Source organism: Acinonyx jubatus, chromosome A2, assembly GCF_027475565.1.
Source record: "Acinonyx jubatus isolate Ajub_Pintada_27869175 chromosome A2, VMU_Ajub_asm_v1.0, whole genome shotgun sequence".
NCBI classification, from domain to species: domain Eukaryota; kingdom Metazoa; phylum Chordata; class Mammalia; order Carnivora; family Felidae; genus Acinonyx; species Acinonyx jubatus.
In genome coordinates, this window is record NC_069383.1 from 71,206,948 (window position 1) to 71,351,126 (window position 144,179).

Genomic DNA, 144,179 nt, shown 5'->3' on the forward strand with positions numbered 1-144,179 from the left:
GATTAAATCAAAGTCAGCAGATTTGAAACCTTCCTTATATTTGCAAAAACTCTTCACTCCTGTCATATAACACAGTCTGATCATGGGAGTGGATTAGAATATATTCACAGTCCCGCTCACACTTAAGGGGCATGTATTCAAGTGGGACAGTGGGACAGTACACCAGGGGGGCAAGATTCTTGGGGGTCATCTTAGAGTTTTGCCTACAACATGCCACAAGGGGCCAACACTACCAAGAAATCAAATAAGTAACTCTGAGTACTTGTTATATTCCAGCATTATTCTATGCATTTTTTTTCTGTTAATTCATTTTGAAGCAACAATTCTATGGAGGAAATTCTCTTATTATTCTTGTTTTACATATAGGAAAGCTGAGCCTTTTAGAGGCATTCACTAACTTGCCCAAGAACATACAACAAGCGAGTATCAGAGTTGAGATGTAATCTTACGTAAGATGTGTTTGATCCTAGAGATCTGTGCCATGAAGAAATGACTCACTGGATGTGAGAGAGTGAAAGAGTACATTGTCATAGACTTTTAAGGAAAATTACTGATTTCAGAGGAACATTTCTTTCTTTAATCATGAATTTATCAACCAATAAAGATTTATTAAGTTCCTTACTTCCTGGGACACTGGGCTGAGCAATCAGTAGTTATATAGATCTGTACTAGATCCTTGTCCTCAAAAGCTCATGATCAAAATATGAAATATAATATACAACAATATTATTAACTATGTTTACCATATTGCTGAGGGTAAATCTTAAAAGTTCCCTTTACGTTCTGAACTTAAAAGTTCAGAAAAAACAGAAGAGTTTTTTTCAGAAGAAAAAGAAATGGTAACTATGAATGGCTATACATGTTAACTAGACATTGTGGTGATTATTTCACAATGTATACAAATATTAAATCACTATGTTGTTGAAGTTAATATAATGTTATATATCAATTATATCTCAGTTAAAAATGGGAGAAATAAGAGAACCATATGCCTCCCCTAAATAGCAATTAAGATCTTGAATAACTAAAACATAATACACTTGCCAAACAGGTGGTACAATCAATAAATGTAGATCATTATGAAGTAAAAATTTCACAGAACACTTTAGAAAAACAATGGGACTTTGATGCAAGTGATTGGGTTTTCATAAATCCTTATGCTGGGGATTTAAATGAACATTTTATATATAAAAGATAATTATCTAGGGAGTCTTTATAATACAACAACATGTTGTAACATGTTGTAAACTAAATAAAGTATGTAAGGTCTCTAAGTTTCTAGGAACTAAGAAACATAAAACCTGGAGAGGGCACAGAGTGGAGAGTCTTCATCTGAGGATCCCAGACTCTCAAGGAGTCTTTCTCAGAGTGTGGTACACTCTTCATACATCTGTGTCACTTAGAGTTTGTTAAAATGCAGATACTAAATCTCTTGTACTCAGTTAATATCGGAGAGAGTTGGGTAGCACTTGGATGCTCAGTTGGTTATGTGTCCAACTCTTTATTGTAGCTCAGGGCTTGATCTCAGGGTCATGAGTTCAAGCTCCATATTGGACTCCACACTGAGCATGAAGCCTACTTTAAAAAAAAAAGAATATCTTAGAGAGTTGGTCCGAAGAACCCACTATTTGAACAACCTGAGGACATTCTTATCTCAATAACTGCTCTCCTGAAGGGTGTACATACAGGCTATGAGGCAGAGCATATCCTGAAACAGCACACAAAGTCGTGAACACTTGTGCCTATCTGCCTGGCGTGAAGCTCCTTGGCTGCCTTCAGATTCTCAAAAGGGTCTCTGATCAAAAAAAATATTAAGAATCACTAGAATACAGGAAAGAGGGATAAGTCATTTTAAAGAAAGAGAAACAGGATGTTTTCCATGTGAAGGGGATCAGAACTGTCTAGCCCAGGATAGAACACTAACCTCAGGGTGGATCTTAGCATGCAACGATCTTAAATGGATGATAATGCTGACCACATGCTCACCACCTCTATTGAAGAAGGATAAGTATCATGATACAAGAGGAATTGAGACAGGAAATAAACACTTTTCACGCTTAAAATGCTGGGAATACCCCAGAGGGTAGGGGTATAAACTAGATAGTAGCCCATCCAGAAAGTCAGACACACTAAAAGATTGATGATTTGGGTCTGTCTGCTTTTTCAACCGAAAATAGAATTATGCATTTTTGGCTCCTTTTGTTATGACAGTAACCACAATGGTCCTAATAAAGGGAGAGACTTTATGACTTTTAAGGTATTTTGAATGTTTAGGTTTATTAAAAATTAAATTTTAAGTCAGTCTCTTATTATATTTTCTGTGTCCTTCATTAATTATCCATTATCATAGCAAAATGATCACTGCTACAATTTAGTGGATCAGTTAGTGATATTTTAAAAGGCATGTGTGGGGCATATATCACCTGGCTAATTTTCTACTAGAAAAAGATGGGAAAAGTTTATATTTAATAGCACCCATTCTAAATAAAGTAAGTGCACATTTATCAGTGGCATACTATAAAGTGTCTTGGGCTTTGGCTAAAACAGTCCCATAATAACTAGTCAACTCCATTAATTTGGTAAGAATAAAATTTATCAAACATGTTGTTTGCCCTTATGCAAGAGAATAAAATATTGGTTTTTCATTCAGATGATTTAAATATATATATTTTAAAAAGTGATTCATAGAATGATAAAGTTTCATGATTGATATAAGAATTATTTTTGTTAATTTTTAAAATAAAATTACTAAAACAATGATCAAATAATAAGCTAATTACCTTCTTAGTAGACTAACCTTAAGCTCGTAGTAGGAAAAAAAAATGGAGAAGATATTGTCACTGTTAAAATGAAAAGCTATGGAATTCTACAGAGTTTAAGAAAAGGATAAGGGATGTATAGTTATAAGTTTTCATTTATGCTTTAGAATGTTTGAAATGTAATTTCATTTAACTGTATTAATATCTAAGAGAGAAGTTGAAAACTGGAATGAAAAGTGGAAAATGTCTGATATAGAACTAGACTAATAAAACCCTCTACTCGATGATACACAAACACCCAGGACCCTATCCACTGCAGCATAGCAAAGGGGCAATAATAACTCATCGTGCAACTTGAGTTCTACTCTGACTTCCACCACCAGTAGAAGTCTTCATCTGTTTGTCTTCATCTGTTCTGATACACTGTGGTTCTATTGAGTAACCCAATGAGCACTTTCCCCTTCAAAGTGCCCAGTTACAGTTTTCTTCTCCAAAGCACTAAACATATTAGAAGGTGTTGTCAATGAGGGAAATTCATTTTAGCTTGAAACCTGGAACAGAACTTAAGAGGAAAGATCTTTTTTTACCTCACTGAGCTTTGCATTACTTACGGCTTAAAAAATGTTTTATAAATGTTCATTTGAAATGAAGAAAATTATTTCACAGCATTTTCTTAACATCAGTGTATTTCTCTCACTTATTTCAATAGACCTTCAAACTTACAAAAAAGTCACAAAGGCACCTTGGGTGGCTCATTCGGTTAAGCATCCGATTCTTGGTTTCAGCTCAGATCATGATCTCACGGCTTTGTGGGTTTGAGCCCCACATGAGGGTCTGTGCTGGCAGTGCAGAGCCCGCTTGGGATTCTCTCTCTCTCTCTGCCCCTTCTCCACTTGCACTGTCTCTGTCTCTCTCAAAATAAATTTTAAAACTTTAAAAAATGGCATTTATTTAACAATACTATTGTTTAATCCACAGTCCATATTTAAATTCCATTACTAATTTTTAATATCAAGAATGACCCAAAAGAAACTTTATGAAAATATACTAAAACATAAAGAAGTCAATAAACTTATTTTTTAAGGCTTTCCTCTTAGGAAAAAAAAAAAAAGAGAGAAAAGATGATGCTCTTTACCATTCTCTAAAATTTTTAGAGATGTCACTTTTTCCATAATGGAATAAGAGCTCAAACTTTTCTATAAGGTCTCTGGTTTTTCTTTCCAAAACCAGTTAACCAGCAAACATTAACCTTTTTTAAATAGAAATGCATGGCATAATAAGATAGATCTCTTTAAGCTGATCAATAGAGCAGGAACAAAATTAATGCCCAGGACTGGCGACAAAGTATGCCACTCACTTCCATGAAATAGCATGTGTCTGTCTGGGGGCAGAAAGCATTTAGTGCAGAAAACAGCTATCAGGATTTATTTTGCACTTTAAAAATGCTCTTATACTTCTTCCATGCACTCACAGCTTAAAATCGATGACTAGAAGTGAGAAAAAACTTCTGGATAGCCTCACCAATTAACTCATTCCTTCTTAGATAGAATAGAAAAATGCTAACATGAGTGCTAGCTGAACAGAGTTCAGGCTGTTTTGGTAGTTCCAAAAGTCCCATACTGTAGCTCAGTCTGCATTGAACTTCATAATTAGGTCGGAGAAATGATCACACTGCCTCTTAGGCCAAGAGCAAGTGCTTAAATAGTATTTACAGCCCTGAGTAGATAAGCCAAGTTTATTTACTTCTGGTTTTCAATATGAAATTCTTTCCATTTTGAAATTCTTTGGCAATTTTCTGTATATCTCAAGTGAGAACTACTGAGCCAAAGAGGGATACTTTTTGGTCTTTGTGAGAACATTAATTCAGTCATTCACTCATTCAAAAGCTGTAAACTTTAGCTTACTGATGGAAGCAGCAGCAAGATAATAGTTATCTGTATATTAGTTTTCAGTTTATAAGACTTTTAGCATACATAATGTCAAATGATCCTCATACTTACTGCTATAAGACAAAGGTTCTCAATGTCTCCATTTCACAAGAAACTACTTAAGTGCTTACAAAATAAAATGTTAAACAAGACAGCCCTGTGCACTTAAGGAATTCAAGGTCACAGGTAAAATACTCAGCTAGGTGGAATTTTCATTAAATATAAAGAATAAAATTTGCACTTCAAAGTTGTTTGGTATGAATTATCTAGTAGATTTCAGTTATACAACTGTTACCAGGGTCTCATATAAGTCATATATTATGATTAGAAGAAATGCTGATCATACTTAGAAAAATAGAGCATAAGTACAGAGTTAAAAATTATAGGTCAGAAGGTTCAATGATAGTGAAGTTTACACTCATTTTCCTGAATATTCACATGAATAATTATGGGAGAATTATTGTGAATATCCATAAAATAATCTGTAAGTAATGTTGAGCAGCAATATAGTTTACTGAGTTAAGATTAGCGTAACAGCTCTATCATTGACTGAGTTAGTAATATTGGGCAAGTTTTTAATTCTCTGATTCTGTCTTCTCATCTGTAAGATAGGGGTAGTAAACAGTCTCTCCCTTGGTTTTGGGAGTTTAAAAAACTCCCTTGGAGTTTTTTATTAACTCAGTAAATGTTATCTCTTTTGTATGAGTATCCAAACAGTTCTATATGGGGTTATTTATATATTTCTAAACACTGTATGCTCTCTGGACTTGGATAAAGGTAAATATTTCTTGTAATGTCTGTATCTGTCTTCAGTAAAGCCTTCTGATATAATTTTACTGAAAAATGAGGGAGGAAGAGACCATATAATGAAACTTGTTTCACAAAAATATTATCCTCCGTTCTGCAAACACTGTTACATATGAGTTTAATACTTCCTCATTATCACTCTAAGAAATTCAAACTTTTCATAAGAAATGTTTTTTTATACCATAATTTGTAAAACTTTGGAGTTTTGTTGGGAGGGATGCTAACATGGATGGAAACAGAAATAATGTCTACCTATATTTGCATCTTTATTCAAAAGAATGATAGTTATTTTTTAATGTTTATTTATTTTTGAGAGAGAGACAGCACATGCGTGAGTGTGCTGGCAACAAGCAGAGGAGGGGCAGAGAGAAAGGGAGAGAAAATCTCAAGCAGGATCCACAGTCAGTGCAGAGCCCAATGCTGGGCTCAACCTCATGAACCGTGAGACCATGACCTGAGGCAAAACCAAGAGTCAGATGCTTAATCCACTGAGCCACCCAGGTGCTCCTAAAGAATGATAGTTATTTTTGAATGATTTAGGTTTGCAATCTCTGACCAAATCTGTGCACTTGGGACCAAACAGATCATATCATATGAGGCAGCATGGGTTAGTGGGAAGCAAATGGGCTTTGGAGGTAGATTCCCCTAGTTTACAAATCCCAGTTCATCCATTTACTCCCTGTGCAACTTGGAGCATGCTTTTTAACTATGCTCAGCATTGCTTTCTACTCTTTCAACAGAAACTACTAACTCATACCTTTTAGGGCTGTGGAAAATATGAGAGGTATTTTGCAACGTGTGCCAAACATTTGATAGGTGTCTAGTAAATCATGTTTCTTGGTTTTATTTTTAGCTATTTTGATACATAATTCTATGACCTTGACAAAATGTTCATAGTTAGCTTTTTCTTTTATATCATTCTTTTAAAAGTAGCATCTTCAAAATCATCCCTCTGTTAGATAAAGGGATCTTTTGTTCACCCGTGGTACTTTATTTGTTTTCTACTTGAAAGCAGGTCTCTAGGAAGATAAGAGTATACCAGCAGCTAAATAAACATCAGGAAGGTCAAAGCAGACTGCTCCTGAACTCATGAGCCATGACCTCCAGATTTATTTCTCAAAGAAATAACATAGCAAAAAAAAAAAAAAAGAGAGAGAAAGAAAGTATTTTCTGACTTTACTGGGCAAGGAGGAAAAAGACTCTAAAATGCTAATAGCTTATCTTTGTACACAATTCCAGATGTACTTGGCCACTAAACCTGTGAGCAAAGGACTCTCTTTCCACTCTCCTTCAATCAGAGTAAACCCACAGTGAAAGGATGAAATGAACAGTTCTTCATTTCAGTGTGCCTACCCACTCTGACTTCCCAATCCATGTTTAAGCATCCAACAATGCCAAGTCTTTTTGATCTTTTTTTCAGTATCCTCCCCCATTGAAACCTTACCTCTGATGTTTCATTAACACAAAAAACCTAAAAACCAAGAGCAGCTTAATGCTTTTTAGCACGCTGGGCTTTGCATTTCAAGAGAAGTCAAAGGCCAATATTTCAATTGAAAACATGAAGCATAATTTGTTTTAAAAAAATGTCAGGCTTTTGGAGGAAAGGGTGGCAGATTAGGAAGATGATTAGAACTTCCTGCAAAAATGAAGTCATATTGGATGATTGGTGCCAAGCGATCTCTTGGGCATTTTGGTTAATTTGGGAAAAATGAAAATGTCTATCAGACATACTTTTGGCTTATTCAAAATGAAAATCACATAACTGAGTCCCATGGGAAAGAAGTATTCTTCAATTTAGATTACCTATTTTAATAAAATAAGAATAAAAATGAGAAAATCAGCACTACTTTTATCCTCTAAAATGTTAGTTCCTGGGCGGCATTTAGAGAAGTATCATCTATAATCCCTCAGATTTCTTAAGACGTGTTTCTGGGTATTGTCCCACTTCATACTTGTCCTGGGAGCACCATTATCATCCTTGTTTTGTGAAACCTCAGAAAAGAAAAGTAGTTAAGGTTGAATAGGTAGTTATCAGCAGAACTGAGGCTAGAATTAATTTATCTTATTCAGTGGACTGTTTACTGAATGCCTATTGTGAGCCAGGTCGCCTACCATTCAGTGCTGCTTGGCCTCCCTCATTATTATTGCAGGCTTTCATCTCTGTCTGGCCTTGGTATGGCAGAGCAAAAGGGATTATACAACCTTCATTACACTAATGCCATGAGTTGACCAAAGAGGGAATGGGCTTTGGTTTCTCCAATTTGCATTGTACCCACAAAGCTCAGGAGCCCTAGTCTATACTGGGTGATCCCCCTGTGGGTTAGATTGCATGTCCCTAAGAAACAGAAACAACAACAACAACAACAAAAACACCAAAGTTTTTCTCCCTTTGGAGGCTTTTATTCTGTAATCTTTCTTTGAACAGAAAGGTACTATTTGACATTGGCAAAACTAACTAAAGGAGTTGATAGTTAACCAACTGGAACGTATGATCATGTTCTTCCTAAATTTAAGGCCAGTCCTAATTTTAACCATGATCCAAACAAAGTCTTGGTTCTCTGTGGCTCTTGTATATACCAGAGTCATATGAAGGAAAGCCAGAGTGCCATTTTTCCCACTGGTTTGGCAGTATGTTGATCTTTTGTAAAGCATACCAGCCAAATAAATTGATCTCACATCTAGTTTGCCAAGTATTTCTGCATTTACCAGGAAATGGGAAATTATCTTTCACACCAATGACATTGAATACTCCTATCTTTCCTGAGATTTTTCTGCTTTGGACATGAGCAATCAAGGCTCTGTGATATGGATAAAATTCCTGCGAAATCCTTTGGGTCTTTTGGCAAAGAAGCACCTCTGCCGTTTGTTTTTGTACTAAAGAATTGCGTCCATAGGCCACAATCTGTCTACCATTCCAAAACGTAGCCAGATGGACTGTTAGCGGGTCTGTTCTAATTTGGGAAACATTCCAGCTCTGAAATAAAGTGCCTTAATAATTTTGTTCCATGTGTATCAGCCATTGACTGAGGTTTTGGCCCACCACAAAGAGCAATTACACAGCTTTTTCATTACTATCATTATCCATCTGTAAAGCGTCCTGTCAATAAACTACATTCTCTGCTGCTTGAGGTCTTTTTTAACCTAGCCTCCTGAATATTATTCTATTCTGCCTAAGGTAAAAGGAGACCCAGCAAATAGCAACATATGCAACAGAAGGACTTATAAAGATAGATTCGTGACCAGTGGATAATGGAAGCGTCTGTGAAAAACTAACAAGAGTTCCCTTCCTGTCTTCAGCAACAACCCAACCTTGGAGCTAAACCCATCCAACACACACATAATCTCTTCAGGGCTTGTGGGGAAAGCTATTTATTACAGAGCCTGCCCGTGCCTTTAGATAGACTTAATCATGCGGTATCTTTCCTGAAATTGAGGAGGGAAGTTTCGAAGTAATGAGAACATTGGTTATTTTACCGCTACTTCATTTTATTCATATCACACAGTTGTGATAATTATTTCTACATGGCTATCTACAGAGCTGATATTGAGAATATTTAATAGTGACCATACCAACAAAACGCATATTCTTCTTATAGTTCATATAAGTTATTTTTTAACATCTCAGAAATAATGATATTTTTAATTTGGTGTGAATGTTAACAGCATTATGAATTTTGTTGATTTATTTATTCAGTGTATTAAATATCCCTCAGCTATAATTTAAAAACTTCTGTGGTAATTTGTTGATGATGATTTCATCAGATTAAAATTTTAGCTACACATTGAATTTTGATTAACACTTTGGCCACCATATTTTGGAGTTGTTTCAATTATCCTAAAACTAGAGGAGTCCTTTTTTCTGTTTGTTTTTAAGCTTCCAATAGCAGTGGCTTTCACAGTTGGCACTGTTGACCTGGAAACCAGTATAAAGAATGAACAGAATAAAAGAAATAAGGATTAAGAGAATATAAATATAATTGTACGGACACACATATTTCATACTGCCAGTTCTGGAATTGCTTTGAAGAGTATATGAAAATAAACTCAAGGAAAAGAAATATTTTTCATATTGCCTCCCTAGATTGGTAATTTGCTAATGTCTCCATCTTTCAAGATGTTGGGTTTTTTTCTTCACTTCTATTTTGTGATGTGTAAAGGTAATGTGTGATTAGAGGAAATACCCTGAAGTCATAGGACATGCGAGAAGGACACATGGAACACCAAAGGTGATAATTTGGCATCTCAGATCCCTTCCAATTTGCAAAGCACATTGCAAAAGCAACTCCATCTAGGTTCCCACACTAACTTCCATCCCACCATTGCCTACAGCAAATTCCTCATACAGTAAAGTCATATTACCATCCATATAGTGCTACATCTATAAATTAATTGAAATACATTAATTCTAATGAATTCAAAATGAAGAAATTAAAAATAAGAATTAAACATCCTGTCCATGACCAAATAGTGTTTTATAATTTAAATATAATACAAATTGTAGTAATACTTTAATTTTTACATTCCACTGTGTTCTCTCTGGAGAGCCCTTTATCCAGGCACCTCCAACGAGCTTACAGCAGGGGTTCTCAAATTTTCACTTGTATGGGAATCATCTGGAGGGTTTATAAAAGCACTAATTGCTAGGCCTCATCACCAGTTTCTGGCTCAGTAGGTCTGGGGTGGGGCCAAAGAATTTGCATTTCTAACAAGCTCCCAAGTGATGCAGATAATGCTGGTCCAGGGACTACACTTGAAGAACCACTGGCTAAAAGAACCATCCATCCTGCCAGGATTGGATTTTCCATCAATCAGCCATTTTGAAAGCTCTCATATGAGTAAAGACTTTATTTTTTCCTAGCTTTATTGAGATATAATTGACATATAACATCGTATAAGTTTAACATGGATAATATGTTAATTAATGCGCAAAGAATTTATATAAGAATCGAGTAAAGTTAGAGTACTGATAGGAGATGCTCTGAATAGCATCTAATACTATGTTTCTGGAGATTCAGAGGTTCTTTTCATAGATGGTGCTGCTCTCCTCAATCAAAGAAGTTAACCACCAAACACCTGTGTGACTAATTGCCATCTGTGCTCTCTGGAACCTTGCTAATAGAAGAACATGTCAGAGATCTTTAATGAATTTCAAAATGCACTGCTTGTGGATGATCTTAAGCACTTTTTATGTCAAGGAAATTATGGACCTCCTGTCTAATGTATTATATGAATCCAAAGAAATGAAACTGAGCCAACTCTTTTATGTGATGTGGCATTAAAGTTAATTAAAAGGTGGGAATAAAGTCTATAGTTACATAATCTACACAGGTTTCTAGAATGAAAACCTGGTCCACCTGCTGAGTCCCCCATTTGGTATAGCAGTTAGGGACTGGGGAGTATTCCCCACTGGCAGGAAAGCACATATCTAATGTTTCTATGAAAATGGAATTGGTCATAGCTTAAACTAAGCAAAAATCTGAATATTTTGATTTATAAATTTACAACTTCTGTCTGCCACTGACTGCCACTGAGGATCACTGTATTTCCCCAGTTACATAATGAGGGAAAATTATGTTGACCTTCTCCATAGTTTTGTGAGAACACTTTTAATAGAAAAAAGCTCCTTTCTAGAACTTTCTAGAATATAAATAATGGTCAAAGTACTCATTACTGTATCTTTGTTCAATTTGATTAACCAATTTATGTGAAAGTTCATGCTGTAAAACAGCAGTACTGATAGAGAGTAGTGAAAGAAAAAAAAAGGAACTATGTTTTACATGTAGAGGGTTTTGCTATTATAATGGAAGTATATATTGAACTGTTGATCTAAGAGGAAAATTTTGTCTTCATATATATTAATGTTAATTTTATTGTACTATCTTTACAATGACTAAGTATTTTAGTGTGGTAATCACTGACTTTGCCCACACCTTCATCTTTTTTCCACAGATTCATTCATTCATTAAACAAATACCTCGCGTTCTATCTGAACTATGGTTGAATCTGTGCCTTGACCCTATGTTTTAATCAAAGTTATATATGTCCCATATACAAAATATTCAAACAGGAAGTTAAAAGAAATTAAAGAAGACACATGAAGATACCTGGCATTTATGGGATAAGTGATTTAAAAATACATGAAAAATCAGATCAAATGTGAAGTTTTGTTGTTCTTCGAATTGTTGATTTACTTTGAAACTCTGTGAAATCATACTTATATCTTTATCATATATCTACTTATCAAATTTCATTCACTTAATAGAGTCATCCATGCATGCAATAGGCATTAAAATAAACTAATTTTCCTATAATCATATTCCAGGCCAGTGCCTACAACTATGAAACACAACATTACTCCACAAGGAATTGAAGATCATGGTTTTCTACAGAAATAAAGTCAAACATTCCTATTTCACAAAATCTTCAGTAAAGTTGGTTAAATATCGCATATCAGTTTCAGGCTAAGTTAGCGAAATCGGAAGCCTTATTCAGGGCAAGTATTTCAGGGTAAAATAAAACATTAGTATTATAGAACTCTGTATAGAAAGTTTCAGTGTAGCTTTTCCTTAGGTTTTAATTTGTTAAGGGCTAAATATGAGTAAAATACATTTCTAATTCTTTTCCCATTAGATCTTTTCAAAGAAAACAGTTTTGATATATTTATACTGAGAATACTATTTTAGAACGTATTTCTATTACATCATAAATTTTAAAATTTGCCAAGCCAGCTATTTGACAGAATAAGGAAGATATGTTATTGTGTGAATGTGAAGTTCTGCTAACAGCTTTAGAGCTACTTTTGTATATGGCGACTCCTTATAATAAAAATATATGTCATAATACAAACCCAAATTTGGGGAAAAGAGAGCAGTCATGAATAATAGATATTTTTCTCAAAACTCTTTTATTCTGATTCATAGTTTTATGATTTTGTAGCAATTTAGTTCATCTTGTATCAAAAGATGTCTAACAAATACAAAAGATGTATTCTGGGAATGAATGACCCAAGCTAGAATTTTGGTATCTTATGCTTGTTCATAAATTTATACTGTCAGAGACTCTCTGTCTACTCTTTAGAAAAAGTTTTGTTTAAGTCATAAGGAACTATGGTGTTGAATAAACTTCTAAAACTCACATAGTTAAAAGAACTAACATCTTGTATTATCTCTCTATTGACAAATACATGGAATAATTTTATTTCTTTTTGGAATAATTTGCTGTTTAAACTATATGATCTGCCTAATTGAAATAGATTTTAATAAGTTATCATCTTACATTATTTTGTATCCTCTAGATATCCTGAAAGTCTTATTAACATTCTTTATGACCATTCTTAAATAACCCATACACAAATCTGATTCAAAATATTCATTATAAATCACAACCTAATTTTTCTTTATCTTGTCTTTGAGTCAATATCAGTAACACTTTTTCCCCTTCTTTACACTGTTCTGTAAAGTACTGATCATTTATTTCTAAAGGACAATAATAGTGTGATGAATTGATACAAACAAAAGAATAAATGCTATAGGAGGTGGTGTCTCTACCATGCTCTGCTATTGTTTACCAGTGTCATCTTGGGGAAAATTGCTTCATCACTCAGGGTCCATGTTTTCTCATCTAACCAAACAAAAAACAATCCAATTCACATAGACATATGCTAAAGGCTCTTTCTGTATTTAACTGCAAGTGAATCTTTTTGGAATGGTGGTTTCTAATCTTTATATTGACTCCTCATCAAAATAGTTCATTGAGAAATATACATTGATTCTAGTCACATTTCATCTGCCCTAGTTTATTTCCTATGTCTAGAATTGACAATAAAAGCAAAAAAGTGAATTCCAAGTTTGCTTACATGTTCCACTAAGATTAAGCACTGATTTTTTTGTATACACAATAATTCTTTTCCAAAGAGCATTCAGTAACTTTTATTTTATTTTAATTTTTTAAATGTTTATTTATTTTTGAAAGAGAGAGAGAGACAGAATGTGAGTGGGGGAGGGGCAGAGAAAGAGGGAGACAGAATTTGAAGTAGGCTCCAGGCTCTGAGTTGTCAGCACAGAGCCCAACACGGGCTCAGATCATGACCTGAGCTGAAGTTGGACTCTTAACCAACTGAGCCACCCAGGCACCCCAGTACTCAGTCACTTTTAAATTAACTTAATATGAAACAAGTCTCTAAAACATAAAAAAAAAATTATCCAAAAGAAATATTGAAACCACTACGGAAATATTCTATAGTCAAAGAAATAATCTGAAAGGAAGTTGATACTCATTCTGCAGTGCATGTAAAGAAGTGTTTAAAAACACTTGTAATAAAGATGTTTCTGAGGAAGGAAGGAAGGAAGGAAGGAAGGAAGGAAGGAAGGAAGGGGAAGGAAGGAAGGAAGGAAGGAAGGAAGGAAGGAAGGAAGGAAAGGGAAGGAAGCAAGGGAGGAGAGAAGGAAGGAAGAGAAGGAAGGAAGGAAGGAGAGAAGGAAGGAAGGAAGGAAGGAAGGAAGGAAGGAAGGAAGGAAGGAAGGAGAGAAGGAAGGAAGGAAGGAGAGAAGGAAGGAAGGAAGGAAGGAAGGAAGGAAGGAAGGAAGGAAGGAAGGAAGGAAGGAAGGAAGGAAGGGAGGGAGGAAAGAAGGAAGGCAGGAAAGGAGAAAGGAAGGAAGGAAAACAACCTAAGGATTAACACTGATTGACTATTGTCAGTCTAATTCCTTACTGGCCTAAATTCCTAAACTTTCAAATTAACAAGCTTGTTGACTTAAATCAAAGCCTTGGTATCAATGAGTATAATGTGGTACTCATAACAGAAGAGATAACTTGCCATCTGGCAAAGCAGACCCAAACTTGAGTTCCTGGTTCCTGGTTCCTCTTGCTTTGTGTCTGGCAAACACACTATGATCTGTTTCTACATCATCTTTTCGTCTGAAACTTAATTTGAAAAGCTCTCTACCTTTGATAGGATACTAATTTCATGTTATTAGTTTGAATATAGTTCTGAGAAATCCAACCAGGTAGCTTCTGAGATAGCTTACAAATTCCTAGTAGCCTAGCAATTTCTATTATACTAAATCCAGATTCTGTAAGAAAGTCAAATAACCAGAGGGGCACCTGGGTGGCTTAGTTGGTTAAGCATCTGACTTCGGCTCAGGTTGTGATCTCATGGTTTGTGGATTCGGGCCCACATTAGGCTCTGTGCTGACAGCTCAGAGCCTGGAGTCTGCTTCAGATTCTGTGTCTCCCTCTCTCTGTGACACTTCCCCGCTCAAGCTCTGTCCCTCAAAATTGAATAAATGTTACAAACATTTTTTTAATTAAAAAAATTAAAACAGAAAGTCAAATAACTGGAGAAAAGTAGAGAAGAGAGTCAGTGTTAAAAGGTCATGTTTTTCAATATTTTTTCAATTGGTCAAATTTAGAAGATAGGAATGTATAGAATGAAAAAAGATAGAAATATTTAAGTGATTTCTAAAAGATTATTATGACAAAAAAATTAGAATTTTCTACTTAATTGAAGCCAAGAAAAGAAAAAACTTCAGCCTCAAAATCTGAGATTACTATTTGGCCACAAAATTTTCCCAGTAATGATAATTATAATTAACATACACGAAGCACTTTCTATGTGTTTGGACACTTCTGTACAAGCATTAATTCTTTTAATTTTCCAAACAACCCTATACGGTGAATGTTTATATTAGACTTTTATTTTTAAAGATGACGAGACTGATGCAGAGGTTAATATGACTTGCCCTAAAAATTTCAGTTTTATAGTGGAAACCAATAGGGACACAAAATTCACTTTATTTAAAATATACTTTACTGTGAGTGCCTTTGGAATTAATTTTCTAAAAAAAGCATGTAGTCTCATTATCTACTTAGGGATAGTGTGTTAAAAATACAGCTATCTATAAAAATTATACATGCTTTCACACACATACCGTATTTTCATTTATTTAAATTTTGTTTGTCTAATAGTTTGATAATTCTGTGAGACCAATTGCATATATGAGCTCCTTGGGAGAGGAGAACACAATCAGTAAGTTTGGGGAATGACTTGGAATTAAATTTGCTTACTTAGTCCTAGAAAGCATTTTTTTCCTTAAGCAGAAATAAACTTAATAAATAAAATATATAAGATGTAATTTGATAACTTGGAAGAGGAAATTATAAATATGTGTTCAAAAACTAAATTAGAAAAAATAGACCAAAATATGGTAGGTGGTTGTATTGGGGTGGTGGGACTCTAGCCAATTTTCTTCATTCTACATATATTTTCCATTTTGTTTAATGGATGATTGTTTCCTCTACGATGAAAGACATTCAAGTATGAAAATATGAAATGTAATTACAGGTTGCTATAATCAGAGAGTCTTAGAGGTATAAATATATTATCTAAAATAAATTTCTATAAAATAAGGGCATCCATTACAGAAATTTCTAGGTTTTAATATGCATATTTGTTAGATTTGAGATCTTAGAAACAAACTACTTCAAAAGGAAACCTACCTCATTATCAAAATATTAGATACTGGAGCTAGATATTGGATTTTTAATACCTACTTATTGAAAACTTCTTTATATTGATCTAAATTTTATTTCACTGTTGTGGTTTAGGCTTAAAAATACAGGCATAATCTCTAGGTTTAAAAAAGCAATCAAAGGGAATGTTTCACCCATTGATTTTGAAGTGTTGCTTCATGCAAGGCACTCTGCTAATCCCTAATTGGGGCTTGCCACGACCAGTAAAATATGCGTGCTACACTCAAAGAGCTCCCAGTATAGTTGAAGTCATGAGACATATACCCACATAAAAGTTGAAAAAAAAATTGAAGATATAGAGTGATAGACTGGGATTCATTGGTTCATTCGGCAAACATTATTGAGTACCTAGGAGGTAATGGGATACAGTGGTCAACAGGATGCAGTCTCTGCCGTAAATAACATCATAGTCACTTAGAGGAGCTAGATGAGAAATCCAGTGATTATAAGACAAATATACTCATTTATCCATCCTTTTATTTCTAGTTCATTTTTAAAGCTTTCACTAAGCACTCTTTGTGCAGCACCAAAACAACAACAAAAACAAAAGTGAGGGCTATAGAACCATGTCAAAATTAAGTCCATATGGAGGGAAATTTATTGTGTAGAATGAAGTAGGCAACTGTTTGTATTTGAAACTATTGGAGAGAAAATTCAAAGCAGTTTTTCTAGATTTTAAGTGATAAAAAAGGATATAGATTAAGAACCTGATTAAGCCGGGGGCACATTCATGGATGAAGTATTCTCTAGCATTCATTTTAACAAATAACTTTTAAATTGCCATGTTCTATTACATTTCAAAGAGATCACTATTGGGAAGCAACATTTTTAGTAATGCTAATTTAAAACATTAACATTAATAATGTAATGACTGAGTCATCTCCATTTTCTTAACCTATTTTACACAAACAAAACAAGAATAAACTAATTAAAAATAAGTTGATGATGCTCTATCCTTTCTTTTTGCCTCCAAAAGTTTTGCAAGTAGCATAAGAAAGCACACTTTTTAAAAAGTTTGCTGATATTTACTTAAATACTGGTCCCTTTTCTTAATCACTCGCACCTTCACAACCACAGGAGAGCACAAAACAAGATAAGATGTTGGAGTTAAAAGAAGCGTGGGCCTCGGGCAGCTTCAGGGCTCTTTCTGGCTAGGCCTTAGGTCAACGTGTGATCTTGCTCAGACCTCTCAATCTCCTTTGATTGTGACTCAGTTCACTCAGCTTCAAAATGGGAAAATCTGAAGGAAATTGTAAAAAGAATTGCCCTTCTGCTTTATAATACTTCAGTTTCATAAGGTATATCTTCGACTACCAAAAATTTACTTGAAAAGGGCAACAGTCTTTCCCTCCTTAACTCTCTCCTTCCCTCTTTATCTTTCTATCTCTGTTGCTCTTTCTCTTTCTGCCTTTCAGCTCTACATGTACACACACATCTTTCACATATAAATACATACACACATGCATATATATCAGTAAAAACAAAGCCATAAACATATTTGAGGCTTATTTCTGATGCATGTTCTATTTTCTCATTTCTTGTAATGCTTGGAATATCTCCTCAAAGAAAATTTAAGCCTTCTGATGTCAGTTTTTAAATGCTTTCAGTGAATGCCACCGTCTTTAGTTAAATCTCCAAAGTTTTGATAATTCATCAAAGTGCACATACCTAGTTGTACTATTTCCTCAAGGTCCCTTGGTATATACATGTCAACTTAATGATCAATAATCTGTCTTGACTCTTTTTAACGACTTGGACTTGAGATCTGTTTTTTTAACACTTAAAAAAATTTTTTTAATGTTTATTCATTTTTGAGAGACAGAGAGAGACAGATCATGAGTGGGGGAGGAGTACAGAGAGAGGGAGACACAGAATCCGAAGCAGGCTTCAGGCTCTGAGCTGCCCGCACAGAGCCTGACGTGAGACTTGAACCCAGAACCGTGAGATTATGACCTGAGCTGAAGTTGGACGCTTAACCTCTTGAGCCACCCAGGTGCCCCGATGAGATCTGTTTTTGTATTGTTCAAAGCAGAGTTTGAAAAGTTTCTGATGAATTTTGAAAATGACTTAGTATGTCATTCCAGAAAACTGCACTTTTGTTCGCATGGACAGACTGCAGGATTTTCTGTTTGAAAAATCTTTAACATTTTATCAATACTGTAGGTTCTGAAATGAAAAGAAGAGCAGGTATTTACAGATATCTTCACTAACTCGGGGAATACTGTGTGTGTGTGTGTGTGTGTGTGTGTGTGTGTGTGTGTGTGTACTCACACGAACACTCCCAATCTCCAGTTGTGAGTCCTTGAAGGACCCAGAGGGTGGGGAAAAAAAAAACTGAAGGAGATAAATACTTCATATTCACACATTATCTAAAGTAAACAGTCATGTTTTATCCAGTTCAGTGAAAGACAATAAATCTTGCGTAGTTTTAAACGCTTTACAAATCAATAAATGAATAGCAGCATCAAGAGGTTTAAAGTTATTTTCTTTTTATTTGCTAGATTTACCACCTAGAGAATTATATACTTCAGTTTTTAAGTTGATGAGGTATCTAGCTTCCTCCATAATATGAGTATTATGCTTTGTGCCACTTTAAAAAAAATCCCTGCTCAGATATGCACTACAAACATACAATGTCTCATTAATATACTTGGGACATTATCTTGGAACTATTATTTAAAAATTAAAAAAAAAACTATTGAGGGAAGAGAGGCAGAATTCACTGAAATTTATAAACTCCAGGAATGTACTTACGGCTTTCTGATTTCTCCAAGTTGGTACTGTAAGGTCAGAGCCTAGACACATGACACAAATTTAGCAATCAGACTATTGCACCCTTCAGAAGTTTGATAGAGTTGTGATAATGCAGATTTGAGGTGACTGTATAATAGAGCATATAATAGATATGTATGTAATAGGTTTGGAGATACCTATGCATCTTAATATCTGTTGTTCTGCACAGTTCTAGGTGGGAAAGAGTTCCCAACAATGAATTTATGTGGATACAAAAAGAATGGGCTGGAAAACAATCTAGAATCTAGGGTGAAAAGAAATATGCAGCCCCCTAATTTTTACTTTTCAGCAACAGATTCTCTTCCTCACTTTCTGCTTAGGGGATTTACTTTTTTGGTGCCTTAGCTTTTTGTGGTTATGTTTTTAGAAATTGAGAAATGCAGATACACATATGTTGATACATGGCCTATTGCTTTTTACATATGAAATTGACATTTCTCCTACTTACCAGTAGGATCTGAACAGTCTACTCTTTGCTCATGTCCAGACGGTATGGTGGTTGATTGCTACTCTACCAGACATAAATCTTCTCACGAAGTACTCTGTGTTGTATGGAGGCTGGGTAGCTGGATAGACTAATCCAGAAAGTCTAATTCTAGAATCATTGCCCTAGACGGTCATTTTATGGGGCATCTGGATGGCTCAGTCAGTTAAGCATTAGACTCTTGGTTTCAGCTCAAGTCATGATCTCATGGTTCGTGAGTTCAAGTCCAGCATCGGGCTTTGCTCTGACAGCCTGGAGCCCCTCCCCCACTTGTTCTGTATCTCTCTCATAAAATAAATTAAAAAACAATAAGCTTAAAAATAACAAAACTATAAAAAAATAAAAACAATAAAATTATATTAGTGATAGATACCAATTTTTTAAATTAAGCTAATTTATATTAAAGCAATCAGATGATTGTGACAATATAAAGAGTTCTAGATAATATGACAACCACATTTATAGAGCTTAAATTCATAGAACAGAGGAAAAAGTTGGTATGTATGAGTGAACACTAAAAGTCTTTAAAGTCTATAGAAAAGGACTTCATATAAGACTCTAAAACAGCTACAAGATTATAAGTAGCAGTTAATGAGCATAAATCACTATTTATTTAGCATGATTTAAGCTTTTTATTATAAAATCAGCATGATCATTATCTAAAAGTTAAATAATACAAGGGCACCTGGGTGGCTCAGTCAGTTGAGCATCTGACTTTGGTTCACGTCATGATCTCACAGTTAGTGAGTTTGAGCCCCACAGTGGGCTTTCTGCTGTCAGCCTGTCAGCACAGAGCCCACATCAGATCCTCTGTACTCCTCTCTCTGCCTCTCCCCACTTGCACTCTCTCAAAAATAAACAAACATTAAAAATAAAAAAATAAGGGGCACCTGGGTGGCTCAGTCATCTAACCGGCCAACTTCAACTCAGGTCATGGTCTCACAGTTCATGAGTTTGAGCCCTGTGTCTGGCTCTGTGCTAACAGCTTAAGCCTGAAGACTGTTTCAGATTCTGTGTCTCCCTTTCTCATTGCTCTGCCCCTACTTGCGCTCTGCCTCTCTCTCTTTCAAAAATAAACATTTAAAAATTAATTAATTAATTAATTAAAAATTAAAATATAAAAGTTAAATAATACTAAAGATTTACATAAAAATAAAAGTATTATTTCTCTCAATTCTATAACTCAGCTCCCCAGAACAATCCACTGCAAGCGATTCCTGCCTTGTATCCTTCCGGATACTTTTTTTGGTAAATGCAAAAATATGTTTATGCTAAATGAGATCAAATAAAAACACTGTTATATAGATTTTTTTTTAGCTTAGTGCATATTGAGGATCTTTCCATATTATCCCATAGAGAGTGATCTCATTCTTTTTGATAGTTAATGCTCCATTTCATGGATGAAAAACAATTATTCTAGACTGTTTCCAAACTCATCTGTTTCAATAACTGCTGTAACCAAACATCCTTGTATGCTCTACACGTGCTAGTGTATTTCTTGAAGTGGTTAACCCTACAGAAGAATTCCTGAAACTAGATGGGTTGAATTTTTATAGTTATTGCCCTTCAAAAATATTGCACCCCTACACTCCCACCAACTAAGAAAAGTGCCGGATAATACCAATGCTGGATAATAAGGCATTTTAGTCTTTGCTGAACTAACAGGTGAGAAAATTCTTCACATTAATTTGCACTTATTTAATTATGAATGAAGTTAATGAATTACTAATGATTTAAATGTTTCTTTAATTATGAGTGGAGTTTTACCATATTTGAGTTGGTCATTTGTATTCTATTTTGTCCATTTTTATTGAGTTTTTCATCTTATTCGTTTTGTTCTTTGTTTTTGTTAAAGGTTTAGATCATTTTCTATCACATATGTTGTGAATATTTTCCCCAGTTCCTGATTTATGAGTTGCTTATTTATGCTTTGCTGTGTATATGTGGTGTTATAAAGAAATTTTAAATTTCTATCTTGTCCGAATTACCAGTCTTATTTTTTATGCCTCCTGAGTTTGATATGTTTGGAGGGTTTTTCCTATTCCATGATTATAAAAATATTTGTATTTTTAACTACTATTTTCAATGTTTCATATTTTTAGCTTTACTTGTTTTATTTATCTAAAATTTATTTAGATATAGGGAATAAAGAAGAAACCCAGTGTTTTTTTCCCCCCAATGGCTTTGCAGTGGTTCCAGCGCCATTTATGAAGTAATCCATCTTTTCCCTACCAAATAACACACCACCTTTACCCTATAATAAATTCCCATGAGGAGCTGGGCTTATTTCTGGGTATTCTATATAGTTAGACTGAACAAATCCCTTTTAAAGTTCTCCTTGGGTCAGTATTTTACTCAACAAGGTTTTCTTATCTTGGATAGAAAATATATCCTCATTATAGCTATAAGATAGAAGGTAATCCTAAGAGGTCGATGAGTCAGGCTGCCTTCACAATAACTATGTACAGAGAAGTATGGTGTGTGTGTGTTTTATATCTCAAATCCTTAAAATGTTAGTAGCTTGAATAGAAGAATAATTTAAAGTTGGCTTTTTGCCATATAGTTTCAACTGTTCTTAGTTCTTCATCATGTAATCTTTCAGAATTCTAAAAAGATGGCAGCATTGTTATGAATTATTAGACTATATTTAAAAAGTCTTTTTGAAAAATAGAAATAGTAATAATGTATGTACAGTAATCATTCATAGTTTATAATATATCATTATTTAATCTCCCCAGTTATGTGAAGAGGCATGATAATTATTAATATCATCTGAATTTTATAGGATTGAGACCTGTCTTAGAGATACAAGTCATTAACCCATTAACTATATGTGGCTAGCAAATAACAAAAAGAGATCTCAAATCAAACCCAGATCTTTCCAGTACTTCAAATTTTCCAAGGTTAGAAGCATTTTCAGAGTTTGACCTTTGTGCCTGGCACTATGATAAGGCATTGGGTGGTAGAGAAAAACCTTCAGTTCTGTCTTCCCATGTGAAGGTAGAATGACGTGTGCAGGCCCTTATAAGCTAGGCAGAGGCAAAGCTGTGAATAATGGCTTATCTTGATACCCTCTTGGCAAGTTTTTAGTATCCTCTTCTCAAACACCAGCCATTTAATGTTCTCCTGATTCTAATGGGCAGAAGACATCCCCATATCCTGCCCAAGCCTGTCCTCCTTGGACTTACTCTCATGCTCTGATTCCAAATTCCTTTTTATTATCAATGCTATCATTTTACAGCTCTGCATGTTAAAGTGGTCTCCAGAAACCCATGAAAATTTAAGAGTGATGCAACATTTGGGGCCATTTATACTTTATGAAAGACTTCTAGTAATTGATTATTACTTTTTTGCTATAAAATAAATATATAGTTCCTTTTGGAAAATAGGTACATTATGGGAAATTTCACCCATCCTTCTTTAATAAGAGATAAACAATCTTAATCTTTGTGTATCCACACACATATATACGTGTATGAAGAACAAAAAGAAAATAGGCCTCCGAGTGGAAAGATCTAGGTTTTAGTACTGTCTTTGGCATTTATAAGTTGGGCGATAATGGCTATATTTAGCCTTTATATATATGGTAAAACAGGAGCAATTTCCATTTATCTAAGTCTCATTTTCTTATCTATACAATAATTATATTTCCATTTGCTGTCCCCATTAAGTGTTGTTGTGAAGTACAATTAAGATCATGTATGTAGAAATCAGTTGCAAAATATAATGCGTAAGATTCAAAGATTCAGAGCAATGCATTCTTAGGGATGCTAATCTTCATATGAATCCTGTTTGTACCTTTCTGGTCTCTGTTGATGTGAAGGATTTACTCTTGGTACATAAAATTATTGAGATTGGCACAAGCAAATGTGTTAATTATTCCACAGAAACATTGGGCCTTTAAAATAAAAATTCCATCATAACATATAATGACAAAGAAGTTTTCCATCCCTTCCCTTGCACTATAAGTTAACCAATAGTTTATTCTCATCATGTCAAAGGTAGACATAGCTCCCCTAAGATAGGTCCTTTTTGTCTTGGCCACAACTGGAACTTACTAATTTTTTTATTAGGCCAGTATCACAGCAGAAACAACGCAGTCAGCAAACAGAGTGGAAGAGATTAGATCTATAAGATGTCAGTATCATCTTCTCTGTTTTCAAGGCAAATGAAATCTCTCATGCCTTAGTTTCAATGACTAAGACAAGAAGCTGACCTTGTGGGTAGAGGTCAAGTGCAATTTGATAAGGACCTTGGTCTCAAAATATATTAAAGATCAGAACATCATATAAACGACTAGGATGAAGTTTCCTAAGCTGTTATAAGAACTAGAGAATGTCAAGTTTCAAGGAACCTTAGATATCAGCTAATCAAGCCCTTTCATTTTATAGATGAGAAACAAGAACAGTGTATTGATTAGCCTGAGATGGTATAGGTAGAGTAAGTGGTAAAACCAGGACAAAAGTATGGATCAGTAATATCACTTGCATATCAATATTTGTAATTCCAGTAATTATTTATACTTTTTAAGGTGCCTTCTAATTTTACTTATAAATACTACTTCATGAGTACTTAGGGCACTCCCTAAAATGCTTTCTCCATCTGCCCAGGATATAGAACTGGTTCCACATATGGATTATACACTCAAAGGAAGCTTTCCATAGAGAGGAAGAAGAGGGATAGGAATGCTGTGATTCCATGGTTTTCATTAATTCTTTATTTCTCCTTATCTTTAATTTGAAAGGTCTTTGCTCATTTGCTTTGAGGATGTCTAGAGCAACATGCCTTAATATTGATGTTCTCAGGACATACCATGTCAATTACTCCTTCTTCTCTTCTTAATCTCTCTGTGCCTCATTTTTTAAAAATCTGCAAAATGGGAGTGCGGTAGTACCTACCCCATCGATTACTGTGAGAAGTAAATGAGACAACATATGTAAATTTTGAACATTGTTAACACATAACAAATGCTAGTAACATTAGCTATTATTTTCACCATTGTTATTGTTATTTGCTAAATCCTTTCTTCAGTGTAAGATACCACTTTTTTAAAAATCTTGTTGAGGGGGGCTAGGGGCAGAGATAGAGGGAGAGAGAATCCCAAGCAAGCTCCACACTGTTAGCACAGAGCCCAATGCAGGGCTTGATCTCATGAACTTAGAGATTATGACCTGAGCTGAAATCAAGAGTCAGACACTCAACCCACTGAGCTTCCCACGTGCCCCAGGGATACCACTTTTTAAGGTAGGAGAGCGATTCATAAGGCACGTAGAAAAATCTGGCCATATAGCCTCAATAGATTATCTGAGATTAGTTTAAAAGGCTGATCTAACTGTAGAATAATTTTAAGATCCCATTGAAATTTGCTCCTTATCATTACAATGACATAAGATGGTATAAATGATAGTATGTTTATGAACAGAACTTTTCTTTTTAATGTGTAAAATTTTACATTCAGCTATGAAAGGAAAAAATTTACTAGGAATATGTAAAGACAATTCTGTAAATGTGTTAATCTCTCCTAATAATCTTACTGCACAAAGAGATAAAGATTATTATCTCAATTTTATATGCTTTCTAAGGACTTTCTACTTCTCTGACTGTATCTGGGCCTTTTCTCCCTGACTTACTAGGCTTTCTAGAGGCTACATTCTTAAATTATAGTTTATTCTCAAAGAGAAATGAAACAGGCTCAGGTCACAATAAAAATGTGTCTATATACTGAATGCTTATTGCATGTCAAATGTTTTATGGACCCAACCTCCTTGAAGTTCACATTAACACTGCAAGACAGGCATTATGAGCTCCATTTTTCAAATAAGAAAATGGAGCCTCAGAGAGATTGACTGACTTTCCTAAGGTCACACAGCTCATAAATGCCATAGCAAAGATTCAACCCTAGCTTGATCATCTCATGATGCCATGCAGAAATTTTGAAAAGTTTTACTGAAAAAACAACATTCCAGAAAATACTACCTTTTAATACTACCTTCTACATATATAGAAATATTAAGAATAAAATGTAAGTGAGCAATTCAAATGAATAGAAATATAAAAAGAAATAGCTTTTAAACCAGCTGTTCTGTAAGAAACCTGTGATTCTATATTGCAGTATTCAACAGAGTATCCCAGCAAATAAATACATATATACTTTTACACTGAGCAGATGTGGTTACAAAGATTTTTTTTTCCATTTAACATATATTAACATGAATGATCAGTTTGTTCTTTCTTGAAAGTAAATAATTTTTTCACATCTTCTGTGGAATATCTGAGACTTCTAATGGTCTTTTGGGATTACTCATACCCCAATTTCCCTGAAAGCAGTACTACTTTAACACCATCTCAGAAGCACCACTCAGAAGGTGGGGAGTCAGGATACATATGCACGTGAAGGAAAGTCTTGGGTTTTTCTGGAGCACAGAGCATTGTGGGGGAGCAGCCTCTGTGTCTGGATTTGGGAATGGACATGTATTTGGAGAGCAGTAATGGTCACTCCTGGCCTCCATGGATCCTCTGATTTGCCTTAAATATTTTGTTTGTTACATGGCAGTTTTTACTGCCTGATTACAGTTAGATGCCAGTTCCTAAGTGCAGCAATCATATGTTGCAATGAAAGCAGTTATCATAAATTATGTCAGTGTTATCATTTATCAAGGAAAAAAATTTTATGAGCGCTATTTAGAACCAGATAATTTTCTCTGGAATCCTCTGATACTCCTATGATTATCTGGAATCCTATGATACTCTTGTGTATGTAAGGGGCAGGTGCTGCCAAACTGCATGGAGCCCTTTAAGAATTGCTGAAGAGCCTTTTCCACTCTGAGTGCTGCTTTTTAATTAGACTTTTCATGTTGTCTGTATAAGTCATAGTAATTCATACCATCAAAAATATAATTATCTTAAATATTTTCAGATCTCCAGCTGGATTTAATTAAGCAAGAGGGTACCTCCATGTTTATACTCACCAAATGATTGTCAATCCCATGTAAATTTCACAAAAAGTCTCATGTCATGTATACTTTTAAGGCTCTGGATTACTTTTATTACAAATTGTGGTGCCATAAAACAAAAGAAATGCTTTTTTAAAATGAAACCATTGTGAGGTATCGTAAAAATGAGAACATGGGCCTGTAGAGTCAGAAAAACTTAAGTTTGAACTTAGACTCTGCGTCTTACTAAATGGAAGACTTTGAACAAATGTCTTAATCTCTCTGGGATGCAGTTTCTTCCTTGATAAAATGAAGATGCCATGGCCAAACAGGGTTGTTGGGGAGGTAATTAGCATGATGCCTGTCCATATTAGGTCTCAAACGATTTTGAGTTTAAGGTGATCATTTGCAGTACCCTATAACTCCTCCCCAATCTCACTCCATTCCCTTCCCACTCAGAAGCAACTATTATTTTTATTCTAAAATGTCTACTTATTATTTCCATGATTTTCTTAATCACATGTGTTTGTGTCCTTAAGCAATAAAAAATTTTCTTCTGCCTCACATATTTTTACACTTACTCTTCTCAGCTTAAGGTCACCTCCTCCATGAAGTTTCCCCCAACCCCCCAGGCTCCACCCTGACTGTCCCTGCCACTAAAATTGCCTTTCCCCAACTCATTGCCTGAAAATAGAACCCTGTCACTTTCCCAGTTGACACTCTAGTGGCTCCCCAGTTCTCTTGGTCCAGGCTTAGAGACGAAGGGTTCATGCAACATAAGCAACCTGCAGTGTGATCCCTAACTTTTCTGAAAAGACTGATCACAGCTCCCTCGGGAAAGCCTTGCTACTCTTGATGGATGCCTCCTATTGGAAGGTCTTAACTCATGGAAAATGTGGAGCAGAGAAATGCAGACCTACTCTGAAGTCAAAATATATTTTCAGGGGAAGACACATTTTTATATCATCCATGTAAATAACTATGAATACTCATGACTCTACTTTGAGTTCCACTATGATGACTGAAATAATATTTAGAAAATGCCCTTGCTTACAGACAGGGAAATTTATAGGGAGAAAAAAACAACTCAACGACTTTAGAAAAGATTTTTGATTTGGTTTTGTTTGTTTTAAGATCTAGATCATTCTAATGCATCTCTGAAAACCCCTTCTATATTAAAAAATTAGTAAAAGTATTATAAATACAATGCCGCATTAATATGATTATAGGGAGGCTTTAAGTCAAACAAGTGATGTAGGGAAACTATATTTTTATGTATTCAGCCTATATGTATTCACATTTTCTAATTAGAATTTAATATTACTACTTTTATCTTAGAGATTTTTTAGTTTTGTATTTAAACTTTCATTATATACTGATGTCATATACATAATTTACTTGATGCTGGGTCCTTAGGAACATAGTCTACAAATGTAACACTGTTCTTGGAATAAATAAGATTCACTTGATGGGATGATTTCCATTGAGGAAATAGACTGGGAACTTCTGTATTTGGCAGAAAGTTAATCTCAAAATGTGAGTATTCCAAATGTTGCTTTGACCAAAGTCTTTAGAAAGAAAATAAAGCCAGTTTCTGCTTTGAAAGCAGTTGACCTCCAAAGTTTTAGATTGATTCTAAATTGGAATTTTTTGCTGAGTTGTCTTGAAAGTTTTTTCATTTTGTTTTGTTTTTGTCATATGTACAGAAAGGTCCAAAAGGACCTAGGGCATTAGTTTATTTATATGATATGAGGTTAGGAATCCTGTTAGCTCTTAAATACACTATTAGGATCTTCTCTTACCCTGGTAACATTATCATATTTCTAATAACTTGAGTCTCAGAGTTGCCAGCAACTCTTGAGAGAACGGCTCCCCATATTAGATCTTCAGAAATGTGCAAGATAAGACTTCATGATTTCCTACCTGAAAATGAATATTATTGGGACAATTTAAGAGATTTGGGGAAAAGAATTTTGCCTAGGCGTCTTATAGGATTCCTCTCTGCCATGCTTTAATCTGAACCAACAGGGTACCATTGTGCCTTGCTCTGCCCTGACCTCAGTCTCACATCTCCCAAGGGACAGTCCAACTCCTAGAACCAAAACTTTATTCTCTCTCACTAAAACCAGGTTTTCTTTTAAGCGAAAACATTCAGTCTAATTTGATGAAGGTCATATTTCCTGGGCTGGTGGTTCTGAGAATGACAAATTGATGCCCACTTACCTGACATAGATCTTCATTATGGTTTAGCTGAGTCACAGCCTCACAGCGTGGTATTTTCTTTAGTGTCATAGTTCATTTCTGCCACACAGGATTTTTAACATAGAAGTTGGGTTTTCTGTGATCAAGAAAGAGGAATCATATGATTTTCACATAATTTTCTTCCCTTAAATTAACTAGTTCCTTCATTTAAGGATCATTTTGTTTCTAAAAATAAAAAAGATACCAAATGCCTCCTGACAGAGAAGTTCCCTTTTCCTTCTTCTGTTTCTCGTCAGGTAGAGATCTCAGGAAGAGTGAAAAGAGAAGAGTAGAATGAGGAGATACAAGTTAAATTTAGATCTAGCCAGACTTCTCCCCAGGAACTTAAGGGTATGTTTCCTTGCCACACCTGGGCCACCCCCCAGTGAATCAGAGCCTTGAAGGAGAGGCCAGGAAACTAGCATGCTTTTAAAGTTCCCCCGTGTGATTCCAATCTGTATCCAGGCTTGAGAAGCCCTGGAGTTTCTGATCACAAAACAATATTGAATACTTCTTTTGTCCCCCACACCTTGCATTTGCTACTACATATTACTTGTGTGACTTTTAATATTGTCTATACTGGTTTTTTTTTTATCTGAAGGTGGTGAGTAATGACGACTGGTCTATTTTTTGTTTTTCACAATGAATACCACAAGCAAAAACGTTTACCTTCCATATAGCATTTTGTTCTGTTTGAGGATGTTGTAAATGTGCACCATTGTGTTTAGGGTGATCAATATATTGATTCCCGTCCACTCACTCTGTCACAGTTACTAAGTACTAAAGTATTTAGATAATGGCTATTATATAATTTTATTTTTAAAATAAAATTCATTCATTCAACAAATATCCATTGGGTATATCTCTTGATACTCCCTTATTTAGAAGGCCTCCACCACAGAATCTTGGATGCTAAGGCTAAAAGGGGTCTATTCTGATTTTCCCAACTAGAATATGGAAAAACTGAGACCCAGAGGGTACTGTAACTTATTCAAGACTAGTTACACTAGACTAAAACATTTAGTTAGTGGCAGAGCTAAAAATAAACACAAATACTCTTACTTAATCTTATACCTGAAGTCCTTGAGCCATATTTTAATATGGCTGTCTACTGTTGCACAAAAAAATTACTCTAACATTTAATAGCTTAAAACAATAAAAGTAATTTGTTTTATCTCACCATTTCTCTGGGCTAGTAATTTAGACCAGGCATAGTGGGAACAACTTGACTTTGTTCCTTGATGTTTGGGGCTTTAGTGGAAGATTTATAGGTAGGGGGCTAGACTCATCTGAAGGTTATTACCTTACATGTATGGCAGCTGATGCTCATACTGTTGATCAGAACACCCATACTTGGCCCTTCTATGTGTTATGGCCTGGGTTCCTTACAACATGGTGTCTGGGTCCAAGAGAAAGTGGCTCAATAAAAAGAGAGAGCCAAGGGAAAATAGCTGAGTTGGATAGTCATAAAGAGTTATTCTGCCACACTCTGAAGGTCAGGTCAGTTACTGTGGTACCCAGATTCAAGAGGAGGGACTATAGCCCCCCCCACCTCTTGGAAGAATGTCCACATCACATTGTAAGAAGATAATGTGGGATTATATACCTATCAGAGCCACCATCTTTGGGAGAAAACAATCTGCCTCAAGTCAGAGATTATTTATGGGAGCCTGGTACAAGTTGAAAACCATGGCTATCACTTTTTATATAAATAAGGCAAGAGAACACAACTCCCTCAAGAATGTATCTCTGAAAAGCCTAAAGTAAATCATGCTTAAACAACATATCCCCTTAAAAAACCCACATACACACTATATATACCTCCTACAATTAGTGTTCTGATTTTATGCTCTAGCTTCATGCTCTGGCTTATTAATGCTGTGTACGTGATGGTAGTAAGACAATGAACAAATTTTCTCTTTATTATTTTCCACAGCACTTGGAAAATTAGAGGGACTTCAGTCCCATATATGGACTCTCAAGAAGTCAGGAAAAAATTACAATATATCTGGGCAATTGAGTGGAGTAAGGCAACTAAATGTCTCCTGGAGCCTAGAACTTTCCCCTCCCAAGCATATATTTTACAACTTCCTCTTTCCTTCTCTGTATCTTTATATAGAATATAGCTCTGAGAGGGAATTGCTTGTGCCTTTCTCACTCACAGTTGCATTTCTAGTGCCAGCATAGCCCTTAGCACAATATGTATGTATGTTGATATATGTCAACATATATATGTCAATATATATATTGAATCATTTAATCTTTCATCAGAAACATTACAGAGTGTGTACATGCTGAAAAATATCAAGACTTCTTTTTATTATCATTGTAATTTTTCCAGCTGTTTATTCATGGGAGAGAAGTAGAATTTTACTGGGTTTATTTCCAATATGAATAAGTAAGTTCATAGTTCAAACCCACAAGAAACTTATTATATAAATGCATATTAGAAAAATCTCTCATTACTTTAGAATATTAAAAATATATATCTGAATGTTGAAAGATAGGAATCATTGACAAACTCTAAACCCAATAGGATATTATTTTCCACTGTGATTAATGCAAAATAACCGGAAAAGTTAAAACATTTTAAATCATCTAAAATTTGATTTCATGATAGAAAACCTTAGTCTTACTTTTTATTTTTTAAACTTACCACAATGACACCTTGTTTTTGAAAATAGTCTGTTTTTTTCAGCCTGACTGTTGCTGATATAGTTGGGCAAATGCCAACATAATTTAGTAGATTCAAATACTTTTTACATGCTATTACCAATCTTAGTTACTGACTCAGGGAGCCACTGCTAACTATCTCTCATACTACATATAATAACTTAAATACATGCATAAAGACAGTATTAAAAAATAAGATGAAAAACCTCTCTAATCCTTTCAATTTAATGTCAAAGTTATTTTGTTGTATAGGTCTCAAAGGAAGAACATCCTTATTAATTCATCCTTTCTAACCACTAAACAAGTAGGTGGTCTAAGTCCTTTTTGAAAGTTCTATTAATTTACTTTGGAAATCATTTTCTACTATTTTTAGAATTTAAAACATAGTCCTTGAATTAAAAATGAAGCTGGGACAGAGTCCTTGATTCAAGTATAATTAATTGAATAACCCTTAAGTCAAACCCCAACTGAAGAGCCCTTTAAAACTAACTTAATTTTGAAATACATCCCCAAAGAAGTACATGTATAAGTTTTTCTTGATGTTATAATATTATAAAGACAATGTTGAAAGATTTATATGTTACTCAATCATGATAACTTAAATATTATATCCTATAAAAATGAAAATCTTGGATCATATCAAATGTTTCTTCTCACCTATTTATCAGAGTTCCCTATAATTATGGTGTATTTAAATTTTAGTGGCCTGTTTGGGAAGATATCTAGTGTTGTTCGTCTATAAATGAAGATCACAAGGCTTTTTAGATGGTTCATGAACTTCTTTCTTGTAGCATTGATGCTTATGAACTTTTGGTCTATAATCACCGCCTGCACTTTCATTCTTAGCATGAACTAATGACATACTTTTCCTGTCAGTATATAATGAGTACACATACACATACATGCAGTGCAAGGCATAAATGGTGGGACATTATTCTTAAACTTGTTCGCCACTCAAGTTATCCATAAACTGAAAATGTGAGAACCACCTATCCATGTAATATCTAATTCCTAGTTTGTCTGAAATTTTCCCTTCACTAATTGATTTAATCTCTCCTGGCACCTATTTTGGCATAATATAGTTGCAGTCTATTTGAAATTAATTCTCCAAATATGCCTAACTGCTGAGTGCACAGGTTATGTCAGTCATTTTGTGGGTAATGGAAGTAGAAAAGTCATAGCCAGTTTTTTTCTGTATTGAGTACCTAGTTTGTTTAATTTTGAGCAAGGGATCAGGAAAGAGGAACCCAAATTCTCAACCTTTAACCCAGCTCTGTGGAAATTAAAATCAGGGAGACATAGTCACTGGGTACAGGGACTGTAAGATCTGAAAGATCTGATATTGAATCCCAGATCTGCCACTTCCTCACCTGCAAACCTCCCCTTTTAGGGTTGTTGAGTGGATTAATTTAGGTGATGAGAATAACTACTTTGAGCACTGCTCTAGGCACACAGTTATTATCTTACAAATAGCTCATCACAAGGGCAGCACTCTACCTGTAATGCACTGGATGGACTTTTCATTTCATATTGGGATAATTAAAAATATTTCAATGACCCTACACTAGACCATTCAACTACTATTTATAGTCATGACTTTTATTTTGTTTTATTGCTACATGAAAACTCACTGTCCACAGAATCAGAATTAAGATTTAAATTCAGTTAAATTGCGTCAAAAACACTTGCATTTAATGCTTTAATTTTGTCCATTTCAATTGGAGTTAAAAAAGGCCACCCTCCTTTGTCCATCCACCTACCTTCTAACAGCCACACTTCCAGTATATCCAACCAGAAAGTATATTACATTTTGCTTTGATTTTTTCCTCTCTTTTATTAACTAATTACATTGGAGATCTGCTCTTGGTAAAATACCCAATATATATGTCATAATTCTCTTATGTCTATATTTGTGCAGTACATGTCCACCTATCTTTGTGTATATACCACATGATAATCCAGGTTTTAACTATATGTAGTATCAATGCTTCCATAAGATTCTATGAGGGTATCTTATGACATATTGTAGACTGGCTCCTGGCAAGCACGAGTTAACCAGAAATTCAAGATTTGGTAGCTTGGGAACATCAATTTTTCTACATGAAAAGTGAGAAGAGGTAGTCAGCCTCATCTTGTCTATGTGAACAATTGCGCAAGGGAATGCAGACTCTATCAACCTGATTCCAGTCCTGTACAATGGTGTAGGGGATGGTTTCTTTGGTTTCTTCCACTTTTGTTTCTCAGTAGTTGTTCCTTTTCTTGTGACCTGATTCCCAACTTTCAGGCTGTCTAAAAAACCCCAATATTAAGGCCCCAAAAGAGGCCACCTTACCTGACTGTGTCCCCTGACCCTTTTAATCCTGGCTTACTACCTCCCACCCATTGCCCTGCCAGCTGGTTGTCCTTTTGGAATGCTGCTGTTACATTACTAATTTCTCAGTCAGCTTATAACAGCTTAATGTGCCCCCTTTCTACCACTTCCTCACACCATTAGTATATTCACCACGTGTGTTCGACAAAGAAGTGTTCTGCTTTCCCTCTAATTACACTAAGGCTGCTTACTCTTCATTCTCACTAAATTAACCCTAATTTGGCTCATTGGGACTTTATACTTTTCTAATTACTAGCCACATCCTGAAGGAGAAGTTCTTGCCTAGGAGATTAAGCTAGGATGCTGAGACTCTCCAGACTTTACGCCTCAAACTCGAACTAAATGGGAAAAACCAATCACCATAGACAACTCTTTGGCCAAGTGATTTAACAAACAGCTGAGCTCGCTGGATATTTGGTAGCATGTAGTCATAACAACAGAGTCCTGTTTCTTTTCTACCGGGCTATTTAGCAATTTTCTTCTGTAGTGCAGAGATTTATTCAATTTTTTTTTAACATTTGTTTATTATATTATTGAGAGAGAGGGACAGAGCATGAGTGCGGGAGGGGCAGAGAAAGAGAGAGACACAGAATGCGAAGCAGGCTCCAGGCTCTGAGCTTCCAGCACAGAGCCTGATGCAGGTCTCAAACTCACAAACTGCAAGATCATGACCTGAGCCAAAGTCAGATGCTCAACCGACTGAGCCACCCAGGTGCCCCCCTCTGTGACTGCTCTTAAAGCCACTACGAGTTGGTATATAGCCCTAAGTGTGCCCCCAAGAAACACGTCTCTAGGAAAATATGGGTAAGAAACTGTGAAATTGGGGGCGACTGGGTGGCTCAGTCGGTTGAGCGTCCGATTTCGGCTCAGGTCATGATCTCGCGGTTTGTGAGTTCGAGCCCCATGTCGGGCTCTGTGCTGACAGCAAGGAGCCTAATGGCCTCGTGAAATTTTAATTACCTTTTTAAAAGGCCTAGCTCCAAATATAGTCATATTCTGGAGCACTATGGGTTAGAACTTCAATATAAGCATCTTAGGGGGACACAGTTTGGCCCCATGATGTGTGTGTTTTGTGTAATCTAATCCCAACTCACTTTTCCAGCCCCATGTCTCCCTGTAGCTCACAGGAGTCAAATTCATCACATTCCCCCACATGATAGGACTCCACATATTGCTTTAGTCTGAGAGCTCTTCCTTCCTCTGCTTGGTAAACTCCCACTCTTCTGTCACAACTAATTCAACCTACATTATTTCAGGAATCTTCTGTTACCCATGCTAGGTGCATTTATTCTCCCAATCCTCTTATTGTCTGTTACCTCAACTTCACTTCAAGTTTCATGTTGGTAAGGATCTCATATATTTTTGTTTACTGTATTTCCAAGGTCTAGCACATGATTTGGCACAAAATATAAAAGCTCAACAAATACAATTTTTTGTTTGAATGAAATGACTCCCAGAGTTTACTGTGTTCACAAACACAAATGACCAAGCAAACAAAATCAGCATAAGAAAATGATGTACCTTTCAGACTTTCTAAAATCCTAAGTAAGAAATCAAAGACTTAACAAAGAAATCTCTAGTTGTGACCAAAATCTGGTATCTGCCCCATAATGATATACTTTATTTAGTTCCTACACAGGCAATACATCTGTAATAATTGTTGGTAAGGTTATTTATGACCTCTGGCCATTTGACTTGTTTCTGTTGAAAATCTTATTATCTGTTTGTCTTAACTTATGATTCAGTTTTGTTTTATGCTTTTTCTTTTTGCCTTTTTATGATAATTTCAGCACTCACCAGTGATATGCTTATTAAGTGGGCAAAAGCACCCCAGTGAAGCATTTCAATGGCGCAGCACTGTTTGTGATGGTAGTTCAAGGCAGCTGTCACTGCACTTTCACGAGGAACCTCACAACGTAGACAAGGAAAAGAGAAGAGCTATTAAAATAGCGAATAGCCCTGATTCAACATCCTCTATTTCTTGGCCACATTCTGGAGCTATCCAGGAATGGATGTCCTCATGATTCATTCCAAACAATTCTGTAATGAAATAAGGGCATCTGCTTCTCTCTAAGCAGTGTCATTAGACTGAGTTTTCATTGTTTGGCTTGCTGCCCTCCAGAGGGAAGAAGTAATCTTGCCCCAAAGGGAGAGAGATAAGGACAAAATGTGTATCCTCTAGGCCCTATGATCCTGACCACTGTTTGGACCACAGGAATTTTCTAAAGAAATTGTGGTTTATATACACAATGGAATACTACTTGGCAATGAGAAAGAATGAAATATGGCCTTTTGTAGCAACATGGATGGAACTGGAGAGTGTTATGCTAAGTGAAGTAAGTCATACAGAGAAAGACAGATACCATATGTTTTCACTCTTATGTGGATCCTGAGAAACTTAACAGAAGACCATGGGGAAGGGGAAGGAAAAAAAAAAAAAAGAAAGAAAGTTAGAGAGGGAGGGAGCCAAACCATAAGAGACTCTTAAAAACTGAGAATAAATTGAGGGTTGATGGGGGTGGGAGGGAGGGGAGGGTAGGTGATGGGCATTGAGGAGGGCACTTGTTGGGATGAACACTGGGTATTGTATGGAAACCAATTTGACAATAAATTTCATATTAAAAAAATTCAAGCAGAAGTAAATATATAAAAAAGAAAAGAAAACATTTGAAAAAAAATCTCTGTTTAAGCATAAGCAATCTGTTTCCTCCTTCTTTCATCTCTGATTGCTGAGTACTGCCATGCTTAATACTTGATTCTCTATTCATCATTCTCCTCCTTCATAGAGTTGTAGGGTTATTGGACTTAGAGAGCTTATAGTGCACTTTCTCATTTTACACAGCCCTGGTCCTTATCTCACCATATTCCCATAAGTAGCCAACAGCAGGGCTGGGACTTGAATCCATATCTCCAAACTGGCACTTGTTATTTCCCGGCAGCCCCACCCCAGCCAGTTACTTTATCCTTCTCCACCATGTCAGTGATGAAGTCTAAATGATACCAGTCATTCAGAGCTTCTTTTTTTTTTTTCTGGTGTCTTTTTACTATTTTTTATTTTTCATTGCGGTAAAATACACAAAACATAAAATTCACCATCTTGACCATTTTTAAGTACACAGTTCAGTGGCAATTAGTACATTCATCTTGTATAACCATCACCACTATCCATCCCCAGAAGTTTTATTATCCTGCACAACTGAAGCTGTGTGCCCATTGAACAGTAACCTCCCCACCTGCCCCTATTCCCAATGAGATGGTTTTGATTTGCATTTCCCTCTTGATTAATGATGTTGAGCATCTTTTCATATGCTTAGTGGCCGTTTGCATTTTTTCTTTGGAGATATTTGTATTCAGGTCTTTTGCTTATTTTTTAATGTAGTTTTTTTGTGGTGTCCTTGAGGTTTTTTGATGGGGGGGTAGTTTTTTTGATAAATTATACAACACCTCTCTCTTCCTGAGAAATGTCACACTAAAAAAATGCCATTTGAAGATATAGCAGGGGTGGAATTTACACAGAGTTGCCAAGGGGGCATATTTTTTTGGTCAAATATATATCACAAGCCTAGTCATTGAACATTTTTATCTCTTCTTTGGTCTTAAGACCATAAAGATTGTGGTAGATATAGAGGCCTATCTTATTTACAAGTATTATTTGAGTGTCTGCCCAAAATGGCAGATCACAGATTTCACACACAGTGGGAGAAAGGAAAAGATATTGCTGAACAGAGACAATAATATGTGGTTAAAGAATTCCTGCTGGCATTGTTTGAGTACCAGATATTGCTGAGGTTAGATATTGTAACTATCTTATGGTCTATTACTCTACAGCTGGGTGGTACCTTTATTTCAAGCACAGATGTTGCAAATTTTAACTATTTTTAGCTATATGTAAGTAATGTTATCATAGTGTTTATTAGGAAAGGCAATTACAAAATGTGAGATAGGATATGTTGTTTTTTTCCCCTGCTGGTGGGAATTCCAAAGAAGCAAAACAGCAATAAGAAGTAAAATGGAAAACTTGGACAGTTTTCTATAATATCACTGAACATGTTCCATCTTTGTGTGTATTTTGTTGGGAGTTGTTTTTATGGGTATATTATGACTGTTCTTCATTGGCCACTGAGATTCATTTCCCTTTATAGTTTAGTAATTACATTTGTGAAATATATTTTTAACAGCTAATCACACCAGGGTACTCTTAAGAGATGTAATTAGAAAGACCATCAGACATTCTGTCTTAAACGTATTGCTAATTTAGTACTAACTCATTTTTTTTATTGCAACTTGCTGTTGATATCATGAATGAAGCTTTAATTATAGAAAATGGACCTCTCTGAAATGGCACTCTCTTGTTTTAAGTGCCCTCTTTTAATCTGTGGGGTATTCCTTGTTGGGGATTATTGTCAAACATTTTTTTAAGTATTCTTCCAGTTACCGGAAGACAGATTAAAAGCAGGGCCACACAATTAAGGTGAGAGGAATATAACTTTCCCTCCCCTTCTGTAAGGCTTTCTTATTCTATTCTCCAAAGCTACACCACAGGGAACATTCCTATTAGCAATACTAAATAAAACCCGGAACAAAGGCAAGTTGGTTTATTCTGTCTCTTCTTTTTTTCCCTTTTCTATATTTCAAAAACAATTCCTATATATTGTAAACATTAGAAAATGCATATAAGCAAAAGAAAATCACCTGCGATCCCACCTCCTGGAGAGATTTTAGTATCATCTTTGCCACTTACTCAGCTGTGGAAATTTGTGCAGTTTTCGTGGGTACGTGTGTGTATGTATGTTTCTAACTATTCACTTTGTCTTTACTCAGGAAAGAATTGTTTGTTCCTGATACATTGAATTCGGGCTTCATGTTGTGACTTGCTTAGGTCAGTGGGATGTGAGTGAGTGTTGTGTCTTCCCCCACCTAAGCAAAGCTTGAAATGCCATTTTGTAGTTTGGCTCCTCTGGCAAGACAACCCCCTGCCAGGAGAACAGCATGCTCCAGATCAGTGCTGCTCCTTCAGTCTTGGTCACAGGAAAACAAGTCATGTGACACAGATCCACAGAGGGAGGTTTAGCTGCCCGGTAGCTCCATGTCACTTGAGCAAAAAATAAAGATCTGACCTCTCCAGCCACTAAGATTTGAGGGTTGGTTGTTACACAGCAAATCTGACTAATATTTTACCAAGCCCCCTAAGACTCAGTTTCCATAGCTACAGGATTACAGTAACAACGATAATATCTAAGGCAACTGAAAGGACTCAGGAAGATAATACATTGATAGTGCTTTCTGCATAAAGGAATTCAGAAAATTAATTTTATTGTATTCTTCAAGCCTTTTTTTCTGTGCACATATATATATTTACAAAAATAAGATCATACTGGGCATTTAATCTGTAGTCCTTTCTTAAAGTGTTAATGTAATAAATACCTGTGTAATAAGATAATTAAATATTCTAATAAGATAACTAAATATTCTAATACACAATTTTTAATGTCTGTGTGGTGTTCCATAGGGTAGATGGACCAAAGTTTATTTCACGAATCCGTTATTTTGAGCATTTAGATTACTTCCAAATTCCACTACAGTAGACAATATTATAATGAATATTTCTTTTTTTTTTTATTTAAAAAAATTTTTTTTCAACGTTTATTTATTTTTGGGACAGAGAGCATGAACGGGCGAGGGGCAGAGAGAGAGGGAGACACAGAATCGGAAACAGGCTCCAGGCTCTGAGCCATCAGCCCAGAACCCGACGCGGGGCTCGAACTCCCGGACCGCAAGATCGTGACCTGGCTGAAGTCGGACGCTTAACCGACTACGCCTCCCAGGCGCCCCTATAATGAATATTTCTATAATTAAATTTGAGTCAATTTATTTTTTATTTTTCTTTTAATGCTTATTTTTGAGAGAGAGAGAGCACACACAAGCAGGGGAGAGGTGGAAAGAGAGGGAGGCACAGAATCTGAAGTAGGCTCCAGGCTCTGAGCTGTCAGCACAGAGCCTGACACAGGGATTGAACCCACAGACTGTGAGATCATTACCTGAACTGAAGTTTGATGCTTAACCGACTGAACCACCTAGGGGCTCAAATTTGAGCCAATTTATGATTATACCTTGAGAAGAAAAAAAAAAAAAAACCCTGTCAAAGGGTCTATATGTTTTAAGGATTTTGACACATACTGCAAAACTGTTTAAGTTTACAAACTTATGCAGTTAATAAAGCAGAATTTTACCGGAAGATAGTTATATTTCCCTATTACTATAATGCTGATAGTATTTAAGATTTACTGTGATAAAATCCCATCAAGAAATTATGTTAAAATGCATGAACCCTTATGTTGCAGTATTTTTTCCTACTTCTACTGAATTATTTTAGCCAAAAAAATACATCTTCTGACTTGTTCTCTAAGTATCTAATATTTATGTTGATACAAGGAAAAAATGTGCTGTCTGAGCATATTATCATTGCTCTTAAACCAGGTGCTGTTGAATTTTATGTCTTTGATAGTATTTTATAAAAATAGCAAGGCACATTTTGCCATAGGACTCATATATATGACAATCAAATTCTTCTATACTGTCTTCTTTTAATAAAATAGGACTTTTGTTATTTTATTTTTCAAGAAACACTGATTTTTTTGAGTTTATTTATTTATTTTGAGAGAGAGAGAGAGAGCACAAGAGGGGGAGAGTCAGAAAAAGAAAGAGAGCATTCCAAGCAGGTTCCGTGCTGTCAGTGCTGAACCCAACATGGGGCCTGATCCCACCAACTGTGAGACCCTGACCTGACCTGAAACCAAGAGTCAGATGCTTAACCGACTGAGCCACCCAGAAGCCCCAAGAAACACTGATTTTTAATTAAAAAATAACTTTAAAGACATTTCTGAATGACTGTGATAAATATCCTGATCTTAAGTATAAATCAAGGAAACAATTCCTAGGCTATGTTTCCATTTGTGCTATTGATTTTGTTTCCTGTTCTGGTAAATATTGTTAGCCCATGGGCTCATGTGGTTTACCTTTGTGTCAACTAGGTATATGTATGTATTGATGAGTGTGGTGGGTGAGCTTGTGCACTTTACAGTGATGTTTGCTACCCATTTCAAGTGGTGAATTTGTTATATACACAAAACTCCATGAGAAGCATCTCTGTTCTAGGGAGACAAATTAGAATTGAACTGCAGTTAAACCAGTGCCATGAACTATGAACATCCATGGCATTTAACAAAGTATTAACTGATGACAATATAAGCAAACTACTCATAAAAGTATTACTTTTTATGTTTGAAAATTCCTTTGTTATGTGTTTGTTTTAATGGGCTTCTGTTTACACCTTTCTAAATTATTTCAGTATTTTACTTGCCAATGCTTAATTAAGCTGACTCTAAAACAGCAGTTGATATGGACCAGATGGAAACATTTGGCTGGCTCTATTTCCCACAGTTCTTTGGTTTAGGAGAGCCCAGGGATCAACATTAGCCTCACCACCGATACTGGGTTAAGAAGATCCTTGATGAATTGAGTATTTTGGTTTTGATCTTAATTATCTTTGGTTGTATAGACTCTGCATTTAATTCTAACAGAAGGAGAAAAATATAGCACTGCATTTTTAAATTACCTATTGTAGGCATATTGAAGCAGTTAATCAAGGAGCATTAGTTGTAATCTAGCCCAGTATTCACCTTGGTGGCCAACTCCAGAATCAGCACGATTCCACACAGAGCAACTTTGAAACTGACATTGAAGCACTTGTGAATAATTGCTTCAATACAGTTAAGTTAGAAAAAAGAATATAAATAATTTACATCTGTCTTTAAGCAACAATCATTTCAAAGTATGATTACTATTTTACATGCATGATTTAGATAAAATTCAATATAGTCAATACAGTCGACCTAAGAAAATAACATTTGTCTAATGTTTTTAAAATGAATAGTCATAAATCTCTTAATGCCTTTTAGATTTGGTCCTTGTTGGAAGCTTTTGGTGGTTATAATGGATTGCTAACGAAAGCTCAGAATCCTCATTGGCCCATAACCCTTCAACAAGGAACGTTCATGAAGAGACCCTAAAGGGAAATGTATTGTCATTATTTGGAATTAATTATAAAAAAATGTATGATAAATTAGAATTCTATAAAAATACAAAGTAAAATACGTATTAACCAAGAGAAAGAATGAAATATATTTAACATGTTTAACACTCTTCAAATTGTTAATTTAAGAGACAATAAATCTTTACCAAACTTCTATATTTTTTCCAAAGTAAAACTTTACATACTTTTTAAAGCACAGATGATTCTCCTTTAAAAAGAAAAATTGTTGAGGGGCGCCTGAGTGGCTCAGTCAGTTAAGCATCCCAACTTCGGCTCAGGTCATGATCTCGTGGTTCATGAGGTTGAGCCCTGCATCAGGCTATCTGCTGTCAGCAGGGCCCTCTTAGAATCTTCTGTCCCCCTCTCTCTCTGCCCCTCCCCTGCTCATGCTCTTTCTCTCTGTCTCAAAAATAAATACACATTCTGAGGGTTACTGGAGGGTTTGTGGGAGGGGGGATGGGCTAAATGGGTAAGGGGCACTAAGGAATCTACTCTGAAATCGTTGCACTATATGCTAACTAATTTGGATGTAAATGAAAAAAAAACTTTTTCAATAAATATTAGCCATTATAAAAATCAAAATACACATTTAAAAAAATAAAAAGAAAAATTACTGACAACTTATTTTCAAAGTGCCATTGCCTAATACTGATTTTAAATGTACGTATTTCTAGAATCAGTGTGAAATATGAAAAGAACATGGTTCGAAGAACCGTTTTCAAATTTTTGTCTCTGCCCCTCATTGACTATGAGATCGTAATATAGTCACCTAACACCTGCAAACCTTTGTTTCCTTATGCATAAAGCAGAGATAACGCTTATTTGCATTTAATGTGAGGATAATGTAATAAATAGAATTACCTGGCTCTTCGTATGCACTCAATTCATTTTAGTTTCCTTCCTTCCTTTCCCAGCCACCAGTTTTTTCTTAAAAAAAAAAAAAAGTCCATTTTAAGACATGTTTTAATTTAGCTAAAGACTACTATATAGGTATCAATAAGCCCCTGAGGATAAAAGTTTTTCTTTACTGGGGCGCCTGGGTGACTCGGTCGGTTAAGTAAGTGTCCGACTCTCAGTTTCGGCTTAGGTCATGATCTCACAGTTTCATGAGTTAGATCCCCACATCGGGCTCTGCTCTGGCAATGCGGAGCCGGCTCGGGATTCTCTCTCTCTCCCTCTCTCTCTGCCCCTCCCCTACTCATGCTGTCTCTATCTTACTTAAAATAAATAAACTTTAAAAAAATTTTAAAAACTTTTTCTTGATAAACTTTAGGTTCCCTCTATATCTTTGCAGTGTTTCCTTTAGCTACTCTCACTGAATGCAAACCACCAAAGGGCAGCAGGAAGTACAAAGATCTGTCATAGAAATTCAGTCAGAGATTGGGAAAATACAAATAGGGATTACTTATGGATAGAGATTATCTGGATATCTCCCGGACACATTCTGAATTCACTGAACTTGTCTCCATGATTCTCAGTTATCATCCCATCTATATCCCTAAATCAAATCACATGCATTAAGATCACTTCTTTGGCGTTCCTAATTAAATGTATGATCAGCTAAGTCTTATTTCATGGACCATAATTTCTTTACATGTATAATTTTAAAAAAATGAATTGGCAAAGTGAATCATATGCAAGTTTCTTTAATAAAGAAAGGACCATTCTTTCTTCAATAAAGCAGGTTGCAAAATGTTGGCTTCTTCTGAAATATTAAATTGCCACATTGAAATTGATTTTGACACCATAATTTTAGACAAAAATCCCTTAGATCAGGGCCTTGAATGTTAGCTGTTAGGGTCATGGTGGGAAACAACTGCTATAATGAAGACTATCTGCATCATCATGGCTGACATTGAGGGTTCCAGCTTGGCTGACCATCCCTGATGTCATTAATCCCACTTAATCTGTTTTTCAAGGGAATCCAGCTAATTTTACAGAAACTTTTGAACCGCTTACACAGCCATGCAATGCAAAAAAGATAATTTCCTAGGCACTCAAATTTCAGGGAAATGGACCCTTAAATAATTTAATAGGAAGAAAAAGAAAGCTTTGTAATGATTAAATTATATTTGATAGTACTTTTCTCTGTTAGTAAATATATGCTACTGGAATTGGAAAAACAGGAGCAGGCTTGCCCCTTGTAAGATTCTCAGTGAAATATCTTTGTGTGGAATCTCAGAAATGGTGAGAGGATTGGGAAACATGTATAAATAAAGGGGGTACATAAGAGTAGCTTCCACTCAGGCATTCTCTGTAGTACATAATGGCTCATAAGAGCAAAAAGTGCATCTGACTCATATATTTAATGAGTGAATTTATAACTAAGTGCTCTCTGCCTCATTCCACTTCACCTCCATTTCTGTAAACACAAACATACAGAGACACATGTATAATGAACACCAAGGTTATGCAGAGGGGAAGAAAGTGGACAACTCCAGGGCTGGTGAGCACTGGCACAACAGAGTCTGCGGTTAACAGCGAGCAAATGTTCTGATCAGTGGATGTTTAAGTGGCAGCCATTGTTACGCATTTTGAATAACACCACAGGATAGATATTCCTTTATATAACCCACTTTATTCAGGCCTAAACATCTTCTACCCTAATATATCCTTGAAATCAGAACCAAACAGAATTCCTGAAGGTGATTAAGATAAACCAAACTGATCAAGAGGATGATTGTGGTTGCTGTTTACTTCTATCCCAGCGAGACTAGGCCTTACAGGCTTCATGGGCAGAAGGTTGAAACCAACAAGGGAAAACCTTTGGTGTGAAGCAAGGTAGTAGTTTCGAGCACACACTAGTCTGGGAATATGATAAGGGTTTAACTAGACCTTTTCCACTAACCTTCTTTCAGTAGGTTTTCATGAGCTCACCTGTACAATGAGAGGTTTGGAAAATTTAAATTCTAGAATCTCTTTCAGTTCTAGCATCCAATGAAATCAGGTTTATCTTTTTCTGAAAGAAGATTTGGTCAAAAGTGTGTGTATAAGGGCCCAATAATGTGTATGTAAGGACTAAATCATAAACCCACAAGTTCGAATTCCTATTGGTATTTATAGAATAGTTTGATGTGTGTACGACATTGAATTCTACATAAATATTTTTTTAATGTTTTATTTATTTTTAAGACAGAGAGAGCACGAGCAGGGGAGGGGCAGAGAGAGAGGGAGACACAGAATCTGAAGCAGGCTCCAGGCTCTGAGCTGTGAGCACAGAGCCCAACGCGGGGCTTGAACTCACAAACTGTGAGATCATGGCCTAAGCCGAAGTCAGACGCTTAACCAGCTGAGCCACTCAGGTGCCCCAGATTCTGTATAAATATTTTAAAGTTTGACTTAAAAGAGTTTGTAATTTGAATCGACCAGTGAGTGCAGTGCCTCTCAGGATGTCTCCTGGATAAGAGAGGATACTTTTCATATATCAGTAGTTGTGAAAATGCACTTTCAAAACAAAGCACCAACATATTTTTTTAATTGACTATATTCCCCATGCTGTAATAGCACCAATATACTTAATTCAGTCATCTATTCAGGTGAGTTGCAGTAATCCAGACAAGTGTGGCAAAGTCCTGTCATTTCTATTCCAATATAATAAAGGAATGCTAGTAAGTCTTCTGCTAATAAAGAAAGAGCAACACACCTTTCATTCACTGAAATTAGTGGAAGTCAACTAATAGCTAAGCTTGCCTGTTCAGTCCTAGAGTGTTAACTGCACATTATTATTGGTAAATGTAATTAGTAACAAGAGCTAACTTAAATGAATTTCGTTAAATGATGCAGGACTTCTCAGAACCTTTAGTATCCTAACATCAACCTAATGCTTTTTCCAGAAAAGAGCACATAATATTCCACATTTCTCCAACTTTGTCCTAGTGAATTACTCTTTCCCTTTTTCATTATTAAATGAGTGGTCATAGGTATCATATTTTGGAGAACACAAAGTGGAAAATGCTGTTTTTGTTTATTTTCTATTGGAGGGTCAAATAGACCCAATATGTATCTAATTACTACACTTTCTCTTTCTTCAAAATATATTTTTTATATTTTGTTGTAGCTCAACTTAGAGCCACTGTTGGAGTGAGAAGAACCCTTAATTATAGCTCTATTGTCTAATTTATAGATAATGAAATTTATGTCCAGACAGGTGTAGTAACATGCTTAAGAGTCACATGATGAGTTTGAGGTTATTCTAGGATTAGACTATGGATTCCTTATTCCTTAGCCCAAGATCTTTTTTCCATTACACTGTCCTGACTCCTCTTCCCATATTCACCATAGGTGATCTCACAGAACCCATAAGACTGTAAAGTTATGAGCTTATACAGAAGCATTGAATATATTAATTACAACCAGGTGCATTTTAGGTTCTCCATATAGAAGACCCTGCTGACAACTCCAATTTCATTTGTCCAAAGCTGAGTTTATTCCTTTCATCTCAGATGGCAGTACATAGGTAACGACCAAGAACATGAACTTCACAATCAGCCCAATTAGAGTTTCCTCAATACATTCAATGATTCCCACATCCTTGTCTTTGCTCATGCTGACGCTTTAGACTGGACTGTTTTTCTTCCAACCTCTCACATATTGAAGTTAAACTTTATCTTGAGATGGTATTAAGGCACACATAATAAGTGCATGATGTGTTTTTAACTAAGTTGATTTGAACCAGTCAGTTCTTATCTCTCCTTTCTCTATCATGACTGCCATTGGAGATCCAGTACCATGAGGTCACAATGCCACTTCCTCAAATTAGTCTTAATTAACCAAATCCTGCCTGATTATTCATTAATAATATCCATTTGAGTAATGGCACACTTTTGAACTACACGTGATTTTGAACCATTTCTCCAAGATTTCCCACTGATTAATGTTGCCTAGCCAACTGCTTAGAGGCAATCTATCTTTTTCATTCAATATATGCTTATTGAACACTTATTATGTCAGATCATTGACAAGAGTCAAAGATAAAGTCATTTTTTTTCACTGTGACATCATTTTTATTCTGCTTCCCTTCTCATCTAGATGCTTTTGCATGATGTGCCAACCAGTTTACCAAAAACAGCTCCCACTGCAGAGAGTGCCAGTTTTTACTACCTAAACTTGGAGCTTAGAGTTAGATGAGCACTTTAAACTCATGATGAAGAGCAAGAAGTCAGTCTGTTTTGCTGAATATGTCAACATAAATAATGACATGAAGGAATGACATAATGACACCACTATGTCTTGGCAAGCTGCCTAGAGTAATGAAGAATGATTTTCTAGTAGGTCACATAATAAAGGAGTTATCCAAACAGAAGGCATTGCTGAGGCAACAAACCAGTATACCCTGTGGTTTCACAAAATTTATTTACCTGTTCACGTGGACTATATCTACATAAACATATTAGATAGATCTTTTTTCAAAAGAAATGTCAAATTTCAAATTTGAAACAGATTCTAGGCCTTGGGTGACAAAAGGCTACAGCTATTTTGAGATAAGCAGTGCCTGTCTCTTCTCTTTCCTGCTGTATGCCCATACCCTCATACTACTTGTTCTCATAGCCAGGGTATTAGAGGAGAGGTTCTTAACAAATAATGCTCCAAAGGAGCAATTGCCTCTGAGATGCCTTTTATAGCTTTGGGCTTTGTACCAAGGCTGGGGAATATTTAAGACCTCAGAAATTCCACTTTTGCTCCATGGAGAAGAAAAAAAGAAAATTTTAAGTAAAAGGGCAGCTCTTTCTCATGACTTGCAAACTTAATAGACTATGGTGGGCTAGAAATTGCCATTGAGCCAAAAGAGCATTTTCCAAAGTATATGCTGTAGATGGGTTAATAATTGTTATTGCCAAAAACATTTTTTTCATAGTCAAATGAGTTTGGAGAATGAAGACTGAAAGTCAGACTAGTGTTTTTGGTACAAGAAAATTAGGTACTTTAAAGTGCTAATGTCTATGGTAGATCTCTAAGAATAATATAGGAAATGCTTAATTTCCCTAAACATTTTTGGCCATGGAAACTTTATTTTATGCTGCTTCTCATGGGATTACTGCTATTCTATGGAATACACTTTTGGAAATGCTGGTCTATGAGAATAGACACATTATTTTCAGACAGTGACATTTCATATTCTTTCCACAAAAAAATAAATAAATAAAAATAAATAAAAATATAAAAAATAAATAAAAATAAAAAAAACTTTACATGTCAAGGAAATTTGTTCTCCTTAAATGAAGATTATTCTATTCAATCACCATCATTGAATTAGTGATTTAGACTCTGTGTATTAATAGAAGTGGTTTCCACTGACCAACTCATCCCTGCAACAAAGGAATACAGTCTTCTAGAGAAGAGATTAGTGTTGAGTGTTCATTTGTGGATTCAAAGTAGTACAGATTGTATTGTCTCACCCATTAATTGGACCAGTGTCCAGGGTTATTTCATTTACATGTTCTAAGTCCAGCTCCACAATCAAACTTTTAGACTCCACATTCATCTGGTTTATATATGGGGCTCCCACAGAGCTTTTGTTAAAAAAAAAAAAGTGGTTAAAAGACATGTTGGAAACCATTATCCTAAGAAGACTGCTGGACAGATCCAGTGGAATCCATAAGCTTCACATATGAGAGTGTGTTCTTCTCCTAGTCAAGGAGGATTGGCTAAGGAGTCTTTCTATAGACAGGAAACTGACATAGAGATGAAGCTCCTTGCCCAAAACAAAAGAAATAATAAAAGTAAAATTAGGGCCCCCTCGGTGGCTCAGTTGGTTAAACATCTCTTAGTTTCGGCTCAGATCATGATCTCACAGTTTGTGAGATCAAGCCCTGCTTGGGATTCTGTCTCTCCCTCTCTCTCTGCCTCTACCCTGCATTCTCTCTCTCTCTCTAAATCACTAAAGAAATATTAGGGGCGCCTGGGTGACTCAGTCGGTTAAGCTTCCTATTTCAGCTCAGCTCATGATCTCACGGTTCGTGAGTTCAAGCCCTGTGTCGGGCTCTGTGCTGACAGCTCAGCGCCTGGAGCCTGCTTCAGATTCTGTGTCTCCCTCTCTCTCTGCCCCTCCCCCGCTCACACTCTGTCACTCTGTCTCTGAAAAATAAATAAAACATTTAAAAAAATTTTTTAAAAAGGAACATAAAAAAAATTAAAAGCAGAAATTAGAATCTCTTGGTTCTCCAACTAGGGTTCTTTGGGGAGATAATAATGCTTCCTACCTTACCAAAATCTGGTAAAATTTCATCCCTTAAACTAAGCAACCAACATTTACTGAGCACTTACAATGTTACTGACTCCTTTCTAGGTTCTTGGGTTACAAAAATGAGTAAAGTCCTTGCTGTACAGAAGGAATAGGGAAAACATTAAGAAGTAAACAAATTAATAATCTAATGTCAAAGTTAAGCTTTGTTCTGGTTTTCTCTGAGTCATCTTCCAGGTATACCAGATCACAGGTTACCTGTCTGATCACAGGTTACCTGTCTCATCTGTACCCATTCCAAAGTTGCATTTTTATCTCCCTTAGCTGCTGTTTGCCTGATTTTGTCCTTTCCTGTTTGGGTGCAGGTTTAACTCTCTAAGCCTTAGGTCAAAACTGTTTTCCTCATGGTCATTGAATTCTGAATCCTGCCTTTTGGAAATTCCACATTAGTCTTTCCCTAGATTCCACCCTGCAATCTATCCATCCTTTAATCATCTATTCAACTAAGCTATAGACTTAGGTTTTCCACGTCCATCATTCTTTTTAACTCCTCTTCATTCTTTCTCTTTCTCTGTCTCTCTCTCTCTTTCTCTCTCTCTCTCTCTCTTCCCTTGGAAGAATCTCAGCAAAGGTGAATTACTTCATTTTTTATTCTGATTCTGCTCTTCTTTGCCATGTTTTTCTCCCTTAAATTCATAAATCCCTGTCTTTCTTCACAACTCTACTTATATGTTATTTCTCTCCTCTTCACACATCATCATGAAATACTTCTCTCAAAGAGAGGCATATCTGCAAAGTACTGTTTAACCTTGAACAATTACAAGTGATCTTTCCTGACTAGAGGCAGATTCAGTACAGTCCAGATCTGCTATAAAGTTGCACATGAGAAATTTGTTATAGTCCACAATAATGCAAGAGTATTTAAAATTATAGACATGTATTTAAAATTATAGACATGTCCAATTAATAGGAGAAAGGAAAGGACTTTGTTTCTTGGCTAAACCCCTCTGTCATTTCCGAACATTCACTCTCAGATCCATGTCCTTACTATTTTCATTCGCTTTAGTTGGTCGTGGGACAATCGTAAAAGCAGTGTGTGGGGCTTTGAAACCATGGGGCTCCCCTTTCCTGCAGCAAAATGTGCAGCCTCATTCACCTTCCGGGGGACAGTCCTCCCACAGCCTCTAATGCTCCTCATGGTAATGATACTGTTGAGCGAAAACCTAGCAACTTATACTTTATAACATATCAAATGACATCAAATATATGACATGGATAGAACAAGCCAATTAACTGCCTAATCACCCCATATTCACCTTCATAGAGAAGCTGGCTTCTCACTGTGCGCAGCTCTCACATTTAGAATTAATGAGTAGGACTTTCATCTGAAGAAGAGATCTGACTTTTAATTCTGGCACTCACACATCTTTTCTCTCAGAGGCCAAATCATAGGGCTACCATTAATAGCAGACTTTAAAAAATCAATGTATGTCTATGATTTCCTTCTTAAAAAAAAAAAGCAGGATCTAGTTAAGCAAAGCTGCGTTAATTTCATGAGTACACACAGTACATTTCAAAAGTCCTGCCTTTCAGCCCAGGAAATAAGACTCATCCAAGATTCTGGCAGTAATATTTTTAATTAAAGGAGAATACAAATCAAAAGTTCTTTTTCTTTCACCTACTTCCCCTTCCTGAATTTCTTCATTATCTAACTTTGTATCCAAGCTAGCAATCTGGGAGACAACTTTAGTTTCTTCTTCTTGATTTCTCAGCACAATCATATTGGTGCTTCTTGCTATAATAGGGCCCTATATTCTAGTCCTAGTTGAGGGTTTTATTCGTTTACTTAAAGTTTGTAGGGAATCACTGAAAGAAGATACAATTACACTCATTTTAATATAGACAATGGGTTGGAGAGATCAAGACTTAAAGTAGGGAAACATCCTGAGGCTGTTTTGGGGTCCTGATGAGAAAGACAGAGTCCTGTACTAAGGCAGTGGAGAAGGGTGGACATGTCTGAAAAGATACCAAACACAGATAGAATTGGAGTCCTGGAGACTAGATGTTGGGTACAAAGAAGTGCACAGAATCAAGGATGATTTGGGTTTCTCCTTTGGACAATTCATGGATAATTATGCAAGTCACTGACACGGGAATGCAAGGAACTGGAGAGGGAAAATGATATACAGTATTCAGATTTGTTAATGTGGTCATGTAGAGAAGATGCAGTTTTTAAAAATCACAGAGTTCTATGCTTCCTTTGATTCATTGGACCACTAACCCCCATCATTATCAATAATAATAATAATAATCATGTGTAAGTGATTATGTGAAGTGTGAGAGATAAAGATAGCTAAAACGTAATTCTTATCTGAAAGGGGTTTAGCATCAGGCAAGGTTGTCAGGTTATGTATATACCTAGATGAAAACGTATAGCTGGCATATAAAGTGCCGAAAGGATGGTTTGGGTAATAAATTTCCTAGGTACTCAGACCCTAATTTTCTAGCTGTATTTTCACTTCCTGAGGAGCTCTAAGCTCCAGCTAAATTAAACTATTGTATTCCTTATTCTTCAGCTACCCCTAAATTTGCCTATCTTCATATCTTGTTTTCATTTGCTTTCACTGCCTATAGGTCTTGCTTTTCAAAATCCTATTCAGTCAAAATACAGATCCTGCCCTGGTTCCCCTATTCAGAAGCTCTCACTTTTATGAAGCTCTGTATTTGTACCATTTTTTGATCATTTTACCCATTTTATGTTATAGTTGTGTTAGCACATGTCTTGTATCATTCATACCTAGTGTATTGCACAGACACCCCAATGCTCAGTTTCTTGTAATGGGACCATGTCTCATCCAGCTCACCCATGTGTGTTTTTAATTTACTAGTGGACTTGAGGTAAACCACAAGCCATAAATAATAATCCGCATATAGGATGACACTTGAAAATTATACTTTACATTCTCAGTTTCCTGTAGTACTGATATGTAAATGGAATACAACTTTTGCTCTTTGGGGAGCAAGTGTATTAGGTATACAGTGCAGATAGTAACATACCTAGCAGAATATGTAAGTGTAAGATATATGGTGTGATCATAGCCACTCACCCCTAGGTGAAATACAGTTTTCACGCAAATCCCACTGATGAAAAATATACATATATACTTTTTTGCTCTTTTATTATCTTTCCTTGTGTAAAATTATCTGCAGTCATGAAAAACTGATATTTGTGACAGCAGCATGTTTCTGACGATTACATGCTTTTGGGTAGGAATGGTGAGCTGTTAGGTGACATACTAAATCCTTGCTGTGGAAGAAATTTATTTTTAATAGCAACTTGAAGCTTGTAGGAAATTTTGTAGGAAAGAAAAATATTTTGACATATTCTATCCTTGCTATTGAAGAAACTTATTCTTAATAGCAACTTGAAGCTTGTAGAAAATTCTGTAGGAAAGGAAAATACTCAAGGCTCTAAATAAGACTGCTTAAATAAAAGTTGCCTTAAATTACCTAGGTGATCCTTTACAAATCATTGATTGTATTTGTTCATGTCTAATGAAGTGATTTCTTTCTGGACGTTTCCATTGAAATTTTCAACAGTTCTACTGACACCACATGTTAACTGAAGCCCACATTGATTGCTCTTGATTTCTCTGAATCCTATATTTTGATCCTGATATGTAAAGGTGGCTCTGGAATTTCTTAATAGGAGGACTTTAGACAACAACCAGACACCAGTCCTTCCTGGCTGAAAGGAAGGGCAATGGAACATGCAACTGCATTTGCATCACAAGCATATTGTTTACTTACATGAATTTATTTAGAATGTCTTGGGACATGATCCTCTCCAAGTCAAACTGAAAGACAAGAAAAAGAAATTGACTGTAGTCAGTATTAAACCTATATTAATGTAAATGTCTTTGTTACTTTTATATTTTTCTAGGACTTAGAAGATCATCTTCAAAAACCAAAAATGAAGTTCACACTGACCCGCCGGTGCTTGGTACTCTTCATCTTCCTAAATGTAAGTAAAACATTATTTAAGCCACGTTAATCAAGAATGCTGACACAGAGCATGTGATTGAGTAGACACTCACACAGGGAGAAGTCTTGCCAAAACTACATTCCACAAGCCAAAACTATCATTTCCTTGATACTTTGTTAACAGATCCCCCTCCCCCAACTTTCACAATTTAGATTTGTGTTATAGTTCACTGAAAAATGTGAGCTTTGTTTATAAAAATTTAGCGTTAACTTGAGACATCTCCACATTATCTTGGAAATTAACATCGAAGGCTAATAATGTCCTTCGATAAAATGTTTTTCATCTTAGACATGTGGATCTGAACCAGTTTCTAGGCTTCTGTCTTTTTCAAACATCTGAACTCTTTCAGTCTGGCTATTGATTTTAAATGCATTTCTCATAAAAATTTTTTTAAAAAAACTAAGAATCTTAGGTCTTAACATACCAATGTCATTCCATAACTCTTTCTGTAGCCTTGTAAATCATGCCCAATTTCTGTAATTTTATATTGTTTTTTTCCTAAATGGTTAGCAAGTAGTCAGAACTGCAATTATCTTAGAAAATACTACCAGTGCCTGCCTATTTATTTGTGTTAACTTTGTTAACTCCCCATCACATCAACTTCCATAGCACATGAAAGAGAGATGAGTAAATTTTACATAAACAAATTGGGAGTTGTATTGATCCTTATCCTGGCCAATGAATTATACCTGGCAATAAAATTCAGTCAATAACTGATCCTATTATACTCAGGCAAACAAAACTAGTCCAGGGTTCCAGGATTTACATTGTTAATTAGTGTGTCATCATGGGCTTACAAGTTTGTATAAACTGTTTCTCTTAACATTATTCAGGGAAAAATATCACTAATATTCCATAAACATAAATCTTATTTTTAAGGAAATTTTTATTTTGTAATGTTATACATCAAATAAGTGGTTTATGGGTATGATTGTCAATGTAGTCCTTTTGCATCTACTTGGATATTAAGTATAGTCTATTTTATTATGTAAAAGTATCATGTTATAATCTTTAGATAAAATACAACATAATTTACTAAAAGTAATCTGGTATTTGGAAATGCAGGTAACTTCATGCCATTGTAAATATAATAAAAACACTGGAACAAGAATATTGTAGAAATTATTAGCACATTTTATTTTGTCTGTAAATGCTCAAGCTTTATATGAGATTCTATAGCTACAGAAATATTGGTATATTCTATTCGTGATTGATATTGTTATTTTTATAACTTAAATTAAATCCTATGTGATCAGTTGTATGTAAATATCTCTAAATAATTTTATTTTATAAGGCATATAATTATATTAAACATTGACAGAAGAAAAACTAAAGTAACTTTAACTAGATATAAGACAGTTTGAGTGTTTCCACCTTTTCTATTATAAAGACTACAGATAATTTGTGGTGTGCTAAAAAACTAAAGTAGATCAATTCTATTCAAAACTTTTACAAAATTCAAAGATTAAAATAATTTCATATATTTGAGCCATGGACAGAAATATTTTATGGTTTGTGGGCATCTCTTTACTAGTAAACATACTGTACAGGGCACTTAAGTGGCTTTGTGCTCTCTTTCCTGTGATAAACAGAAATTTGCTTCTCTGTCTTGTATTTGGATCATATATTTGATTTGGAGGATTCTTCCATAAAAAAAAGTTTTGATATGTGAGTTTCCTTCTAAAACACACATTGTGTTCCACACTGATACTCCTTCAAGAAAAGTAAATTATTTTAAAAAGTGGTACTGATTTTAATTACTATAAAATATTACTTTTTTATACATTATTGTGAAAAATCACTGCCAGTATATTTGTTGAATTCTACCAACCTGATTTCTAAATGGTCTTTAAAGTATCAGTTTGGGTCACCACATTTCATGAGCCTCAATTTACATCAATCAAAACCACCTACTCATTTCCTCTCCCTTATCTGTAATAGTGTAATTGGCTTAGAATAGTGCTTGGCACATAGTGAGTTCTAAAAAAAAAGATAGTGATGATGATAATTATAGCAACAATGATGAAGACATAGAAAAACTAGATTCTTCTGAGAAGAATTCGTTGTTGGTAACTTATCTGTATTCCCCTATTTGCTTGGCATTTATCATTATGGAGCAGTTTTGTTGTTTAAATAATGCTTAAGTAGAAAAAACATAGGATACCAACCATCTGATCCTACCTGGAAGAACCAGGTTAACACTTTACAAAGCTCTGTTTTATCCTTTATTATTTTGAAAAGTATAAGTAACTGAAAACTACAAACAATTCCAACATGTACATTGTCAGTATTAAGGATGGTGATGTCAAAATCCTGCTCGTTATATCAAGTTGTGGATTCTGGAATCATGTTCCTTTTAGACAAATTCTGTCTGTGGCAATCAATAGGAATCTCTCCCTTCAGCACTGTAGCATGAGTTCCCATATTCATTACGTTTGAACCACTGCAGTGATGCACCATTTCTTAAAGCTCTACACAGAATGGTCCTGTAATTGTTTTGTCTCTGTGCTTCTAGAAACCAAGAAGTAGGAAGACTGTCTTACATCAAAGTAGGAATTGCTTGAGTACATGTCCACTCAAACCAGATTGCTTTCCACTGGACTCCATGATTAGTGTGCACCAAACCTCCTAGAATGTGAGCCCCATGGGGGCAGGGACCTTGCCAGTCTTGTTCACTGCTGAATCTCCAGTACCTAGAACAGTAACTGGCATGGGGGAAGCAAAGTATTTATTAACTGAAAGAACAACGGTGTTTCAGCTACGGACTGCAGGTATTGGTGGCAGCTTGGTGGTCGTATGTGTGGCGCCATTTACTTGAACCTTTAGGAGTGACATCACATATACGGCGGCTAAACTGCTGCATAGGACAACAATTAAGAGGTTGTTTTTTGTTTTGCTTTGGGAGAATCATATAAGATGGCTTGTATGAAAAACTTTGAACATGAATCCTTATCCAGAACATCAATGTGCCCTTAATATCTCATCTCTATCTTCATTTGAGCATAAAATATTTATGTGCCAAAATGTATAATATAAACATAATACTTATGATAACTAAAATATTTTTAAGTGTTTCACATTGCTTGGTAGTCTTATCTAATCACTACTGCTTCTTTTTTGTCTCTATATTGCTGAAAATTATGCCACCTCACTAGCCATTTTTATTGGTACAAAATCACCAGCAAAACCTTTCTATGTTCATGAGCTTTATGAAGTTTGTATATGTATTATTTTTAAGCAGTAGTAATTCCATTATTAGAATTATATATATAATGGTTATCTGTCTATATCTTCATATCCGTTATATATACATATATGACAGAATGCCTCAAATATATGTTATTTTCAGAAGAAAGTCACTGAAGCATTCAGTTACCACTGCAAACGTTCTATAGTCATTGCTCACACACCAACCAGACAAGGAGTGGACTCAGATTACTATGTCTCATCTATGACAGAAGTTCTAATTTCTCATTCCTTCAGTGTTGAAACAATCTCTATGGAACCAGGCTCCAAACCAAGTTCACTGGAGTTTGTTTCAATATTGCAAGAATGGTAAGATTGATGCTCCTATCATCTACATGAAATACACATGCTCTTTCAGATGGTCATATCTACACTGTTATAGATGTTAAAACTTCATTAAAACAAATCATGCTGTAATTGAAAACACAAGTACCAGGCTTTCCTCTTGGTATCCCCATGGCTTACAAGAATTTGCAACTAGTGCAGGAACATTTATTAATTGGTTGCCCAGTCCATTAAAGATAGAATTCAGAATGTTACTTTTGGAAAGAATGCCAAACTTAAACAGGATGCTCCCTAACATCTAAAACATCTAGTATAAATGACAGAAAATATTTATATCGGACATCACATTCCAGCTTCTAATTTCATTTGAATACGGTGAGAAAATTACCCATAAATAAATAATATATCAAATGACAATTCTCACATCAATTAAAGATTCTAAGAATAGAGCTACAAAGAATCTAAAATAGATGCATAAGGTTAACCTATAATTGATATCTCTTATTGTGGAGATACAATGATCTATTAAAGACCATGGTTATGTGATCTTTAGTCAGATTGTTAAAACACATACAGCCACATGCATTCATACAAATGTAGGCTAGTATAGTCCACAACGAAGCCTTTAACGTGAAATCTATTAAAAATATGTATTTTTTACTCCCAAACCACATTCCAATTCCTGAAGGAATACTGAGCATTCAATTATTAATGATTCTTTACATTTCACAGTTCCTGGTGTCAGGAAATATTTTATGTTGATCTTTCTTGCTAGACTGTAAGCCCCATGAGGGCAGGATCTATGTTTATTTTACTCAGCACTAGCATAATGCTTGGCTGATAAAGTTCAATGACTATTTGCTGATTGGTTGATCTTAAAACCAGTAGGGAAGGATCATATGACAACAGAATGGTGTTCAACTATGTTGGTGAAGGATTTGTACATTTGAAATAATTTCTGTGAGTTCATTAATGTCTCTTTTTTTTCTGTCATACATTCAAGAAGCATTAAAATTAGAAACAATCCTAATATTTAAAGAGTAGTATCAACTATACCCACAGTAAGTGTCCATCTAGAGTTATCACAGTATGTAATAAGTATTCACCCTCTTCTGTTTGCAAGCAATTTCTACTCAGATGCCTTGCTGGCACCTTCAAAACAAGAACAAAAGAGAACTTACATTCTTCCCCCTAGTAACTTCTCCCTTCTCAGGTATTCCCATTCTTGTCCATTATGTAGGTTAAAATACCTGAGCTATTTGACTATTACTGTTCTCCGGTCCTTATATTCAAATATATGTTTTTATTATCTGAGAAAGTGCTGAGGGCTGTGCTTCCCTGTTCCCTCACGCAGTGCTCTAGTCCATGCCTTCAGCTTCCTGGCTCCCTCCCCAGCTCTGATCTGTGAACATCTGATGCCCACCGCATGAATTTTACTAACATTTTCCTTTCACAAACTTCGCTGGTCAAAAGCCTACAGTACATCTTTAATTTATTGTCATGTTTTAATGATATTAGCTAAAATGTATTGAGCCTTTCATTGCACTAGGCACTTTGTATTTGTTTTCTCAGGGCTCTATATTATCTGCTTTTCCTTGACTCCATTTCTTACTAACCCCCAAATATGCTTCTCTCCAGGAACAATGGTTTCCTTACTGTGTCTCATACGTGCCATTTCCTACCTTTGGGACCTATACGCATTCCTTTCCCTTCATTCAGAAAGCCTTCCTTCTCCTCTCTGCCTATGTAGACACTGCATATATGTCCAGTTGAAATTCTACCTTGTATCTGTAATGGTAACTGACTATTCTTGCACCATGCCCTCTGTACACTCTGAATTTTTATTGTATTATTCATTGTACAATTTAGCATCTAGTGACATGCTATCTGTTAGGAAAGCATGCCGCATCCACACAATGACATACACTGGAAAACAGTGTGGTTACACTCCGAGTAGCCTGAGGTATACAGGTCAACTTAATAAAAATGAGTTTGTTTTAAAGACTGTGAGGAATAGAGAAAAGTATGCAACACTGTTTCTGGCATGAATACAGTTGGGGAAACTTCAATCTTAGAATAATTTAGACAGAATAAGGCCAAATAAAAAAATGTGTTTAACAGGTTTGATAGAAAGAGAGCAACTTCCTAACTTCAGAAGAAGAAAAAGCCAGTGCAGGCTGAAGCTTGCAGTCTTCTCTGAAAAAGTCTCTATGCAGAACATGGGTATAGAATCACAGATTCAAACACCACCAAAAACATCATGGCCACAAAAGAAATTGAAATCTATATAAACATGACTTAGGATGATTTGTCAGTCTGTGATCATGACCAGTGACAGCCTGTACCAAAAGTGCAGAAGCACTAAGAGAAATATTTAAGATTTGCACTGATTTCCAGCAGTGAAAATAAATTATCCTGTGTAGGTCATCTGCTGAAGAAGCCTATTTAAAGATATTAAAGCCAATTATCCAATGCAGAGTATCTCAGAAGAACAGATTTTGTTTGTTCTGTGACTACCTGGAGTGAATTTTTGGCAGTGCACGTAATCTAAGCACAAATAAAAATCAGCTGAAAGAATCTAATATAAAAGTTTACTTATTGCACTAATATATCTATTTTTAATAACATGATTCATGATTATTAGAAGTTCCAAAGAAGGCAAAGTTGATTTAATATTGGTATTTTTTGGAAATCAGGTTATTTGTTTTGTTTACCTCTAAACTTAACAGTGATAACAAAATTAAAACAATCTTATATGATAAAGAGGTGCATGAGTTTGAGTGGGGGCTATACATTTTCAGTAGTGAATGGAAAGAATGCATATATGAAATCTGTAGGTAGAATTTGTAGATGAAATATAAATACACTTTTCAGTTATGAAGAAAAATATTCCACTTGGAGACCATATATAATTGTTGCTCATGGAAGGAAAATGTTTTCAAACTTTTTGACTGTCTCATTTATTTCTGTATACACCGGTTCCTGCTCTCTATAAGTGACTGATTTTTCTTTTTAATACAGCACCCAACCCCAATTCTTCCTGCCACTTCAAATGACACCTATCCTCCAAATATGAAGTCCGAGCCATTTCTCTACGTCCTAGGACGTAAGAAAATGACGGATGCGCAGTACAAATGCTATGACCGCATGCAGCAGTTACCCCCATACCAAGGAGAAGGTAAGAAGAAAGATGTATGCAAATATGTTTCAAACAACATTAAAGGTTTTTTGCTTCAGTGGGTAAATATGTGTTGACTAGTTTTAATATGCCAGCAGTTTTAACGGTGGTTTTCAAACTATGGTATGCTTGTATATTTCATGCTGGACACATGCCTACTTTCTTTGCTCAAGTCCACCCAACTGGTTTTGGGCTAACATCTACACTTATGACAAAATTACTACAATAACTCAGTATTCACACCTGGCAAGGAGGGACAATGCAGGACGAAGTGAGGGAGAAGAATTGGAAAATGATAGGAAGGGAATGGGAAATGGTGGGCAGAGAATTTGCCTCAGGTGAATCCTGTCAAAATCCTGTCTTGTTTTGGGTTAATTAGGCAGTATCTTCCCTTAACTGTCAATTCGTTGGCAACTAGTGCTATTCCTTCTCCTTTTCTAGCCCCAGTTCCCAGAAAAATTAGAAAAAAATCTATCTCCTAGGCAGGCATTGTTTATCTGTCACCTTCTCTAGAATGCTCTATGTGACTGTTCAAATATTCTCAGGGCCAAGCCTATTCTCTTAGCCACAGAGGGCTATGTGATGACCAAGCATTACTACATCCATTTCAGTTCTCTTCCCTGTCCCCTAAAACATTTGAAAAGACCCAACAAGATCTTGTACACCCTTGTATATTCTAAGATAACACCGCTTGGTGTGTGTGTTGGGGGTGAGGGGGAATATCAGTTAACTATATTCTATTATTACACATGGTTTGCCTTTAAATAGTTAAATTTCTACTTAATTTCTACTTCCTATTTTTAGAATATTTCTTTTAAACAGAACTCAAGACAGTAGAAAAATAGATACATGTTATTCTTCGGTCTCCAGTAGTTTCAGTGTTTTTTAAGAAACTGAAAAGTCATTAGACGCAACTCTGCCCAAAGAAGAAATCATTTCTTCTGAAGCAAGTGAAACAATAGAAACACAACATTTATTTTCAGAGACCAAGCGAGAGCAGACTCCTTCATTCACTTCAGTCTTAATCATTTTGGGAGGCTGAACTTTTGTGCTATGATCATTCTTTTAAGATTTGTTTTCTTTTTTCTGTTTTTTTTCTTTTTCTTTTTTCTTTTCCTTCCTTCTTTTCTTTCTTTCCTTCTTTCTTCCTTCCTTCCTTTTTTTTTGTTCTTGGACTGCCTTCAAAGCCTGAGGCTTATTCTTTTGAATAGCTTTATAGAGGTCAATCTTCACATTTAAGGTAGATTAAATTTTGAAAGCAGTGAGACACCACTAAGACCCAATGCTGATAAATACATAAACTACTCAAACTGAGCATTATTTTAGCTACTAACAAAGTGTGATTCTAAAATAATAAGACTAGATTTCTGTGTGACCTTTTAACTGTGTACAAATGCATCTCCCACAGGAATTTTGAACAATTGAATTTTAAACCCTTGGATTAAGAATAGAACTATTCAAGGCAACCCCTTTGAAGGTTAATGGCTAGTAGGATCCATATGTTACAAAAACATATAGTTTTTTCAAGGTAAGCCTCTGATCCAGGGGTGATACTGCATATACCTTTCACAAGATTTCTTTGCAGCATTTCTGGAGATATTTTCAAGGAAAGATTTTAGAGGAAAGATTCCATACAGATGACATGTATGTCTTTTGAGGAGCAAATGGAGAAAACCCTCTAAAAATGTAAACTCTGTTAAGAGTTGGTAAAGTTAATATCTGTATTTTGTTGCTGTTGCTGTTGCTGTTCTTTTTAATATTTCCATATGCATGTCCAGAGCTCCAAAATAACCATCTATTAAATAGATAGATCCTGTTTAACACTGTCAAATCCCTGCTGATGATTCTGCAACTTTTTCCAAATACAGTGTTAATTTCTTTCTGAATAATCAGGTCCGTATTGCAACCGTACCTGGGATGGGTGGCTGTGCTGGGATGATACACCGGCTGGAGTACTGTCCCATCAATACTGCCCAGATTATTTTCCAGACTTTGATCCATCAGGTAAAATATTTCTTTTTATTTCACATTTTGCTTCGCTTTTAGAATTTTCATGGTTCTGAAAAGAAAATCAGATATAAAAGATATCTATCTAATCATACTCTGTGTGTTTCAGCATTTTCTGAAGAATTTTCTTACTTGAAATATTACCCAGTTGCACAAATATTACAAGCTCTCCTTATTTTTTAAGTCACATTACTGGTCAGTTGTGTACATTAGGTCTTAAATTCTAAATAAAAGTTAAATTTTTATATATTTTAAATATTGTTATTAAATTTTAGTAAAATTTTAAATTAATTTTTTTAAACTGTGAAGTTTTGCTTAAATGTGGTTGTTCTTAAGTTTTCAATTGTGTCACATTTAGCAACTTATGCAAATGCTTGGTCTAGAGTTTGGGTCTACTGGGCTGATATAGCATGCACAATGGAAATTTTATATAACACTGAAAGTTATATAGGGGCATCTGATGGCTCAGTCGGTTAAGTGTCTGAGTTCTGCTCAGGTCATGATCTCACGGTTCGTGAGTTCAAGCCCCATGTCAGGCTCTGTGCTGACAGCTCAGAGCCTGGAGCCTGCTTCAGATTCTGTGTCTCCTTCTCTCTTTGCCCCTCCCCTGCTCTCGCTCTCTCTGTCTCAAAAATAAATAAACATTAAAAAAATTTAAAAAAAGAGAGTTATATAAAACTGTCATGTCTAAAGGAAAATAAACCAGAAGGTGGTAACTCTAGACATCTACTAGATTTCTGTTCCAACAGTAGATTATTAAAATATGTTCAGTAAATAAGACTAATGCTGTTATAATGGATCATACTAATACCCAGCTCCATGCCCTGCACAACATAAGCAGTCACTAAATGTGTGTTAAGTAAATGAGTGACACCAAATTCATTTTAGTTATAAAAGTAACACAGGAATACTTTTCATTGAGTGTCATTTTTAACTTTTCAAAACATTTTCATATATATTATCTCATTTTATACTCACACAATATTTGACACAAAATTGCAAGTGTACCAAGTCCCTAGAGCTCTTACCTAACCCTCTCTTTGTAAGTAAATGCAGGGGCACCTGGGTGGCTCAGTAGGTTAAGCATCTGACTTCAGCTCAAGTGATGATCTCACAGTTTGTGGGTTTGAGCCCCATGTCAGGCTCTGTGCTAAAAGCTCTGAGCCTGGAGTCTGCTTCAGATTCTGTGTCTCCCTCTCTCTTATATATATATAATACATATAAGTAAGTGCAACAGTCTTGGAAAAGCATTTGGGAAGCAATATTTCTAAGTCTCCATACAAACTTGTGCAGATTGAAGTACCTTTAGAACCTTCTAAGGAAGACATGTTTTTCCTTCAGGCCTTAATCTAACCACACTGGTGTAACTGGAAGTTGGGTCAGGATGCTTAGGCAGGATAAAGGTCGAGGAGTACCAGCTACCAAGTGGAGTGAGAAGCCAGAGGGCTGACAAGATGTATCTCTGAACTGTCAGCTATCCAAATAAATTGGAGATCTGGAATCCAAGATGCTCTGGTAGTTAGTGGTCAGGAGCAGTGCAAGGAATGTGTAAAGAGATGTTTGAGTTTGTATAACAGCCTCAATCCAGAGACTAGCTACGTGGGGATCAGGGGAATGGATTTGGGTAGGTGTTAGCAATGAGTGATTCTCAACTTAGCTAAGAACCTAGGAAACTTAAAAAAATCCTGATGCCTGGTACCACCCCAGATATTCTTAAATAATTAGTTTGGAGCATAACCTGGGCATGATCTTTTAAAGTTCTGCTTGTGATTAAATGTATAGCCAAGATGAAAATGTGTTAAATAATAAAGAGAGTCCAGTTAAGAAAGTGGCTGGTACCAGGAAAGCTGAACCAATACACTAAGTAGCTGTGCCCATGGGAGGGAGAGCCCAGTATCCGACGAGACTGTACCAGAGGAGTAAAAAGCAGTAGCCACCTAGCTTCAGGGACTGCAGGTGTTAAGGGCCAGAAAAATTCTGTTCCAAAACACTAGATAGAAAATCTGCCCTAATGAAATACTATATGGGATTAACATACTGAAAAGGGAGTATAAATCTTAGTTATAAAAGAGACCCATATGCTGAAACTAAGCTACAGACACACGATTTAAATCCCAGTTAACAGGTGAGGTTTGTGCCTGAGAGCAGAGTGTGCCTGGGTGTGCCTGAGTCCCAGTCTGCTGACTGTGTTTAAGTGGCTCTAGGTGTTGAACTGGCTGGCTGGGAGTCAGGGCCCCAGGTAGTCAGTTCATTCCGTCTCAAGCTCCTGTTCCCTTTTAACAAGATGTGATATAACAGAACACAGTAATCCCTCCACACCTCACAGTGCCGATTTTCCTCAGTGTCCTTTTGGGAGTGGTTCAGTGGAAGAGAGTTGGAACATTCAGTGAGTGGAAGGGAATGCCAAGGTCCTGACAGGAAGGATCTTCATTGAACTAGCATTTTGAAGGGAGGAATCAGTGTTTGTTTCATGCTTAAGAGATTATGTATGAAAAAACCAACCTTAACTTTCAAATTTTTCCAAGAGTTGTTTGGTCAGAGTTTCTACCACCTTTTGGGATCAACCAGCCCATCTGTTTCCCTTTACTCACTGATAAAGAATGGCAAGAGGTTACTGCTGCACAGACTGAAAGTGAGATCATCAGTTAAGATAGAAACAATAGTCAAATGGTAAAATCTAGTCAAGAAAGTCTCTGGAATCCAGATTAGAGCAGAGAAATTAGTCTGTCCCTGTATCAATGTTTGAGAGATGCTTTTCGTGCATCTAGCAAGGATGAGATCCAAAGTCCCACCCCGTAAGACAGAGATAGTGAAAATGAGATTACAGGGGACTACTTTAAAAACCAGTTCAGGCCAGCCACTGCTGAAAATTCTCATTGTGAAAAGAGGAAGGGCTTAGTGCTGTGCCCCTGCTCAGCACTACATTCCTGTAAACTCTAAATGCTATTTGATGATAATCTTTCCATCTTTTATTGACTCTTCCCAGTAAATGATGCTTCATTAATCTTGACTTGACAACTACATTAGAAGTAACTTGATTGGCACAAAGAGCTTTTCTGCAACTGAGACTACAAGGCCAGTTCCAAAGCAGCAATGGGCTCTTGCCAAAATGGCTATACTTACTGACTAAAAGGCAAATTTTTGGTCAGCAAAACAGGGATTTCCAGGCATAGATCCATCTTATCAGCCTGGTTTGTAGAAAGAACCCTCTCAACGGGGAGACAAATCCACTTCAAAAGAAAAACACATGTTAAAAATACCTATTTCACCAAACGTAAATTCTTTAGGATTTTACCATTGACCCAAAGCTACACCTTGATGATAAACAAAACAGTTTCATGAAATGACAGAGATTTCATTTTAGACAAAGTGCTTGGTAAAAGACAGGTCATGAGAGAGTGAATAACAGCACTGAAATTCAAAAGAGGCTGGTGGCCTGAAGGAATATGCTAGAATGTAAAAAGCAGATTTACAAGGAGGTGCTTAAGGCCCTGATCTTAATGTCACTCAGTCAACATTAATGGCACAGCGCCAAGATGGTCAACATGGTTTAGGACAATGATTCTCAACCCTGATACCCTTTGGAATTGGTGAGCTTTTTAAAAATGCTAATGCCTGGTTACCTCTCCAGTTAATCAAGTTTGAATCTCTGGAGATTGGAGCTGAGCATCTGTAAAACCTCCATATGAATCTAAAGTGAAATAAGCATGCTGCCTTCTTCATGGGGCAGTCCAAACTTAAAATATTTTAGGGAAATACCAGTATCACAGCACATGCAGAGTGGCTCCAGACTATGAAGGGACAGCAAACTGTGTAGTGTGAGTAAATAGGGATGTTTGGTTTGGAAAGGGAAGTTAGAGTAGACATGTCCTTTCTTTGAATATTGAAAGACTTGCCAGGTGGGGAGGACAAGTTCTTATAGCTGTAACAGGTAGAACCAAGAAATGCTTAGATCCAGACTTTAGTGACATCAAAACAAAATAATATTTCCTACAGTCTTGTCCATGATTGGAATGGACTTCTTGAGGAGGAACACCCCTCCCTCCTCCATAGAATATATTTTGCCTTACATAGCTAAAGAACGTTGTTAAAACAGATTGGATTCATTTTGATAAAGTAATAAGCTAGTTTCTGACAATATAATAAAGATAAGATGCTGCATTGCAAGCCACTTTTCTAAAAATTGCAAGAAGCTTCAACAAATAGCATTAGCAAAATCATTGACCAATTGTCAATATCAATTTTTCTATGCTGATTAGTGCTAACCCTTTTTTGAAATATTGTTGGTGTCCAGTGGTGATTCTTTTTTTTTTTTTGAATGTTTATTTATTTTTTAGAGAGAGAGAGAGAGAGAAAATAAGGAGGGCAGGGGCAGAGAGAGAGGTAGACACAGAATCCAAAGCCAACTCTGAGCTGTCAGCACAGAGCCCAACACGGGGCTCAAACTCACAAACCGTGAGATCATGACCTGAGCAGAAGTTGGACACTTAACCAACTGAGCCACCCAGGCACCCCTCAGTGGTGATTCTTTATATAGTTTTTGTCCAATGGCTATCTCAGCAAATTTACAATTAAAAATTTTTCCATTTAACTTTCTAACAAATTTACATTAAGCAATGATGAGTCTCATAGGTTGCTTGAAAACATCTTTTGCTTGCAGAATGTGTTTTTTCATCCACTTGAAATAATTATTAGAGTAGACATACAAACAAATCTACAATTTTAAGCTTGAATCTTGTTTAATTTGATAGCACCTGTTTCAGTTCTATACTTAAAAATTTTTAATTTCCCTTAAAATCTGCCAAAGATAAAATAATTCTCATACTAGCTCTTAGCATATTGATTGACTAACCATAACTACTGATAGAAAATTATTTTAAATATTATGAGATCTCAGTGATGTTTCAGACAAATAAGGTTTTTTTTTTACATGAATTGTTTTCTTAGTATTTAAAACAATAACACTTTCCTCCAAATATTAGTATGTGATTCAGACTCCCACATCCTGGACTAAAAAAAAACCCCAAAAGTGATACAATAAAAGGTCTATCCACAGGTGGGACAGCTCTTTGCCTTTGCCAATGAATAAAAATGCTTCAAAATTATTTTTGCCAGGAAATTATCAAAAATCAAAATTTTGTAAGGGTTCTAAATACACTGGTAAAACCTATTTGCATAGTATACCAATTTGAGGTTGCTTTATGATATCTAAGGCAATAAGTGCATTGCAGAGATATTCTGGAGAACTAGAGGAAGTCAGAATAACTCAGATTAAATTTGGCAAGTGCATTCATTTCAATGTGCATTTGTTCATTATTTTCTATTTTATTTAACTCAATATAATTTTTTCTTCCATTTGTATAGCCAATCAGATTAGATTTTAAATACTATCTTACAGTCAACAAATTATTTATGATTCTTTGGGTCACTGAATGGAGTGTAGATAACTTGCCCACAGAACTATTAGCCTTAATACAGAGTTAACTAGCTGCACAATAGCTTTGGAATCAAGCAGACCAGACCTGGATTTGACCCCTGGCCTTCCTACTTGCTAGCCATAGATGGGGAATTTACTCAACCTATCTGAGCCTCAGTTTCCTCATATGTACAATGGGAAGACCAATACCCATCTTAAAGGGTCATTATTAACATTTAAGAAAATAATTCTGCAAAGTGCTTAGCACAGTGCCTGGCCCATAGCAAGGTGGAGATCTTTAAAATGCCAATCCAGCCAAATCAGCAAATTTCACTATCACCTGAGAGATGGTTAAAGAAGTAAATAGCGAAGGCTAAATCTATACATCCCTAGTATGCCCTCTGTGGGATAAAGAGATGATTTAAATGAAATATTTTTGAGAAGCACAAAAATTATTTCTTGATACACCTCTTAGTTTTGGACTTCTTTGTTCTCTTGGATTTAACTATATGAAATTGCCAATATTTGACCATCTGACTCACAAAAACTGTGGTTTCATACAGTCAACCTAATAAATAAATATTGCATATAAACGAAGATGTGGTCTTGCTCTTCTCATATAGTTTCTATCTAAAATCAGAAATGTAATGTGCCTTTAAAAAAATATGAGGTACAGTATAGGTAGCACTTTTTAGTGCAACCAACCTGACATTAAATCCTAGCTGATCCACTATCCAGTGACTTTTCAAACTCTATAACCTCTCTCACTCTCTGCTTCCTGTTTACAAAATGGAGATATAGCAACATCCGTTTTATATGGCTTCGCTGATGATAAAATGAGAAAACGCATGCTAAAACATTGTGCATAATACATCTTCATGATGGTCTCCATTGACCTATATTCACATTCAAGTTATATAAAGTGATTAACATTGTGGCATGGCTTTTAAGCTTTATTTTTCCTTCTTGGTAGTTTGAGATAATAACGTAATAATTGTGTTTCCTTAACAGAAAAGGTTACAAAATACTGTGATGAGAAAGGGGTTTGGTATAAACATCCTGAGAACAATCGAACCTGGTCCAACTATACTATGTGTAATGCTTTCACTCCTGAGAAGCTGAAGGTAGGTTCTATTTCAAATTTCGGTATTGGGTGAGAATGCCATTATTTTTACATAGAAATATATGCATCACTATGAAACACCTGCTACCAAGATGCCAACCTATTTTATAGAAGGAAATCAGATAATGGCCTGTAAGTTTCTAGGGACTCTATGAAGTAGTATTAGAAAAAAATGACATTCTACTTCTTGCTTTGACACCTGGTGTCAAAGAGTTCCATGAGCATATAGAATCAGGCCATTTATAATGAGGCAAATAGTGTCCATGGGAAAGATGATGGGATTCCCCATTCAGACATTAGGCAGCATTTCCAGGGACTCTCTAAGATGTCTCTTCTGTGGGAAAAATTCCAAAATTAGAGATTTTTCCTCAAGCCACAAAGTGACAGTTTCCCCTCTTCCCTGCCCCCAAGATGCCAGTTAGAGTTTTACTATCAGGGCTTGAAGGAACCCTTAGAAAGGGGCTGCCCATCAGCCTGTAGATACAGGTGTGGCAGTTTAGGTTATTTTCAGTGGAACTACTTTTGTCTTACTGCCTGTTAAATATTTTTAGTATCATCTCTGCTTGGATACATTTAAGCCAATGGGAAAAACCCAGATACTTACTCTCCAAATGCATGAGAAATCTGAAAAAAAAATCACTAAACCCACAATCAGCCTCCTCTTTCCCACTGAGCTGGGAGAAACAGGCAGTGTTTAACCACACAGCAGTAGAAACCTTTTGTTTCCTTCAAAGATAGGCCTGCATGCTAAATAATTACTGAGTTGGAAGCTAAAAGCTCATCAGTGCTTCTGTTTGCTACAGTGAAGATTTAGGAGTATAGAAAATTTTCCTTTTATTAAAAACAAAACAACAGCAAAAAACAAACAAGATGAACAGGTAGCCTTGAGACCAGTTGACTAGAGACCAGAAGGACATCTTGTCACAGGCGTAGGCTGGGGGCACCAACGCTGGTTACCGCTTTACAAATTGCATAGTTGCCTCTGAGAATTAGATGCATGTCTACATCCTAATGGAGAGCTATTTACGTAATAAGGTCTGACTGAGATGACATGTCACCAAGTAAGGAATACCTGAATGAGTGTTAATTATGATTTTACAGGAAAAAACTGTAATCCTGTTAACTCAATTGTTATAAGAGTACATATCCAAGTAAGTAGTTCTTCAGGCTGCCATATTTGACCTTCTCATTCTAGCCACATCTGAGATAGAAAGAAAGGATTTTAAGAGTAAATGTTCCCCTCTGGGCACCTAACATAATGATTGAAATTCTTTGAACAAATCTTCCATCTATATACAGGCAAAAAAAAATTTTTTTTGTTTTGAAGAAAGAATCTTAGAATTTATTTAAAAAAAAAAAAGCACTTCTCAGTCTTAAGAATGACACCAAGAATGGCAACTAAATTATGAGCTGTTGGTTTAATCTTACACATTTAGACAACTTTATTTCAAAAGAATAAATATTTTTTAAAGTAGTCTGGAGGCAACTGAAAGAAAATCAATTATATAAAATTTTCTTAGAAATAAAAATATACAGAGATAAAAATAAAATAGTGACAGAGGATGGGGCATGAGCATATATCTAAATTAAAAACAGTACTTTCAATGACAAGGGGATTCTACATGGTGAACTATTTAAAAGGAGGAACTCTTAGAAAATGCCACTCCTGGTTTTGTCTAGTGGTAAAGTGAAAAAAATAGCCAGAAAATGAATTGGTGGGAGAAAATACAGCAGCTGAGTATCTGTTTTTTTGCAAAGATTCCTAAATACTTCCTAAGAAGGGGCTTATAGGCTATTTTGAAGTCTTTATCATAAGTTCTAGATATAAACCAACGACTCCAACCTTAATTATCATTTCTGCAAAGACAAAAAGCATTCTGTTAGGAGAGTAGTATCAATGAAAATGGCAAATAATATGCAAATGCCCGGTCAAGTGGTGAACAGCCACAAATCAGGAGATGTTGATTAGTTCATTTTGAAATTCAAACTCCTAGAAAAGCAATATTTGTTTCTGTCCAGCAATAATGCATTTAACCAAACAAAGGACTCTGCATGCTTTGAGAGCCTGTTAGTGGAATCAGTACTTCAATATCAGGCTCTTCATGAGTAAAGTGACAAGAATCAAATGCAGAAGGGTCATGATTTGTACATAAATGCCACATTCTACCAGGAATTAAAAAACTTCACAGAAATTATCCAACTTATTTATACTGCGTTTGTATTGTGTGTTCTATTGATTACTAAGTGGTGTCAGCGTTTGCTTTATGTTTATGTGGTTTGAACTGATATTATTAGGTGAATAGAAATTACAAATTGTTTTATCTCTCTGACTTGAGCTCTGGACCTATATGATATTACACCCATTTTCTTGTGGTTAGTGTTTACCTAGATCATCATCTCCCCATCCTTTTATGTCCAGTATTTCTGTATCCCAGTATTTAATTATGTTTCTTATAAGTAGTATGTAATTATTTTAAAAATCATTTAGTTTGACCAAATTATTTTACAGATAAAAACTACTGAGATCTAGAGGGGTGAAGTGGCTGACTTATGAGAGTCACACAAAGACTTAATCACTAATACTCTGAGTAAAGAACAGCTCTGATGAATCCAGTCTTACATTCTTCCCACCACATCATGCAAATTCTAGTATAACTGATAATCTTATACTATTTAACCTGTTAAACCCAAATATTATAATTCAATATAATTTCTCTGAAATATGTTATAATTTTAGATTTTTTTTAAAGGAGAACAATTGTTGAATTACACTTATATTAAAAATAGAAACTGTTTTCCCTCCTCTATTATCACTTATTTGCCTGTTTATTTTTATAACTGTTTCATTGTTGTTGCTGTTGTTGTTGCAGAACGCATATGTCCTGTACTACTTGGCTATTGTGGGTCATTCTTTGTCGATTTTCACCTTGGTGATTTCGCTGGGGATTTTCGTGTTTTTCAAGTAAGTACCCTCATAGCATCTGCTTTTTATTTTCTTATTTAAGGTACTGAAGTAAATGGTTAACTCTGCAAGAGTTGGGGGAAGGGTGATCTTCTGCAAATCACAAGAGAAATGCACCACCAAGAGTCATGAAGTAGCAAGGAAAATAAAATTAATTAAAACCATTTTTAATCCTATCTCTGAGAAAAATAAGGTGGAATCGTATAATTCTCAAAGGCAATATGCCTTTCCCAAAATGAAACAGTCCTGTGAGCCCATAGGTATCCTGTTAACATGTTAAAGGCTCGACTTACCATTGCTAAGGTTGCAGGAAGTATTGAGGAGAGGCTCTTCTTCCTTCTTTTACCCCCATCCTAAAATATGGAGGTCATGGCCAGAAGTTCAAATGCACCTTGGCTAATTATGAGCTGTATCACAGGTGGATTTGGCCGGTGGAGAAGTGTGGCTACTGAGGCCATGATAGTGTTTAGTCAGAGAAGGAAGGTAAGGCTCCCTTCTGGCCTTGACTCACTCATCCAAGACCAAGGAGAATCTCTGGAAGAAGAGTCAAGTGTCAGTATTTTGCCCTTGCAAACCTGGCATCATCCACCACAGTTACCGCCTAAGACACTGTGAGGAGTAAAATCCCAATGAGGTTTCTATTCCAAGGCTGTGTCTATGTACTTGATTGCATTATATATGACAAAACATTGGTATAACTACTGATTTTGTATTAATGGAGAATTTGAAACTTTAAATCTGTTTTTTTCAGGAATGACTTCCTAATGCATGTGAGATAGTAACGAAAGTTAAAGTCAGTTCTAGAAACATCCTAAATTTAGTGTAGTTCCTTTAAATCAAAGGCAGGAGGTGCTACGTTACCCTTCCATGAGAATTCTAATTTCTACATTACAGGGCTGTCTCCTTCAACTAATACTTTTTTTAGTTGCAGTGGTATTATATAAATGGTAAAGAAAAGCTCCTTCATAGGCTCAGACTACAAATAATCCTCCACACTTTACAGATGTGATTATGTAACTAAATATACAGTGACTCATATATAGTATAACAGAATCTTAATTTGATTTTTGTTAAAATATTATCATGATAATACTAAAGAAGCCTAACCCAAGGCGGGAATCACCTGTAAACACACCCTTAACACAACTACTACTATTTTTTTCCTTGATCCTTTTTAATCTTTGCCTTTATCTTATACCATTATCATATTATGTCTATATAGTCAAGATTCTTATTCTGACAAAGGAACGTAACTGAATAGCAATTTTTTGTTAACTGCATAATAATAATTAAATAACAATAAATAAATAATAAATTAAATAAACAGAATGAGCTCTTTCCATATATGGTTTAACAGGAGAAAGATATAAACAAAGCAATAAGACATAAGGGATCAATTACTAGAATTAGAATAGAAGAGTATTTTCAATTATAATGATCAGAATACAACAGAGTAAACACACAGCATGATTAATCTTGGAATGTCTATTCATTTTTCAACTGCACTTGACCACGGTGAATAAATACATCATCATGGCTCCCATAGAACTTTGATTAAAAAGTCTGTCACTAAAAGTCTCACCTTTAAAATTTTTAATGTAACCATAAAAAATTGAAAGAAAAAGCCCCCAAGTTTGTAATGGTGAAACTAATAAGTGTATTCTGGAGTTTAAAGATAAAAAATGTCCAGGGAACATTTCTTACTTCTTTATTTCTCCAGTCACTTAAATAAGTGATAGGATGTGAGAGCCAAATCAGCAAAGAAAATAGCAGTATTCTTTCAACACTCCTTGCTGTATTAAGCCACTGAAGATGGGTGTTTAAAAGTACAGCACATAAGTAAAGTAAAATACTTCTCAACTCCAGTTAGACCCAGAACACAATTAATCTCGCTGAACCCATGAGAGAATTTGGGGGCAGATTGATTAGAAAGCACCTAATATTGTCCTACGATCTCTCAGTTCCAAAAGCCTACCAAACAGCAACTTTAATCTTGGGAGGAAAACCAGCTCTTATGGATTTATAATCTGAGTGCGATAATGGGGAGACATAAACCGAAATAGCTTGTTCTCCAAAGCACATACAACAAGAGACAAATAGGATATGAAAAACACACATGCTGCGATATCAAATATTCAGATCTAAAAGCAGTCACACATGATTTTTATACTTGTTCTTAATTTTATCTTAAACCTGCTCAAACTAAAAATATCCAGGGCATTTGTGTTTTTTCTTAAAATTAAAGTATGTTTCTGAATCTTCAGATTTTTTTCTTTACATTTGCATTTCATAAATATTAAAAGAAGGTAATTCTGATCTATCATTGGATTTTATCTTTTAATTAGCAACATTTTCCCCAAATTGTTCTCAATGTTCAACATCACCCTTAAGGTCTCTACTTCATATTACAGTGGAAGCTTCTGTGATTTATGAGTTTAAGATGCATCATCTGTGTAAACCTGAGCAAAAAAAAAAATCATAATTCCCTCGCTTAATTCCACCTTCCCAGGGTTGAGTTATTTTGCAAAATCCAAACAATCAATTTCATAAAAATTTCATGAAACCAAAATGAGAAGTTACACCCAGTCCCACTTTTCAGACCTAATGCCCCATTCATAATCATCCCATTGAAACTCACTCTCAACTCATCAAATGTGCCTTATAGGATCTATAAAAAGGAATAACCCTGCAGGTGTCCTCCTCAAACCAGCAGGCTAAGAAAGCCTGCAAAGGAATTTAAAGTCACTAAATACACGGGAGGCTGTGGAACTGCCAATACATTGCTGCTAAAAATCTGGGAAATTACTCATATATACTCATTTTCTTTGCAGGAAAATTAGTTAGGAGCAACAGTATGGAGAGGGATTAAATAGAAACATCAAATTTATTCAGCAAGACTCCTCACTACTACATGCCAATAGTAAATGTCAACAAGAGAGTTAAGATGAAGATACCCCGAGGGGAGACAGGCTTGAGAAAGCCACATAAGTGGACATTTATTTGTGTGCATTTCCTGACCATTTTAAGCAAGTTTGCAATAAAATTCACTTATCCCATCAGTTCCAGTTAGAATTATCAATTGACATTTCTGTGGAAGAATCCTAAATTACTAAATATCTAACTCTTTTTTCTCAGGAAAGCACAGTAATAGAACATTCATTATCATCCATTTTAACTGCTTGATACTCATGCCTTACTTACTGTTAAATTTTGAATATTAATTACTCTTGCCTGAAAGTTAATAGAGATACATGTTGGAAGATGGGGGGGGGGTGTCTTTATTGCATTACATTGTCTACATTACATTACATTGGCCATATCAGCACAAAAGGAGGTTTTCCACTGGGACCTTCCAGAAGCAATACTGATTCCTCTCTACTCATCAGCATTCACTATTATTCTGTCACATCTACATAGTAGATGGATAGATAACACTTTAACTTCTATAGCATCCACTATGATACATCTCCAGCTGCCTTCCTATTGCTCCAAAGAAACCACTAAATCAATGGCACCAAAGATAACCTCCTTTCTCCCAACCCACCCTTGACACAACAGGACACAAAAGATAACTGCCAGTCATATCTTGGTAAACTGTTCACTCATAGAATAGTGGTAATAGGAAAAGAAGCAAGAATTATGATCAAAAGGGAGTTCCTTAAGGATAAAGATTTTGTGCTAAATCCAAAGGTATAAAGTCTCTTGTCAGAGGGGAAAGATATAAAGAGTATTGGGTTTCAAATTCTTCTAGGAGTTTTAATGCAGTCCATTCCACTATTCCCTCCCCTTCTCTTTACTTGTCTGGTCTATTGTGAACAAAATATGATAGCCAGGTAAAGAAAAATTTAGCATTACACTGAGAGATATGACTCCTTGTACTAATCACAACAGTTATTCCAATGCACATTTTCTCATGCATCAGTAAATTCAAAACAACTTTTACTTTTTTTATTGCTTGTGTCTTTCCTCATTTACTTTGAATGTGACTGTAATTACACTGTCTTATAAAGGACTGAACACTGCTCTTCCTTATCCTCTGATATCAGACTGTTTTATGCAATATGCAAAACTCAAGGCAAATATAAATGCTTTCTCATATGACTAAAAGCTCCCCAAGAGCACACACATACATACATAGGGTCCCAATTATTTGAAACAAATAGTGTGGCAGATTTACCCCAAGTAAGCTAAAACCATGAAAATAACATCTAGCTTTAGTCTTAAAGTATGACATCTTGAGATTCATACCTAGGTAAATCATTATCTCTTCCTCACATTTGAGTGACACTTTGGGCCAAGACAGACGTCAATTATGTTCTCTTATCCTCCTGCTATTAGAGAATCTATAGTACTTAGGGTTCCTTGTCTTGCAAAGAGTAAGCAATGTTCTGTCTATCTAAATAACTGTTTCTTTTAATCAAGAGGAATGAAGTATAGCTAACATCAGGTTTGTGCTATTTTCTACTTAAGACCTTTCAGATCTGACAGATCATGTTCATTCAAGCAACAAGATATTTGCATTGAGAACAATTGAGCGCATAATTACTCATGTTAAGTTCAGTTACCCTCTTTAGCATCCTATACCTCTCCTTCAGAACAGTAATCATAATAAGAGTAAATAAAGTTATTTAGCATATAAGGTCTCTGAAGGCAGAGGCTGTTTTGTTCATCCATATACCCCTAGCATCTACCAAAGGTCTGAACCATATGGTAATGTGTGTTGGATTTTTAAATGGGTACACAGTGATATGTGTTAGATTACTGAAGGAATTTTAATAAATTTAAAGTAACTCTAACTTGCTTCAAAAAGCTGAGTTTAAATGTTGTCAAGTAAGTGTAATAAAATTTTTTTAAACTCAATAAGCAGAAATTATATTGAAACTTTAAGACACAAACTCTTATTATATACTAGTCATATTCTTCCTTTGGAGTCTAATAGTTTATCCAGCTTTAAACCTTCATTTTCTCATTATATAATTAACACCATACCACATACAGGTTTTAGCTACTGTTGAACAACAGCATAATGTCCAATATTAGGTAGTTAATACCTATAGTAAGAACTTGGCAAATGTTCAGTATGATTCAAAGTATAAGATATTACACAATCTAGCACTTAATGTAATTCTCTGATATACTGGAAAACTACTTACTGGCCACTGCTTGAAGAAGGAAATTGCTCTTATGTAAAGATTTTTAATTAAAAAACATGAGTATCAAGCCCTACAAGGTGTCAAACACTGTTCTAGGTGCACAAAACAAATCCTTTAGCACTCCCACTCTAGTGAAAGAAACGGAGAAAATAACAGGCAATAAACAAATATATGTCAGAAGGTGGTCTTAAGAGAAAAAAATAATAAAGTAAGGATAAAAGGGCCAGGGAGTAATAAGCTAGAAGTAGAGGAAGCCGATTTTTGGTTTACACAGAAGATTGAGCATTAACCAGTCCTTTAAACTAATGTTGTATATCAGCAGATTATTGAACTCTACCTGATCAGAAGAAAACCAGGCATGAGAACAGCGGCACTGTGTGATGCATTTATCCATACTCTTTAGTTCTGGATAATGCCAAGTGTCGTTGGTTTAAGCCAGGCAGAATCCAGTAATGAGGCCACAGCTATTTGCCCCCCAGTGAGAAGAATTATGAAATGCTATTATGACTAGATGGAAAATGGCAGGTCACAGGTTTAATGTACCAGTTGCAATATTGAAGAGTTTATGCAGTATAAATGGGTATGATGTTTCCCATAAGTAATTTTTTCTTTTTAAAGCCTTAAATTTGCAACCTACTTTTATAGTACTATTATAAAACCAATTAGGTTTGGTTTATTTAACAGAGTTTTCTGCTGTCAAATAAAGTAGTACAGGGGTGGGTGTGTGTGTGTGTGTGTGTGCACATGCGTGTGTTTAAGTTCTTCTCTAAACCCTTCCTGGATATAAGGTTCTGCATTCTATCCCTGCTCAGCAAGTTGAAAAATTTAAGATATTCTGTGTTAACTATTTACTAATGGTTGTGCTTCCTGAATGTTGAAAGATGTAGTTACAATAATCAAAATATGTTTTAACAGATGCCCTTATTACTTAAATCGACTTTTTACAACAGATAATTGCATTTTCTTTTGATTCGAAATTTAGGAAAGCATTGTTAAGTAAAGCCAGACCATTCTCATATTTCATCTTTCCCCAGAATTTCCTTTTCAAAATTCCTGGAATCCTAACTTTATTCCATGAATTAGGAATAATTACTATGATCAGTCATTGGCATCATTAATTGAATGTTTTAGATTTTCACATTATGCTAAATGTTTTTTGACTGGATCAGTTATGGTAAATGCAAGATTTTTATTCCTCTTGGATAATCATTCCAATTTTGTTATAGCCATCCTGCAGGACTCTCTCCATTTGCATCAAAAAGTGGAATAGGATATCCAAACTAATGTTTATTTATGTGATCATTCACACAAATACGTATGTACAAGCTTATGAAATGGAGGAGAAAGGAATGAAAATTCCAACAAATTGTTTAGTGTCCAAAAGGTGGGAAATGGCTATGCCAACAAGCAGTGGCACGTGGATGGGTTTCATCAGATCCAAACCACAATATGCCTTATAATGAGATCAAATTTGAGCCTATGTAGAATTCTGTGCCTGTGTCTGAGCTCCACCATCAGGAGGATGTGGAAAGGGAGAACCACAGAGTTGATTCCAGTTGGAATATGAGAAATACGAAGACGTTAGAAAAAATAGCAAAAGAGAAGAATGACGGAGACTTAATAAAGTCTGTGTCTGTGATGGGTCAAGGACACAGATTCAGTACTTTGTCAAGGGCAGCCTTGGTTCTGACTTCATGCTCTGTTATCCCATTTGCCACACAATTTCTGCCCGGTTACATCAATGAATATTCGACTTTTCATCTGAAGCACACTCCAAACCCTAATGGTTTCTCTTGTAAGAGTCCTTCTCTTAATTAATTTCACGACATTTGGTATAATTAAAAGTGATTTTATCACTCACTCTTTCAGTTATTGTATGAAGTCACCCTGAGGACTGAAAACTATGAGCTACCGTGACTAGAAAACTGTTCTTAAAAATCAGGCAGAAAAGTAGTAATGAGTCTTAAAGATGGGACCAGTCTCACTTATTTCTATATTTCTCTCATCTATTGCTAAAGGAAATAATACAAATATTACCAAAAAAAATTTTTTCCAGGTATGTCAATATTTTTGGCACCGGTTAATGCTGTTACTTTTTCCTCCAGGAACCTTGGCTGCCAAAGGGTAACTCTGCACAAGAACATGTTTCTGACTTATATTCTGAATTCTATGATTATCATCATCCACCTGGTTGAAGTAGTACCCAATGGAGAGCTTGTGAGAAGGGACCCGGTAAACACTGCATGATTTGCTTTTGATTTGTTCTTAAGGATGTAGTACACATGAAGAGTGAACATGGTGCTATTGTGTTTAACTGAAGCAACTGTTTACATGTGTGATCATATTTACTTTTACAGTTGAGTTTCGCATCAACCATGACATATCATTTCTATATAGTTATTGGAAGTAATTGCTATATGCAGTAGTAAAGGGCTGGGAATAATTCAGTCAAAACCAAACAAGAATTATGCAACAAATCTTGAGTTTTTACTACGAATTAAAAATTTATTCACATCTATGGGAAGTTTACTGAGCACATCTTGTGAACGTGGGCAATTTGAGGTGTACTAAGGCAATGCCCCAGTGTGTCACTAATGGGTTACAGGTGTCCTTAAAAGTAATTCCCCTTAGCATCCTGACACCAGGCTGGGCTTGCGCCAGTCAATTTAGCTATGGGTTGCTATGCATTTACTCTAGTAACCCACATAAATACTGTCATATTCTATGTCTGCATAACTTGAAAAAGGTTTAAATACCCCTAACTCACTCACTCTCAGCTCCCAATCTCTGCCGCCAATCCCTATTAACAGAGCTCAGCCATAAACCAGAAGGCAAGGAGGCCAGGATGGAGTTGTACAGATGTGTTTCTCTGGCCCCAGGGCAGTGGGAGCAGGGTGGAGAGTGCATTTGAGAACATGAACAGAAGCTATCCAGCCCACAGTAAATGACCAAGGGATATTTTTATTTTTGTTTCTCTGCTTAACTGTGTTATGCAAGCATCTGTAGATAGCCTCATTTTTCAAAAGTGGCATTTGACAGTTCTGCCAACCCAAAGACAAAAATGCGTGAAATCTGCCCAGAGCATGCATCCTGTGTGACAGTGGCATGGCATGGGAAAGCAGCTTAATTTGGCTTCTAATGAATCCACAGTGTTAATAATTTTTGCAGTGCAAATATATCCAGAAAGGTATGATGGTCCATCTCTTAAGATCATGGCATCTGTTATCCAAGACAGTCTTATCTTACCTACAGAATGTGACCCAATGGGCTCATCTTGATGAGTTTACTTTTTGAATGTCAACTGATTTTAATAAAAATAATTTCATTTCCTTTAGTCTTCCCAAGACCCCAGGAAAGGGTGGATATTATTCTCATTATTAACTGAATAAATTGAGGCTCAGTGAAGGGATGTGTCCTCTGTACTGTGGTTAGTTAGAGATGGGATTCAAACCCAGACCTGTCTCACACAAATCCCATCCTCTCTCCTATATACCACATGGAGCTCTTGATTAATTTCCTTAAGAAGATGTGTTCTTAAAGAAATAGTCTCAACCATTCCCAAGTGGTAATTGCCCATAATTGGGCACGTATAGTATGTTTCATTAGGGAAGCTGACACCTACTAAAATGTAAAAGCAATTAACTAAGCATCTCTCATCAGAAAAGCCCAAATTTTTGGCTTCCCATACAACATTAAGTGTGGAAATCCTGACAAATTACAGTCTGTATGGAGTAGGCCTGGAAATGGCACTTTAGTCACTAAATAATCATGGGAGCAACACTCAGTCACATTATGAAGTATTGTAAATTCTTGAGTAACCTCTGTCCCATCTCTCTTGTGAGGGTTTCATACCCCTGTATCATTCCACCATCCCTCTCTCTGGCTCCTAGGGTGAAGGGGGCTTCTCATCCATTGTGAAATCATACTAAACCTATTATCTTCCTGAAATAGTCTAAATTCAGGATTTTTCTGAATTCACTATTGAATTACAGAAGCCACTTAACCTTATCCATCAACGAGAAAAATAAAAACTGTCCTGCTTACTTCCAAGAACTTGTCCTGGAGTCCCAAAAGTAGCACAAAGCTTTAATTTTTTAAGCTTTATTTTCTTCATTTCAAGAGTGGGGGGTGGGGGGTGGAGAGAGAGCACACATGCGCACATGAGCATGGAAGGGACAGAAAGAGAGGGAGAGAATCCCAAGCAGGCTCCATCCTGTCAGCACAGAGCCAAACACAGGGCTTGATCCCATGAACTGTGAGATGATGACCTGAACCTAAATCAAGAGTCAGATGCTCAATTGACTGATCCACCAAGATGCCCCGAAGCAGAAAACTTTTAAAAATTCCCAAAGGCACAGTATTGCAAATGATCGCTCACACAGTTGCTGCTAACTCTTGCCCTATAACTGACTTCCTAGGTCTCTGCACTTGGCTTCCCTGGTCCATTTATTAGTCTATTCATGGCTCTTAACAGTGGATGTTTTCACTTTCATAGGCTACTTTAGGGGCACACATGTCTATCTGCTCTGCCAGTTACCATGCATAGGCTGCCTCCTAGCCAACAAGTCAGCCCAGCTCTGCCTTGCAGCTTCTCTCTTGCCTAGAAACCTATAATAAAGCCTATAAGCAGATGTTTAGGGACCCAGTTCAACAGCTCATCTCCTGGGAGAATGTGTGAGCATAGGAGAGCCAGAGAAATTAACAGGAAGCTTTCTTCTGGTATGGAGGAGTGAGGGTGGCTCCTTTGCACACATTAGGCAATCTCAAAATGACATAAGTTTGAAAAATGGAAAGTTTATCTTTATGACATGACTAGCACCTGGTTCTGCCAATCAATATATTGTTAACCTAACAGACTTGTTATTTTTAGCTATGCAAGAATAAACTTCCTAGGGAAAAATTGTAAAATCTTGAAAGGCAGAATTTAATCCAATCAATCAAGTGTTGTCGATCGCCCAAAACTCGAATTTTAGTCTTCAAGCTGAACTACATTCATAGAATTGGGGGAAGATGGCTATTTATGACGTCTTCTTCACAATGCCTAGGAATAGACTAAGCCTCATATGGAAACAGCTTCCTATGTATTGCAACCAAACATGTGGGGTTCAGTCCTTTTTTTACCTATTTCCAAGTGTTTGTGGGGTTTCTTAACAGAGAACACAGGAGCAAAAAGTCTGGGTGAAAAAGAAGCCTCCTCTCCTCTGAGGTTAGACAAAATGAGAATAAGCCACCAATAACAAGCCACTGACAGTGGGAAACAGGGAACATCATAATGTGTGAACACAATGTGCCCTCTTTCACATTTCCAAAAGTCTGTTTCTTCCATAAAACAAAATTTGGAAATTCATGCCCTTTACCAAATATATATAAATAGTGTAGACTAAGCACAAATGACTACAACAACAAAAATTAATTCATGTTTGTAAATTGTGAAACATACACTTGCTCCCCCCCAAAACTAGGTCATTTGGTTTTAGTACGTTTTCTGTTTGAAAATAGTCATTGTTTTTCAGTGAGATCTTATTAAATCTTTTCTCCAACTCTCTGTATGCAAAACTTGGGGCTGCTCTGTCTAAGCAAAGTTCAAGAAAGGGCAAGAAACAACCTTCAAGTAGACATGTCTTCTATGTTATTTATTCATCCTTGAAACTGCTTATTTAGTATTTCCAAGAGAGACAACAGTCTTGAAATCTGTGCTGTAGCTCACCTTGAAAACACATATTCCGTCATTAACGCACTCAGAGAAGCCCAATTTCTTAAGTATCGTTTCCCATCCAAAGACAATGAAATTGAATTGCAGTTGCAGCTATAAATTCAGGAATTGAGAAGGGAGAAATTTTCCCTATTGTGATATATTTACATTTACAGGGGATAAACAAGAACTAGGAGAAGTTTGACTAGGAAAGCCCCATCTTTCCTAAGAGTAAAGTTCTTCACTGCTTAAAAAGGCAGAAAAAATATCATCCAAACACCGAGAATCAGGTCATCAATATATTAGTAAGTCACATGCAAAATTGTATATTTAAATGTTACTTTAAATGAATCATTTGAAATATTGCATTTTTCTTGAAAGAGTGACATTCCAGAAAACATTAGATTATGGTTCTCCATAGCCAAGAAGAGTGGAGATAATAAAAGTCCAAGAATAGACCCCCCCAAAAAAAATTTTTAAAAGCACAAGAAATGTTTGAAAAAAAGAAGTTATTGGACATTGTCAATTACATATATCTATTGAAATTACAACTAACATAAAAAAATAACTACAGTCATAAATTAAAGTATATTTGCCAGCATTCCATTTATCTGTGATTCAGGTGTATGTCTCCTTTAAAAAAAAACAACAACAACAAAATATGTAATTTTTAAACCCACTTTTTCTCTTAAGCAAACTAAAAGCAGAGTTGTAGATTATTTTTTCATTCTGACCCAATTCTCAGGTCACTGAATCAGCAGTTAAGAGGCAAAAAGATTTTCCTTCCCAGTGCCCAAGGGAATATATTAAAAAGAAAGTTATTTCTTGTAAAAGGAGGCTGCATCATCCCAAATGCTGTTGCACTACTTCTAGAAGAGTTTATTTCGTTGGGGGCAAAAGCAAACAATGTTCTCACTCCTCAGTAGGGAATCCCTATGGACTTGCAGCCCCTTTCCCATCAAAGTAGCTAGTTTCTTTCCTTGGAATTTTTTTGGTTAGGCAGATTCTCTCCTGTAAAACCAAGGGTGAGAATTTCATTCCTTGACATTCTTTTTTTAAAAGTTAAACTCAAAATAACTCATGGCACAAATAAGGGCTGAATAGAGCCTCAGTTTATTGAGTGATGTGAAAATTGCCCATTGTCATTTGTGTCATTTGAGTATTTCATTTCCATAATACCTAAAATTTCATTTTCTTGTTCCATCTGCTTATTTGATGATCTTCATGTAGAGTCAGGAGGCAGAATTAAAAGCATTGTTCTTACTGCATCTAAAGGAAGCTGGCAGCATACTTGTCATTTTCTAGGAAGAAATGTCTCTCTGAACTTTTTATCTGGGTCTGAAAGGGACAATACAGGGAGATTAGTTTTTACTGGGAATCTGGGCATTTTGCACTTCAAAAGCCAAAATAATCGAGACACATTTTCTATAGCCTCTTATATAAGCAAAGTCTGAAAAACAAAGTGGATTTCTTCTAATTCTAATTTGTTCAGGACAGTTGAGCCACCAGACTATGTCAGAACTTCATCATAGTCACAGAAAGATAGGTTTGGAATGATTGCCGAGATCTAAGGCACCAGAGACAGCTGAAACCCAGGGTGGAAACTAGAACCCTCCTACCCAGCCCAGAGGAGACTGGTGTAAGGGAGGGCATCTCCATGTGAGAGAGGTGACAGGGACAGCAGAGTTTTTGAGATGAGAGATCAATGCAGGTAAAACTAGATTGGAATTATCCAGCTTAGTAGCCTGTGGAAGAAATTAGATTGGGAATGAAAAAGTATGATGGATTTGAGGGATGATGCAGAGAGCATATTGCCAAGATGTGGTAATGAAATGAAATATCCTACTCTGGTCATTTATGCCATTTTGTTTTACTTACACATCAAACCAATAAATGATATTTTAACTAAGATTATATGGTTTCCCATATGGGTTTGAAGCATTTACTGCTAAAATGGCTACAAACATCAACCCAACCTCCAGTTTCTCTCATCTGGCCAATCTGGGTGGTTCCTCTGCACAGGAAATCAGTGACTTACAAATGGTACCTTGTGATGTGGTTTGTGTAGCAAGGCTTCATGTCAACATTTACAGCTAGTTTCCCCTGCTTTGAGAAGGTTATCATGCATTTTATGCAGAACTTCTTATAGATTTTATTCTCAAAAGCTTTTAGTTGAGATAGAACCACTCTGTTGGTTGTATGAAGGAGTTTGTACATTGAACCAACCCTGTTGGTTCATCGCTAGAATCGCTGTGCTTAGCTGGATTGCTCCAAATTGGTCTTGCTGATCTTAGAGGATCTCAAATCCTGTAGTTCTTCTACTTACTTAGAGATTATTCTGTAATGTTGAGCAATTTACTGAAACCCACTTTCCTAATGTGTAAAGTGGAGATAATGATAGCACCTTCCTCATAGAGTTGTGTGTGAGGGTTAAATGAACTGATACACTTAAAATGCTCAAAACCAGGCTGGCACATAACAACTGTCAAATGTTATCTATTATTACTTATATTATAGTTGTTACCACAGTCATGAGGCCTTAAGTACTTGTCATTTTCTAACTCTGCACCTAGTTTCATTTCTGTGTTACATAGCATAGGAGATTGGAAACACAGAGCATTTGTAAATTTTGCTTAAATCCAAAAGGACTAAGTGTAAAAGCCAAATGCAAAAAAAACCTTAGAGGTTAGTAAGTCAGAAATAACCAAAAGGGCGGTGGTCTGAGAAAATAAAACTAACTCAGTCATGGCTTGAGAACTTCTAGTGAAGAGTGACATAATATCCTCATTATATCATATAGAGAAAGACCCTTGAGCGTAGCAAGCTGTTAATTTGTTTTCCTTCGTCACATTCCTAACAGGCTTTTTTTTTTCCATCATGTGTGTATCCTGCTTTTCTGTTTACTATGGCTTTGTTTTCTGAATACTTCCAGAACACTTCCTTTGCCAATGTGTGGGTCATCTTCCAATGTACTTATCTTAGATGGGACTTTTATCTCCAGTGCTTTTTCCCCCCTAAACACACTGAATCATGACTATAGTTCCACAGATTCAAGCTCATTTTCTCTGAAGCTTTATCAGAAATCAGCTCAGAATTGCATGACAGACTCGCATTTAATTGAAAATGTTATATCCTGAAATTCCTCTGCAGAAAGATTGTGGTACTTCCTTACAAAGTTATTTAATGCTGATTTTCTGACTGGGGGATTCTTCTCCTTCATTCAGCTAGCTTTAAAGACTGTACAAGTTGACAGTTTTCAAGTTGATATGAGTGCCTTTTTGCTCCTCCATTTATCAACTGCACTGGCATCTTGACAAAAAGTACTGTAATTTCTCCTCATGAGGTTTTAGTATACATGTGACTCAAAGTCGGGACTTCTCCCACTGCATTGTGAGTCTCCTGGAACATAGATAATTAGGATTATCGGCACTGGAAGGCCAGCAAGTAACTAAAACAGGAGTAAGATACTGAGGAAATTACATCTATACCCTAAATCCATTCAAAGAGGGGCCCATGGAAAAACAGCATCAGGATCCCTAGATACTTGATAGAAATGCAGAATTTCGGGTCCTATGTTAGACCCTCGGAATCATAATCTCTATTAGTAGGGCCCAACAACATGCGTTTTAACAACCCCTCCCAGTGCTTTTTGATGCATGCTAAAATTTGAGAAAATCACCCCCATAGGAAGATCACCACTGTATACTCTTTTATTATTTACATTTGAACTGAACCTATTTTGGAGGGGTGCACTATAAGAGGCTTTCAGGAACTCATACCCATACCTTTTCGACTTCAATATCAAGGAGTAGATTAGAGGGAATTTTAAGCTTGTAAGATATATGAAGGGATAAAGAGGAAAAATTAAGCAATATTCCTTTTCTAGTTCTCCATGTATCAAAATCACCCTCTCACTTCAAGAGAAGAGAGCTGGGAAAATTACCAGCTTAAACGAATGTCAGTCTTATTTGATCCATCCTCCCTGGTAGACAAACAAAACTTTGCCCACAAATTCACAGCACTGTTCACTCCAGTTCCAAATAATTCAGGGAAGATCAGGGAGATGAGCCTCCATTTCCCAAAAGTTTGTGCCCACACAAGACAGAATGATCTACAAGAGGCAGAACAAGCCAGAGATGCAGTGCCGGCTGGTGCCCTGTTGACGTACATATATATGTTGGCCGGCTCTTGCTGGAACATTCAGAGAACAGAAATGTGATTTCTAGAAACCTATCAGACTCCAACAAAATTAACTAGAAGATCAGAATCCTTTTTGTTTTGGCTTTTAGATGTGGTTAGCCTATTTCTCTCCCACAAAGATTTTCTTCTCTGCATTTTTACTCATCACTCCTTCCCATCTCCTACTTCTTCTGGATGGTTTCACCCCAGTTTTCATCTGTGACCAGTTCTGGTTGTCTGTGTGGAAGTGGCTAGAACACAGACAAAGTTCTAATCCAGGGAGCCATTCACAGGAGACTGCATTGCCCCTACAGGTCTGACTCCTGTCTCCCAAGGAAGCCCCACATTGACTCTGAAAGTATAAAATCCCTCTTCCAATGGCCGTGGGCCCAATATGACATGTTTCCCTGGAGAAACCAGAAGCAGACCTTTCCAGTATTTCCTGATCCACACATCCAAAGACACCCTCAAATGACACAAAACATTTCTTTGGAGTAGCTCTATTGCAGCTACACAAAAAGTTCTACAGAGAAGTTGCCCTGAAAAAAGTAATCAAAAATCACCCTCATGGGAAGATACTGAGACCTTGACTATTTAGAAATATCATTTAGAAATAAAAATACCTGGGTCTCCTGAGTGACTCGGTCAGTTAAGCATCCGACTTCAGATCAGGTCCTGATGTCGCAATATGTGAGTTCGAGTCCCACATTGGGCTCTGTGCTGTTAGCATGGAGCCTGCTTTGGATCCTCTGTCCTCTCTCTGCCCTTCTCCTACTCTCATTCTCTCTTTCCCTCTCTCCCTCCCTCCCTTTCTCTTTCTCTCTCTCTCTCTCTCTCTCAAAAATAAAAATAAATAAATAAATAAATAAATAAACATTTTTTTAAAAAAAGAAATGAAATACCTCAGAAAAGAAAATTTGCACTCCTGTGATAGAGCAAAGTAAATGCTAGTTTGAAAAGCAGACATATTATAGGCAGGAAAAACCTCAGGTAAAAACAAGAAGGTGAAAATCTTCACTGAAACCTGAAATTTGAAGACATGAGGGGTCAGGCCAGATGTAAGCTACCTTTAAAATAAATAATTTATATCACATTCTAGAGACACATTCTCATTTCTCCCTCTAAATTTTGCACATTTGGAATGCAATTCCATGGTTGATAGGTTGGGGAAACAGAAGACATGTCTAATAGCACAAAACAATCAGTCACCTAATAAAGAAATTGATTTAAAGAATACGAAGTTTTACTTAGAGATTTACAAATTATTCTCCTTAAAATGAAAGCCTAAAGAGAGAAGCAGTATAGTGGAGTTGTATCATAGTAGGGGTGTTGGATATTAACATTAGCCTATTAAAATAAAATTCTCAAATCATCAAATTATGCTCCAAAATCCCTTAATTCATCTGTCAAGTACAACATACGTTCCTGTACAGAAATGCTTATGCACATGAAAGTTTGAGGACACTTTGGGTTGTTTTTCTGGTCATCTTTCTCTGCTGGGAACTCATTCCTTGCTTAAAAATAGCTTCCAGAATGATAATGGCAGGGAGACAATGGCAGTGATAAATAACATCACTAATTTTCCGCTAAGCCTTTTTGGAAACTTTATAGCACTGATATTGCTTTAGAAGGAAAGAAGAGCAATAGGAAAGATGAGAAAAGTAAGTCCTTGACTCTAAAAATGTAAAATAATTTACCTTTCTTTGATTATATACCAAAACATTCACATATCTCATTCTCCCATAATATGTCTCAACACAAATCCACAACTTCAAATGATTAAGTAAGGGAAATAAAATGCTTCTCAACATCCCTCATCTCATCAGATCCAATAATCTCCCATTTTGTTTCGGTCCTATAACTGGGTAAAATAATGTTTACAATGAATGAGAAATAAACACATACTTCCAATCATATCACAGAGAATGGGAACATTTGTAAATTTTTTCACATAAAACTAAAAGCTAATTATGAAAACCCTTCTTCAATAATAAAACTTTAAAACTATCCTGAAATCAGGGGTCCCTGGGTGGTTCAGTTGGTTGAGCATCCAACTTTGGCTCAGGTCATGATCTCACTGTTGGTGAGTTTGAGCCCCGAGTCGGGCTCTGTGCTAACAGCTCAGAGCCTGGAGTCTGCTTCAGATTCTGTGTCTCCCTCTCTCTCTCTACTCCTCCCCTACTTGCGCTCTGTCTCTCAAAACATAAATAAACATTAAAAAAAATTTTTTTTAATTTTTGTAATGCTTTATTTTTTGAGAGAGAGAGTGAGACAGAGTGTGAGTAGGGGAGGGCCAGAGAGAGGGAGACACAGAATCCAAAGCAGGCTCCAGGCTCTGAGCCATCAGCACAGAGCCCGACGCGGGGCTCAAACCCATGAACCGTTAGATCATGACCTGAGATGAAGTCGGACGCTTAACAGACTGAGCCACCCAGGCGCCCTCCCAAATTTTTTTTAATAATAAAAAAATAAAAATAATAAAACTATCCTGAAATCAAAATTCTTTCTCAAAGTTGGGGGTAGACTGATGAAGTGCCCATAAAGTAGAACCTTTTTCAGTCATTTGAGAGCATGTTTTCTCTTGATTTTGTGTTTTCTAAAGAAATGCTGTTTGGAATGGTGGGGTGGGGAGAAAAGACTGAGTATATTTGACCCAGACAAAAGCCTGTTTTCTTTTAATTGAAATGATAAGGGAAGCAGCAAAAGACATACTTTTAAATAGGTCTCATAGAAAGATGGCCATTGTAGAAAAATGTTTCAATTGCATCCATAAATAGTACTTCAATGGAGAGCATCCCTCTTAATGTCACATGCAACTCAATTTAGCTGATAAATAAGTCTTGCATTTCTCCCTTATGAGAAAAACAAGTGACTATGGATTTTAATAAGCTCAAAGGCCTTGAAAAGTTCTGGATGATTTACATGTAGTATAGATAATTGAAAATTGTGAACCATTGTTAAAGAGTAACAAGCAGGTATATTACCAAAACTAAACTACCGCGTTTATAGGTGACTGTATTTTTAAATACATTATTGAAACATTATCTCAAGATTGGGAACATATTAAGATAAACTGCAAATCGTGATGAAAGGTAGCGTTTTCAGAAAGAATTTGTGTGCCCAGTTTGAAGATCTCTGTTGTACCAGGGCTAATGGGTATAAATGACAGGGAATAGTTGACCTTGGGGATGCTACCTTCTAAAAATCCCAAAACTTAGAAGAACATCACAGGTTCAGGAGGGCGCCCCACACCCCGCCAGGGATCCCACCCAGCATTGTAAGTTTTCTATTGGTATCAATAGCCTGACCCCTGCAGACATTTGCAAGAACCATAGGTCTGTTAGGAAAAAAGGACCCTGGAATTTATTTGTTAAATCTTGATTAAGCAGCTCTTGTTTGGGCACTTGAGAAATAAATTAGGAATTGAAATACTTTCAGATGAACAACATTATAAACACTATCCAAAGCCATATTCATTTAGATTTAATTAGTACCTACTGCTCACCTACTGTATAAGTATTACTGGGTTTAAATCCTGTGGGTAGAGATAGAAAAAACAGCAGAGACAAAAAGATGATCAGGCAGACACATATTTAACAGTAATTACATGTTTACTCAATATGTAATCTAAATGACCACTGAGTAAAATTTAATAAAAGATTAACCTGGTAAATTTAACCAATATAGGCCACAAATCCTTCTTATTCAGGGTTGTTTTTTTTTTTTTTAATGTCTTTTCCTTCAAGCAAATTATCTAGAGATTGCTTATCGATTCCTCTTCCCTGGCTCAAGTAAATATAACTTTGCACCCTTCCTTCTGTGCTAAAATGAACTGATGAGAAAACATTTTTAGAAGCTTCAGGGAAATATAAATAATCATGCTTAATCACTCAAAATCAGTTTGAACCTACTGCAAACGTTATTTCTACTTTAAAACACGACTTAGGAATAAACTTGCCAACTTCGACTTGACAGAGTTAATATAGAAGCTGAACCTATTCACCTGATATTCCATTTTATCAATGAAAGAGAGAAATTCCAAGTATTTTTTTTTTGTAAAAGAGGAGAGTTTTTGGTCACATATAAAATGTATTATGAGAATGAAGTATGCGTTGGCTTGGCCCTTGCCAAAGGTTTCCAGTGGACAAAGCTTACCTTTGGCAGCCCTTCCCTGGCCCTTCAAGACACTAAGTTTCTTGGAAGTAGGATCTGTGTTTGGCAGCTGTAATCTTCCAGCCTAATGCCTTCCTCCAGCACAAGAGTAATAAGCATTTGTTATGCCACATTCCAAATCTGCACCTCCTAGTATCCTCCACCCTCCTTCCCTTTCATTTCTTCAATTCTCCTACTCTAAATTTTCTATAAATGATAGGATTAAAATGTGCAATCCTTTCCAGAGGTGTGACATTTTAATAAGGAAAACAATCGTAAGCTAAAGAAATGAAATTATGTGGCATTTCAGACATCATGAAGATGGTGGAATAAGTTCTCAGAGGCAAGATGATATTCCCTAGCTCCCTTTTAGACCTGGTAACATACCCATAGGGGAAATGGTATCAGGGATGGTTCGTGGTAGATTTTTCAATGGCTTAAAGGTAGGATATAGGTTGTGACCCACTGTTGCTTGCATTGCTTCCATGGAGCAATAGCTGATTTCCTTTCTACTTCTCAACCCAAAGCCCTTCCCCTGTCCCAGCACAATAGAACATCTCAAAAACACTGACTACCTGTTGTAAGGTTGGTCTTTTCTAAAACAACAACAAAAAATTCCAAAGCAGTTTTCATATGGAGGCATTCTTTCCCCTGTTGAATGGTTCTTAAACACACTGACACACAATATTTCCCATGCTATACATATGGGAAGAATTTTCTTAAGTGTGTTGAAAGATAAAATTGGAGGGGCGCGTGAGTGGCTCAGTGGGTTAAGCCTCTGATTCTTGGTTTCAGCTCAGGTCATGATCTCTCTGTTCATGGGACAGAGCCCTGTGGTCAGGCTCTGCACTGACAGCATGGAGCCTACTTGGGATTCTCTTTCTCTCTCTCTCTCTCTCTCTCTCTCTCTCTCTCTCTCTCTCTCTCAGAATAAATAAACATAAAAAAAGAAAGATACAATTGGAACAAAATCCACAATTGAGTATCTTCTATAGGATTTTGAGGCTGACTTAATTTATTACACTAAAGAAAATTTCTGCTCTGCAATTCCAATTCCATTTTTAATCACAGTACTATAAAATATCTTCATGCTATTTGATGGGAAACATAGATTTGTCTGATGAGTATACCCAATTAAGAAAACTGTAGGATCTGTTCCCTTGATAGTGACATTATTGCTCAACAAATTTTATGTTCTATTGAATTATGAGCAGATAATGACACTAAATGGTGATAACAGTTTATCTGAAGCCAAAGCAGATACTATTGCTTTTATTTCTTAGAATGCATATCATTCACAGTAGAATTATCTCTTTGTAGTCCATATTAATGAAGAAAATAAAATAGAAAATAATTCACAAATTCCACACATTTCTGGCTTGGAACATTTGTTGTATTACTTGGGAGTGATCTAGTTATATTTGAATATAGATTATGTCTTGCAGTTTTGGAAATCATTACTCTAACCAAAATTATAGTATTGTGACCACAGCCTGAAAAAATAGCCAAAAAGCTATTTAGCTTATTTGAGCTCAGAGTGAATCTTTTAATACCTCATTCTGCTAAGCAGAAAACTATCCCAGAATGATGTGAAGCACCAACCCTCAGCAGAAGCCCTGTCTGTCTGTTGAATACCTGGTTCACCCCATCCTTGAGGGAAAGGTTATAATCAAGTCAGAGATAATATGACTACACCTTATTCATTTTGATATTCACAGAGTTAGTATAGTTCCTGGCTCATATTAGGTGCTCTGTAAATGTTTGTGGAATGCAACAGAATGACCTTGAATATCTCAGGCACATGATTCTTCACTAGGAACTTACAATAGAAACTCCTAAAATATTTTGAAAATACAGAAGGGAGATGAGGTCTGGGTTATGCATATTTTGTAAGTGTCCCCCAGGTGATACAGATAAACAACCCTAGTTATGAACCACTGACCTAAGTGGTGACCAATTTTATAAAATTTTAATAATCAACTTCATCATCTAGATATATCCAATCATGTCCATGATACATTGGGGGGGGGGCGGGGAAATAATAGACTGGTCATTTTCAGAATTTTTGTGAACTTGTGAGCTGTTTGCCCTCCAAAGAATATCTTACCCTGAACCCAAATATAATTGATCCTCATTATTGACAGATCCATATTTGCAAATTTGCCTACTTGCTAAAATTTATTTATAAGTCCAAAATCCATATTCTCAGTGCTTTCATGGCCATTTACAGATATGCGCGGAGTAGCAAAAAAACACTGAGTCACTTGATGTACACATTCCCAGCTGAGGTTGAATAAGGCAACACTCTGTCTTCTTATTTCATCTCTCACAGCATAAATGTCCTTTTCATGGTCTATTTAAATGCCATGTTTTTCACACTTTGTTGCTTTTGTTGGGTGATTTCACTGCTTAAAATTGCCCCCAAGCATAGTGCCAAAGTGTTGTCATATTCCTAAGTACAAGTTGGCTGTGATACACCTTACAGAAAAAATAGGTATGCTAGATGAGTTTCCCTCAGGCGGAAGTTATAGTGCTGTTGGTCATAAGTTCAATGTTAACAAATCAAGAATATATATTAAATAAGGTGTCTTTAAACAGAAACATATAAAACAAAGTTAGATATTGATCGGCTGATGAAAATATTTTGACCAGAGGCTTATAGGAACCTAACCCTGTGTTTCCCCTAGGAGCAATGGCTCAGCATTTGCTAAATCAGTTTGTGCAGCAACTTTATAGAACATAACTAGCTGTGAGTAATGAGAATTGACTGTATGTAAAACCTGAAGCCAAAGCTGCTGTGGATGACACAGAACCACATCTTTGCACAGGGCTGTCATATTCATCCTCTTCCTCTCCCTTCCTCCACAAGTGGTGGCTGGCAAAACATCTCCACTGGAATTCTTGACCCAGAAGGTATAGGGCTTTTAAATAAGAGTAGTGAGAGTCAACTGAATTTCTTATTTCAAATATATGTTTGAGTCTCGTGTGCATATAGCAAGTATTTGCGTAACAAATACAAACTAATATAAAATTAAATAATTCTAATCAGGAAGCCATTCAGATGGAAAAAAAAAAAAGCCAGTGCCTTCCTAAGCCAAATATTAATTACTTTTGGGTTACCTGATGTTTTGAATTCTCTGCATTACTGTTCCACTTTGGACAGAATCAGAAGTTGCTTCTATCTCTGAAAATGCAGTATTTGCCTTTTTGTGGACCCAGCTGGCTTTTCCCTATGTTCTATGAGTCCCAAAAGGACTGAGCACATTGGATTGTCAGTAAATAAATTATTACTGCTATGCATTAAATAGAAACGTGTAGTCCTAAGAAGGTTACTATAGTACTGACAGTCATGCTATGACTACCTTACTTAGTGAAAAAAGGCCCAAAATTGGTCAGATTCAACATGCGATATGTAAAGCAGGGCATTTGGTAAAATAATAATGCAGATAATCATCTCTAATGCCCCAAGTCTTAAATGCTAAATGTTGTTGTTGCCATTGTTGTTAGAGAGAGTTAAACACCACTAAATACCCTAGGTATTTAGGTATCTAGGGTAGTGTTCCTCAACCAGGGGCATTTTCCTCTATTTGGTAATGTCTGGAGACATTTTTGATTTCATGAATGGGTGGAGGATGCTACTGGCATCTAGCGGACAGAGGTCAGGAATACTGCTAAATACCCAAATAACGCATAACGCATAGGACAGCACCAGCACAACCAAAAATCATCCAGTCCAGAATATCTGTGGTGCCAAGATGAAAAGCCCTATTCTAAAGGTGACTATGAAATAATTTAGGGTATTCTGTTATTCAGTTGAAGCAATGACTATTTCTCTACAGACAACACTATGTAGCTGCTCTCATTCCCCCAGAGGTATGGCTCCTACATCTGCACTGAGTACTAAATAAGATTGCTATCCTAATCTCTGTGCACCAAACGTTTGGATCTCAATATAGAAAGAAGCTAAGCCCCCCATATGAAAACAAAATCACCCACATCATTTGGGTTCAGCATAGCTCCTGGCTCATTTTTGAGAAATGTACCACTTGGTTCTCTCCTCTGTATTGCTAACGAGACCTCACCAACAGATCAGTGAACTTTAGGAACATCACTAACAAGTTCTGGGTTATTTGCCTCATTGGCCACAGAAAAAGGGCCATAAATGCCACGTGAAAAAGCCTTGGATGCTCTCAAAAATTATAGGCCTCAGAAACATTGCAGGGAAATCAACCTCTCTAGTCTATATAAGTCACCAGAATGTAATAGGAAAAGAGCATTTTGAGGAGTAGGTTTCCATCGCCCTGGATGGCTGTTTACCTGTAACACTACTGCTCTGCACACTATCATTCTGACTTGTGGATATAGAGGGTGGCGCGTGTCCACAGATCCTTGGGGAGACGCCCTGCAGACTGAATGTTAATACTTTGGCTCATTTTCGCATTTACCCTCTGTTCACTGTCAGACCGTTGCCAGTGTCTTCCACTGACTTTCTCCATTTCTTTCTGACAGCTGAGCTGCAAGATTTTGCACTTTTTTCACCAGTACATGATGGCATGCAACTACTTCTGGATGCTCTGTGAGGGAATCTACCTGCACACACTCATCGTGGTGGCTGTGTTCACTGAGGAGCAACACCTGCGTTGGTATTATCTCTTGGGCTGGGGTATGTATTTTTTCCAGCCACCTTCCCTTCTGTCTGCATATTTACAATCTTCTTCTACTCTTGGTCTCAGAGAAGAGTCAGGGGCCTAGGTCTTGTGAGGAATGGTGGGACACAGGTGGGGGCAGGAGTTCAGTCTCTAAGAGAGCTCGGTAGAAGCCCATCAACAAGTTCATATGGACTGTGGCCAGCACAGGGGTCAGTGCAGAGAAGGAAGAGTATGATTATGTGTTTCTGTGGGAACAGACCAGCTAACAGACAGACAAACATGCTCTGATTGAGAGATATGATTAGATCCTCCCTTCGGTTTTATTTATCACCTGTTTGTAGAGAGTCTCACATTTTGAATTCTGTATCTCCTCCATCCAGGCACCACTCCCCTTCCTCAAAAACATTCCTTCTTAGCAATCCATCAACAACTCCTCCAGTAAAAAGTCAGGTAGAAGAGCCCCACTGAACAATAGACACAAATAATTTCATGGGACTCCAAGGGGAGCCACCTGACACCACAGTGCATGGCAATGACTTTGAAAAGCCGCTGGTTGATTGCTTAAACCATGGTCACTTCTGTACATACTGACTGAGGGTGCTGAGGTCCATGAGGCTACTCTAAAATTTCTCCCCTTCACCAAGTATGCTAAGGTATGACTCATTCTGGTGGAAGGAAACTGGGTAGGTAGTGAGGCAGGAAGAGGGAAAAAGCTTTGGGACAATAACTCATGCAGTGCTATCAAAAAAAGACACATCCTGTGAACCTCCCAGACCAGAGGAGGATCCTGACTGTAGAGCTAAAGGCTTACTCTTATTCTCCACTAATACGGTGACGATGGCTGTTGGAGCAGGGGCTATGGATTGTCCTCAATTAAACCTGCCCTTTAATGCAGCATTTTGGGGGACCCCTAAAAATATTGATAAGAGAGGAAAAATTTAATGAGGAGAGAAGATAATCCAAAGGCTTTCTAAAAACATGACCCTTTGTATTTAAACCCCTACTCAACAGGCATTGTCACCAATGTATGGAAATGTGTCTGCAAAGTCATATAAGTGACCTAAAATCTTCTATAATCTACACCGGGACTGGCCCTATGCAATATTTGTTTCTATAACACCCTCCCCAATAGGAGTATATGGACTTTAACAAAACACATGACCCAAAACCAATGGACTAAGTCTATAATGGTGAATTAGTAGGGCAGATATTTGGGCAGTCTCATTGTTGAGCTAATAATGCTATGACACTTTGGTTGCAAGTAACAGAGAATACAATTTTCTAATTTAAACAAAAAGAGAGAAATTATCAGAATCTAGAGTACTTCATGGAAGTCAAGATCTGAAACACAGCACAGCTACTGAACGAACTATACACTGAGACCAGAAGACCAGGAACACTCTCCCTCTCTTTTGTCTCTTTTTTTCTAAGTATATGTTTTAACACTTCTCTTTGTCTACAGAACATAGATCACAGGGTCTCTGCTTCCCCAGTCCTCGTGGTAAACACAAGCCACCCCAAATTTTCCCGAGCTCGCATTTTTCTGTTCCAAGGTACACAGAAACACTAGATAGATGTTCGTCTCTAAGTCACAATTGTGAATAGCAGGACAAGAAAATCTGATTGGTTCAGCTGAAGTTATGGGGCCAGCCATGGTTCAATAAACCATGGTCAAAGACTTTGAAAGGGATATTAATCACATAGTGCAGACATGTCTGGGGATGGTGACCCATCCAGAAAAAATGGGAGAGGGGTTTTTTTGAACTAGAAAGCCCATATAGAATACACCCCAAACCACCTCATCTTGTGGACTACTCCTTCATGCTCCCCTCATTCTGTGACTTACAAAATCCAGAAAGATTAGAAAGAAAGTTTGTGACTATCCTGTCAGTCCCACATCAAGTGCTAGGTTCTCTTACTCTTCCTTGTCCTCAAAACAGGTCAGAATACAAAGGTCAAAATAGCCTTTTATTATGTTTTTCTTTTAGCTGTGTCCTTCCACAGAAGGCTGATCTTACCTTTCCCTGCCTTCTCAGCCTCACACATACCTTGTCAGAGATTTCTAGTCCTCCAAAGATGATCATACCAGGAATCAACTGGATACAGTTTAATGCCCCCAGGAGAAATTCTGATCATCACAATAGTAATGATTGGTGCTGGTCAGATAGATGCCTTCCAACTGAAGACCTGAAAATAACATCACACTCCCAGCCTGCCACACACACACACACACACACACACACACGCACGCACGCGCACACACACCATTTCTGTCTGATGTGTTTTACTTATTTCCAATGACATAAAATTTATGGCATATTTCTTGTACTGGTTTTGACTATTCAAAAACATCTATCTGCCATACTCAGAAAATTTTCCATGGAAGCAAAAGGCTATAAATTTATTCTTGCCCGTGACATTCAGCAGAGATGAGGGCACCCTGGAAGGAACAATTTATAACTACTCTTTCCATACTGATGCATTGTGAATTAGTTATAAAACTTTTGACATCATCAGAGACAGCTTGATGAAGACATCTGCTTAACACGCATAAACAATTCAAGGGGAAAAAGGAACAAGCTGTTCAGCTGTATCAAAAAGAAAGGAATAAATATAAGTAAAATGTTTATGGAATACCTTAACCTTTCTTAATCAGAAAATACTTAAAACTTTATCAGAATGATTGAAGTGGAATCCTAAGGAACATTGCACTCAGTAGGGTAAGCATAGAATCATCAATTTAAAAGCATGAGGATTTGCACTTCCCCATAGATAGATGTTTGGAAAGACAGATAGTCAACCAATAAAGTTCTAAAGTGTAATTATTTTTTTAGCATGCCAGACATAAATCTATCTTTCTCTCCCCCTACACACACACACACACACACACACACACACACACACACACACTCCATAATTCCACCAAACTCTTTACCATCTCTAAGAACAAAATTGAGAGACAACCATGATGATGCATTTTAAAGCAATAGTTCTGTCTTAGAACTTTAGCAAGTATTATCTTTGGTCGGGGTAAAACAAGTAAAAGTGCAACTGAAACGACTTCTCCAGAAAAATAATGTCACAGAATCTTTAAAGAATTTAATGGAGCAGAGAAGGCATTTCCACTGGATATTACTTTTATTGTCCTTTTGAAATTATTTCACACCTAAACAGTATGATAGATCCCAAATTTTACAATGCCATGAAATAAGGCATAACCTGTGCTTTGAAAAGAGTATGAAAGTGGAACAGTGAAGATTTAGCCCCAGAAAGCTATGTCCTCAGACCTAACTTTGTTTCCAGGTGACGCACACCCCATCCATTCATTTCAGCTGTGAATAATATTACCACTCCAGGATCTGGAACAGATCCTAAAAATCATAAGAGACACAATGAACATCACCCTCTGGGAGAAAAGTACCTGGTAGTACAGTTCTCTACAAGAGAAAGTGAAAGAATGCTTCTTTTGGTGGTTACTCCCTTACAAATCTGCACAGGGCCACTTACTAGTTGACTTCTCTCAAATTGAAGCAGTTTCAAATAGTGAAGTTTAGCTCTCAGAAAAGTCACTTATTTTACAACCCTCTTCAAATTGATTCTTCGCCTTGCTGGTTCTCCTCTTGTTATAAATCAAAGAAGGAATTCCCCCCATGAACTTTTACAATGAACACACAGAATTTATCTAGTTCCCTAGAAAAAGAATCCTAGGGAGAAAGGATTATTTTTACTCTCACCAACTTTAGTGGAAGGAAGGGTTGTTACAGCTCTTGGGGCCCTGGGGGATGAGAGGAAGAGGAAGGAGAAAACAAACTGCATAAAAGAGACATCAGTGGCTAGAGCAAGGCAAAGAGCACCAGGAATCAGCAGATATGGGGTCTATGCTCCTCTGTACACTAAGGAACACATTTTCCTCTCTCCAAAATGATGTGGTGAGAGTGAGATCTCCATATGCTTCTTCTGCTGTTTAATTCTAAAATGTAAGTTTCAGAATAAATCCAGAGAATGAATTTCTGTTTTTAAAACCCAAGTGGGGAAATGCTATGTTATAACTGCTGTGAATAAAATACAACTATATTTTGTGCAAATAGTCTAACTCAAAGTTCTCCCAGGTCAAGCATTTAATCAGTAGCCCTATTGAATTATATGCTTCATGGGTTAAGGAGCTGAGGCTGTTTTTGCATATAACTCACAGAAAATAAAAGTGTGGAGGTCTAGGGGCACCTGGGTGGCTTGGTCAGTTGAGCATTCGACTTCAGTTCAGGTCATGATCTCGCAGTTCCTGAGTTTGAATCCCATATTGGGCTCTGTGCTGACAGCTCAGAGCCTGGAGCCTGCTTTGGATTCTGTCTGTCTGTCTGTCTGTCTGTCTGTCTCTCTCTCTCTGCCTCTCCCCTGGCCACACTCTTGTCTCTCTCCCTCAAAAACAAGCATTCTTTAAAAATTAAAAAAAGTGTGGAGGTCTAACCCACTTCTCAGATACATTTCTTAATCTGATGATAATTTTAAAAATGTCATCAACCAAATCAAACAATATTCTGTTGGGCAGGGGTACCTCTGAGGAAAAAAAATTGTTTTACAAGAATTACAACTTTATTCTAGATTACACTGATAGAATGAAAAATGATTTTGAAAACATGTACCCTGACAGAATGCATTGCCAGTCATGACCTCCATTGTTCCATTTATAAATTCAAAGTTGTTTTTTATTAGCCCTTCAAGTTTAGTCAGGGAAGTGGATGGTAAGCTGCCTTAATAAGGTTCTGCTGCTAGAACTTACAGAGGGTAGGGAATGCAGTACTGCTCTGAAGTATTCTTACAGAAAGAAAACATGATCAATGCATGTAATATAAACAGACAAAAACACAAGAAACCTACAAAAACCACTATGAACATCATCGAGGCATTCAGAGCAATCAGGTGATTGCCTCCATAAGCTGTCCCAGGTCACTTCCCTCCATGGTGACCCAACTCCTCTCTATAGCAGAATCCAGTTCACACTCAGTGAAGAGCTTTCTGGTCTCAGCTAATAGTCGTCATCATCATCATCATCACCACCACAGACAACAATGACATAATAGTCACAGTGAGAGTAATAATGTACCTACCATCTTGGATAATTCATACAAGGTTTTTAATTACCTAGAAATGCTCTTAACCAAATTCTGAAAACACATGATGTTCTAACCAAGAGCATTTTTATCTGGTTTGACCAACAATACTTTGTGCAAAAACATCAGGGAAATATTTTGACAGAGACATTAAAATTTGCCACTGTTTTTGAAAATAAACTACCATTTTCCATGCAACCCTACTTGTAGCTTATGACAAGACACCAGGTATGATTTCTGCTTTCTCACATTTTTAGGGTTCCCACTAGTGCCGACCACTATCCATGCTATTACTCGGGCGCTGTACTTCAATGACAAGTAAGTATTTTGATGGTTTTTAAGTGAACATATTTGTAAATAAAATGCATTTATATTCATGTATTCCCTCCCTCCTTATTTTTTTTTATTTTTTATTTTTTTTAGCTGCTGGCTGAGTGTGGAAACCCATTTGCTTTACATCATCCACGGCCCCGTCATGGCAGCACTGGTGGTGAGAATTGCTTTTTTATTTATTTTGTTATTGTTGTTGAGAATTGCTTTTTAAATCCATTATTAAGTGTTACCTCTTTGAGAGGATTTCTGTAAAGACGGATCTATGTAGCATGTGTATTCGAACTTCAAAATTAGGCTAATTTAATGATAATCTATAGTGAGATAATCTGTAACAACTTTATTTGAGGGTCTTCAAATGAAAAAAATAACATTTAACACAACTGGGGAAAGGGTATAAGTTCATTTTTACACCCACAATAACAAAAATATAGTTTTCAATGCTACAACTTTGCTTTAAACAATTCTATAACTAAATGGTTCTAGTTAAAAGTAAAGATCAAGGGGCTGAGGAATGATAAAAAATGTTTCTGATAAAGAAAGTGAAAAACCGCAGAGTCCATCTGCACCTTTTTCCCTGGTCTCTGCCAAACAAAACCATCTTTCATTTCATCTTTGGCACATGAGCCATCATTGGAACTCCCTCTCGGCAGACACTTAACGTATTTCAGGCACTTCTCATACGCTGCCATGCTGTTTCTAACAGCAACCCTTCAAAAAGCAACCCTTACTCAGTAGGAAAATGAGACCCAAAGATGCAAGTAAACTCACCCCAAATCACATAGGCTAGTAAGAAGTTGGGGTAGTGGAGAATATGACCATCTGCATCTATTTCCAAGCTCTTTGTTTCTCCCCAACGTTTACTATATGGTGACCAGTGTCAGAACCACCAAATTTAATATTTAGACATTAGTTTTCCCACCAACCTCAAAGACAGTGTTTTCCTGGGGTACGAATGAGAAAAATAAAAACAGTCTGAGTCATACACCATGTTCTGCTCCCATACTGAAGAAGTATTCATTAGTAACCAGTGTCTCTAGTCCAAAGCCAATTTCTTCTGCCCTCCTCCAGAGCAGTGATGTACTTACCAGCCTGACAGTCCTCACAAAGACCCACCGATGTAGGTCTTGAATATTTCCAACCCCTCATAAGAGTTTATTTGTTAATAAAGGTCTCTCTCCTTTACTGAATTTTTTGGGGGTAATCATGTTACTTCCCTTCCAGGTTGAAGAATCATTCTAATCATTTAAAAATAAATCATCAATTAAATTTTAAAAACAACTTTGGTTTCAAAACTAATCATCATAGCCAAAAGTAGTTTGGCACCCACTAGAATGGCTAATATTAAAAAGAGTGACCATACCAAGTGTTGGCAAGGGTGGAGAACAACTGGAATTCTCATCTAGTGCTGGAGGGAACGTATAATGGAGCCACCTCTTTGAAAAATAGTTTGGCAGTTTCTTATAAAGTTAAATACATGCTTACCATGTCAACAGGCAGTTCTCCTCCTGGGTACTTGTTCAAGAGAACCGAAAACATATGTCCACACAAAGACTTGTATGAAAATATTCATTGCATGCTTATTCATAAGAGTCAAATTGTGGAAACCATGCCAATTTCCATCAACAGTAGAATGAATAAACAAATTATCTGTATTACCCATATAATAGAGTACTGCTCAGCAATAAAAATGAATGAAATGTTAATATATCCAACATGCATGAATCTCACAGATAATATGTCAAAGCAAAGAAGCCAGACACACACAAAAAAAGTACATACTATATAATACTCCACTTCTATGCTAATAGAAATTAGTGGTTGCTTGAGGTGGAGGGGAGGGGGTTGTTGACCACAAAGGAGCAGGAGAGAACTTTCTGGGGTGATGAAAATGCTCTTTTCTCGTTTGGAGTGGTTGTTACACAGGTGCATACCTTTCTCTAAACTTCTGGAATGTAAACTTAAAATCTCCATTTTACTGAATGTGCATTATACCTCAATGAAGTGATTGTCTTTAAAAAGATGTTATGAAAGAGAAAAGAAGGCTGGGTTCGCTGTCTCCACTACAAATACTTTACAAATAAATGTCTCGGTCCTCATTTCAGCCTTGGTTAAGTAGTCTTGCCTACAGGGAAAATCTTCATAATGCAATGACCAAAAAGGAAGATCGAAAAGTGTCATCTATGATGCTCCTTTGTAAAAACGTAAAAACCAAAGTAAAGAATAAACCACCCTCCTTAGAATTGAACCTAATATATTTACATATGCAGGAATAATATTTTCTCATTTGGAAAAAAAAAAGAAATGTTAATTCAGGTCTGAAAGGGTCTGGTCATACTGATGTTCCCAGCAATGCTTAGCAAATTACACCATGTCACAGGCCATCCCTCATGTCCTGCAGAGGTCACATCTGCTCCCAGGAATAAACAAGAACTGAGGAAAGTGGGCACCCTTCAGTAGTACTGACATAGATGATTTCTTCGAAACATCATATCTTTGCAGGTCAATTTCTTCTTCCTGCTTAACATTGTCCGCGTGCTTGTGAGCAAACTGAGGGAAACCCAAGAGGCGGAATCGCATATGTACCTGAAGGCTGTGAGGGCCACCCTGATCCTGGTGCCCCTGCTGGGAATCCAGTTTGTTGTCTTTCCCTGGAGGCCATCCAACAAGATGCTTGGGAAGATCTATGATTACCTGATGCACTCTCTGATCCATTTCCAGGTAAAGAAGCCAATAGTGTATTTACTCAACTACTTGCTCAGCTAGTTGACATAAGGTGAACCATTTTCTAGGCCTCATATATGATTAGAAGGACCTTTTCAAATATATGCAACCTGGAAGGGATACAGCTTCTGTCTTTCTCACTGCCTGTTTCCCCTTTTTTTGAATCCCAGAACTGAAGAAGGAAATAGGGGGAGTATGAGCTTTGAGAACAAATCTTCCTAAGGACAAATATTTGTCCAGGGATGGGCCCACTGCACAGTACTGAGGACAGAACTTCTATTCCCACGATCCTTTCAACCTTTCCTTCCCCTCTCTAGTATTTTGAGGGCCACATTTGTTTTTCCTTCATGAAGGGGAGTTTTGAAGATCAACATCACCAATGTCAGTCAGTTTCCCAACCTGGATTTCTATCATCATAGTCCCCAATGCCAAGAAAACACAGGGTAGAGAAGCACATATTTATATCAGTATGAAATGCCTCCACTGGACCCCAAGCTGGAAGCTATATCCCTTTAAAATGGAATATTCTTGTAATAAAACACTGGATATGAGTGCTGTAATTGTCTTTTCTTGAGCCTTCACTTGCTGTTGCAACAGTGAAATGTTCCTCTCCAGGCTATTTATATTGATTCCTAAATAACATAATGCACACAAAAATAACTTCAATTCTATTTTTCCTCCTTTTTTAAGGGATTCTTCGTTGCCGTGATTTACTGCTTCTGCAACAACGAGGTAAGCATGCATTTCACATAATACCATCACTCATTTATATACAGCCAGCACTTTACAGTTCCCAAAGGATTTCTGTACACATTTCATTTGCTCTCACTTCTACAGTTGACCTCGCAGGGTTTCATGACTTGAGGGATCATGTTTTTTCCATTACTTGAAGCTGCAGCTTATCTGTGTTTCTATGGTACAATTGCAGATACTATCCGGACGGGCAGCTAAGTTCTGATTTCCTTGGATGGCACCTTAAGTTAGTGAGTTCCTTGAGCAGGAATAGTGAAAGCTATTCTGGATTCCCATAGTAGGAGAAGTCATGCTCCCATTCCTTTGGAAAACCCAACTGCTCACTAGAGCAAAACCAATATCCAGCCAATTTGTCCTGCTTCATCACTTTTTTTTTCCCATTGTTTGGTGCCGGTGTCATATCACTTATTCGACATTTTGAAAACAACCCTGAAGTTAAGACTCAAAAAGCATTCTCAAATAAGTAATTTATTATCTGAATATTTAGATCAGTAAAATCTAGAGATCCATATGGCCAGTGTTTTCAGGGGTGGGGGGAGTTAGTCAGAGTTCCCTTTCTTCCAATGAAATCTCTCCCGGGACCCCAACTGTAAAGCATAAAAATGCCCCTGCTTACTGTCCCTGGGAAAGCAAACTGGTGGAACCACTGTGGAAAAATAGTATGGTGGCTCCTTGGAAAATTAAAAATATAAATATCATATAATCCAGTAATTCTACTACTGGCTATTTACCCAAAGAAAATGAAAACACTAATTCAAAGAGATAAGTGCAACCTTAAGTTTATAGCAGCATTATTTACAATAGCCAAGATATGGAAGCAGCCTGAGTATCCATTGATGGATGAATGGATAAAGATCTGGCATATACATACAATGGAATATTACTCAGCCATAAAAAAGAATGAAATCCTGCCAACACATATGTTAATTATACTTGAATTTAAAAAAAAAAGTGGAGCTGCTTAAACTTGTACCACAGAATATCCAGGTCTTCAAGAAACATGGTTTGTAAGCTCCCTCATTTTTTAGGTGAGAAGTCTACACTCCAGGAAGAACATGTGACTCGCACAATGTCACAGTCATAGTTGTATATTGTATAACGGTGACTAGAACCCAAATTTCCTGATTCTTAATTAAATGAACTGCATCTTCCACTGCTCTATAATATGTCTAGGATTCCTCCCTGGAGATTTGTTGGCGTCTGTTCTCTAGTTATATACCACATGAATTTTAATGCACAATTATTTTTTATAATTTTACATTAATTCCTATTAAGAATAATTCTATATCAAGGCAAATCAGATTTTGTTAAGAGATAAACAAAAATATTATTTTTCTATTACAAACGAGAATGGTTTTCTAACCATAATCAATTAATATTTAATTGATTCTCCATTCTTTATTTCTTCAGTTAAATAGTGAGCACCTATAATATTTTGCTATTTTGTGACCTATTATTTATCTCCAACCTCGACATTGCATTGTGGGATTTTTGTCATTCTCATTCTCCTTTTTAATTGGTACATTTTATTCCTCCCTTCGTCCATTCATCCATAAACTCATTCCTTCATTCAACAAAAATGTATTATGTATTCACTATTGCTATGGGCTAGACTGAAGGTTTGGGATAGAAATGAAAAGACATCTTTCTGCTGCCAGCTGTTAAAGTGTCTCTCTTCGTTTTTTTTTGTTTGTTTGTTTGTTTTGTTTTGTTTTGTTTTGTTCATTTGTTTGAAGAATAGCAAAAACTAATAAAAAAATAAATAGGGCTTAGGTCACCTTATCTTTAATCAGTTTCTGTGAATGTATGTCTCTGTCTTCTGAGTTGTTACAGGTGCCATACAAAATAAGTTTTCCCATCTAAAGCAATACCCATATAGGGCTAATATAAAAACCATATTCAGAAGGGGCATGCCTTGAAAACATTAGAGGATTGCATGCGTTTGTAAAAATACCTCAGTACTTACTATGTTTTAACCATGATGCTGTCTTGGGAGTGTCAGGCATAGAAAGCAAGCCGAGGAGTGCTCCTGAACAATTGAATGTTTCTAGTTCATTTGAGTATGTTATCTCTGCTTTTTGAAGTAAAGAAACTGTCTCCATTTTAATTAAGATTCTCTTACCAGGAGAAGCTACAAGTGTGACATTTCTAATAAGATAGCAATTGTTTACTGTGTCAAATGTAATGTCACAGCCCCATGAATTTTAGGCCTGTGGATCTCAGCAAGGCCCTCTGTGAACAACCTGAAACACAGGCAGGGCACTTGAACCTGCAGGAAATTCTTGCAGCTGCATCTGAGACAGAGTTGGGATTGGGCTTTGCCTACCAGAATGTTAAGAGATTTCCGGGGTTAATATGTCAGTTAGATTGTGAAGATTGAGGTTTTCGTTTTTATTTTTTATCTGTATGTTATCAGCGATTCCTGTTATGCAAATGGATCAGATAGGATGAAAAGACTAGAAGCAGGAAAGGAATTTGGAGAATTACAGTAGTAGGAATCAGGAGGTAAGAGAGCATGCTTATGGATCAAATAGTTCCTACAAGTCTTCCAAGAGTGTGGACATTGACCATCCAACTTCAATAAATTATTAACTATCTAAGGGACCTCAAAAAGATGATCATAGCTATAAAGATACTCAAATGTTTCCAAGCCACAGCTTAAAAATTGAGAGAGCACTAACAACACAGTGAATGTTCTCCCTTTTTGATGTTTCTTGCTATTGTCCATGCATTATGGCTAAAATAGTTTGTAGATCAAACTAGCATGATCAGGAAGATTTCGGTTTAAGATTGGAGTGTGTGAAAACTGACATTATGCTAGCACCCCCTGTTGAAACTCATGGTGGCTCCCCTCACTACTGAGGACCCTAGAGATCATTTTACTCTGTAGTCTCCTTGACCAGGCCCTGCCCCTGTTCTGATTACACCAGTTTTCTGAGGAGCCACCTGAGGAGCCTGGGAAGTCAGCCTCCTTTCTTCACACTGAGAAGGGCCTGTGAATCTGTCTTCAGCTAATGTCATAGCCACTGCTCAGGCACCAAGTTGGACATGGTACCAAGCCAAATGTGGGACTTCTTTGTGGGGCTATCAATTTCTAGAACTGTGCTCTCAAAATCATAAGAGCAATATTTATTATATTGGGGTGTTTCTGTTATTCCTGCTTTCTTTCTTCTCCCCATGTCCCCAGGTATTTCCCCCATGAAGGGGAAATGCAAGGTCCTTTGTGTCTCTGTATCTCTCTCTTCTCTTCCTCTGGGGCTTAGAAGGGTTTTGGGCTCCCCACTCCCCTTCCTGTCTGCAAGGAACTCTCCCTATGTCACATCCTGTGTGTTCTCTGTACTATGGCTTTTAGTAAAATTCTGTTTTCAGAGCAGTAAGGCTTTCACTTCAATGCAAAGGTAAGCTTTTCTATTTAGAAATTCTCTCCATAAAACCTGGTTTTCAAAGCTTGTCCTTCTAGAGACTCAAGAAAGTCAGCTTGGAAACTCAAAGCTAAGCAATGATTTTTCTTGTTGTTTTTCCAGACCAATGTTCTCAAACTTAAGTGTGCATCAGAATCACCTGGAAAATTTGTTAAAACACAGAGTGGTTGGCCCCAACCAGAAGAGTTTCCTATTTAGTAGGACAAGAATGGGGCCTGAGAATTTGCATTTATAACCATTTTCCAGGTGATGCTGATGCTGCTGATCAGAGAATACACTTGGTGAACCTACTCTAGACAAAATCTAATTTGTTCTTCAAGCAATGAATGACCTTCACTTAATGAATGAGAGGGTTGTAGGGTAATGTTATTTAAGAAACACAATAGTTAAATATTTTCAAAAATATTAACCTTATTATGGATTATATTTATTTATTTCTGTCTTCTAGAACAGGGAAGCTTCCCCAAACATAGGAAAGTAGGTAGTGAAAGGGAATTAGAAAACCTTGATCTTATAATCTTGCAGTACCCAATTACCTCAAACTGTAAAACATGTAAATTCTGTAGGATAAAGACTAGTAAAGATAATGCTCCCAAAGGATGAAAAAAATATCAGTGGCAACTTTATGAATAATATTCAGAAGTCCCCCTCAGCATCTAATTAACAGGATTTAATAGAGATCCAGCTTCAAAAAGTCATATAAAAGCATTTAAAGCATATAGTTACTTTTTAACTTCCCAGTGGATTTAAAGTGTTTTTAAAATTCATGATTTTTAATCTTAAATTTAGATGGCAGCAGGTCTATTCAGTTGTGGCATCAACAAGGGAAGACATGAGGGAGGAGTTTTGAAAATCTTTTCATACATTGAATCAAAACTCCCTGGGAGAAATCCCACCTTTCATTCAACAGTATATAACTGCTGGTGCTTATACTGAATTTAAGCAAAACAAAGGCCAAAGATAAAAGCATTTAAGTCCAACCATGAAGATTGCAACCTGATTTTCTTTTTCACAAATGTAGAAACTGAGGCCCAAATGTACCAGCCTTATACCGATGGTTAATAATAGAGCCAGGTGCAATAATTATGTCTTCAAACCCTCAGTACAGGGCTCTATTTTTAAAGGTGGCAATAAATAAATTGATATAATTAGGGAAAATGTAAAGTGATCTGTGTTAATTGCTTTTAGAATGAGTGATGAATTTATACAATTCAAACTTTGTATATTTATCCCATTGGCCTCTTCTAACATTTCTGATGCTTTTCAGGACCAATGAAAAGTCTCCCTGTTTTTTTCAATCAGATTCAATGCCCTTATTCTTGTGATCAAAGCAGCATCAAGCCTAACCTGTGGTATTGTAGGAGATAATTGCCCTATTAAACTATAATTATTCAAGTGTCTTTTACATCCTGTTAAGGGCCTATTCTTATATGTGTGGTTTACAAATTGAAGCAGATTGTCATCTTCACACAAAAGAACAGGTTTATAATTCAGGAATGCAATTATAGAAGGCTATGAACATTCTGTAATAATAATATTAAAAACATGAAATGGGTCTCAAACCCTTTGGCCTCATTTACGCAGGGTACTTCATTAAAATGCATGGGCACTCCAAAGGGGATTATTTTAAAAGAACAGGTGAGGAAAAACAAAGACTTTTTTTTTTTTTTTTTTGTCTGCTGGCACTTTTACAAACTCACTCTAAACTTACACTGTCTGCCTTGGATACCTCTAAATATTGGTGTAAGTTTTAGCTATAAAGACAATGTTGGTATTTGAGAGATGCTGAATCCACAGAAACTATCAGTTCCCTTTGTCTGGGGACATCGCTTCTCCAAAAATATCCTGAAACAATGTATTTCCTATTTCCTCAACAGGGTATTTGATGGTTCCTAGATTATGAACCTGGCATTTAAAACATTTAAGGACCTAGACTTAATAGACACTACACACACACACACACACACACACACACAGGAGGAGAGGGAGACATACCAAGCATTATAATATAATGTAGCAAGAGCAATAATGAATGGAGAATAAGTGCAACAAGAGCACAGAAGAGACTCCTAACTCTGTATTAGGGGGTTAAGAAAAGTTTCCAGGGAAACAGAATTGAGTCCTGAAAACACAAGTTTTGGTGTTAGTGAAGGTTGGGGGGAGGGGCATTCCAGTCAGAGGGAACACAGTGAATAGAGGCCTGATGGGAAGAAACCATATAGCTGGTGGAGAGAGACCAGCAGTTTAATATTGGAGAATCAGGGTCAAAGCAATAAGTGGCTTAAAACCACTTTGGCAGAGAGATGAGCCAACTCAGGCAAACGCAGTAGAATGATGGATGGGAATCTTCCACTTCTGCCTGATGGCAGCTCTGTTCCTGGTGTCTGAGTGCTCTTACGGGACCCGAATCCCTTCTATCTGTGCCTGGCCGAGTGACTGAAATGGAGGCATTCTTGGTAAATAGCTAAAGGACAAACCCACGAGGCCAAGATTTCAGGTCACCTAGGGTGTGGACTGAATTCCTTCTGAAAAGAATAACTGTGATCAAGTTCAGCCTATCTGGAGCATGTCTCCCTACTGCTATTTTGAATGGCACTAGCTGAGTGCAGGAAACCATAGTGTGTGAAGGAGTATATCGTTTCAATTAGAAATAAACGGACCTCATCTTTCAGTTTTCGTCTTCTCTTTGTGTCTTGACCTCTAGACAGAAATGTCTCAGAGGGTTAACAAACTAGTCAATACTCAGTTATTCAGCACTGTCCTAACTGCTTTTCTTCTTTACTGTTCTGTTCTTCCTCACCTGTACCTCTTCCATGGCTCCAATCCACCCTTTTCTCTCTATACATATATTACAGCTGACATTTGTACCTCTTCTACTGATTTGCTTACAACCATAGGAGGCAAAACACTTACATGAATCAGTTTTCAACCAGCAAATAGCCTTAATAAAGAGCTAGGTCTTTATTAAGTGCTAGATAATATTAAGAGAGACACTTGACTCTCTCAAATCCAGCCACATTGACTGGGAAATCCTTGGAGGTGGTGGGTATAGGAGGGGAGTCAATGTGGGGACAGAACATGAGAAAAAGTAGGGAATCACTGCTGCTATGCACCAGCACCATAGTAGGTGATTTAAATAACCCCAATAAATCTTACTCATAACTCTGAATTAGTGTCATGATCTCCTTTTTACAAAGGAGAAAAGCCTAAGAAACAAAAAAACAACAACAACCATGGAGTCAACAAACTGGAACTCAAACCCAAATAGCACAGTCTTTGGAGCATATGTGTAAACACTGTATGCTAGAAGACAACAGAAAAGATTAACTTAACTACTAAATTGAATTCAGTTCTGTAGAAAGCAGAGCTAGGGAAGCAACATTATCGTCTGTGCTGTTTTCAGCTATGCTTACTGTAATTTTCATATTTGGAACTTTCTGACTTTAGCATCTTCTCCCTTGTGCTCAAGATAGAGTTTATCATATTTATAAAGTATGTTTGATGAGTTTATTTACATACTAGAAGTTTCTCAATAGAAAGAGATTGAAATTTTATTCTTAAAAGCTTGTCACTCCATTAACCAGAGTTTTACCTCGCATCCGCTCTCAAGCCATGTTGGAGAAAGGAAAATCAACAGTGTGAAGTCATTATCATAAAACCCAGAACTGTGCAATGCTTTCCATCATGACCAATAATGTGTAGGTTTAGATGAAAGTTTCTGCCTTACCAGAGGTGGTAGCAGATAAAAACTTCTCAAAATCTTTTCCTCTGATATGACATGTATACCATATTGGGTATGAAACCAAGTCAAATTTCATTGATTGGGTAGAAGAGCTAAAGAACAGACTTTTACTCAAAAGAGCAAATGACCTTGCCAGTGGTAGCTTAGGCAAGCAACTCACTTCTCCAGTTTGTAAATTCTTCTGCCAAGATGGTATGTTCCCCAACCAGAGCATATCCTGCACAGTCCTTTGGATCAGAATTACGATTCGATCTCCTTTAACCTCTGATGAGCTCCTAGAATTGTGCTCACTCATAAACAGCTCAGGTCCTTTCTGACAATTATATGAAAACAAGGTCGCCTTTTCTCTTCCAGGTCCAAACCACCGTGAAGCGCCACTGGGCCCAATTCAAAACCCAGTGGGATCAGCGCTGGGGGAGCAGGAACCCCCGCCGCTCTGCTGCCAACGCTGCAGCCGCTGCTGCAGCCGCTGCCGCAGCCGCAGCTGAAGCCGGCGACATCCCGGTTTACATCTGCCATCAGGAGCCGAGGAACGAAGCCGCCAACAACCTGGGCGAGGAGGGTGCGGAGGTCATCGCTTTGGAGATCATTGAGCAAGAGTCATCCGCTTGAATGTGAAGCTTACATCGTGATCACTGAGCCTTCATTTCCTGGGAGACAGACAGACCATGTGTTTAAAGTGATCCCCATCCTCCCAGGAGCTGAGCATATCATTCGTGAAGAATTATTAAGTGAATTTGTCCATAGTAAATCTGGAGAAAGTTATCCTTGGTACTATTGCTGTGGGAGACAGTCTAGGAATGGGGTCTCCCACTGCATCACTTGTGATCTCCATCTTTCATCTAGGACCGAGATGCAGATGTCATAGTAATGCAAGCAAAGTATCCAAGAGAAACACGACTAAATTGACCTAGTTCAGAAACAGGGTGCTCCTTGTTAATCTTGAGCCATTTATAACTTTGAAAAATCAAAATCACGGTCACTATTTTTCTTTTTAACTCTAGACTTTGAATTAGAATATTTCTGTATTTGGCTATGGATCTGATTTTTAATTTTTTTATTTCAACCAATTCCAATATTACTCAGATGTTTTACCATCCACACAATGTAAACCGCACAAATTACATGACCTCTGCAAGACCGAGTGGCTTTCTAATATAGAGATGACTAAGAATGTCGGGGGACAGACTTGCATTTGGCAGGAAGGTGTAATGCTCTGAATGAAAAAGAAGTTTAGAGTCAATTTGCTCAAAATATTAGATGGGCCACCTTGTTAATTGGTTTATTAATATCGTACACTCAGTTTGGTTTTGGATAATCTTGTCCACCGAACAGGTCTACCTGCTGAAGGAGCTGGCCTTCATGTTGAATATGCTTTGGTCCTTGACATTTATACACTGGGAGGTCACAAAGAATCCATCACTAAATTTTTCACAAAACTGCCAAAAATATAATTTCTAGTGGAAGAGAATATTCTCTTTAAAGAGAGTTTTCCACTTTCCTAAGCTCCAGGATTTATAAAGCAAATCACTCTAAGGTTTATAAAGCAGATTACCTCTTGCCCTTGGGTGCTATCTAGCAGTAAAAGATAAATTTGTTTAAGACTGGTAATTAAAAGACTCCATATAAATCCATTAACTGCCTTCCACCCAGCTTCAAAGCTTAACAAGATCTCCAACTTTTCCAGGAAGATTCAGTAGGGCTAATTAGAAATCAGTTTGTAGTTGACCTCTTGTTTGCTGCTATTAGCAAGACAGGAGGAGGAAAAGTAACTGCTACAAGTTTGACCATCCACCAGTTCATTTAAAATGAAAGTAGAGGTTCTTCTGAAAACCCAATATTATATTCCCATGTCTCTCTTCACTTCCTCAGTATAAAATCCTTAAAAATCCCTGAATAAACCAGTTATCATTGCTGGCACCTGAAATTCATTTGTGAATTTGCAACAGTAATCCAAGTCACCATCATTTACTTTTGTGCTAAATGAAGAGATCCACCAAAACCCTCCAAATCTCAAGTCTCATCTATGTCCTTGATGCCACTGCCTTTCAGAGGTGATCTAGTTGTGGGAAAACAAAAAGTTGATTTGTTCTGGTTACATATTTAGTGCACCCGAAGAAAAATTATATTCCTTCAGTGAAAATGTATTTTGGATACTAAAGTGGCTTAAGTCTCCTTTACTGAATGTAAAGGAGGAACTGAAAAGAAGGTATTTTTTCAATCACAGTGTTTATGTAGTGGTGTTCCTATTTTCGTTTACAAACATGGAAAACAGAGTATTTGAGGCAGCTCTAGTACAAATGTGATAATATATTGCTAAATATTCTAGACATTATTGTGCTGTTATAGTACGGGCTGAAAAACAACACAGCTTTCCGTAGAATTGTACACAGTGCCAAAATGATGTGAAATGCTTACGCTATGTATATCTATAAATTAATACAGAGTATGTTAAAAGCAAAAAGATGTATATGTGCCTATTTTTCTAAAGAAATATATTCTTCATCTTTCATTACATTCATCTTGTCTCCTGCTCATTCCATGTTCAGTTTTGTGGGTTTTTTTGGTTTTTTTTGTTTGTTTGTTTTTCATTTCAGCCATGGGCTGCTAACATCCCATTTAGTTTGTGTTACAAGAGGGGGAAAGATAATCCAAAAGCATAGGTTAGAAAACTTATGTGCAAAAACATTGAGATTATTGCCTTTGTCAGTGTGATCATCTAACATCTTCAATTTGACTATAAACTCCAAAGTACAGCTCTCATTCCCTTGATAATACAAAAACCACACACAACCTTTGATCTATATTGCATAAGTTTGGGAAGCACAGCAAAGAAATCTAGGGCAAAAAGTATCAAATCCTTTTATTGTTCTTGACTTTTTTTTTTTTTTCATTATTCTGGGACCAGACTTGAAACTGTCCAATATCACATCAGATCATTAGAATTGTTACGATCATTGATTTTTAATATAGTTTGGGAGAGACACTAAGGCAGGATAAAAGGCAACTAACTACATGTCATTAGAATGCATAAAGGCCACCATTGGAAAGGTTTTCATATCTGGAAAGCATGAAATGGAAAGATGAGGATGAAATTAGAACTGTGACAGACTAATAATGGGGAACAGGAGCCATCTGTAGGTTCTGTGCAGTTCAACTATTGTCCTCATAAGAGCTGGAGAACTTTTTCAGAAAAGATACATAAGGGCTATATCTTACTCTTTGTGTCCCAATAGGCAATACAGATGAATATTATTACCCTTGAGATCTTGAAAAACAAAAGGAATTTTCCATCATACCATAAAACCTGATTCTTCAGCAGGCAACCTGAACTCAGGTGGTCAGCTGCCCACCTGCTTTGATCCCTACTACAAAAAGATCCCAAATAGGCCTTTGGGTACACATAGATATCATGGTTCTTAAAAGAGGAAAGATGTTGAGAAAGAAATAACAGAAATGCTATTGTCATGAGGCTCCAGCCTTTCTCATTCATTCCTTCCTTCATTATCATTGATTCAACAGGCATTTCACACACCTTCCATTTAACTCTACGACAAATATTTATTTATCATAGTTATCATGGCAAAGTTTCTTTGCAGTGGTGACTGCTTCTTTCCTGGGTCAATGGTATGTATCAAAACCTGCCAAGTCAACCATGACCCTAAAACCATAACCATGGATATCTTTGGGGCGGGAGAACAACGGGACAAATGTGGTTGGAACTGGTAGCTGAATGTGACCTTTCCTCCTTATTAGTACTGGGCCGGACAGCTCAAGTTACAAGAAACATTCTCAGAACAAGATCTCTGCATAAATACCTAGCAAGGACTCATTTTCTCAAGAACCAGGTCTAAAACAGTGATTCTTCCATTGGCTAGACTTCTTATCGGGGAGTTAACACTTCAGAGTTTCAAATAAGCATATTCATGAAGAGAGAAAATCAGAAGCCATATTTAGAAAAGCAAGCAGATAAACTCAGAAGGAAGGTCCATTTATTATTTTGAAAGAGTAGACAAGATGCCTCCCTCCTAGCTTAAGTTTACATAAAATTGATTTTACTGAACTAATCCATAGATACCTTGTGTGTATGTGCAGCAGTGGGGCAAACATGGGCTAACAATAACTAGAAGCATAAAAGAAAGAATAATAATGTGTGATTGCGAGAGTCAAGCAAGGTAGAAAGCCGACATTTGAAAATGAAGAACTATCTTTCTGATTATTTCTGTTCTTCTGGATATAGAATTTACATGTGTTTAATACCTATGGATAACATGAAGCCTCAAAGGAGAGAAAACACAGTTCAACTTGGGAAGATTTTCTAACATCATATATTATTGCCCCATTGAGATTAGTGAGCATCTCTGAAAGATTTCAGAGATTTTTTATTATCTTAAGCATTGACCAGCCAGTCTCTTAGGTCACTGATCAGTGTCCATTTCCTCCCCTCACAGAAATTCAATGCCTTCTAACTTTCCAGAAATGCTTTCACTGAGACTCAAACTGTGCCCCAGCTCTTGGCTGACTGACCAGCAATGCCACTGCATGTCCCTGTAATCTCCTTTACTGAAGAGACTTCCTATTTTATTTGGAGAAATTGCTTCCAAATAAAATCTCAGAGTATTACAAGTGAAGCGCTGAATAGAAATTCAGTAAAACCAGTTGAGATGTCTTTAATGAGGGGAGGGGAAAAATATGTTCAAAATATAATGTCAGGAAATCTGTCTCCATCCACTCCTGCCAGACTGGCTAATCAAAGCTAGTGCACCAGTCTCACACAGAGACCCTGCACCTAAACATACACCCAGCTGCAAACTCTTGAAATGTGTGCACAGCAGGGTGGGTGGTTACTCCCAGGGCTGCAAGCAATTCCCTGCTGTGCCCATGCATTACAGCTTCTGCATGCTGTCATCACAAGAGGGTTATTGTCATGGGGGCTTAATGTTATGGAGAACATTCCTTGCATAGAGATGATTTAAGAAGAAAAGAATAAAGAGCAGAGGCTGGGTGGCTCAGTCAGTTGAGCTCATTCAGTTGAGCATCTACCTTTTGATTTTGGCTCAGGTCATGATCCCAGGGTTGTGGGACTGAGCCCCATGTTGGGCTCCACACTGAGCATGGAGCCTGCTTGAGATTCTCCCTCTGTCTCCCTCTGCCTCTCTCTGCTCACACAGTCTCTCTCTCTCTCAAATAAATAAAATGAAAAAAAAAAAAAGAAGAAGAAGAAGGACAAGAACAAGAAGAAAAGAAAGGAACACCAATCACTGAAAAACTATAGTCAATATGAATAGATTTATGGGGTGCCTGAGTGGCTCAGTAGGTTGAGTGTCCAACTCTTGATTTCAACTCAGGTCATGACCTCACAGTTCGTGGGATCAAAGCCCTGTGATAGGCTCTGTGCTGACAGCATGGGGCTTGCTTGGGATTCTCACTCTCTCCCTCTCTCTTCCCCACCCCTGCTCATGCACACACACACACTCTTTCTCTCTCAAAAAAAAAAAAAAAAAAAAGGATAGACTTACAGACACTAGCTTACCTACTCTTTGTAACAACTGAACCTGTTTTTAACCCCATTTTAGTGATGAGAAAGCTAAGTTAAAAAGAAGTTAAATCATGCATCCACCACAGTCACCCGATTAGTAAGTGGCCAGGCTAGGATCTGAATCCAGAGTGCCCAGTGCCTTTGCTTTTTAAATGGTCATCTTGGTTAGCCCTACTGCACCATCCTACACTTACCAAAGTAAGACTCTTTCCCTCTTAACTCTACCAGATTGTTGTCTCCTGTTGATTGAGAGGATGGAGACAGTTCACAATATGTATCTTCTTTGGTCCAAAATTAATTCATGGTCCACAGATTCCTTCAAATATGAGTGGATTTTAGATGAAGTGCATATTTCTATAGTTTAAAGGGTTTCTTTCTATAGTGATGACTTCTTTTTCTATCCAGAGATTTTTTCACATACAGTGCTGGTTTGGTGCTTTTCCATTTCAAATATTTGGGAGACAAAACATGCTTTGGGAAACTCTCAGTGACACACCAGGCCTAACTTGAGGTCTGCAGACTGTTTGTAGGCAGACTTCCATGTACTGATTTTCAAGAATGGAGGCCTGAACTGACAGGACAGTAAAGACCATGAACATACATTCACCCATAGAACTCAGTGCTAGGTGATGAAGGGAGGCAAAGAGTGGGGAAGATAGAGGCATGGGGAACTATAGGGTCAGCCAAGAGGGCAAACTAGTTAGGGGGGCTGCTGGCTCCAACTCCAGACATCAACCCTGGAGAAGCTACAGAAACAGAGGGGACACAGGCATTTCAGGAATTAGTATTTAATGGTGGGGGGAGAAAAAGGAAAAGGAAAAAAAATAAAAATGAAACTCTAGGCTTCTCAAATGAGTGTATATTTTGAGGAAGGGGGGGGGGGAGAGCAGTCTAGAGAACAGCTGGAGGCCACTGCAATAAAGAATAGGATAGAGGAAAGAGTTTTATTATGTTCTGGTCTTCAACTTCTCATCACTCTGGGACATCACCTGCAGCAATAGGCCCCCTGCTGGTACCAGTGTCCACAGAACACTCTCAGGGCAGCACAAAAGCCCTAAAGGAGTAAGGGGTTCATGAAAACAAATAAGTATGCACTAAGCAGCCAAACTGGGCATTCACTCCTGCCCTTCCTTCTTCTCCAACACCAGAAGACTGGCAGGTTATAACAGGGGGGTGGGGTGGGATGAGGGACAGTGACCAGGTATAAGTTGTCCGGGTAGAGTAGCAGCACAGGAAAGTATCTAGGATACTCCAAGGTGACTAGATCTTTACCCTGGGGCTCACTCCCTCCATTCTCTTTAAATTCACCAGGATCCACAAAGCCATGACTTGGTCTTTGGCTACTCCCCAAAAGACATTAGAGACTATTTACTCCAAAAACAGGAACTCCTCAGCCAAGACAATTAGACATCTCAGGAATACAACCATTCCAAAGGAAGGCCAACAAACTGAACAAAGTATACAATAAACCAGAGTGATTAGGAAATGCTGATGAAAAATTCCAAATAAGCTTGAAAACATATATTGATGGGCATAAATAAAGATTATTAGCAATACAGAAAGAAACAAGAAATAACATAAAAGAACCCAGGGGAATACTATTTATGAAAAATGCAATAGCTGAAATAAATAACTCTACGTGCAATAATTGAAATGAATAACAGTTAATTAGTAAGATGGACATTAGTAACTAAGAGGATCTGACTAGGAATCTCCCCCAAAGGATGCAGTAAAGAATAAAGAGATAGAAAATAGAAAAGAAAAACTGAGATACAGAGGTAGAAGTGCCAATGTTAGACAATAGGAATCCCAGAAGGAGACCAAAAACATATAATGGGGAAGAGGAAATACTTGAAGAAATATATTTTTTTAATTCTCCAGAATTAAAGAAAGATAAGAGACCTCAGATAAGAAAAGTTAAATATTAACAAATAAATACCCCAAACTAAAATCCGTATTGATGTTGACAAGATTGGAACAAGATCAACATGATAATCAAACAAGCTAAAGCTTTTTTTCTTTTATTGGTGCTCTGTGAAGGGGCAGGGAGGATAAAGATTGGGATAATTAAGAACGCAATATGGGTAAATAAACATGAGTATGGGTCTCTAAATGTATGAAATAGTCATAATATAACATTATAATAAAGTGGTTGTGGTCACCAATTAATAACAGAGAATCTCATATTAGATTTAAAAAAATAAAGCCCCACAATGTGACACACACAAGACAAAAAGAAAACAGAAGTTTGGAAATGGGTGGGAAAAGTTATGCTAGGGAAATATAAACCCAGAGAAATGTGGGGTCATCTCTTAATATCGGACTAAATAGAATTCAAAACAAAAAAATCATAAAGAACAGAAAGAAAATTATGTACTAATAAAAGATATAATTGCACAAGAAGATTATAACCATCATAAACTCATATGTACCCTAAAATACAGCTTCAAAATACATCAATACTGAAAGAACTTCAGGAAGAAATAGGCAATTTACCAGTTGTAGTTGATGATTTTAACACACCTGCTTCAGAATCTGATAGGTGAAGCAAATATTACAAGTGTTACAAAAATATCTGGAAAATATAACTACCCAAACTCAACCTATTGAAAATATATTAACTATGCTCAACAAACAGGAAACCTGCATTCTTTTTGAGTATAGACAGAATGTTTACAAAAATAGCCATCTTTAAGATCATAAAGAAAATCTGTATTCATTCCAAATGATTAATACCATTCAGAAGATCTCAGACCATAAAGCAATATAATTAGAAATTAATAACAAAGTTATAGGTTGAGCAGTCTGATGTTGGAAATAATAAATATTTTACTGTAACGTCTTAAAGATTATAGAATGGTGACTGACTTATATTAGTATCATATTACTTTTAAATTTATGAGACATACCTAAAGCAGTTCTTTGAAGGACACTTAGACTTTTTTTTTTTCCAACCTAAATTAGTTATTTAAGCCACCTCCTGCCTTGAGCAAAGGGATGGAAGATCAGTACATTGGTCATCATTTGATACAAGTAAGGAAGGTGAGCATAAGGTCCCATATACTTTTCTAGCCCGTGTGCAGAGTCATGGTCCAAACCAGTGCTGTGGTCCCCACTGGGTAATGGGAAGAACACTTAAACTTTAGACACATTTATCCAAGAAGAAATAAGAGGGTGAGCCACAGAATGAAAGCAAAACAACATAAGAAGGAAAATGTTACGTGAGAAAGTCCCTTGAGGCAATGGTATTTTCAATGTACTCTATCAGGCAAGATATCTCAGAATTCATGCCCCACAAAGGTTTATAGACCAAATTAAGATTGCTCAAATCATGCAGTTTTTTTTAATCAACTGAAAACACTCAATCAGAAATTTAGAGAAGAAGATCTTAGGATAGAGTACAGCAAAATAGACTAACCATACTACCTGAATCCTTAGTGTTTGCATTTCTTCTCTGGGCCATATATTCCCATAGATATGAAGACCAGAGTTGAGGTTGAGCAGTGAGGCACAGAAGAGGAAGGATGCCTAGAGCCAACATATGGTACTTGATCTACCAGACAGATGCAAGAATAAGTACTCATGGCTACAACTGTAGCTTCCAATTACCATAATTAACAGCTATGGGTTTTATCTTCTTTTCTTGGGCAGAGGACAACAGGAACTACAATGTCACCATTGATGGCATATTTAATCTCATGACCACTGAATGTCTTAGAAGCCTAATGTATATGTACAGTATCATTAATACTGGGGTTTGTATGCCTTGGTACCTTTAGTGATCTTAAATACTTGGTGCCTTGTCGTCCCTCCATATCTTATAGTCTATGTTAAACACACATATGCTCCGTTCAAATTATTCTACATCTAATATAGCTCACAGGTTACTAATCTACTTATTATTCATACTTCTCATTTACTTTCTTTGTCTTCTATAGCAGAATTAAATGTTCTAAATAACTCATCACACATGTACTTCAAGGGATATAGGTTTCAGAGCAGAAGTCAATAAAAAAAAAAAAAGAACAAAAAAGAGAAGGACAACAAACCCAAATATTTAGTTCTTCAAAAAAAATTATTAAAGAAAAAGGCCTCTAATGAGACTGATCAAGAAAAAAAGAGGATAGGATGCTTTTACTGTAAAAATACATAATAGGGTTGCCTGGGTGGCTCAGTTGATTAACTGTCCAACTTTGGCTCAGGTCATGATCTCAGGGTTCATGAGTTTGAGCCCTAAATCAAGCTCTGCACTAACAGCTCAGAGCCTGGAGCCTGCTTCAGATTCTGTGTCTCCCTCTCTCTCTGCCCCTCCCCTGCTTATACTCTGTCTGTCTTTCTCTCTCTCAAAAATAAATATTTAAAAAAAATTTTAAATACATAATAAAATGATGAATAATTAGGACACCACAGAGATTATAAAAGCAATAAGAGCATTAAAATTTCTGTATGCTATACAACCATATGCTAATACATTTGAAAACTTAGATGAAACTAAATATCTAGAAAATATATATATAAATGGGAGAAATTGGACACAAAAAACAGAAAACTTCAATAAACTAGTCAAACACCAGTCTTAGATGGTTTTATGGATAAGTCCCATCAAATTTGTTGAGGAATTGTTAATTTCTGCCACAAAATATTTTCCAGATATACAAGATTTTCCAGAATATATAACAAAGGTGATACCACAAATCAGGGGGAAATAATGATTTGTTTAATAGATGGTATTGGAAAAACTGGATCACAACATAGAGAAAAATAAAATTGGATCACTTCTTAAGAGTCCAGGGATATTAAATTTCTAATGATATAAGGTAAATATATGCATTTATAAGGTACCTGGGTGGCTCAGTCAGTTAAGCATCTGACTCTTAATTTTGGCTCAGGTCATGATCTCATGGTTCACAGGATTGAGCCCTGTGTCAGGCTCTGTGGTAACAAGATGGAGCCTGCTTGGAACTCTCGCTCTCCCTCGCTCTCTGCCCCTCTCCCTCCGCCCCTCTCCCACCCTTGCAGGCACACATGTGCTCCCATGCTCTCTCTCTCAAAATAAATAAACTTAAAAATACATATGCATATATATGTATGCATATATATGTATGCAAAAAGAATATGTAAACAAATAGCTTGATGGCAGGGAAATATTTCTTAAACAAATAGCATAAACCAAAAGGCAAAAAAAAAAAAAAAGAATTTGTTTACATTAAAGATACCTAACCAACAAGAAACAGTGTTCCTTATTAAATAGATATCTTTAATTGGCAAACGATAGGAAGCAAGATAACACTGATTTAATAACTAGAACATAAAAAGAACTTTCACAAATCAACAAGAAAAATATTGGCATGGGATATGCACAAGCAGGTTACCGAAGAGGTCATCCAAAAAGTTAAAAAGTATATGCAGATATGCACAAAATCCTTAGTTAGCAGAAAAGTGCTCACTAAAACAATAATGCCACTATTAGATATGGGAACATGACTATTTCCAGGGGGAACCACCAAGGTCTGTACCTCATCTTGTGAGAGAAGGGAAACAAAGTGGGCATTATTTTTTACTGATTCAAAAGTTTCACAGACAAGGGGTGCCTGGATGGATCAGTCAGTTGAGCATCCAACTCTTGATTTTGGCCTAGGTCATGATTCCTGGGTTGTGGGATCCAGCCCTGCATCAGACTCTGTACTGAGCATGGAGCCTGCTTAAAATTCTCTCTCTTTCTCCTGCTGCCTCTCTCCCCTGCTTCCACTCTCTGTCTGTAAAATAAGAATAGGATTGGATAGTATAGGATAGGATAGGATGATAGAATAATAATAAGTATATAAATAAAAAAAATTTTAGAGGCAGAGCCAAGATGGCGGAACAGCATAGACGTTTTTTTGTGTGTCTCGTGTCCATGAAATACAGCCAGACCAACACTAAACCATCTTACACACCTAGAAAACTGATTTGAGGATTAACACAACAATCTGCACAACCTGAACCACAGAATTCAGCAGGTACATGGCACAGAGAGGTGAACTTGGGGAGAGAGAAGCCAGTGGCAGGCAGGAAGCCACTTTTGCAGGTGGAGAGAGGACAGAGACTGGGGGGATGGGGAAGAATATAGGAAAAGCACCCCTCCCCAATAGCAGGAGAGAAAGTAGAAAATTGGAAACAGCTGCAGGGACTAAACTAAAAAGGGAGAAAGGAGAAAGGAGAGGGTTTAAATTCCATTAAGACTGTAAACAAGGGGAGCTTAAAGTCTGCAACTCCGCAGCTCTATACCTGGCAGTGCTCTGGTGGGAAGGGCAAATCCCCAGGAACAGAGTGGGGTCCGAGAGGTTCTCGGTCCACACGGGGAAAAGTGGTTCCACTGATGGAAGGACATTTGGTGGAGACTGTCCCAGCAGACCCCAGAAAATGGCCACATTCGCTAGTGCTGGAACAAGGTCATTAAGGGTGAAGCCTGGTGCCAGATGTGTGTTGTGATTTTCCATAATCCCTGAAAAGCTGCTGTTACACTATCTCGAGAACTTTTTCTGTGGTGGGCTGGCACCTGGCGGCAGTCTTTAGGCACCAGCAGCAGCAGGGTCCCGCAAACATTCCTGGGTGCAGCCAACATTCGGCCATTGCTTGGAGAGACCCTCCCACAGAGGGGCCGAATGGGTCAAAGCTGCAGTCCTTCAGAAGTAAGGGGCTGGGGAAAACAGCCACATCGGAGACAAAACTTGGGAGAGAGGTACTGCCTGGGGCTTGGTCACGAACAGTGAAAAAGTGGGGAGTGGACAAAAGCTGAAGACAGAGGATGGGTGTGCGATTGCTGATCAGGGAGAACAGAATTCGGATACTGGAGCCTGGGTAGCTGGGTGACGCCATTTTTTTACCACTCCCCGCACATGCTCATAGGTACTACAAGCACCTGCAACAATCCACCACAGTAGGCTAGCAGCGCCATCTGGTGGAAAATGGAGCCATTACACTGAGCCCCGCCCAAATAGGCCAACCTCTCTCTTCAAGAACACAAGTCTCACCACCTACTTAGTTTATGGACTATAAAGTGCTACATAATCTGACTTCTAGGGGAAAACGAAGTAATTTCAGTCCTATTTCAATCTGTTAGCAGATCCATCTATTCAATTTTCTTTTTTTGTTTTTTTACACTACTTTTCTTTTTCTTGAATACAGAAAGAAAAAATTCATTTTTATTTTCAATTTTTATTAAAAATATTTTTAATTTTTTTCACTATATTTTTTACTTTTGTGTAAATTTTTTTCAAATTCTATCTTACTTCCATCATTTTATTTTAGTCTACTTTGGTGTATTCACCTTTTCAAATTTTCAAACGATTTCCTTTTTTTTTTCCTTTTTCTTCTCTTTTTCATTTCTTTTCTTTTTCTTGAATTCATGCAGAGAGAAGAAAACTTCATTTTTACTTTCAATTTCTATTAAAAATATTTTTCTTAATTTGTTTTACTATATTTGTTGCTTTTATGTAAATTTTTTTTAATTCTATTTTACTCCCATCGTTTTTAGTCTACTACAGTGTATTTACTTTTTCAATTTTTCAAACGATTTCTTTTTTTCTCTTTTTCTTTTCTTGAATACAGAAAGAAAAAAATTCATTTTCCTTTTTAATTTTTATTACAAATATTTTTCTTTAATATTTTTATACTATATTCTTTACTTTTGTGTAAATTTTTTCAAATTTTATTTCATTCCCATCATTTCATTTTAGTCTACTTCAGTGTATTCATTTTTTCAAATTCTCAATTTCCTTCCCCCTGCCCCCACCTTTTTTTTCTCTAATCTGTCAAACCACTTTCAACACCCAGACCAAAACACACCTAGGATCTAGCCACTCTAGAACACAGTATGGAGGTTTCTCAAAAAACTAAAAATAGAACTACCCTATGACCCAGCAACTGCACTACTTGGCATTTATCCAAGGGATACAGGTGTGCTGTTTCAAAGGGACACATGCACCCCCATGTTTATAGCAGCACTATCAACAATAGCTAAAGTATGGAAAGAGCCCAAATGTCCATCGATGGATGAATGGATAAAGAAGATGTGGTATATATATACAATGAAGTATTATCAGCAATCAAAAAGGATGAAATCTTGCCATTTGCAACTACATGGATGGAACCAGAGGGTATTATGCTAAGTGAAATTAGTCAGTCAGAGAAAGACAAAAATCATATGACTTCACTCATATGAGGACTTTAAGAGACAAAACAGGTGAACATAAGGGAAGGGAAACAAAAATAATATAAAAACAGGGAGGGGGACAAAACAGAAGAGACTCATAAATATGGAGAGCAAACCGAGGGTTATTGGAGTGGTTGTGGGAGGGGGGATGGCCTAATTGGATAAGGGACACTAAGGAATCTTCTTCTGAAATCATTGTTGCACTATATGCTAACTAATTTGGATGTAAATTTAAAAAAATAAAACAAGTAAAAAAAATTTTTTTTAGGGGCACCCGGGTGGCTCAGTCAGTTGGACATTTCCAACTTTGGCTCAGGTCATGATCTCACGGTCCATGAGCTTGAGCCCCACGTCGGGCTCTGTGCTGACAGCTCGGAGCCTGAAGCCTGTTTCAGATTGTGTGTCTCCCTCTCTCTGACCTTCCCCCATTCATGCTCTGTCTCTCTGTCTCAAAAATAAATAAACGTTAAAAAAATTATGAAAAAAATTGTTTAAAAACAAGTTTCACAGATGATATATATTTTATCCGTATTCAGGGGAAAGCAATCCTCCTCCAGTTCATTGGGAGACTAGAAAGAATAGAGAAAAAAAATTCTGAAAGACTAGAAAAAAAGCAAACCAACGTTTGGAACTTAGTGACTAGAAAAATACATAAAGAAGGGATAACTCTCGACCTGATTTATATGACAACTATATGGTCAAGGAGGGTGAAACTAAAGCACTTAATCAGCAATGACAACCAAAAACCCTACCAATAAAAAACTCAATTAATAACAAGAAATAACCCCTGGACTTAGTATATGCTAAAATAGTTGAATCAGAGAAAATACATTGTGCGTTTAAAAAGTGAATAAATCTCCATTCTAGAACAGTGAGTATGTTGATGTACTGATAAGTCAATCATCACCTCTCCATTCACACCACCATCTAAGAGAATCTGTTTTCCACCCATGCTTTGGCAGCTATGTTTAGGCCAGATGATCTCACTGTCTGCCACAGCACATTGGACTATAAGCAGATACCTAACCTAAGCTGAACTAGTAAAATTCTCTCTGTCTCAGGAATTCTAAGAGACATAAACACTATTAATTACATGGTGATGGACTTTGGAGATAAAAGTCCACAAAGATCCTGATTTGGTAGCCATTTTTAGCCATAAATACAGTGATAAATAATGAGAATCTGGAGAACAAAATAGACAGACTGAGGGAATAGAGACAAAGAGCTATGATGAGAGTGAGAGAGTAACAGAGAAAGAGAGAAAGAGAGTGAGAGAGAGAGAGATGAGGGGAGAGAGAGGGAGAGTGAGAGAAATGGAAAAAATAGCTGCCTGATTGCTTTCTATCTCTGAAGAGACCTGGCTGTATTTCCAACAATTGGATTCTATAATACTGCCATGTATTCTTACAATTAATCGCTCTTTTCTTGAAATAGTTTCAGTGGATTCCTGTCCAAATATCACAATGTGCCCTGACTAAGATAATTGGCTTCTTAGAACATATGTCTAAGCCCTGAACAAAAACTTGCCAAGGCTAATTAAATGCACCAGACATACTCTTCTTACTCCTATAGGAATGAATAGTAATGTCATAAAAAAAAAAATGTTCCCTGTCAGAGGGTTTTAGGTAAGAAGCGGAGGGTCATGGAAGCACAGATGGTCTTCATCTCTTCTTCCAAATGATGGTAGTAGCTTTGTCAGGGAAAGAAGATAAAATGAAAGGAGTCCAAGCTGAGGATATGAGTGAAAAATAGAATTTGGTTTTCTGAATTTTATTACAATAGTACATTGAGTCTCTGCTGAGGAGCTGCCGGCTCTACCTAAAGGCTAAGAGGATTCTACTGGGCAGAAAACTTACTGGTAAAATTCAAAAAAAAATGTTTTGGGAACTAAAAAATTAGGACGAAAGGAGTAATAGTGCCCAGATACTGCTCCACAACTTTCTCTGGAGGGCCCCAGCATGCCAGATAAAGCAAACCGAAGAAGAATAGGGTATGTTTCATGGAAAAGTATCTGGGAAGAAAGTCAGAAATAATTCTTCTATCCTACAAATCTATATGACAGTGTGAAGTGTGGTAGTAACAAAGTGAATCAGAAACATTAACACAAATAGATGAGTACTGTCACATGAATGTTACAGAAAGTTGGAGAGTCAACCGCAATAGAAAGATGTGATGTCATGTGTGTATGTCTGCATGTATGTGTATAATGTGTATAATGATGTCAAACACATAAGTTTTATTATATACATATATTTTTTAACTCAACTATCAAACAAGTGAAAGACCACAATACTATATTGAGAATATACGGAAAAATCATTAATATGCCTATAAAACCAACAGTGGACCTAATGAGGAAGGGGAAAAGAGCATCAAAAGAAATCAGCATGGTATTCATGAAGCTCTCTAAGTAAGATACAGAACATTATGTATCTCGTGCACAGCTGGAATTCCTAGTTCTATTAGTGGTTCGTTAGGTAGTTCAGATTCTTTCAGAAACCAACCAAGAACTTTGATAAAATATTAAAATCATCTTGTTAAAAACAAAAAATGAAAACAAGAAAAAAACCAAGGCACAAAATCAAAAGTGGATGGAAAATAATAATCCAGAATCATGAGTGCTCCCAGAAGCCATTCACACATTGAGGGCATTTGTTGACGTGAACCTTAATTTTGACAGATAAGGAAGACAGACAACTTAAAACAGAAATCCCCAATAAGCTATCATCCCCAAAATCCTGTCAGGATTCAGAAAGAGGGTAAAGTTAAAGTGAAATAATTTATGGAATTACATTCCATCCCACTCTTCAAGATAAACTAGGGAATTTCAACTCTTGAACTTAGTTTAAGTTCTTCAGAAATACTTGTGCTGTCCACTGGTGCTTTAGCAAAAGAAAACCTAAATGTCCTGGCAAACTCAAGTGTTCTATTTTTAAAAAATGTAAGTGTAAGCTTTGCCAATAGTAAAAAAAAGTGTATGTAAAGTGTAAAAAAAAAGTGTATATAGATATGTGTGTGTGTGTGTGTGTATATATATATATATATATATATATATATATATATATATCTCCTGTGCAGCACACAGTCAAAAATGACTAGGCACGTAGGAACAAGGCTACATGAAAAGAACAGGAAAAAAAATAGACTTGCAAACACATTAGATATTTAAATTGTTGTCTGTGTGGGCTATGAGATAATTCTGCTATGTTAAACATACAAAAAAGACAAGATATCTGCAAACGATAAAAAAAAGTTTAAGTAGTATGCTAAAAGAATCAAATACAATTTCTGTAATGAAAAATACAATAATATTTGGGAGACAGTATATGAGTTTAATGGACAATAATAAGACAGAAGTATAGAGGATTCATGGACTAAAAGAAAAGTGAGAATACAAGGAGCCAAGATGGCAGAACAGCATAGAAGCTTTGTGTGTGTCTCGCATCCATGAAATACAGCCAGACCAACACTAAACCATCCGACACACCTAGAAAACCAATTGGAAGATTAACACAACAATCTGCACAACCTGAACCACAGAATTCAGCAGGTATGCGACACGAAGAGCTGAACTTGGGGAGCAAGAAGCCCCGGAAGGTAGGGAACCACTTTTGTGGGCAGAGAGAGGACGGAGACTGGGGACCGGGGGAGCATACAGGAAAAGCACCCCTCCCCAAAAGCAGCTGGGGAGAAAGTGGAAAATTGGAAACAGCCACAGGGACTAACCTAAAAAGGGAGAAAGGAGAAAGGAGAGGGTTTAAATTCCATTAAGACTGTAAACAAGAGGAATGCAAAGGCTGCAACTCCGCAGCTCGATACCTGGCAGTGCTCTGGTGGGAAAGGTGAATCCCCAGGAACAGAGTGGGGTCCGGGAGGTTCTCGGGCCACACGGGGAAAAGCGGTTTCACTGCTGGAAAGACATTTGGTAGAGACTGTTGAAGACACCTGGTCCCAGCAGACCCTGGAAGGCAGCCACATTCGCTGGTGCTTGGGCAAGGTTGTTGAGGGTGAAGCCTGGTGCCAGATGTGTGTTGTGATTTTCCATGGTCCCTGAAACGCTGAGGCTACACTGTCTCTCAATCTTTTTTTGAGGCGGGCTGGCACCTGGCCGCAGTCCCGGGGTGCTGGCAACAGCAGGGTCCAGTGGGCATTCCTGGGTGCAGGCGACATTCAGCCATTGGTCATTTGGCCATTGCTCGGTGAGAGCCTCCCGCAGAGGGGCAGAACGGGTCAAAGCCGCAGTCCTTCGGAAGTAAGGGGCCGGGGAAAACAGCTGCATCTGAGACAAAACTTGGGAGAGAGGTACTGCCTGAGGCCTGGTCACGGAGAGTGGAAAAGCGAGGAGTGGACAAGAGCTGAAAACGGAGGACCGGTGCACGACTGCTGATCGGGAGAACAGACTGGGTTGCTGGGTGACGCCATTTTTTACCGCTCCCGCGCATGCGCATGCGCACCGACCAGCACTGCAACAATCCACCCCAGTAGGCTAGCAGCGCCATCTAGTGGAGAGCAGAGCTGTAACACCGAGCCCTGCCCAACTGGGCCAACTTCACACTTCAAGAACACAAACCTCACCACGGCTTAATTTATGGACTGTAAAGAGCTACGTGGACTGACCTCTAGGGGAAAACGAAGCAATTTCAGTCCTACTTCAATCTGTTACCAGGTTTGTCTGTGCAATTTTTTTCTCTCTCTCTTTTTCCTTTTCTCTTTTACACTTTTTTCTTTTTCTTGAATACAGAAAGAGAAAAAACTCATTTTTATTTTCAATTTTTATTAAAAATATGTCTTTAATTTTTATTACTATATTTTTGAGTGTGTAAATTTTTTTCAAATCCTACTTTACTTCCACCACTTTATTTTAGTCTACTTCTGTGTACTCACCTTTTCAAATTTTCAAACAATTTCCTTTTTTTATTTCTTTTTCTTTTTTCTTTTTCATTTCTTTTTTTTTCTTGAATGCAGAAAGAGAAAAACTTCATTTTTACTTTCAATTTCTTTTAACAATATTTTTATTTAATTTTTATTACTATATTTTTTGCTTTTATGTAAATTTTTTCAATTTCTTAGTCCCATCATTTTATTTCTGTCTACTACAGTGTATTCACTTTTTAAAATTTCAAACTATTTCTTTTTGTCTTTTCTTTTCTTTTATCTTTTTTCTCTTTTTTGTTTCTTTTCTTTTTTCTTAAATACAGAAAATTTAAAAATTCCTATTTCTTTTTAATTTTTATTAAAAATATTTTTCTATAATTTTTTCTACTCTATTCTCTACTTTTGGGTATTTTAGTCTACTTTAGTGTATTCATTTTTTCAAATTCTCAAACTATTTCCTTTTCTCTCTCTCCCTCTCCCCCCTTTTCTTGTTGTTTTGTTTTTTTGTTTGTTTGTTTGTTTTTTGTTTCTCTAATCTGTCAAACCACTTTCTACACCCAGACCAAAACATACCTAGGATCTAGCATCATCTATTCAATTTGTGTGTGTGTGTGTGCGTTCTCAATTTTTAATTTTAATATTTTGTTAATTTTAATTTTTTTAATTTCAATTTTTCTACCTCATTAATTCCTTTTCTCCCTTCAAAATAACAAAACGAAGGAATTCACCCCAAAAGAAAGAGCACAAAGAAACAACAGCCAGGGATTTAACCAACACAGACACAAGCAAGATGTCTGAACCAGAATTTAGAATCACAATAATAAGAATACTAGCTGAAGTCGAAAATAGATTAGAATCCCTTTCTGCAGAGATAAAAGAAGCAAAAAATAGCCAGAATGAAATTAAAAATGCTATATCTGAGCTGCAATTACGGATGGATGCAGCAGCAGCAAGGATGGACAAGGCAGAACAGAGAATCAGCGATATAGAGGACAAACTTACAGAGAATAACGAAACAGAAAACAAGAGGGAGATTAAGGCAAAAGAGCATGATTTAAGAAATAGAGAAATCAGTGACTCATTAAAAAGAAACAACATCAGAATCATAGGGGTCCCAGAAGAGGAAGAGAGAGATTTAGGGGGAGAAGGGTTATGTGAGCAAATCATAGCGGAAAACTTTCCTAACCTAGGGAAAGACACAGACATCAAAATCCAGGAAGCACAGAGGACCTCCATTAGATTCCACAAAAACCGACCATCAACAAGGCATATCATAGTCAAATTCACAAAATACTCAGGCAAGGAGAGAATCATGAAAGTAGCAAGGGAAAAAAAGTCCCTAACCTACAAGGGAGAACAGATCAGGTTTGCAGCAGACCTAGCCACAGAAACTTGGCAGGCCAGGAAGGAGTGGCAGGATATAGTCAACGTGCTGAATCAGAAAAATATGCAGCCAAGAATTCTTTACCCAGCAAGACTCATTCAAAATAGAAGGAGAGATAAAAAGTTTCCCAGATAAATAAAAATTAAAGGAGTTTGTGATGACTAAATCAGCCCTGCAAGAAATTTTAAGGGGGACTCTCTGAGGGGAGAAAAGATGGAAAAATATATATATATATATATATATATATATATATATATATATATATCAAAATATTTATCAAAATATCAAGATATATATAAATAAATATCAAAAAGAAGCAAAGATTAGAAAGGACCAGAGAACACCACCAGAAACTCCAACTCTACAAGCATCATAATGGCAATAAATTCATATCTTTCAGTACTCACTCTAAACACCAATGGACTCAATGCTCCAATCAAAAGACAAAGGGTAACAGAATGGATAAGAAAACAAGACCCATCTATATGCTGTTTACAAGAGACCCACATTAGACCTAAAGACACCTTCAGATTGAAAATAAGGGGATGGAGAACCATCTATCATGCTAATGGTCAACAAAAGAAAGCCAGAGTAGCCATACTTATATCAGACATCTAGACTTTAAAATAAAGACTGTATCAAGAGATGCAGAAGGGCATTATATCATAATCAAGGGGTCTATGCACCAAAAATACCTCTAACAATTGTAAACATTTATGTGCCAAAGGTGAAAGCACCCAAATATATAAATCAATTAATCACAAACATAAAAAAACTCATCGATAGTAATACCATAATACCATAGTGGGGTGACTTCAACACCCCACTCACAGCAATGGACAGATCATCTAATCCAAAAATCAACAAGGAAACAATGGTTTTGAATGACACACTGGACCAAATGGACTTAACAGATATATTCAGAACATTTCATCCTAAAGCAGCAGAATATACATTCTTTTCCAGTGCACATGGAACATTCTCTAGAATAGACCATATACTGGGACACAAATCAGCCCTAAGTAAGTACAGAAAGATTGAGACCATACCGTGCATATTATCAGACCACAAGAAAAAATTTGGAAAGGTAACAAATACTTGGAGACTGAAGAACATCCTACTAAAGAGTGAGTGGGCTAACCAAGCAGTTAAAGAGGAAATTAAAAAGTATACAGAAGTCAATGAAAATGATAGCACCACAACCCAAAACCTCTGGGATGCAGCAAAGGCGATCATAAGAGGAAAGTATATAGCAATCCAGGCCTTCCTAAAGAAGGAAGAAAGATCTCAGATACACAACCTAACGTTATGCCTTAAGGAGCTGGAAGAAGAACAGCAAATAAAACCAAAACCAGCAGAAGACAGGAAATAATAAAGATTAGAGCAAAAACTAATGCTATTGAAACCAAAAAAACAAACAAACAAACAAACAAAACACAGTAGAACAGATCAATGAAACCAGAAGCTGGTTCTTTGAAAGAATTAACAAAATTGATAAACCACTAGCCAGTTTGATCAAGAAGAAAAAGGAACGGACCCAAATAAGTACAATCAAGAATGAAAGAGGAGAAATCACAACCAACACAACAGAAATAAAAACAATAATAAGAGGATATTATGAACAATTCTATGACAATAAAATGCAGAATCTGGAAGAAATGGACAAATTCCTAGAAACATATACACTACCAAAACTGAAACAGGAAGAAATAGAAAATTTGAACAGACCCATAACCAGTAAGGAAATCAAATTAGTAAGCAAAAATCTACCAAAAAAACAAGAGTCCAGGGCCAGATGGCTTTCCAGGGGAATTCTACCAAACATTTAAGGAAGAGTTAACACCTATTCTCTTGAAACTGTTCCAAAAAATAGAAATGGAAGGAAAACTTCCAAACTCTTTCTATGAAGCCAGCATTACCTTGATTCCAAAACCAGACAGAGACCCCACTAAAAAGAACTATAGACCAATTTCCCTGAAGAATGTGGATGCAAAAATCCTCAACAAGACATTAGCCAACTAGATCCAACAATACATTAAAAAAATTATTCACCACGACCAAGTGGGATTTATACCAGGGATGCAGGGCTGGTTCAATATCCATAAAACAATTAATGTGATTCATCACATCAATAAAAGAAAGGACAAGAACCATATGCTCCTCTCAGTAGATGCAGAGAAAGCATTTGACAAAATACAGCATCCTTTCTTGATAAAAACCCTCAAGAAAGTAGGTATAGAAGGATCATACCTTGAGATGATAAAAGCCATATACGAGTGACCCAACGCTAATATCATCTTCAATGGGGAAAAACTGAGAGCTTCCCCCCTAAGGTCAGGAACAAGACAGGGATGTCCACTCTCGTCACTGTTATTCAACCTAGTATTGGAAGTCTTAGCCTCTGCAATCACACAACACAAAGAAATAAAGGCATCCAAATTGGCCAGGAGGAAGTCAAACTCTCCCTCTTCACAGATGACATGATACTCTATATGGAAAACCCAAAAGATTCCACCAAAAAACTGCTAGAACTGATTCATGAATTTAGCAAAGTTGCAGGATATAAAATCAATGCACAGAAATCGGTTGCATTCCTATACACCAACAATGAAGCAACAGAAGAGAAATCAAGGAATCAATCCCATTTACAGTAGCACCAAAAACCATAAAATACCTAGGAATAAATCTAACCAAAGAGGTAAAAAATCTATATGCTGAAAACTATAGAAATCTTATGAAAGAAACTGAAGAAGACACAAAGAAACGGAAAAAGATTCCACAGTCCTGGAGAGAAAGAACAAATATTGTTAAAATGTCGATACTACCCAAAGCAATGTACATATTCAACGCAATCCCTATCAAAGAAACACCAGCATTCTTCACAGAGCTAGAACAAAGAATCTTCAAATTTGTATGGAACCAGAAAAGACCCTGAATAGCCAAAGCAATCTTGAAAAAGAAAACCAAAGCAGGAGGCATCACAATCCCAGACTTCAAGCTATACTACAAAGCTGTAATCATCAAGACAGTATGGTACTGTCTCAAGAACAGACACTCAAATCAATGGAATAGAACAGAGAACCCAGAAATGGACCCACATACGTATGGCCAACTAATCTTTGACAAAGCAGCAAAGAATATCCAATGGGATAAAGACAGTCTCTTCAGCAAGTGGTGCTGGGAAAACTGGACAGCAACATGCGGAAGAATGAACCTGGACCACTTTCTTACACCATACACAAAAATAAACCCAAATGGATGAAAGACCTCAATGTAAGACAGGAAGCCATCAAAATCCTCGAGGAGAAATCAGGCAAAAGCCTCTTTGATCTTGCCCGCAGCAATTTCTTACTCAACACATCTCCAGAGGCAAGGGAAACAAAAGCAAAAATGAACTGCTGGGACCTCATCAACATAAAAAGCTTCTACAGAGTGAAGGAAACAATCAGCAAAACTAAAAGGCAACCAACAGAATGGGAGAAGATATTTGCAAATGACATATCAGATAAAGGGTTAGTATCCAAAATCTATAAAGAACTTATCAAACTCAACACCCAAAAAAACAAATAATCCAGTGAAGAAATGGGCAAAAGACATGAATAGACACTCCTCCAAAGAAGACATCCAGATGGCCAACTATACATGAGAAAATGCTCAACATCACTCATCATCAGGGAAATACAAATCAAAACCACAATGAGATACCACCTGACACCTGTCAGAATATCTAACATTAACAACTCAGGCAACAACAGATGTTGGCGAGGATGCAGAGAAAAGGGATCTCTTTTGCATTGCTGGTGGGAATGCAAGCTAGTGCAGCCACTCTGGAACACAGTATGAAGGTTTCTCAAAAAACCAAAAATAGAACTACCCTATGACCCAGCAACTGCACTACTAGGCATTTATCCAAGGGATACAGGTGTGCTGTTTTGAAGGGACACATGCACCCCCATGTTTATAGCAGCACTATCAACAACAGCCAAAGTGTGGAAAGAGCCCAAATGTCCATTGATGGATGAACGGATAAAGAAGATGTGGTATATATATACAATGGAGTATTGTCAGCAATCAAAAAGGATGAAATCTTGCCATTTGCAACTACCTGGATGGAACCGGAGGGTATTATGCTAAGTGAAATTAGTCAGTCAGAGAAAGACAAAAATCATATGACTTCACTCATATGAGGACTTTAAGAGACAAAACAGATGAACATAAGGGAAGGGAAACAAAAATAATATAAAAACAGGGAGGGGGACAAAACAAAACAGACTCATAAATATGGATAACAAACTGAGGGTTGCTGGAGGGGTTGTGGGAGGGGGGATGGGCTAAATGGGTAAGGGGCATTAAGGAATCTAGTCCTGAAATCATTGCTTCACTATATACTAATTTGGATGTAAATTTTAAAAAATAAAAAATAAATTATGAAAAAAGAAGAAAGAACGAAAATAATAAGGAAGAGAAAAAAAGAAAAGTGAGAATATAATATCTGGAGTTCACACAGACTGATAGAAGAAACAGGTAAAAGAGAGACTAAGAAATGTGAGGTCTAACATCTATTTAATCAGAACTCCAAACAGAATGAAGAGAATGAATTGCAAGTAATATTCAAAGAGATAAGGGCTTAGAATTTTCCATAAACTTGAAACACATCAATCCACAGACATAAGGAACCCAATAAAGCCAACAAGAGTAAATAAAAAGAAATTCAGTCATACAGACTAAATTCACAGAAATCCAAAAATAGCAACTCTTTTTTTTCCTTCAAAGTTTATTTTGAGAGAGGAGGGGGGAGGCACAGAGAGAAAGAGAGTGACAGTGAGAGAGAGAGAGAGAGAGAGAGAGAGAATCCCAAGCAAGCTCCAGACTGCCAGTGCAGAGTCCAACGAGGGGCCTGAACTTCCGAAATGAGATCATGAGATGATGACCTGAGCCAAAATCAAGAGTCTAACGCTGAACCAACTGAGCCACCCAGGTACTCCCAAAATAGCAACTCTTAAAGAGCAATCAATGACAAAAAACAGACTAACTCCTCATGGGTGAATGAGTTAGTTCTCAACATTAATAATGAAAGACAGTAGAATGTGAGAATCAATAGGATAAAATAAAATTAATATCAATCTAGATTATGCGCTAATTCAAAGGATCTTTTAAGAATAAAGGCAAAATAGAGAAGAGGCACATTCAGAATGGCAGAGTAAGGACTTCCAAAAATCTGCTCCTCCATGATAGCAACGGGAACACTGGCAAAAGCTGTCAAAATCAATATTCTCAGAACTCTGAAAATTAACCAAAGGCTGAATTATTCTGGGAAAGTCATTAAGCCTCAGCTAGAGGCTTCTCCCTGGGAAAGGAAAAAGTTGGAGCATACCTCTAATGTTCCAGCTTTTGGGGCCAGGGAATACCCCAGAGACTTATTTCTGTCTCACGCACTAGGAACCAGAATACTCTAGGAGCCTGGGGGCTGCTGAGGACAAAAGAAAGCTGGGAGGTTTGCAGCAGCTCCAGAGAGCCTGCAGTACTGCAGACAGACACCAGAGGGAGGAAGAGCTTACAAACTCCTGGGGGGGAATAATGGCAAATCCCTCTAATTGAGAAATCATGCACACAAATCCAGGAAAGACACATCAAAAGCAAAGTGTTGAGAGACCGCCAGAGTCTCTAGCCAGACTGATTTGGTAGAGGCCTTTCCTTGTGCAAAGCCAATTTGTAAAGACTGATCAATCATTTCCTAAGGACACTAAGTCGGGAGCTAAATGACAGTGGCCATTCTTAAACACAGGTCTTCATACTTCAAGTGTCACCATTTTCACCACATCAGCTTACCTGTATGTGACAAAGCTTCAGATGATAATAGATGTTTCACATAACATCCATCTCCACTGGCTATTCCTGGTCTGTAAAACTTAGTAGAGATGGTGGAAGACAAATTGTGGATGCTGCTCAGATATTTCCTTGGTGGTTTAAATATGTATCATGCATCCTAAGTGAGTCCATTTGTATTCAGAATTTTCATTAGTAAATTCACAATACTTTGAAAATCAGTTAAGATTTAATTCATAGCCCTGGGGATGGCTGTTGAGGACTATATTTATAGAGACCGGTGTGCAGAGAGCATGATTGAGGATTTGTCAAGTTTCAAACACCATCATTAAAATGCATAATTATTTTTGCACTCAGGATGTTCAAAGCCTTCACATTTGTCCTAAGGAGTCTTTGCCCAACAAAGTATATAAGACACTGCTATCATAGGCATATAATTTATACTAGGCATGTATCCATCAGTTTGCAGATTTAAAAACAAAAACAAAAACAGATTGGGCTTGTGGCAGACAATGCGAGCGTTGTTTGGTTTTTCCCTTAGGAAAGCACTGGCTGCCCAGATGTATGATTAGCTGGCAGCCACCAGCTGTTAATTCCATGTCCCCCTCCCCCCCCATATTCTGAGCTGAGCACACACTCTTCTCACAGTGGCCCCAACCAATGACTAAGTGACTAATTTTTTTTTTTAAAGTAGGCTTCCCACTCAGTGCAGAGCCCAACATGGGGCTTGAACTCAGGACCATGAGATCAGACCTAAGCTGAGATCAAGAGTCAGAGGCTTAACTGACTGAGTCACCCAGGCGCCCCTAAAAATCTGCATTTTTAACAAGCTGATGCCAGGTGATTCCCCAAGTGATCCCAATGCTGTTGGTCCTTGACCACACCTTCCTGAGTATCTTCTAACCAGGAGAATTCAGCATGCCACATTTGCTAGTGTATTTTACAGAGGAAAGGTAAGAACATGGTTTCATCTGGAAAGCCAGAAGAGTTTCTTCGATAATGACAAATGAGGTTTTACTTTGATCACATGCTATGATAAGTGCTATACATAATTTCGTTTTATCCCCTGAAATACCATATCAGGGAAGATATTATTCCCATCTTATGGATCACAAAGTAAGATTCAGCCAGCTAACTTGCCCAATGACACATGATCAGTAGGTGGCAAGAGACATTCTGACTAGGAAAGAACAGGTATTCTTATTTCCAGTTAAGATTTTGAAAATCAACTAAATGAAAGAAAATATAACCAGTCTGAAGAGAAGACTAGCCCACTTCTCACTTTCTTTAGATTATAGTTCTAGGAATTTTCCCAAAAGGAATGTGAAGCAAAAGAGAGAATGAATAGTGTTCAAATTCTGAGATTTCTGAACAAATTCTGGGGAAGGTAAGCCCATGCCATACTTTATTTACTGAAGGCAAAATCCTTATCTTTATTAATAGAAACACTTTCATGCTTGAAATTCTGTCGTATTTATTAATTTATGTTTGTGGATTTTTGAGTGCTCATGAATCAAACATACACCTTACATTAGCCCAAAAGGGATGCAATGTCAAAAATTACAAATATAAGTATGCAACCAAACCCAAATGGAGTTTCACTGAATCCTAAATATTTACAAAGTTGCTGAATAATCCAGCCCTTTACAGATCTGGAGGGACCCCTGGCTGGCTCAGTTGGAAGAACATGCGACTCTTGATCTTAGGGTCATGGGTTCAGCCCTATGTTGGGTGTAGAGATTACTTAAATAAATAAAACTTTATTTTTTTTTAATTTTTTTAAATGTGTATTTATTTTGAGGGAGAGAGAGACAGAGTGTGAGAGGGGAGGGGCAGAGAGAGAGGGAGACATGGAATCCCAAGAGGGCTCCAGGCTCCTAGCTGTCAACACAGAGCCCAATGTGGATATCGAACTCACAAACTGCGAGATCATGACCCAAGCTGCAGTCAGACGTTTAACTGACTGAGCCACCCAGGCACCCAAATAAATAAAACTTAAAAAAAAGTGTGTAAGCGATCCCCTTCTCTATTAGTAAGGACTTAAAAAGAAGAGTCAAATTTATATTTTATCCTATTCTTTGAATCACTCTTTTAACACCTACAAGAAAAGAAAGCAACACAATGAACTAATACCATAAGCCAAGAAAGCAGAATCCAGATGTTTTTAAGTTTTTCTTCCTGAACAATAGTACAACTAAAAGATATTGTCGATTCCACAAAAATTCTCTAGTTATATTAATTATTAGTTGACAGAACTTTAAAGAATAAATTTAGCTTCATAATGCACTCTATCAAAAAAGCATTTTGGAGGGGGCACCTGGCTGGCTCAGTCGGTGGAGTATGCGACTCTTGATCTTGGGGGTTGTAAGTTCAAGCCTCACATTTGGGTAGAGATTAAAATAAAATAAATATAAATTAAGTAAGTAAAAAGAAAATAAAAACTTTTTTTAAAAAAGCATTTTGCAGATGGTAATTTCAGCCTGTTATTTATGTAAAGACTTATTCAGCTTGACAACTATTTGAGTGCCCACTAGTGGTTAAAAACAGTTCTGCACAACAGTTGACCTCATCTCTTGAAGAAACTGAGGGCCCTACAAGCTTGATTCAGAGTCTGCAAATATTCAACCAACTCTCCTGCTCTCTTCAAAAAGCCGAATCACTCGGAGGAAGCAGACATGAAAAGTGAAATTTAGTATCTATTATTTTTTTAAAAATACAATTCACAAATTACATTTTCATTTTCTTGGAAAGTAAGATTTCTTCCAGCAAAAAACAATGCCAAGTAAACCTGATGTGACAGGCAGCCTGGTTGAAAGAGTGTGAGTGGGGAAGGAGCAGAGAGAGAGGGAGACACAGAATCTAAAACAAGTTACAGGCTCTGAGCTGTCAGCACAGAGCTCAATGCTGGGGCTGGAACTCACAAACCCGCAAGATCATGACCTGAGCCAAAGTCGGAGGCTTAACCGACTGAGCCACACAGGTGCCCCTCAAAAAGTATTTTTCAATCTGAACATGACTAAAGTTTTGTATAAGTGAAAATTAAAAAGTACTTTCCAAAAAATAAACTCTTTTAGGAATACCCTATTAGACATCTTGTTTAGACTGTATCAAACTAAATTTATTTACATAACAAATTCCTACAGATTACTTTTTAAAAACAGGACTAAAAGGCATTATAATTAACCTTTTGCTTTGACATATCATCAAAATAACAAAGTGTTTTGAAATTTACATAGGCTTCAATTGTTTTGTTGGGGAAAGAAGCTCTCAAGTGTATCATACTTAAGAGTGATTAGTCTATTTCTGACAATTTGAATTACAGAAGTTCATATAATTTTAGAATCTTTAGGCAATGTGAAATAATAAAAATAATTTGATAAAGAGTATTACGAATTAAAAAGGGATATGTTCTTAGTGATTTTTTTTAAGAATAAGAAAGTACTCTTTGTGACATAAATATGGGGGAAAAAACCCCACTAGTTCCATTAAAACAAACAAACAAAAAACAAGCAAACAAATAAACACCTTCTTATCCATCCAGGCAGCAGAGACAGAGTAACAGTAGTCCACCAGAGACCAACTGTTTTACCAAAAGGAAACACATAGTCCATAAGAAAGGTCTTGTAACCACAAAAAGAACTATTAAAAATAAGCAGCAATGTTGTGACAAGGAAAAATTGTAATTGCTGAGACTTAACACATTTGTAAATTGTACCTTTGGATAATGAACATGATATTTATCAACAGTGAATGGGGACAAAGAAATTATTCACAAAGGAGAGATTATATCGGAAAAATGTTTACCTAAATATATCTGTCAGGGAATGTTTTTCCTCTTTTTAAAAAAAAAATAAATCACAGGTGAGTCCTTGCCAAAGAGCAATATTGATTCATTTCATTTAATGGAAGCATTGACTCATTTTTCACCCAAAAGATTTCAGAATATTCTATGTTCATTACCAAATGGTAGATCAAGTATAATAAAAATGGATTATCACCAACTACCCTCCTAGGCAAGACTTGAGGAAAAAGTCATTCCTGGGGGCACCTGGTTGGCTCAGAGGGTTAAGTGTTGGACTCTTGGTTTTGGCTCCAGTCATGATCTCACAGTTTGTGAGTTCGAGCCCTACGTCAGGCTCTGCACTGACAGTGGGGAGCCTGTCTGGGATTCTCTCTCCCCTGCTCTCTCTGCCTCTCCCCAGCTTGCTCTCTCACTCTCAAGATAAATGAACTTAAAAAATAAAGTAATTCTTGTGCCTTTGACAAAAAAAGACATGCTGCAATTAATTTATTCTTCCCATGGATGGTGTAAATAGCACAATCTGATTTTAATCTCTTACTGGCATTCTCACTAGGGAAGCATTTCTGGGAAGACATCAATCAATAACCTTCCATGTTGCTAGACTACAATTTATTTACATCTGGTTTTTCTACCTGTTAGTGACTCACCTTGAATTGACGACTAACCAGCATAAGAAAATTCCTAAATTTGTGTATGGAATAAACATGCTTTGGGGCTTCCCTCCCCAGTAACTTAATACTCAATAGTGTGATATTGTTATTACCCAGGGATTTTAGTTGTAAGTGATAGAAAGCCAATGCAAACCAGTATGAGGGGGAGAAAACGAAGGATTGGCTCATATAGCTGAAAAAGCCAAGGTTGAATCGGATTTCGGCATCGAAAGGTCCAAAAGTTCAAGGTATCATCTGGACTTAATCTCCCTTTCTCCTCTGAGCTTCATTTTACTCTGTGTTAGCTTTGTCCACTGGCAGGCCCTCTTCATTTAATAATCCCTAGCATTTCCAGCTTCTCTTTCCCCCTAGTTCCAATTAAAACCCAGAAAATAAGTTTCACTTGTCATGCCTGGATCATGTTTCCATGCTTGTAACCAGAAGGGGGTGCAAGAGTCTGTGTGACCCCATCTACAAGGACTAAGACTAAGGAGGCATGGTTCCTCAAAGGAAAATCAAAAGTGCTGTTACTGGAAAAGGGAAGAAGGATGCTGGGCAAGCAAAACCTACATATCTCTATCAAAAGTAGTCAGGACCCTCTGGCTACATGCAACAACCTCAACTCTAATTTAGATAATGGAGACGTTTGGGTCAGAAAATCAAACCAGTGGCAGAACAGGAGAACAGCTGGGCTTCAAGGACTCAGGCACTGCCAGGACTGTCTCTCTCTCTCCATCTCCATGCTTCTTTTTGAGTGCCAGTCTCATTTTCTCAGACTGGACTCCACGCTGGAGACATGGTGACCTATAGATCCTAGTATCACTTCTCCCAGTCTCACCCAAGAAAGCGTACTTGGCTGGCACCCTCTAAACGCAGGCTTAAAAATCCTAGGAAATATCTCTGATTGGTTCAGGCTGGATTAGTTACCATACTTAGACCAATTACTGGGTCAGGGAGGCAACAACTTGGATGGAACCATGAAAGCTCCCTCATTATGGAAGTGGAAAGAATGGTTCCCAGAAGGTAAGAGATAGAATTCCCCAAAGAAGAGAGAAAGAAGGCAGGGCAAACTGAACAGCAGATCTCCCAATTTGTATCCTGGCACATCACAAAGCTCTATTCTATTGTGGTCTCTATACCTTCTATATCTCTGAAAGCAGATATAGGAAATTAATAAACAAATGTCACTGCAGTGACTGTATGCTAATGAACAGGTTCTCCAGGGCCTCTTCTATGTGTCCTGCTGGCAAGGAGTGTTATGTTCCAATACAAAACTGTCTTGTAAAAAAAAAAAGTTTCTTAAGAGGGGACAAGTATCCTTTTTATTCTGGTACGTATAAATGCACTTGGACTAGCCTGAAAGTAGAGTTGGTATCTATATGACATAACCTATTTTCCCTTTTTCTTTCGCTGCCAAAAGATGATACAAATTCTTCTGTATCATTTCAGTAATTCTCTGGTAAGTGAAACTACATCTCTTATCCCTCCTCATATATCAGATTTATTTTTGTATGTACATTTTTTTAATAGACTGCTTCAAATTACTTTTGGGAGTACAATGGGGCATATTTTACAACAAAATACAATATTAAAATACTTTAGATATTTATAAATATCAAACCAGAAAATGTGTCTCTAGACCCTATATCTCATTCCTTATGGGCCCAGTCATTCCTGTTACTGCACAAGTTAGAAGACCTTCCAGGAGTTTCTCTATATCTTGGAAGGTTGAGAAACAAATCCATGCCCTCAGTAGAAGCTATTTTATCTCAAGAATACGCATATGTCTAATTTTGATACAAAAAAAAATCCTCTATAACCAAACTCCCTGTTACATAAAAGACCTGAAGAGCCATTGAGAACCTCAATGAGAACCTAAAATTTACACTGCTTTCCACAGTATGCAAAGTAATCTGTTGAGATGGTCAGTGTCAGAGCCATTGTCATTAGCATTCCTGGTTTAAAAAAATTTTTTTTAATGTTTTATTTCTTTTTGAGACAGAGAGAGACAGAGCATGAATGGGGGAGGGGCAGAGACAGAGGGAGACACAGAATCGGAAGCAGGCTCCAGGCTCTGAGCCATCAGCCCAGAGCCCGACGCGGGGCTCGAACTCACGGACCGCGAGATCGTGACCTGAGCTGAAGTCGGACGCTTAACCGACTGAGCCACCCAGGCGCCCCTAGCTTCCTGGTTTTATGAACACCAAAGTGTAGAGAGGCCCAGTGATTCACCCAAGGCCACAAACCTTTGAACCCATGGCCTGTCCAACTCCAGAGATCCTTCGACTACAAGACTTGGGCTTCCCTAAACAGGCATCCAGGTCCTGCTGCTCTCTGGGGAGACTGTGATTTGTCTCAGATTTGTCATCATCTTAACGAGGAAATTCTGGTAAATCATGACTTTCCAAGGCTAAAAATCCTCTGCCAAGTAAACATAGTGCCTGGAATTCATTAATTCATTATTTATTTTTGAGTGGCCACTCTAATTCATTCAAAATTTATTTATTGGATACTAAGGTCTAGGAGTTCAGCAATGGATAAGAATGACAGAGTCCCTGCTTTTAAGAACCTTATATTCAAATGGAATAAAATTAACAATAGGCAAGAAAAACAATAAGTAAAATTTTCCCAATAGTAATAATGCTATGAAAAAGAATACATGGGGCGCCTGGGTTGCTCAGTTGGTTAAGCGTCCGACTTTGACTCAGGTCATGATCTCTGGTTGGTGAGTTCAAGCCCTGTGTCCAGCTCTGTGCTGACAGCTCAGAGCCTAGAGCCTGCTTCAGATTCTGTGTCTCCCCCCCTCTCTCTGCCCCTGCCATGCTCACTATCTGTCTGTCTCTACACCCCCCACCCAAAAACAAATAAACATTGAAAAAGAATACAAAAAAAAAGGGATATAATAGGGAAAAACTAGGTGGCTATAGGAGCTTTGATACTTGAGGTAGGGTTA

General features: G+C 36.8%; 1 protein-coding gene across 1 annotated transcript; it reads left to right on the forward strand.

The window, feature by feature from the left end:
- The first annotated feature begins 52,725 nt into the window (after positions 1–52,725).
- On the forward strand, positions 52,726–113,406 carry CALCR (calcitonin receptor). The gene is made up of 12 exons (XM_015066527.3): positions 52,726–52,814; positions 59,388–59,544; positions 61,438–61,548; positions 67,979–68,091; positions 70,961–71,052; positions 78,311–78,437; positions 94,738–94,891; positions 100,243–100,303; positions 100,409–100,475; positions 102,818–103,036; positions 103,730–103,771; positions 111,311–113,406. Exons 1-12 carry the CDS (start codon positions 52,764–52,766, stop codon positions 111,566–111,568), a joined length of 1,452 nt encoding a protein of 483 aa, XP_014922013.2. The 5' UTR covers positions 52,726–52,763; the 3' UTR covers positions 111,569–113,406.
- The last annotated feature ends 30,773 nt before the right edge of the window (positions 113,407–144,179 follow it).

Excerpts from the sequence above, each read along its gene's own strand:
- CALCR (XM_015066527.3), top strand. The coding sequence starts at position 52,764 with ATGAAGTTCACACTGACCCGCCGGTGCTTGGTACTCTTCATCTTCCTA. Across the intron at positions 78,438-94,737 it reads AGCTTGTGAGAAGGGACCCG|CTGAGCTGCAAGATTTTGCA; the intron begins GTAAACACTGCA and ends TCTTTCTGACAG. Across the intron at positions 100,476-102,817 it reads CCGTCATGGCAGCACTGGTG|GTCAATTTCTTCTTCCTGCT; the intron begins GTGAGAATTGCT and ends ATATCTTTGCAG.